Here is a 144,179-nt window from a genome sequence, read left to right on the forward strand (position 1 = left end):
GATGGCTGGCTTACAGATTCAGAGGTTTAGTCCATCACTACCATGGCAAGAAGCATGGCAGCATGCAGGCAGACATGGTGCTAGAAAAGGAGCTGAGAATTCTATATCTTGATTCAAAGGCAGCAGAAGGAGACTATGTGCCACACTGGGCATAACTTGAGCAAATAAGATCTCAAAGCCCATTTTTAAAGTGACACACTTCCTCCAATAAGGCCATACCTCCTAATAGTGCTACTCTTTAGGGGCCAAGCATTCAAACACATGAGTCTATGGAGGCCATTCCTATTCAAACCACCACAGTTGTCTTCCTTAAATTCTTTTCTCTATATGTGTATTAATGTGTTATTGTTTCAACTTTGTTGCCCATTCCTGAAATTCAGTTTTAAAGAATGAAAATAATATTTTCTTCCTAAAAAAGACAAACCCTGATGATGAATTATTTCAAAGTTTAAGGAAAATTTTTAATGTGTTCTACAAAATATAAATGAAAGTCAGTAAAATGTCTCAGTGGGGTAAAAAAAAAAAAACCCTGACAACATAAGTTCAATCCCCAGGACTCAGGTAGTGAGAAGTAAAAAAAAAAAAAAAAAAACAAACAAACAACTCCCACAAATTTTCATCTGACTGACCTCCACATACACGTCACAGCATGTTCAAACCCACAATTATACATATATTAATAAATAAGTACATACATACATACATACTAAAATAACAAATATATAAAGGAAGAAATATCACTAAATCTACTTTATGAAGCCAGTATTATCTTGATACCCAAACCAGATAAAGACACAACAAAGAAGTAAACCACAGTACAATTTTCCAGATGAACATAGATGCAAAAATCATTGACAAAATGTATGTGAATTGACATTAGGAGAAAATTAAGAAAATCATACAACATGACAAAGACTAGGTAGGAGATGCAAGGTTTATTCAACATATGCAAATCAAAACACTTTAGATAAAAAATTTCAGAACAGAAATCGCTGAGCATGCTGGCACATGCATTTAATCACAATACCTGAGATGGAGAAGCAGGCAAATATCTATGAATTCAATGCCATTTTAGTCTATACAGTGAGTTCCTGGTCAGTCAGATATAAGGAGGAATCTTAAGAGTTGTAAGGAGTTTATTAGGAGATAAATTGGAAGAACTCACTAAACAAAATAGGTGAATCATTGCAGGGTTCTGAAAGGCTGAGGTCCTGCCCATGCTGTTTCTGCTGCCTGAGCGGTTTCCATCATCTAAGCCCACAAGGGAGAGGGAAAGAAGAGACTGGCCCATGTGCATCTTAGGTCGTAAGGGTAGCCCCAAGGCCATGCCTCAAACACCTGGTGACCTTGCACCTGGTCCAGCCATCCTCTAATGTAGGTCTGCTGTATAAAGCAAACTCAGATCTCACTAGGAAACCTTTGTGGGCTCCCACAGGTTTAGAGAAGGAGATAGCCATATTCCAACTCCAAAGCCATTTTGGTTTATAATTGAATTGGGACCACAATTCTTCCAGAGTTAAAGAGATATTGATGTTAGGCAGTGGGATATTACCCTGTAGAGTATATTGATAGCAATAGGTCCTTCCCTTCTGTTGTAGACATCTAGGTGTCCAAGGCCTTTTGATTTCTTGAAGACAGGTATTTCTATTTTTCTGTAAAGACAAAATAAAAACAAAACAAAACAAAACAAAACAAAACAAAACAAAAAACAGAATCCTGTCCTGACTCTTGTTTGTTAAGTTTTCCTTACAACTTGTAGAATTGTCATATTGATGAATAAGCTATTACTTCTCATCAAGGGGTTTCTCCTGTTCAAATTGAATTTTTATTAATTTTGATGTTATCCATAGCTTCTTTCAATCCTGTAGAAACAAAAGCATAGTACATATCCTGGTTTCCATTTCAAGGTCAACACATCTTTGAAGTAAACAGGTTGGTTTAGTTCAGGAGATTTTCTGTTGTCCAATCTCTCTCTGCAGCTGTTGTTCCTTTCTCATCAGCAGTGAGAAAATTCAAGGTTAATAAAGCATTATGTTATCTATTTCTAGGAGTCATTGTTACCTCTTTCTGTTTATTTAGCATATCTTTTAAAGTTCTATTGGATCTTTCTATGACTGCTTGGCCAGTGGGATTATGTGGTATACCTGTAATATGCTTTATATTGTAATAAGCAAAAAACTGCTTCATTTTATTTCAGACATATGCTGTAGCATTGCCAGTCTTAATTTGGACAGATAGTCTCATGATGGCCATACTTCTAATAGGTGTGTAATTATAGAATCAGTTTTTTCAGAATTCATAGGAGTTGCCTGTTGAAATTCTGAATAGGTGTCAATGGTATGTGGTGTACATATTTTATTTTTCCAAATTCTGAAAAATGAAACACATCCATATGCTAAATTTCATTTCTTTGTATACCTTTAGTATTACTTCCTGCAGGTAATGGAGTTTTGTTTTAGAGGGAACAAGTAGGACTTGTTTTTTTTTTTTTTTTTTTTTTTTTTATGATTTCCTTGGCTTGCTGCCAAGTGATGAAAAAGTCCATTTTCAAACCTTTGCTATTTACATGGTATTTCTTATGAAATTCTGAGGCCTCCAGTAATTTCTTATTAATAACTGATGGATCTCATCATTACATAGTAAGACCCCCATCTCTTTGAAAAAAAATGAGGGAAATCATATAATGATCTTTTATATGCAGAAAAAAAGGCATTTGACTAAGATCAACATGAGTTCATGATACTGTCTTGGAGACATTAGAAATAGATGTATCATATCTTAAAACAACAAAGGCTATATACAACAAACATATCCAATAATCTAGTAAATGGGTAAAGGTGAGAACATTTATGGCAAGATTGGGAGAGAGACAAAAATACCCAATCTCACCTCTTTTATTCAACCATGCTTGAAGTCTTAGCTATAGAAATAAGGCAAGTGGAAGACATAAAATGTATTAAAATGGGGGAAAACGAAGTTATTTTTTTTTTCGGAGACAAAATGATTTTATGTTTAAAAGTTTCTATAGATTCTACAAGAAAACTCAGGACTAATTAAACACTTCCATGGGAGTGTGGGAGATACTTTATCAATATGCAAAAATCAGTAATCTTGGGGATGAAGAGATGTCCCAATCATTAACACTGTGTATTCCTTTCCCAGAAGACCCAAGTTCAGTCTCCAACACATAAATTAGGTAGTTCACATCAATATATAACTCCAGCTTCAGTTGATATGACACCCTCTTCTGGCCTTCAGGGGCACCCACATATACATGGTACATATACACACATACACTCACATTAAAAATAAAGTATTTTAAGTAAATCAATAGCCTTCATATATATGAAGGCAATAAACTATTAGAGAATGAAATTAGGAAAAGCATTTCATTCACAATAGCTCAAAAAACAAAAATGTACCCAGGAATAACTAAACTAACAAAGAAAGTGAAGTACCTTTGTACTGAAAATATTAAGACATTGAAAAAGTAAAACAATGACAATATTAGATGATGCAAGGGCTTTTCATGCTCTGGATTGGCATAATTAATGCTGTTAGCATGGCTATAATATGAAAGATACTCTGCACATTCTGTATAACTCACATCAAAAGTTCAATGTAATTCTTCACAACAACTAGAAAAAAGAAAAAAAAAACAATCCAAGAATTTATACAGAACTACAAAATACCACAAACAGCCAAAGCAATCTTAAAGAGAAAGAACACAGCTGGAGGAATCACAACATCTGACATCAAATTATACTTATGGAGCTATCATGAGAAAGAAATTTCTGCCAGCATAAAACAGACAAGTAGACCACTGGGGCAGAGTGAAAGAACACAGGAAATTATCAACAAGGATATTACTGTAGAAGGTTTGACCAAGGAGGTAAAAACATGCTTTAGGAAAAAGACAGCCTACTCAAGGAATGTTGCTGTTAAAACTGGCTATCTGCTTGTAAACGAGTGGGATGATATCCATGTCTTTCACTCCATACAGACATCAGCATGACATGAATCAGACACTTTAATTTAATACCTGAAATGCTAGAGGAAGACATGAGGAATGCACTTTAAGATATAGGCTTAGGGAAGAATCTTCTGAACAAAACTCCAATGGCACAGGAACCAGACCCAGGAAGCAACAAACAGAATTACATGTAATTAAAAAGATTTTGCAAAGCAAAATAATGTATCAATAGAACAAACAGACTACCCAATTATATTTCAGACAAAGGTCTTATATCTAGAGTTTGCAAACACACACACACACACACACACAAACACTCACACAAAACTGCCAATCAACAAATGTTCTAATGAAATGGATAGACTGCTCTCAAAAGAAGAAACACAAATGGCCTGTAAGTATTTTTTTCCATACCTAGTCATCAGGAGAATGCAAATGAAAGCTACTTTGGGATTCCAATTCAAATGGCTTTCATTAAAGGACTCTGATAACAAATGCTGGTGGAGTGTGGGAAAGGAGAGACCCTTATCCACTGCTGGTGGGAGTGCAAACTAGTACAGCTGCGATGGAAATTAGTGTGACAGTTTCTCGAAAAATTAAAAATAGAACTGTCATACGACTCCTGAACACATACCCAAATGATTCCATACCCTATCACAGAGATAACTTATATATCCATGTTTATTGCTGCTCCATTCATGATATAAATTCAATGAAACCAGGCTAGCAGGCTATCAACTTACAAATGGATAATGAAAGTGTGGTATATACAAACAATAGAATTGTATACAGTGTTAAGGAAAAATGAAATTATGAAATTGGCAGAAAAATAAATGTGTAATATTAAGCCAAGTGGCCCAACTTCAAAAGACCTAAAACTGTTTTCATCATATTCAGACATTAGCCTGTGTTTTCTCTATCACATGTAGATACTAGTCTATAATCTATCCATGTGTTTATATGTATGTAAATGACTAATTATGTGGATAAAGCCTAAAATCATTGAAAGAAGTCCAAGAGATGCTAAAATTGTGATGAGAAAGTAGAAGGGCCTAAGCAAATGGGTACAAGGGACATGAAAGAGGAAGAGACCACATGGAGGAAGCTGTGGATCTGGGCTTCATTAAGAATAGCATGAGGCTTGGGTGGGAGAGAGATGCCCCCCTATCCCCTGCATCAACACCTGAGGCAGGTGGGAGTGCTGAGCCAAAGGTCCTAAGAGTGGGATAGCTGTCCCTGCCCCCAACCAGCTACAACACTTGGGAGAGCAAGACCTGCATCTTGCCTGGGTAGCTACAACACTGGGTAGAGCCATCCCTGTTGGTGGAGTTGTGAGTGAGTTAGCTCCCAAGTTGTGGACTTGGGGGAGCTGTCCCTACTACTTGTCTGTCATGTGGTGATGTCTGTGAGGGACAGATGCCCCCTGCCCCTGTCCGTCACACCTCACAGCCTGCAACAGGTGAGGGAGCTGACCCTCCCCCTTACTAGCTACAGCATTCAGAAAAGAGACCCCTGTTCTTCATTCAGGCAGCACAGTAGACTGACCCTGTTAGCAGAGGTGTGGGTTAGCTAGCCCTGAAGGTGTGAGAGTGGGAGAGCAGGCCACATCCACCTCATCTGCCATGGTGTGGTGAGGATGAGGGAAAAATGCCCTTCCCCTCTTGCCCCTGCCACCTGTGGTGGGCAAGGGGACTGATCCTCTCCCTTACCAGCTCTAGCACTTGGGAAAGTGGCCCCTGCACCTTGCCTGGGCAGCACAGTAAAGCTGACTCTGTTGGCAATAGTATGGGTAAGCTAGCCCTGAAGTTGTTAATATGGAAGAGCTGTCCCCATTCCTCATCTGTCATGTGGTAGCATAGGTCAGGGAGAAGTTGCCCCCTCCCTAGGCTCATCAATGCCTAAGACAAGTGGAGGAGCAAGCCCTGATGTCATAAGAGCAAGAGAGCAGTCCTTGACCCTCATCAGCTGCAGTACTCTGGAGAGTGGCCCCTACACCTCCCCAGGGCAACACAATAGAGCTAGTACTGAAGGTGTAGGTTTGGGAAAACAGATCCTGAGGTTGTGAAAGCAGGACTGACTCCACCCCTTGCTCATTGCTGCAAGGGATGAACTAGCCAGGGCAATGCAGGAGGGCTCACCCTGGTGGTGAGGATGGGGAGAGCAGGCAGGCTGACCAGCTGTGCAAATACCCAGGCCCAGAACCAGGTTGATGTGTTGACCTACCCCAACATCCAACCCATCTGTGATCTGCTGGAGCATGGGGGTGGAGGTGGGGTGATGTATTGATCCTGAGGACCCAGGGTTTCAGGATCTCCATGACATAGGGCAGCAATGAGATGTCCAGGGAAAGTCCCAGGAAGGGACCAGTATGATGATGTAGCAGAGATCAGGGCCTCAAACCAGACCAATGATTCTCTGCAATGAACACCTGGATTTAAAGATGTATGGATAAAAGGATTTACTACATGACTCACTGTGTCATTCTGCAGCTTCTATGATGAGAATTTTTCCTTTCTTCCTTTTTATTTTCTTTTTCTGTTAAATTTTATTTTGTTTTATTGGGAGGGGAAGGCTGCAAAGGCAGAGGGTGATGCAAGGGGATGGAAGATGGGTGGGATCAGGATGCATGATGTGAACAACTAATAAAAAAAGTTAAAAAGATATTAGATTGTGTAAGAATTTATAATTTGTAAATATGATTTCATGCAAGTATAGCAATTTTAACTAAAAAAATGAGTAACATGGAGGCAGAGGAGATAAGGAGGGTAGTCTACCAAAACATTTATTCAAAAATGTCATGATGGTATCTAATGAGTTATATGCTAATTTAATACTTTAATCTATTTTTTATAAATAAGTTGATGTTATCTCCAAGATGAAAGATTGGTTTGACATGTGCAAATCAGCAAATACAATTCGGCATATAAATTGAAGGATCAAGACAACATAATCATAGCAATTATGGCTCCCTTAGAATACTGCTTTTTGATGTCTTTTTTGCCTTTTTCTTCAATGAATCTGAGAAAACACTTCCCTTGGCACTTATCTTAAAGCGGGGAACTCCTTCCCAGCATTCTCAGTGTAGACTTCTTGGTTCAAGTAAATTAGCATCGTTCCCAAGGTGTATCCTCTGATGAGTCTTGTCCTCAAGCACCTATCCTGTTGTTTCAATGCAGGGCTCAAGGTTCCTCTAATGCTTTCTCCACACTCACTTACTATGCATTTTTAAACTCACTCTTGCTCCTTCTCTGTCTAAGCCGCGCATTTTTTCTATCTTTCCACTCTGCTTGCTCCTCTCTACTTTATACACCTGAGTAAGAGTCATGAGCAGTAATTACGGAACATCCTGAACACCATGCTGTTTTGGAATTTCCTAAGCTAAAAAATTAGGTTACTTTTGAACTCTTTTGGATTCTTGGACTTGTTAATCAAAGAATTTACAAATGGATTCGGAAGGAAACTGAAGAACAATTTTGTTCATGGAGAGAAAAACAAAAGGCAGGCCAGCTGTAAGTGTTGATAGCTGCTGGAGAAGGGAGAACGCTATGCTGTTTGCAAGCAGCTGAAAGGCCTAAAGTTGTGTTTTAACTTTTAATTATTTTTCTTAAGAGATCTACGAAACAAAAATGTCTCTCACCTGTAAGCCCCACTTACCCGAAGACAGATAACTTCCTAGAATACTGGAGGCTGTTGTTCATGTAAGACACAAGCCAAGTGTTTTCACATCTGTAAACAAGCTTGGTTGCACCAACTACACAGGATGTGTGCTTCATCACACGTAGGCAAGAACTACGTCAGGATGTATGCTTGCCCCATTTGGACAAAGGCAGGAAGTAGATAGACTTGTGAGTTTTGCCTTTATAAACATCTGACTACTCTAATTTGTGACCATTCTCTGGGAATCGCGGTACAAATCTGGCCAGTGTCTATCGTCTTGGCCAGTATTTAATAAATTTTGCTTCAAAGTTGGCTCAAAAATTGTGGTAGTGGTCCTATTCTTGGCTTGTGGAATTAACACAGCCACATAGTGGACAAGAAACAAGGAAAGATGGTAGTTTTAGGGAAAAGGGAGTGAGAAGACCCAGAGTGTTTGGGAAAGCATGCCAGGGCTTTGTCCAATATCCCTAAGAAAAGGAGGAAGAAGGAAAAGGAAAGTTATACATTGATGAGTAAATCAGAAAAATGGGCAGGTTGCAGTGCCTTGAAGAGGGGTCATCCAGGTCTGTTCTAGCTTGGGGCCTCTGGGCCCTGTCTCTGAAGTGCGTAGTGTCTTCAGCTACAGGGACTTACCTTCCACCTCTTAGTGGAGAATTTCCCAGTAGCCCCAGTATCATCACAAGTATCATCAGCTTTATTTGCAGATGTGCTCATCATGAATACGTAACCATGGACAATGGAATGGATTGTGTTGAATGGTTTAGACCAAGTGTGACTCTGTTTGAAAATAATCAGCCACAGAAAACTGCAAGGGCTCAGAGCAGGGAAATGAGGGCCAGGCTACAGAAGGCACCAGCGATATTGGGAGGGTAGCTAAGACCTCAGCAGCATTTCCAATAATCACTGTTGCTAAGCTTCATTTATGACACTTGTGCAGAGCCGTGATTAAATTTCAGAACAGGTATTTGAATTCCAATGCCAGCTCTTCCCTGTACTTTGATAATTATTTACTCCCTGCAAGCCATAACTGCATCTTAAAGTAGAAATATAATACCTTTATTAAAGCCTAGTGCAGATCAAATAAAAATTACATGGAAAACACACAATACACCTGTGATAAATATAATGGCACAATAATTAACATTTGAGTGCTAAAGTGGTGCCACCTTTCCTGCTGGCTTTTCCTGTGAGCATCCTCTCTGATCATTGTACTAACAAAGTAATTGTCTGAGAAATGAAGTTAGTGAGGGGAGATGAAGGTGATTGGAGATACTCCCTTTGCACCATTGAAATATGACTTTGATGAAAAGCAAGAATGCTTCTCATTCTAGGAGATTTCCTGTGCTGTTTCAACATAATTCCAGTCCTTCTATTTGCCAAAGTATAAATTTAGGCAACTGAACTACTCTTTAACACAGCTTCCTCATCTACAAAGTGGGCAACAATATCAAGGATCAAATTTTATTTTACATACTTCCTAATTGCCAAAATAAGGACTCAACACATGAGTTCCTCCTCACCTCCCACCCCCAATCCCAGGGTATTTACAACCCTTCACATTTCTTTAATCTTCTTCCAAAATCAACATCCACCAGAAAAAGCACACATCCTTTCAAGGAAAGAAACATTATTTGGGTTTCTTGAGGAAAATATGTTTATGAGAAAAGCTGCCAGTGGGCATAGCCTAGGTCACCGCACTTCCTATAGAACCGTCAGAACATCATAAGGTGGCAAGTCAAACTTCCACCTTTCTCTGCTTTAGTTTCAGTTTTGAATGCCTGCTCAGTTTTAGGGAAACCCACTAAAAGCGGCACCTATACAGGGATTTCTGAGAGAAAAGGAGAAGGCATAATGCAGTTCTATGTGTTTGGAGTTTCTAAAATAGCTTATTATTTACTTGCACTTGAGAAACTCCATCACAAAAGAAAGTCTTGCTGTCCAGTTTCCATAACACGCTCTATGTTTTGCTATGATTACTGGTAAAAGAAAATAGTGTTTATTCATTCACCTGTTAGTAGCTAGATTATACAATTAATAACATTTTTCAAAATCAGCCACTGAGGCTGGAGAAAAAGGTTCATCTGTTAAGAGCACTTTCTGCGGCAAAATGCTATATGGTGTTATAACCATTCATATCTCCAGTTCCAGGGGATCTGATGCCCTCTTCTGACTTCCTCTGCCACCAAGCATGCACATAGTACACATACATACACACAAGCAAAACACTCATGCACACAAATCCTTTTAAATAAATGTAAAACTCTAAGTACATTTTTTTAAGTACTGTGGATAACTAACCAAATATGCACTTGAAAAACAAACCACTTAACACACAGAAGATATTAGAAAACTTTATGTAAAAACTGTTGGTGATGAGCTGGGCAGTGGTGGCTCACGCCTTTAATCCCAGCAGTCATGAGGCAGAGCTGGGTGGATCTCTGTGAGTTTGAGGCCAGCGTGGTTTACAGAGCAAGCTGTAGCACAAGCACCAAAACTACACAGAGAAACCCTGTCTCGAAAAACCAAAAAAGAAAAATAAACTGTTGGTGACAACGCTTTGATGATTGGCTAGAGTACCCAGAATCACAGTGATTGCTCTTATGTCATTGTGCTATATGTTACTGTGTATGTTTTAAAAATCACTTAGTATATGACTTAACAATCAAATTGTCTGTGTTAAACATTAACATATTTTTACTTTTGCAATCTTTAGTTGCCCATAAAATCTTTAACCAATATTTATATAATTAGTTGAGTTTAAAATATTTGTATAACTCAAGTGAAAATTAACTAGTTAGTCTAAATTACATGAATAATTCACCTAATATGTTGTTGTTAAATTTTGAACTAGTTACTTATTATTCTACATTATTTTGTTCGAGGAAACCTTGGAGCCAGAGTGGTAGAGAAATGTGCTCAACTGGGAAGAAAGAAATTGAGACTGGAGGAAATTATCCCAAAGCATGATTCCAGGATGGGAGGAAAGTATGTATGTGTGGGGGGGCATATTTACACAACCTGGACCTGTCCAGCAACCCCCCTGGCTGTTGGGGAACTCTGAACCACTTTCTGCCAACTCTGCTAAAGGCTCAGCTGCTTCTGTTTTAGAATGGTGTGCTCCTTTGTTAAGCAAGCTCAATGACTATTTGTGTAATGCATGATTCCCTGATGAACTTTAAGGACATAATTTGTCTTTGGTATAGAATGGAAAAATGGATATGTCAGTAAGCCAAGGGATGCCTCGTTGATTTGGTCACATCTGGTGTCAGGTTAGTTTTCTGAGGTGGATGGGACTGGGAGTTAGGCATGGAGGAGATCAGAAAGAATTTAACTGAGGAAGAAGTACCTGCATGGGAATAGGGGGAAAAAGGACAATCGTTGAGCATCATGTTTTTGACAGTTGTTACAATTTATAATTTTCCCAGAAGGAAGGAAGTCTCAGCAAGAATTCCTGTCCGTAGAGACATGGCCTTTTTCTGCCCAGTGGAGGAGATTCCACAGGAATGTTCTGGTACATTCCAGAAATGATCACAGAATGTGATAGGCCGCAATATGAAAATAACAAATGTGGTTTTATTTTGGGCTTTTACTTCACATGTTATGAGCCAATGTTTGTGCAGCCTGAGTGGATAGAACTAATTAATGTGAATATCAAGCTTTGTGATCTAATCTCAAGGCCATTTTTATAGAATTAACTTTTGATATCACTGAAGATCTGTTAGCCAAGCTGACCACAGAGGATCCTTCTATCTGTGGGCATTACAGTTGAATAATCACACCACTGTCTTGATGGTGAAAGAATGTAGGTAGCATTGGAATAAGACACACCTGCACTGCAGTGGTACAAGCTCTTCTTTCTCACCAAAGAGGCAGAAAATTCACTTATGTTTGCAAAGCAATGGTTTTGTATTGATAAAATGGAAATAAGGAATGATATTCTTTCAAGTATGCTCTGAAGAATAAGAATAGCATATGTCAAATTCCTATCAAAGTCCTAGCACATATTAGAAAAGGCTGTAGTTAACTACAGCATGGATCAAACATGTCTATACAGGCAACTGCATTCCTGCTGTTCCATCTTCTCCTTTTCTTCCAAAAGATATCGACTATATGTTAATATTGTGCCATGGTGCATGTGTGGAGGTCAGATGGGCAAATTGTGGGAGCTGGCTCTCTCCTTCAACCATGTGATCAGAGAGACCTGACTCAAGTTGTGAGGCTTGGTGGTAAATGCCTTTAGCCACTGAGACTTCTCTTGCCCATTATATTTAAATTTTAACCTCTCTGTTTATAGGAAGAGTAATTGGATTCTGTTTTCTCTTTAATTGTTTTCATCCTTGCTTCTTGATTCTGTGTGTCTCTCCCTGGCTTTTCTGCACCAATGTCACTGAAGACCTACCCAAATGGATAAACTAGAGAAGAATATACTCCTTGAATAATAGAAATGATTAATAATGAGAAGTATAGCATATACCCTTTTCGACATTATCTGTAGGTGAAGGAGTTTGATTTTAATTTGCTGCTACAATATCATTTCTCTTCCTTCAGTATTTGATGCAGAATTTCAGTGTTCCAAGAATTCATGGTGTCCTTCTCAGTTACAAAACAACTCAGCCTAATATTTTATTGCTAATTAGTTTGATTATTATTTCCTTCAATAACGTAACCTGATCTCACTGATGGATTCAGAGACTCCTTTGCTGGTGTGGTAGTTTTCTAATTGTGTTTTGTAATCTCAACACTATCAGGTCTCTCTCAGGGAAAACCCAGTCAGGAATCAAATTTCTCTGTTTCAACCCTTGGTTTCTACTTTTAATTATTCTACTAGACTCAGTGTAAGTTTTAAATTTAAAAAATTCTCCATTTCACACCTGATTCATAACATAGTCTATTAGCATGCTCAATCAACATTGACCTTTTTATCTTTAAAAATCATTTATATATGAAGTTTTGCAACTTTTTAGTGGCTGTCTACTTAGTGGAAGGTATGGTAATTATGCCTGAGTAGGATGCAAATGTAATATCCTGCCCTATAAAGGAACAGTTTAATTAGCAGTGATGCTGGCTAATAGCCCAAGGTCCTCCTCTTTCTAGTAGAATCATCTCTGCATTTACACAAGGCAGTATAAGACTCTAGATTGTTTAATCCACTCTTATTGTGTTTAATATTGGGTTAAATCTAATCCTAATGGATACAAACAACACAAACACGTTTGGAGTATGGTTATAGCATAGAAATAGATTTTTAAGGACATATGAATATCAAAGGCAACAGAGATACTAGGGCAGAAGAACATTCCTTAGGCATCATGTCCAAGTAGTTGAACCATCTTTTAAGGATGTCTATTTATACCTATAGACCAGTGCTGCTCTCAGTCTTGGTGAGAAGAGCTTCTATTTGCAGTGATCAGTGGATAAGGTGGAGACCCATAACTGGGCCTGGATATCACCCCCTCCCTAGTGTAGAGATCATTATGGAAGAGGAAACTGCAGAGTTTAAGAATCAGGGAGCAGGGGTTGAGGGCTAGTGCTATGAAATACTGTTTTCTGGATGTGAAATGGCCAATACAACTATGAACATATAGCAGTTGTGGTGACCTGGACAATGTTTTAGGAGAAACACATGAAAGTGGAGGGGAAGTATTTGGGAACACCAATGGTAGAAGGAGCAGAAGAGAGAGAATGAGAAATCAGGCTGATGCCATCTTGTGCCTGGGAACCATTTTAAGACTCTAACTAAGTTAGATCTCTATTTACTGTAAAACTTACATTTCTTTTTCTCAGGATTGGGCTATGCCCCACCCCTGTGAACACAGAATGATCTATTAATGTTCCAGGAAGATTTCCTTAATTGCCTGATCTTGCTTTTGTACTCATGATTGCTTGTAAAATCCCCACCTTGTGGTTTTTGCTTTGTAAAAGAGGCTTGAAAATTTGGCTCAGGGCTGCTCTCTAGAAACCTGTCTTAGGGTGAGACAACTGCTAAACTTCCTTTGTTTCAGTTTGGCCATAATTTATGGTTGGTGGCCTTTACTCTCATTTGGTGGGATTAACATTTGGAGATGCCAGCAAGATAAGACCCTTACCCAAATTTGGAAGCCTGACCCTTCCCTCCTATCCTGTGGGACTAAAGCCCCACTTCCCTGGGGATGTGTACCTTGATGGGCACACTTTCATTTAGGCGGATCACCCATGCAAACTGTTGCATTAAAAGGAAACCAGCAATCATTTGTCTAGGGAGGCCTCTATTGGTAAGTCATAGTTTTACTTCAATGATATCTGGTTCTGGTTCTGTTGGGATCCTGTCTAGGGGCAATGAGGTATCTGATGAAGCACATGAGCTCTTTGTTCTCAGATTGCTGTGTTCCTTCCCCCTGGTCACCAGATTCACTTTTGCAGGGATTTGGGTATTCTTTAGTCATGGATAAAAGTGAAATAATGTTTTATGTTGTTCTACTTTACTAAAAAGCTGCTGGTTCTGGAGCTGAATATGACTCTCTCCCTCTTGATTCAAGCATGTTTGTTTAAAAGTTTCCTGAAAAAAAAAATCTGTCCTACATCAGGTAGACCATCTTACTCTGAGAAAAGAGAGCAAAACAAACAGCTAAAAAATACTGACAGTTTCATTTATCTGCCTTATCTTAAAATTTACTATTGTATGATTTTTCTGTATCTCAAGACTGATAAGTTTATTGAGTCTGGTTGAAAAGTGTTTAAAATATGTAACAAATGTTGACTTAAATACAGGATTGATAGTTAAAAAATTATACCTAGATAATCTTAAAGGGATATATACCTAATGGGTTTACCTTAGAGTAAATAACAACAATGTAGCTTGATATCATCTTGGCTGATGATCCCCATCAGGATGGAAGCAAAAATATGGCTGGCAGCCAACTTTACTAAGGATAAGCAATGCCATGTGACTTTCACCTTCTTGTTTATACTTGTAGTCATGCTAAATACAAAAGTACTTTAATTACAGGAATAAATTTTACTTAGCTTTCTATATGTATTATCAAGGCCTAAAGCAAATAACTAAAAACAAAGTTTCTTTTTAAGATCAGGTATACCTAATAGATAATGGTTCTCAAACTCTTCAGAAATCTTCTGAGAATGGCATTTAAAATACTAAATGAAAAAGCTTCCCATGATAGACAAACATGCCTGCTCCTAGAAGACAACTCTAAGAAGATGACTAAATAGAGATGACTCCCCCTTAACTATGGTATGGTACTATTAACCACTGGAAAAGGAATTGCCCTATGCCTTGCCTACCACCAGTACCCTACCAAACTGTGGACACTGTTGGCTTGACTGCTTTACTTTCTCATCAAAGCGGGTTAGTTTTCCCAAATTCTCTTAGACCTACTGGCTCTGGCAACTATAGTAATGCTGTCTTGTGTAACAGCTGCAGACCTCTGCCCCCTCCAACAAAGCCATTGAGACCAAGGGAGCCTAACATAATCTTCCAGGTAGCTGGTAAGTCTCTACCATTTTTATAGATACAGAGACAATTTAGTTTATACTTACTGCTATAAGTTATCCTTCTCAGATCTCTGATAATATTGATGACTAACTAACTACAGCTCTATCAGTTTAGCAGCATCTGCCTGGGCAATGCATTTCATATATGAAAACCAGGTCTTGGTTTTTTGAAGGCTAGTAATCAACCACTTATGTTTAATGATGAATGGTTGGGTGAAAAAAAAAAAGAAATGGGTTGAGGAAATGGAAATTTAAATAAATTGTCAAAGTCTAAGAACATAATTTAAAATATATAAAAATAAACTTAAAGATGATACATGATATCAAAACTTAAAAATTCAGCAATTTAACATACTAGTCAATGGAATTCTAATTCTTAAAAATATTTCTAATTGTGCTGAAAACATCTCTATCATATATGAATGTATATATGTATATACCTCTGAGTCAAAAAAAATTCATATATGTTTCAGGTCTGTTAAATTCCTTAACTTTAACTTCTGTCCATAGTCTACATCTGTCCCAGCAGATTTCCACTTGGCTGACAGACATCATGCAGGAACCAGCTGCAGATAACAAACTACTGCTCCAAAGGCAATCTACATCTCACCAACCCCAGATACTCCTACAAGACCAGAGAGCTCTGGATGTGCTGAAAGCTTATATGAACCAGTCCAGCCTTCCCATTTCTTCCCCTGGGTCAGCAACCCAGATGCTTCTGATGAATGCTCCATTGCCTGAACCCTCTCCTGGCCTTTGACCAACACCCCAGACTTTCTGGGCCCTGACAAGTTGGTGTCCTTAATTTCAGCTTAGAAGCATGTACAGAACAGAGTACATTACCCCTTATCCTCAACTAAAGGCTGAAATATTGGGTCCAGTGGAAACTTCCTAGCAAAGGAAAGAAAATGATTACTTACACTGAGTATAGCAGGACTCATATTGGCCTCTAGGCTCTTTCATTATCAAAAAGATACCTGTCAAAGCCAAGTAGACCAAGATCTTTTCGGAGGTCTACCTGTCCTGTCTGACACTGTTCACCTGAGCACTCATTCCAGCTTGATGACACTTATCTTCAAAAGACTCTTCAAAACTGACCACCTGGAATCCAAGTAGAGAGGTCCCTGATATTGTGGTCCTCTGGACACCCAACAGTTAACGTTTCTAGTAATTCTGCCTGGATTCATCATTTACATCTCAAGAAGTCATCTGAGGATCCTGTGGAACAACAGGAAGCAGACCACCAGAGATGGAAAATGACTGAAGGGAATACCCCTAAGATCAAGATCTTTAAGGTTTAATGTTTTATTGTTAGACCACTTTAGCTCCATTTTATGCTTTGGATGTTATAATATTACTTTCAGTTCATTGGATTATAATCATGCCATTAAACTTTAGGTACAGTGATGGTCTTAGTTAGGGATTTCTATTGCTGTGAAGAGACACCCTGACTGCAGCAACCCTTATAAAGGAAAACATTTGATTGGGGCTGGCTTACAGTTTCAGAGATTTAGTCCATTATCACGGCAGGAAGCATGGCAGTGCACAGGTAGACGTGGTGCAGGAGAGGGAGCTGAGAATTCTACAACTGGATTGACAGGCAGCAGGAGGAGAGAAAGAGAGACACTGAGCCTGACTTGAGTATTTGAAACCTCAAAGACACCCCCCAGTGACACATTTCATCCAACAAGCTCACATGTACTCTTTCAAGGCCACACCTCCTAACAGTGCCACTCCTTCCTAACATATGAAGGTCATTTTCATTCAAACCACCACATTCCACTCACTGGCTTCCATAGACTTGCAGCCATCTCATAATGCAGAAAAGCATTTAATCCAACTTTAAAAGTCCCCATAGTCTATCACAATATCAGCACTGATTAAAAGTTGCAATGTTTCTTTTGAGACTTATGCGATCTCTTAACAGTAACCTCTGTAAAATCAAAATCAAAAAACAAATCCCATAATTCCAACATACAATGGCACAGAATATACATTACCATTAAAATGGGCCGAAAAGGAAAATAATGAGGAAATACTGGACCAAAGCCAAACTAAAAACCAGCAGGGCAAACTCCAAATTCTGCATTTCCACATTCACAGATCTCCAAATCCTTTCAGATTTGTTGACTTCAACACATTTATCTCTCTTTGCTGATTCCATTCCCTATTAACAACTTTTCCCGGCAGCTATCCCATAACTCTGGTATCTCCAACATTTTAGAGTCCCCAAGGTAATTCAGGCTTAACTTTCACAGCTTCACACAATGACCTCTCTAGGTCTCCATGCAGGGACACCCCAGCCATATGCCTAGCTTTAGTGATTTTCCTTAACCAGGGAGGGATATTCCATAACCCTTTTCTTCTATCTTTGATTTCAAAGCCAGAACCATGAAGCCAAAACTCCCAAGTTTTTCTGCTTTCTTGGAATGGAAGATGGCCCCTTCCTTCAATTACATCTTCGCCAGCTTCCTGGTTTTGATGGTTTCCTTTACTGCCTAAGCTTGGCTGTCCTGGAACTCACTTGATAAATTAGGCTGGCCTGAAACTCAGAGCTTTGCCAGTCCCTGCCTTCTGAGTACTGGGATTAAAGGTGTGCACCACCATGCCTGGCCCTAAGTTTTTATTTCATTCCATTTCGCTTTTCTTTAATTCTTTTTCACAAGTTGGAAGCTTAGCTGGGTGAAGTTTTGCTCTGAGGTTACCACTCCCTTTACCACACTTAGCATCAGGCTTTTCTTTAATCTTTTTTATACTTCCTGGTACCCTTTCCCCCCTCAAACTGTACATTTTGTATTTTTCCTTGCTCAGCTTACTGCTTTTCATTATAGATCTGCATCAATGTAGCCACTAACAACTAATCATTACAGTAAATACTGCAATACTATGCTTTCTGGCAATCTCTTCTGTCAGAGCTGTTAATCCATAGGCAGGCAGATTTTTTTAGATAAGGGCAGAAAGTGGCCACATTCTTCACCAAAATATCACAAAAATGGTTTCTAGACACCTACTAATATTTTTTCCTTTGAAACTTCTTGAGCCAGGCCACCACAGTTCAAGTTGCCCTTAGCACCACTGTCTTCCATGCTCCTACTAGTATGTCCCATTAAGCCAAGCTTAAAGCATTCAACTGCTTTCCTAACCCAACTTTCTTTTTTGCTCCATTTCTTGAAGAGCATGCATTAAGTACCTATGAGAGTAGTTATTCTCAACCTGTGGGTTGTGACCAATTTGGCAAACTTCTGTCTCCCCTCCCCCCCCCAAAAAATATTTATGTTACAATTCCTAACAGTAGCAACAATACAGTTATGAAGTGTCAATGAAAATAATTTTATGGTTGGAGGTCACCCCAACTTGAGGAACTGTATTAAAGGGTTGCAGCATAGGAAGGTTGAAACCCACGGCTCTAGAGCCTCACAAAGCTAAGAATCTCGACTCAGTAACAAACACTTGTATGGGTAAATGTGTAATTACAACTTAGGACAGGTGTTGTGGGAGAAATGGCAGGTGTAGTAACAGACTAGTGCACTGATTTATATTGAGGAGGGACCACATATTAGCCAGTGTTCACCTGCATACAACAAAAGCTATGTTAGCTTAAGCCTACAGGGATTCACAGCCAAGTACTAAATGACTTTTATAATGAATATCAAAGCAGTCACAGAAGAATAAGCTGACATATCTGGGCCTCACATCCACATCACAGAACTCTGTGTGGAGGCAACTGCTGCCCTCAGAACAGCATTCACTCTGCTAAATCGCCACAGAACTATATGTCTTGTAACCTGCTAGATTCAGAATTCAAGGTCCCCACAGGAACCTCAAGTTGGTAAATGTAAAGCATGTTCATAACCTTCACAGCACAGACCATGGCAAACACCACGCTGTTTAGTTCCTCAGTTTCAGGAACCACACTAAAGAAGATGGAAGTGTTCCAAAGAGAATCCACTCTGTTCACCAGTGTTGGAAAGAAAGGCCTTCTCCCAGGGAGCATCTGAAATTTATGGGAGACTCTTCCTCAGTGCAGACTGGGATGAGAAAAGCCCCAGGCAAAGAGATAGATATAAGCTGGGAAGGGGGAAGAATTTGGCCATTTCTTTAAGACCTTCTAGGAGTCAGTGGGATTAGGGGTACAGTGTGGAGAGCAATCATGGAGGCCAAGGCAGTTTAGCTGGAGCCTCAATCACAGGCCACAATGTAACCCTTTTGTTAAAGTATAGTGGCTTCCTTAAGGGTGTCAGAGTTACTATTAATGTGGTTATATTAACATTTTTAAAAATATTTCTGGCTGCTATGGAGACTGTATTGAGGGGAGCCTTTGTGGGGCTTCTGCTCAGTGAGTGGAAAGGCAGTGAAGTTAGCTGATGCTAGTTATCACCTCTGGGATGTTAAACAGGACCGGGAAGTGCAGAGGGAGCAGCAAATGTGCTAATGCCTCCAAGGAGCATTGTCCCATTTCCTTCCTTCCTTCCTTCCTTCCTTCCTTCCTTCCTTCCTTCCTTCCTTCTTTCTTTCTTTCTTTCTTTCTTTCTTTCTTTCTTTCTTTCTTTCTTTCTTTCTTTCTTTCTTTTTTTCTGTCTTTCTTTCTTTCCTTTTTATACTTAAGTATAAACGTGTAGAAGCTAGGCTCAGTTCACAGTGTGGATCATTGTCTTCAGGTTACATCACCTCTGAATTCTTTGGGTCAAGATTATCATCCACATTTTGATGGGCTGTGTGCACTAAACACCAGAGTTAGCTGCTCTATTTCACCTAACACCTGAAAGGAAACATGAGGTGTTTAGTTTTAATTGGGCATGTTAATTAGGTGAGCCCAAAGGGGTTTCTGATTGATGGATCTTGGTAGTTGACCTCAGGAGGAGGAAGCAGCCAAGAAGAGAATAGACCTGGGTGGCAAGCTTTAGGAATGCCATCTAATAATTTTTAGCAAGCCAGAGGGAATGGGGGAGAAAGCGAAGGCCTGGCAGAGCCATGTTTGCCAGGCCCAGGGTGGCTACAGTCCCTTCAACAACCTTGTGCTCAGAAGACTAAGAGAAGGCTTTAAATTTCATCATAATCAGTATAGACCCAGAAGAAGTAGCAATGGAGAGAGTGAAGACAGTCAGGCACTTGCCTAGCATTCACGATGCTGTAAGTTCATCCTGGAAGAGGAAGGGAAGGGTGGGGGGAGGTGGAATAGAGGTAACTTTGGATGAAAGGCATAGAGGTCAGTAAAATACTGAAGGGATTTGACAAAAACAAAGAGGAAGGGTAACATAAAGTGCCAGAGGACTGGGTTTCTGCTTTGGAAAGTGACAGCATTAAAAGTAGCATTTGAATGAACATATTTCATGCTCCAGTGCATGATATTTCTATTCAAAGATGTGTCTTTGTAACCTGGATATTACTTGTGTTGCTCCCTTGTGGGGAAGCGGTGTAAACTTCTCGGTGGGTATGAGCTGAGACATGAGGACCTGGCTGTCATGCCACAAGATGCCATCTCTGTTGTGAGGAAGGGAAGGGCATTAACAATGGAATTCAGAAAACAGAAGCAGAGGAAAGTGAAGAGGGTGATGGGATGGAAGGAGAGTAAAAATAGTCTAACAGTTTCCAAATTTCTCTCCTCTACTTCCTCTCAGCTAATTCTTTTCTTAAAATCCTACATCTGGCTTCCTCTCTCACCATTCTCCTAAAGCTATTTTCGAAGTCCCTGGTGGCCTCTGAATTTCTAAATAGAAATGCTCTCTCCACCATTATTTTCTGTCTGCTCTACTTAGAAATGAAATCGTATAGAGATGTCTCTTTTATGCTCAACTTAAGCCCTCCACACTTACTTACTTATTAAGAAAGAAAACAGTGACTTCAAAAAAATAATAAGTAAATGTATTAAAAACCAAACTAAACAAGTAATCATTACTCCAAATTCCTACCTCAGGTCACAAAACTGAGCCTATTAGATGCAGATGCTGAGAACATCCCTCTCTCCATAGGACCCACCCACACACAGGAGTAAGTGCACATAGTGAGTCCATTCATTCTAATCTGCTTTTTTAAAAAAATGCAAAATCAATACTTACACCATACATTGCTATAACAATTGTGCTTCATTAAATGATTTCACTAAAATGTTCCAGAACAACCAGAAGGAAATCTTTGGATTTCTTTGACTAAAAACATCAGAATGAGGCCAGCAAGATGGTTCAGCAGGTGAAGGTGCTTAGTGACAATCCTGATTAACTGAGTTCGATCCCCAAAACCCACGTAGTGGAAGAAAAGAATTCCTACAAATTGCCCTCTGACTCTCACATGCATGCTAATCGTACACTCATTCATATAGTATATACACAAAGACACTCAAGAAATAAATACATGTAATAAAAGTTAAGTATCATAAGAAAGCTGGCAAAGCACACCTAAATAAAACAATCCACCATCCTCATTTGGGAGTGTACTTATGGGACATTTTTCTTGACTTCAGCTATAGCAGTTGGACTGCTAGGCTGCAAAGTACATTTTGTATCTTGGGAAACATTTTAAATGCTCCTTTTAGGAAGCTTGCAGAACTATACATTTTAACTGAGTGTACACCATAGGACTTTCTGCATTTCATGGCAAACATCACCCCGCAAAGCATTCCTGCTGCTTTCAACCCTTCAGTTTCTAGGAAAACATCTTGAAAGTATCCAGCAGTCATTTCTGCTTTTGTTTCGAAAAAGTTTTCTATCTCTTTGCCCTTTTCCCCTGCCACACTGTGTATCTTTTAAAGTATTTTTTTTTATAATTTACACATTACATTGGAAAAAATTAGACCTGCAACTTTCTTATAAATCACAAATACATTTTTCAGGTTCCTAAGAATTCCTTAAAACACATGTATTCTATTACTTGGTCAAAATTTAAATCTTTTGCTGTATTTTTGTTCCATATGCCTTCCCTTCTCTTCTTCTTTTATTTCTGTTTTCTTTCTTTCTTCCAGCAATATTGGAATATTGGAACCATAGAAAGAACATCTACTGTAAGAATATACAAGAATATGAATACCATAGCAGTTTTGACTTGAGGGTTTTGTTGTTGTTTGTTTGTTTTTTGTTTTTTGTGTTTGTTTGTTTGTTTGTTTGTTTGTTTTTGTACTGGACATTGAGCCATTGAATTTGGAGCTTCAAGAATGCTAGGCTTACACAAGGACACTTTGCTCAGCCTGGAAGGAGGGGACTGGACCTGCCTGTACTGAATCTACCAGGTTGAATTGAATCCCCAGGGGAGTCTTGGCCCTGGAGGAGATGGGAATAGAGGGGAGGGGATGGGGGGAAGGTGGGGGCGGGGGCGGGAGGGGGGAGGACAGGGGAACCCATGGCTGATGTGTAAAATTAAAACACAAATATAATAAATAAAAAAGGAGAAAAATTTAAAAAAAAGAATGCTAGGCAAGCACTCTCCCAGTGAGCCACATCCTCATAAGTAACATACATTACTTCTAACATTTTTGGGATTCCTATTCCCATATTTACTGATATAATCTACCAAGAACTTGCTTTGGGTGTCTTTGTTTTTCCCAGTTATTATTTTCCAGCTCTTTTGCATAGGAATCACCTCAACTTTAGATGGCATGCTTCTTAAAGTAAGTTTATCTCTTTACTTCCTTTTCTCACCAGAATTGTTTGAATGTTCACTTTTTATGCATCAAGTTGAAACTCACAATCTTTTTAATAACTCGTGAAAATTTCTCTTGATATTTTCATTGTGATTTAGTATTTTATCTACTATTTTAGGGTGAATTCACAATTGTGAAAAATTCACTATTTAGTGCTAGAGATCAGCTCAGTGGTAGATTGCCGGCCTTGTATGGACAAGACCCTATGTTTGATTCCTAGTACAAAAGGAAGAAAGGAAGAAAGGATGGAAGGAATGAAGAAAGGAAGGAAGGAAGGAAGGAAGGAAGGAAGGAAGAAAGGAAGGAAGGAAGACAATTTCAACAGTTTTCAAAATTAGTGTGTAAGACTAAACTGCTCTTTCACTGTGGTCAGCTACTGAAGCTGCTTTTCTCCTGTCAGTGGTTTAGTGATTTCAAGTTACTTCTATGTGTTTTTTTGTTTTGTTTTTAGTTTATCATTATCTATGTAATTTAATTTTGAATATCTTAAGTTATATATTTGCATCTACTTATAATTTATAATTATTATGTATAAAGAAAAGATGTACATATTTTGTTATTGCCCACCTCCATATACTCTTATTTCCCATGTTTATAAGAATATCCCACACAGAGGATTACAGTTTCGATGGAACATGATCATTTCCACTCTTCCCATTAAACACTGAGGTGCTGTACATCACCCCTTGTCTGCTTGCAGTGGCTAGCATGGCAGTGGTGCTCTGAATTTTAATGAGACTCTTTCTGTAAATGATTCTGAAACTATTAAATAGAAGGTGATCTTCTAGGGTATATTAATCAATGTTCTGAGAAATATCTTAGAATTTTTTTATTTTTCCATTAAATCCAATCAAACAATTTTATGTACACAGTGCCTCTGTGCTTCTACTATGATTTTAAGTTTTATGATTTTAATGTCTTGCTATTTTAAATAAAGTACATTTCTTTCCAGTAGGAACAAACACATCTTCCCTAATCCTGCCATCATAACATCATTGTTATCGAGATTATCTGTTTTCAGCTGGACCGTGGTGGTGCACACCTTTAATCCCAGCACTCAGGAGGCAGAGCCAGGGGGATCTCTGTGAGTTGGAGGCCAGCCTGGTCTACAGAGTGTGACCCAGGACAGGCACCAAAACTACACAGAGAAACCCTGTCTCGAAAAACAAACAAACAAACAAAAATTATCTGTTTTCTATGTTTTAAGTTTTCTTTTAATTGATGTATTCTCCTTTCTTCATGTCATATGTGTATATATATATATATGCATTATATATATACATATATATATTTTTTCACTTAGCATGGTCTCCAGTTGCATCTAGCATCCAGCAAACAGTAGAATTTCATTGTTTTTATTATGGCTGACTAAAACTCTATTATGTATGTATACCAAGTTTGTTTTTGGTTTTTATCCAATTATCTGTTGAAGGACATCTAGATTGACTCTGTAATTTGGTATTATGAATAGTACTACAATAAACATGACTGTGCAGATATCTTTTGGGATGGTGACTTCAAGTCCTTTGGATATGTACCCAGATGTGGTGTAGATGGAACCTAAGGAAGTCCATATTGGTTTCCAAGCTGGAAGAACTGATTTATATTCCCATCAGCAGTGTATAAGGGTCCCTCTTTCCCTTTCCCCACATCTTTACCAGCGGTTTTTGTTATTTGTTTTCTTTATGATAGCTATTTTTACTGGGATAAAACAGAATCTTAATTAATTTGAATTTCTTTAGATGTGTTTTAAATACAAAAATCTCTTCAGTTCATCTGATTCTTTCCCAGAATTGCCTTCTTAGATGAACAGATAAGGATTTTCAATTTAACACATAGACTATACTCCAGTGTGTGTGTGTGTGTGTGTGTGTGTGTGTGTGTGTGTGTGTGTGTGCCACAATCAATATAAATTAATTCTTCTGCTTTTTTTTTCATTGTTAGACCAGATAATGTCTAAGTGCTAATAAATGCTTCTTGAGAAATCTATTGCAATAATCATACTTATTCCTGTTTCTATATCAGACTAGGTAATTTATAAGCAGCAGAAATGTATTGATCACCACTCTGGAAGGGAGGAGGCCTAAGGTCAAGTTCTAGCACACTATGTCTGGAAAGTATCTGCCCTTTGCTTCAGTGAAGTACTTTGATGATGTGTCCTCTCAGAGTTAGGAAGGAGGCAAGGAACAAGGCATCCTCCTCTATAAGACCAATAATCCCATTCATTATTCTCCTCTTTGTAACAGCCATATGTAAGGTAGTTGCCAACAGATAAATTTTCCAACATGAAGCTGGGCATTGGTGGTACATGCCTTTAATCCCCGACATGGGAGGCAGAGGCAGTCAGATCTCTGAGTTCAAGACCAGCTTGATCTACAGAATGAGTTCCAGGACAGCTAGGGCTATACAGAGTCACCCTGTCTTGGGGGAAAAAATAAATTTCCAACATTCAAAGTAGAGCCACCCTTCTTCATTATAACAACTATTTACAGCTGTAGATTACACAATTAATTAGTTGGCAACTTTGGCAGGATTCTTTGTTGATGATGGCTTTGTAGGACTTTTAGGCAATTTTGTATTGATTCTAGTTGCTAGCATTTTATTTAGGATTATTTATGCCCATGGACATAAGTGTCACTTCACTGAAATATTATCCCTTTTCATTCCTGTTACAAAATACTATTTTTCAGAGTCTGTGGGCTTCATTTAAAATATTGCCAAGGTTTCTTTTCTTTCTCTTTTAGGGTTGCTTAAATTGCCAACAAATGATCTGGGGTTTGCAGGCATGAAATCACCTGGAGTACATATGTTAGGAGCATATTATTTTATGTCTCTTCTTTCTCCTTAAGTTTCTCAATTTACATTTCCCTAGAAATGTGTGTGTTTCTCATGTATTGTGTGTTGTAAAGCTGTAGCTGTTCTCATTTATTATATGATGTAAAGTTGTTTTCGTTGTTTTTATGTCTTCTCTAGTATGATGCAACTTGTTTTCTTATTTTTATGTTGGCTCATGATTTATGTACTTATTGTCCTTTTCAACAAACTGCTTTTTGATTGATGAACTGATTCTTTTTTAGTCTACTTTTGAGGTACAGTTTTGTTTTTATTCCTTACATATCTTTATTGTACTGACTTAGTTGGAGACTTTTTTTTTCTTTTTTCAGTCGACTATTTGACACCCTGTTAATCTTACCAAGTAATGAACATTTCAGGGCTGTTGAATCTCCCTTTAGATTAGCTATAAGCAAACTATTATTTTAACATTTGCTTTTTTCTACATTGCAGTTTTAAAATTTTTTGAACCCAGAATTATTCAGAAAATTTGTTAAAATGTTTTTAACATTTTTAAATTTATTTCTAGTTCTTAATGTATTGTGGTGAAATGTGTGCTTACTATTTTTATATAACAGAATTGGTTACATTTTCTTTCATATCTAATATGTAATTTATGTTTTTAGTTACCTTTGTAAACAAGGCATATTTTGTTTTGAAGGAGTATACAGTTTAATAACTATTGTGCAAAGTAAGTTACATTAGTTAGAGTTTGGCCCTTTTTTTTTTTTCACTCCCTTGTATTTTGCCACTCAAAAATTGAAATAAGTGATTAAAGCTTTATTGGTTGGAGGATAGCTCTTAGTTTCTCATTCTAATTTACAATAGTATATTGTATTATATATTATTCAAGCATATTTTGTACCCTTATCTTTTGTTTTTACAATAAAATGGTAAACACATGAATAGAATTCATCAAACAAAAATCAGAAGTTTCCCTGACCAAATATAGAGTAATTCTGGTCAATTATACTATACCTCCACACAAATTTCCAACCTATCTGCCACTCTAATCTACACACTGTCACTTGCTTTAGATTCTTTTCTTGATTTTAACATAAAAGTGAAAATGGCTTGTAGAGATTGAATTCCCTTGCTTTCCTGTTTGAAGTCTCCCAACAGCTTTCCCTCTAAGCTCAGTGTAGAATAAGCCACACTTTAACTCTGCTTGCAAAGTTGTAGATTTGGCTTGTGCCTTTCTCCCCCTTGTTATAGACACCCACTTGTACAGCCCTCTATTTGACCTCTCTCTGTAAGCACTCAATATGGCATTTTATTCTTGAATATTTGCTCATGGTTCCTTGTTGTGGATTATAATAATAAAACTGTACTTTCCTCCAGTTTACTATTTTTATTTTGAGTTACAGTTTGTCCAATTTTAACATCAGGAGTTCTGCTTCTACACCAAAGTAGAAGTGGGAAGTTATCTACCATATTAATCAGAAAACCAGATGAAACATAAGCCATGGTTCCTTTAGACACCAAAAACAACAGAGGACAGTGATTTCTAAGAGAAGAAAGTAAGTGAGTTGAGTTCTGTGAGAGCCTGCACTGAGTGAGCTTCTGAGCAGAATAGATACACTGGGGGTACTTGAGGATAACAATTAAAAACTACTACATTTTAATAAACAAAGAAGGCAAAAGTGATAGTTTTAAGTGAGCTGTAGATCAATAACACATACCCTAACATAAACGTATTTTCAATCTTAGAAAAGGGGAACAGAAAAAAATATATACAGTGAAATAGTAGTCAAAATTTCCCCTGATGTGATCAAAGTTACAAACTCACAGCTGAAGAACCAGAAGCACACCCAGCAGAAACAGGAAGAGCACTGCACAACAGCGCTCCACCACTGAGAGTTAAACCACGCTCATTTTCTGTGTGAATGGTAGGGGATATTCTTTCATTTGTACATCCCCTAATATACTTGTGTTTCGGTACTTCCCTGTGGATTGAGCTCCTCCCATCCATCAGCACTGAGTCCTGAACTTCAGAACCATGTTGTTTCATAGAAGAGTTTTTACTATGCCATTTGTCCGAACAACTTTTTTTCCTGTTTTTCAGATTGGAAACTATCCATTTGTTGGATTTTAACATCTGCTTCATAAATTCCTTAAAAAACATTTCCCTATTTATTTTGAAAGCTATGGTCTCAATTCTGTTACTTGATTTCTTTTCTTAGTCAATGTGTGTTTCGTTCATAAGGCAGTCCTATATTCTGTGACCATATTTATTTTATCCATTATTTTTCTTAATACTTCAATTTCAATTGATCTATCAACTCTAATAAATTTGTATTGAAGTGTTTCATATCTTATATAAAAATTTTCCATATTTTCTATAGATTGCTTCAGAATCTAGTTCTGACATAATGTTATCTCCTCATACTTAAGGAACGCATTTTAATCATAATTTTCCCTTCTATGCAGGGTATTTCTGCCCACAATGGCAACAATAGGATCCCTACAATTCTGGTGCTGATTCTAGTCTGATAACTGTTGCTACAACTGCCATCAACCCAGCTACTCCCACCAACAGCAGTATCAAAACCTCATCCTTTCTCATTATTACTCTCTTCTGGGCCCCATACTCCTCAAGTTTTTGCCAGAAGACAAAATTCAAATAAAAAAAATTAAAAACCTATACTATAAAAGCTGTGATCAAGGATTGAAGGGATCAGTGGTTAAGAGGACCTGTGTTCAGTTCCCAGCACCCACATAGAAATTCACAATCAGCTGGAATACCAGCCCCTGGGATCCAACTCCTTCTTCTGGCCTCCACGGGTGCATGTGGTGGACATAAGCTCTGTCAAGCTCACACACACATGCGCACAGACACACACACAGACACAGATACACACACACACACACACACACACACACACACACACACACACACATTATGAACTGATCTAAGAGGCTTTAGTATCCAGGAGATCAGTGTGTGTTTGTGTCACTAGCATTGAAAGATATAGCTAGACAATGCTGCCAGTAACTTTAGGAGACACCCACTCAGGGACCTCCACTCAGGTCGATTCTTAACTATGTATGCCCAGAAAAGAATTTCTGGTCAAATTAGAGTGGAGCCCTGTTGGCTTACTAAGATAGCCTACTAATCCTCCATATGGTAGATAACAGTGAGGATAGTATTAGTTCCTTTTCTGTTGCAATAACAAAATTCTTGATGCTGGGTGCTTCATACAGTGATGTATTTAGCTTATAGTATTGTAGGATGAAAGTTCAAGATGAAGCAGTTCATCCAGCCTCTGGTGAAGGAATTGTAATAAAATAGTTTCACTGGGAACATGAGCTGAGGAAATCATGTAGTAAGGCAGAAGACCAGAGAGTAGGAAGGACAAGTAATCCTTTTTATAACAACTTGCCCTGCCAAAACATCCCTTTGTCAACAACTCATTTCCAAGGAATATGCCTCCAAAGACCCAATGAGTTCCACACACACACAACCTCTTAAAGGCTTCATCACTGCCCCACAAATCATACCAGGAACCAACATGGACATTTGGAGAACATGCTGACTGCACCAGGGGCCTTCACATCTCTTGGCTTGCTGTACAATGCTTTTGTTTTCTTCAGTGACTAGCGGGACTTCTGCTGTGTCGAGAAATTGATGCATTGTAATTTGATTGAGCTTATACCGTAAAGTGATTATTAGAGTCTTAGTGAATTTAAGAAAAAGTTCAATGTTACATTTTTTAACACTATTTTTAGTTCTTTTGCTTGGCTTTGCTGCTGTCAGGAAAGAATAACTCTTGAACCATGGTCTTTACATTTCTAAGCAGCACATGAGAATGTAGGTTAAATAGAATAAGTGCTTTGGTGACCATTTATCGAGAGAGAGAGAGAGAGAGAGAGAGAGAGAGAGAGAGAGAGAGAGAGAGAAGAGAGGGAGGGAGGGAGGGCGAGAGAATGCAAGTACCTCAAGAGTAACTTCAAGAAAGGGAAGAAGGGGAAGGTAAGTACAAATGTCCAGGTGCGTGGGGTCAGATTTTCTGTCCTTAAGTTTGAGGTGACAATAGATGTTAAAACAGAACTTCTTGTCTAGGGCTGCAAATGCTGGCCTGCACTCTAGCTCTGGAACTTTCTTCAATGAGAAATGGGTTAAGAAGAGCAAACTGAGGAATGAAAAACCGTGGGTGACAGTTATAAAGGAAAGAAAGGAGCAAAGTGCAGCATAGGGGTAGAGGGACCTGAGAGCGAGCCACAGGAGCGTCTTACTGACTTTGCTGTGGAGAACTCCACTCTCTGAGCACAGGTTTTTTCCTCTGTCATTTACATTGCTACATTCTCCATTTTCCATGAGCTGTGTCCTTCCCACTCATTTACTCACCCCCTGTCTATTATTAAAATAGCACATCAGTACAATGACAGTTTCAACTAGATAGCCTTATCAGCACAAACCTGGAGTTGTGTGCAATATAAATCTCCCATAATGAAGGGAATACTAAACAATTCTAATGGAAAATGTCCTTTCATGATAAAAAAAGATTTATGCTCAGTGGTTAGCCCAGGAGTCTGCTTCCTAATAGAAAGCATTGCATGCTCTTTCGTATTTAGTGACTAGATACCTTTCATGATACGAATTCTCCTTTAGCAGCAAAAGTTACAGACAAGGTCTGTTGGTCACGAATCAACTTCTCAGTCACCAGCCCTCATCTTTTTATTCAGTGTGCCTTAAGTAAGTCCCTATGGTGTGGTCATGCCAGGTGCTAAGAGCAATTGAAAGTTCATACAGTGTCCGTATCTTCAAGGCCATTACTAGTGAAGCTTTATTGGTAGTGGGTCATTAGATTTAAGTTTGTTAAAAATTGTATTTTTAGAAGACTTTTATCACCACAAGGGTCTACATGAACAGAGAAATTATTATTTCAAACTGAAGGATAAATTTAGGGATAAGGGGAAAATAATTCTTTTCTTTTCTTTCTTTCTTTCTTTCTTTTTTTCTTCGAGACAGGGTTTCTCTGTGTGGCTTTATGCCTTTCCTGGAACTCGCTTTGGAGACCAGGCTGGCCTCGAACTCACAGAGATCCACCTGCCTCTGCCTCCCAAGTGCTGGGATTAAAGGCATGCACCAACACGCCCAACCAGAAAAATAATTCTTGCATTTCAAATTGACTACCTTCTGAGTACTATTATACCCTAGTACCTGAATTTCATTTTTCTTCTTGTTCTTCTTGTTCTTGTTCTTGTTCTTGTTCTTGTTCTTCTTGTTCTTGTTCTTCTTGTTCTTCTTGTTCTTGTTCTTGTTCTTGTTCTTGTTCTTCTTCTTCTTCTTCTTCTTCTTCTTCTTCTTCTTCTTCTTCTTCTTCTCCTCCTCCTCCTCCTCCTCCTCCTCCTCCTCCTCCTCCTGCTGCTCCCCCTCCTCCTTCTCCTTCTTCTCTTCCTCTTTTTCTTCCTTATTATTTTTCTTTATTTTATTGAATATCAATTGTTTTATTCCATAGTATATCTTGATTACAATTTCCAGTTCCTCCCCACCTTGCCTCTCTTCCAGATCCATTCTCTTTCTGTCTCTCATTAGAAAAAAAAGCAGGATTATAAGAGGCAACAAGCAAACATGACAAAATAAGATATAGTAAGATAAAATGAAAATCATCACACTGAGATTGGACAAAGCAACAGAAGGAAAAGAACTCTAAGAGCAGGCACAAGAATCAGAGACCTCCTTGTTCACAGACTCAGGAGTCCTATAAAAATACTAACTTAAATACTATTATATATATACACAGAGGACCGTGTAGGCCTTGTGCTTGCCACTTCAGTCTCTGGGAGTTCATGTAAGCCTTACTTAGTTGAGTCAAGGGCCTTGTTCTTCTGGTGTCTTTCATCCCCTCTGGCTTTTATACTCTTTCCACCTCCTCCTCAATGGGGATCCTTGAGCTCTGGGGGGAAGGATTTGTTGGAGATACCTCATTTAAAGCTTTGTGTTCCAAGGGCTGGCTCTCTCTCTCTCTCTCTCTCTCTCTCTCTCTCTCTCTCTCTCTCTCTCTCTCTCTGTGTGTGTGTAATGTCTTGCTGTGAGTCTGTGAATCTCTTTCCACCTGCTGCAGGAGGAATCTTTTCTGATGATGACTGGAATTTAGTCTTTGGCTCTTGCTGTGGAATGTCTTTCTGTGTGCTGTGAATATATGTTAGTCCCACTGGCTAATAAATAAAGCTGCATTGGCCTATGGCAGGGCAAGATGGAGCCAGGTGGAAAAATCCAAGATGGATAGTGAAAGAAAAAAAGAAGAGAAAAAGGAGATGCTAGCCTCCGCCAAAGGAGCAACAAGATGCTAGCAGACCAGTAACACCACGGCCACATGGCAACTTACAGATTAATAGAAATGGGTTAAGTTATAAGGGCTAACTAGCAAAAAGCTTGAGCTTTATATATATCCAGTTTATAATTAATATAAGCCTCTGAGTGATTATTTTTTAAGTGGCTGCAGGACCTCAGGGCTGGGTGGGACACAGGAAAACTTCCAGCTACAGGTTCTTGGTCACACAAGCAATGTCAGGTATGGCTTCCAGCTTGTGGAGCAGGCCTTAAGATTATTCAAACATCAATTGGCTACTCCCACAAGTTCTGTGCTACTGTTGCTATAGTATATCTTGCAGTGAGGACAGATTGTAGGTCAAACATTTTGTGGTTGGGTTGGTGTCCACATTTATCTTTTGGCAGCCTACAGAGTACCTTCTCTCACCAAAGACCCATAGGAGTGTCCTGCACACATAAAACATAGGGGTGAAGGCTCCATGTAGGCACTAGCTTGACTTCTCCTTGTTCACTGAGTTGTGTGTGTGTGTTATCCTTGGCAATGCCCCCCTACCTCCCATCAGTTTGTGGAAAACAATCCATTGTCTTAGCAACAGCCTGGGTTGTTTGGAGATTTCCATTGGACCTCCTTGGCCAACAATTCAATCAAATGCAAACCAGTCCTGATACTGGAAGCCTTCTTTGGTGAAAAGTGATGGCCAGTTGGAACTCCTCATCACCCATTACTAGGAGACATCATTACGATAACCTTCACATATTTTAGGAAGTTTCTTTTCCACTCCACAAATTTTCCATGTTATCCCTCAAATAACCCCCAATTCCAGCTGTCTCTCCCCAAATTACCTCCCTCAACCCCATCTCCCCTGCCTGTGTCAACTGGAACCTCCCTGCCATTCACCACACCCTCCTCCTTCTCCAGTACACCTGTAAAATCTATTTTATTTCCCCCTCCCAGGGAGATCCCTGTGTCCCTCCCCCCCTCAGTTCTTTCCTCTATACCAAACATCTCCAAGTCTACAGACTCTCAGATTGTAGGTTGGTTATCATTCCTTTAATGGCTAATGTCCAGATATAAGTGAGTGCATACCATATTTGTATTTCTGGGTCTGGGTTACCTCACTTAGGAGGAATTTTTTCAAGGTCCATCTATTTGCCTGCAAATTTAATGATGACACTTTTATTTTTTTAACAGCCAAGTAATACTTCATTCTGTAAATGTACTGCACTTTCTTTACCCATTCTTCTTTTGAGGGACATCTAGGTTGTTTCCAGTTTCTGGCTATTATAAATAAAACAACAATGAATGTGGCTGAGCAAGTGTCCTTGTGGTAGAATGGAGTGTCCTTTGAGTATATGCCCAGAGTGGTATAGTTGGATATTGAGGTAGATCTATTCCTAACTTTCTGAGGTGTAGCTAGAATTTTTCTGGTCCTGCCTGGCCCATGGTCAGGACAAATCTTTCTCATCTGCCAGATCCGCAGCTGCTCAGACCCAACCAAGTAAACATACAGAGATTTATATTGCTTTCAAACTGTATGGCCACAGCAGACTTCTTGTTATCTACGGCTTCTATCTTAAATTAACCCATTTCTATTAGTGTGTAAGTTGCCATGTAGCTTGTGGCTTACTGGTACCTTACATCTTCCTTGTCATGGTGGTGGCTCGAAGTATCTCTCCGCCTCAGCCTTCCACTTCCCAGAATTCTCCTCTCTCTTTGTCCCACCTATACTTCCTGTCTGGCTACTGGCCAATCAGTGTTTTACTTATTAACCAATCAGAGCAACACATTTAACATACAGAACATCCCACAGCACTGAGGAACTGCCATACTAATTTTCATATTAGTTTTACAAGTTTGCACTTCCACCAGCAATGGATGAGTGTTCCCCTTGATCCACATCCTCACCAGCATGAGCTGTCCCTTGTGTCATTGATCTTAGTCATTCTGACAGGTGTAAGATGGAATCTCAAAGTGGTTTTGATTTGTGTTTTCCTGATGGCTAAGGATGTTAAATATTTCTCTAAGCGTTTCCCAGCCATTTGAGTCCCTCTATTGAGAACTCTGTTTAGATCTGTACCCCATTTTTAATTAGGTTATCCCTGGATTGTTTAAAGTGATTTATTGATTTCCTCTTTAAGGAGCTCTATCATATTTATAAAGGCTATTTTAAGGTCTTTTTCTTGTGCGTCTGCTATCATGGAGTATTCAGGGCCTGTCGTGGTAGAATAGCTTGGCTCCAGCGGTTACACATTGCCTTAGATGTATTTTTACACTTGCACTTAGGCATCTGGAATGTGAATGATTACAGGTCTGGTGCCGTTTACTAGTTGTGTCTTCTGTTGGGAGTGTTGTTACTTGGTTGCTGTTTCCTCTATAAATTTTAGGAGACTGTGATGGCTATGTGTTGCCTCATAGAAAAATTTCTGTAGACCTGATAGTTGAGGCCTCTGTGGCCAAGGTAAAATGTGTTTCTCAGCTTAGGAGCTGATACCTACAGTTGGGGATAGGCTAAAGGCTTGAAGGGGTTCACTGGAGGAATGAGGGTGACGTTCAACCAGGATCTTCTAATTTTGTCTCCAGGAATGCAGGTAGTCAGTGAAGAAAGGTCACCCTAGAACATCCACCATAGCACTGGGGATGAGACTGGAGCATTGGATCTGTTTCCCTGGCCCGCCCAGCCACTGTGTGCATAAGAAATGCTTGCTGGTATTGGAGACTGCTATAATGGGATGAGGTTGGGGAAAGGAAGGTTGGTGGAGAAGATGTTTGTGATCCATTGGGGATGAACTCAGAGGGGAAAGGGAGATTTCAGCACATCTGCTCCAGGGCTGGGAATGAGAGGGGGTGTTGAACTGAAGGAGAAGAAGGAGAGGTGAAGATCTGTGGTCAGCCTAGGTGTTTCCCTGGCAGGCTTGTCATTTGGCTTAGCATGGGAAGCCTGCCAGGTTTGGGGCCTTGAACAAAGCAACGAATAGAGGGAGCAAGGTTAGAAGGAGAGATCTGTATGATCCACAGTAATGGGAGGCAGGGAAGACAGCCACGGGTGTACTGTTATGGAACTGGGAATGAAACTGGGGGATTAGATCTGTCTGGGGGAACAGAGGGAGAAGAAAAGAACTGCAAGCAGTCTACCTGGTTTTCTTGCAGGTGTGGTCTGTTAGCAGAGGGTGCCTGCTGGAGTTTGGGGTGGAGCTGCAACTGGTTTCTTTTGCAGAGTTGAGGATGACCCTAGGGGACTGCATTTTCCTTGAAGAAGGGAGTGGTTTACGTCTTCAGTTGGTTTACCTGTTTCCCTGGCCTACTCAATGATGTGTTCTCAGGGAATCCTGGTGGTGTCAGAGGCTGGGAGAATGGGATGAACTGAAGGAAGGAAGGTTGGGAGAAGAGATGTTTGTGATCCCTGGGGCATGCGGCATAGAGGAAAGGGAGATTACAGGTTTTTCTGTTTTCTGTTACAGAGCTGGAGATGAGACTGTGGGGATTGGATCTAGGGGAGAAGGAGAGATGTGGATCCACTGTCAGCCTACTAAGTAGGATACCTTTAGTGAGCACCAACCTAAATACAGTGTGTTCTACTATATCACTATATTGTAACAGTATAAAATTTTAAAATATGATTTAATTATTAGTTACTGAGTCAGTAATGCACATCTAGCACAGTGTTAAAGAAATGATTTTTGAAGAAATTATTTAATAAAGATATAAACCAAGAACAAGAGGTAATATATAAAATAAATTTTAGTATACCACACAATGCAGAACCACATTACCTTGTTTAATTACATACTATTCTTATTTTCTCACCTGCAAAAGCACTACAGAGCCCATCAGGATCAATACCAGCAGGGGAGACTAAAAAGTCCTGGGGAAGGAAGAAGACTGAATTGCAGTGGACCCAAGCAGAGCTGAGTGTTTCCCTAGTTTGCAATGCATTTTTCTATATATATTTTTTTTAATTTTATTTTCCCATCTAAGTGCTTTAATGCTTGCTTCAATACCCAGCCTGTCACTCAATTACAGCATACCTTTGAACGAGTAATTAGGAATAGAGGAGGTATTATTAAAAGCAGATGGAGAGGAAACCAAATCACATCCCTATAAAGGTCACCACTGAAAGAAACCACAAACAAAATGTGACATTTCTTTCAGAGAGTCTCTTGTTCCCACTAACCCTGTATTTTTTTTCAGTGGGGAGCTTGTCTTAGATGGGGTTAATTTATCATGGATGTTGTTTCCATCATAACTCTTGAGGGAATCGTTCTGATGAGCTTAGACAATTGCATACCCAGAGCACATGTTTAACTAGACCGGTGATCAGAAATGCCATTTGCTACAATGGAGCAAGTTTGGATGGGGGAAGTGAATATCCCCTGGGTTCCTTTAATCTTTGTTGTTTACATACACACCCAGACATGGCTGATATGTTTGTGTGTGCCTCGATTTTAGTGTTGGGTAAAGTTTTATTTTTCTCTAAGACAGCTTGCCTCGATTTTAGTGTTGGGTAAAGTTTTATTTTTCTCTAAGAGAGCTTGTTGAAAGTACCTTCATGATGGTAGTTGTGGCCCCTGGCATTTCTTCATAAACTACACCTCCCAAGCCTCCCAGTTTGCTTTTTATTGCATTCTCACACCTCCCATGTGTAGGTCACAAGGTAGACAAAGGAGGTCTGTGGTGGAATTGTGTTCCCCGAAATATTGTGTGTTCCACGAAATAAACATATCTGGGGTTCGAGAACAGGACGGCCACAATATTAAACATGAGGATAGGCAGTGGTAGCACATGCCTTTAATCCCAGCACTCTGGAGGCAGAACCAGGCGACTCTCTGTGAGTTCAAGGCCACATTGGAAACAGCTAGGCTTAGTGGCACAGGGCTTTAATCCCAGGGAGTGGAGGCAGAAAGAAAGATTATATAAGGCGTGAAGACCAGAAACTAGCAGCATTTGGCTGGTTGAGCTTTTAGGTTTTGGTGCAACACAGTTCAGCTGAGAGTCATTCTGGATGAGGACTGAGAAGCTTGCAGTCTGAGGAAACAAGACCAGCTGAGGAACTGGCAAGGTGAGGAAGCTGGCTTGTTCTGTCTCTCTGATCTACCAGCATTCACCCCAATACCTAGCCTCAGGTTTGATTTTATTAATAAGACATTTTAAGATTCCTGCTACAGAGGTCACTATGAGGAACTAAGAAAAAGAATAAAAGGAATTTTTCACTTTTCAGCACTAGAGAATGGAAGCTAGTTAAACTACATAAGAGGAAAGGGCAGGTGGTTCAGCCAGCACCCCCTTATTTGATCTTGATCGTAGTAAATGATTCAAACAAGGTAGGAATCCAAACCACACCTCATGTTTAAACACACACACACACACACACACACACACACACACACACACACACACACATTTGTTTAAAGAAGCATATACAACACTCAGTCTAAGTGTTTTTAGCTTATAAAGTTGGCTCAGTTTTGTTCTACTGTACTCTAGCTAGGAACAAAACAGAATTTGAATAAAATAATTAAGGAATACGTAACTTTTATGGCAACTAACTGCTAAATTATAAATTAAAATCAATAAATAATACTAGCATTATAACACATTAATTTTGTTATGTTAAAATATGTTAAAATTTATAGAAATAACCATTTTAGTGTCAGACTAACTATTGTTTTCCTTCCAAAATAAAAATCATTTCAGTTTCAACATACAGGTTCAGCTGCAGCTGCTGTATCACTGGGGGAAAGAAACGATGGACTCAAACCCACAAAGAACATACTTGGCTGCTGAGCCCTTTCTCATTATTTCTGGTTTCTGGGAATTGTTATTTGACCTAATTTGATTTGCACAATTGACATGCAATGTCTTCAAGTTCCAAAACCCTCTTTTAGAGTGTTAAAGTATAAATGAAACAAAAATATGGGAGGTGGGGTGAGTAAAGCAGTCAACGTGCAAGTGTGAAGATCAGAGTTCAAATCCCCAGAGCCCCTGCAAAGCCAAATGTGTATGTGTCTGTAATCCCAGCATTCCAGTAGGGACCTGAAAAACAGAGATGGAAGAACCCCTCAAAGCCCAGGGCCAGTTAGCCCGGCATACTCAGAAGCAAAACCAAAAAAGAAATCTGCCCTAAGTAAGACAGAAGGCAAGAGAAGCCACATGAGCTATACTCTGAAAAGAAGCAAAATTCTAGTGGTCTTAGTCGAATCAAGTTTTAAGAATATAGAGAAGAATCAGCAAGATACATTTGACATTGAAGAAAAATAATAAAAGGTATGTCCTTACCAAGTAAAATAAAATAAAACTGAGGTCAAAGAGAAGCCAAAAGAGGGGTGAGAAGTTTTAGAAAAAGGCTTTCTCTGTGGTCAAAGGGAAAGTGTTCAGGGAGACAAACAAACAAAAACAGTTACCTGGTTTCTCTGTTCCCCACTTGTGTGGCTTTCTGCAACAGGAATCTCTCTAAGTGACACTTGCCTCTCTGTAAAGTCACTTTTGCCTGGAAATTGTATTTTTCTCTTGGGCTTTCAATCCAGTCTGAAAAACCTCTCTTACATCTCTTTTCTCCTGAGTTGCTGTTGTCGTTTATTACTGGAACATTAAGTCAGCAAAACCCCAGGAAAGTGTTATTTGAATTCTGCCTATTCTGCAAGGTTAAGTACATTAAGTCAAGTAGAATATATGATTCAGTCCTGGTTTCTTAAGGTCATTTTTTCCATAGCTATATACATTTCTCAAATTGATATACCAAGACTTTCAGGGATACTAAGTACTTCTTCAGTTCTGTGTTGCATAGTTTCAAGTCAACTCAACACAAGCTAAAGTCATCTGAGAGGGGATAACCTCAATTAAGAAAATGCCTCCAGTTAAGACTGGCTTGTAGGCGGGCCTGTAAGGAAATGTCATTATTAGTGATTGATGAGGGGGAGCCCAACACACTGTGCATGATACCATGCCTGAGCCAGTGGCCCTGGGTTCTATAAGAAAGCATGCTGAGCAAGTCAAGAGGAACAAGCCAGTAAGCATACTTCTCCATGACCTCTGCTTCAGATCCTGCCTCCAGATTCCTGCCCTGTTTAAGCTACTCTCCTGACATCTTTCAATGATGAACAGTGATATGGAAGTGTAAGACAAACAAACCCTTTCCTCCCCAACTTGCTGTTTCACCATAGCAATAGAAACCCTAACTAAGACAGGTTTGTACCAGGAATGGGGTATTGCTGTGACAGACATGACCATGGTGTTGGGAGGATTGTGGAAGGACTTTGAAACTTTGGACTAGAAAAGCCAGTGAATGTTGAGAGCTAAGTAGGCTTGTTCTGTAGGAGCTTGGAAGATAAGAATGTTGAGGGCAATGCAGAAAATGGGGGCCTGGCTTATTAATTTTCAAAAGTAAGTTCAAAGACACTTTTAAGGCCATTTGTTACTTTGAATTAAGATTCTGGGGCTCTGGCTAGCTGGGGCTGAAGAATCAGCTGTGATTAACAAGATACCAGAACTACTAAAGTGAAACCTTTCCTCTGCTAGCACACTTGATACTGGTTGACTGGAACTGAGTCTTGTGTGTCAATATAATAAGGTGTCAAATGTGCTGGATAGTTTTATGTCAACTTGACACAAACTAGAGTTATCTGAAAGGAGAGAACTTCAATTAAGAAAATGTCTCCATAAGATTGGGTTGTAGGTATGTGTGTAAGACACTTTCTTGGACCAGCCCATGGTGGGTGGGTGGTTCCATCCCTGAGCGGTAGTCCTGGGTTCTATAAGAAAGCAGACTGAGAAAGCCATGAGGAGCAAGACAATAGGCAGCATCCCTCCATGGCCTCTACATCAGCTCCTACCTCTAGCTCCCTGACCTGTTTGAGTTCCTGTCCTGACTTCCTTCCGTGATGGGCAGTGACATAGCAATGTTAAGTCAAATAAACCATTTCCTCCTCAACTTTTTTTGGTTATGGTTCTTCATTGCAGCAATTGAAACCCTAACTAAGACAAGTGCTCTCTAACTGAAGTGCAAGGAGTATAGACCAAGAACAGACTGAAACGTGTGCTCAGAGACAAAAATCGTTCAGCAAGCTTGCATTTCATAACTGATATCACTTCTACTTTGTCTTTAAGCACTTCACTTAGTGTTTCTGTTTTGATCATAGCTCATGATCATAATCAAAATAAGATAATCCATGCAAAACACTCACTAAAGTGTCTGGTATATGATGTATCTGATAAATATCAGCCTATTGTCATTAACTTGAAGTTGTGTTTGTATTTTACAGCTTTTACTTTCCATGTAAAATGACAAGTTAGCAATATCACATTAGAGGTGGAAACCATTAAAAATGAAAGGATATAGAAAGAGATTCAGTTACATAAATCATTATTTTAAAAGATTTTTTTCAATAATTTTTTCTTTCTGCTGGAAGTTGCTATGTATATATCTACACATGTACACACACACACACACACACACACACACACACACACAAACACACACACTTTAATTTATAACAGGAGGAAGAGACAAGCCTACAAATTCATCAATTTTATTTTCATCAGTTTGATTTACCACAAAAAATAGTCCTTTGAAACTACATTCTTTATTAACATATATAAATAATTTTTAAATGTCAATGGACTTTGAACATGAATCAGGTACCTGTCAAAGTCTACTTTAAAAAAAAATGAAGGTGAATAAATAAAACTGTCTGTCAATATATACGAAAGTTTCTATACATCAAAGTTTTTTAAATTAATGGGAAGTTAATGAAATGACTTTCTTCAACATAGTTCAGGTAAGGACTAAACAGGCAGAAACACCAAGAAGGCTGTCACTCCATTTCACTGATGAGGTGTGTAGGTTGCAGAATCAAAGAATCCTGGTCTCCTTGTGAAAACAAGAATTGCAAGCACATCTAGGCATAGTGTGCACACTTTTAATCTTAACACTCAGGAGGCAGAGGCAGGAGGATATCTGTGAGTTTGAGGTCAGTCTGGTGTACATAGGGACTTCCAGGTCAGCAGAGCCTACACAGAAAAAAACAAAACAAAAAATTACAATCAATAAGTATAGGAATAATAAATTGTTCTATGACTAGTCAAGCAATGGAAAAAAACAATAAAATGAAAGCAATTACTGTTCTATATTAAATATTGACTAAAAATAAGTTGGTAACAAAGAATTTCTCCACCCACAGCAAACTGCCTATGCATTGTCTAAGACAAGAAATTACTTTCTTTGAAAACACTATGAATTTGTTAAAGATTTATACACATAATCTAAACAAATAAAATGGGATCAATAATAACCACATAACTGAGTCCAGATAAAAATATACTACTTTTTTCATTTCCTCAAATATTGATATTATTATTATTATTATTATTATTATTATTATTATTATTATTATTTGGGTAGTACCATTTACTTTCCATTCCTTACAACTCCATGTGTGTCTGTACATATGTACTCAAGGGATAATGTACTGCTTTGGATTTATTTAAGAAATAACGTTAACTAGTTTATAAAACTTAAATGAGGTCTCCTTATCCAAATGAAATACAGTGCACCAGACTTAGTCTCAAACTCATGTGTTTCTTCCACCAGTAAATACATGTCTTTGATCAAAATAAATTGACCAAGAGAGTGTAGAGGAATGATTTGGTCTAAACTATTACCAGTATTGGGAAAATCTCATAGCATAAAACTTTGCTATATATAGTATATATAATTCTGACAGACTACAAGTCAAGAATACCAGGATGGTTGGCATGTACTGTGATGATAAATGGATTGTCACCTGATTTGTGCCAGAGCAGCCTATAAGCTTAGCTAGGCTCACCATATCAAATTAAGATAGTCTATCTCAGAGACTAGCTCTCCATGAACTATGTGCTTGAGAATGGGAACAGGATTATATTCTTTTAACTTCATTATCTGACTCAATGAAAATACTAAAAACTCCAATGAATCAGTTTATAAAACCCATGGTTGTTACCAATCATAAACAGTAAGAAAAGCATCCCCTACCTAGAACATGACTACTCCAAGCCAAAGAACTAAAGCCTGACAGTGGTCCTTGTGGATTGTAGGACAAAATGACAGGAAGCAGTGTAGAAAGTGTGCTGTCTTCCAGCAATGAAGCACTGAGAGGAAATGCCAGTGTACAGAGCAGAAGGAAGAGGTGTACTTGTGCTTCAGCCATGGGAGACAAGGAAAGGCCATTCGCTTCCCTGACCAAGGACATGTTTCTAGGTATGTTTCATGTTAGACCCTGGGTTTCCCTTTGTGACACTTTCATTTACTCAAAAATCAGGCTATGGGGTAGGAGACATAATAAGACTAAGCCTAGAACATAACAAATACCAAAAAATTCCTAGTGCTTGAACTTTAATTCTTACAACTGTCACATAGTGCAGACTTCCACTTATTGTCACTGGGAACTGGCCATGAACCCTTTATGCAATCTCCAAGCTCAGGCTAGAGAAGTAAAAACAGTAGCAATGTGCTTAAAACCATCACTAACACCCACACAGTGCCTTGTATTACTTTACATTCTTTTTATGGATCAGCTTCTTTAGTCCCAATTAATGATCCTATGAAGCGTGCCCACTGTCCTAATCTTGGGGAAGGAGGTGCATAAGGAGATTTCCAATAATAATAAAACACAAGGAAGAGAGTAACATTCACTCCAATCTTAACTCATATTTTGGAAGACCTGGCTGTTCTTTTACTAAGTCACAGGGCTTAGTAAAATGGTGATGGATTCAGTAGCAGTGACAGAATATGCAAATACAAGTGACCAAGAGTTAAAGATCTGGAATAAAGAGGGTTAGCATTTCAGAAGCTGCATTGGTGATGCTCCCGGGGTAGTGAGAAAAGCAAGACAAGCCTGGATGAGTGCCTGAGATGTCACAGAGTAGCCTTAGTGGCACCACAATGATGGAACTTTTAAAAAGTCTTGCTTTCATTTACATTTAGTCTTAAAACTTTTGTCATAAAACCTTTGAGAACCAAACTCCATTTGAAGAGGCAAGAAAATGCCCAGTTTTATGTGAACTCTTATTCTGGAATTGGATATCATAGTCAGACAAGGCAGATGAATCAAAATTTTCAAGGATAGAGTGGTCCAAGCACAGACTCACTCACTGCTTACTTAAATATCTTCAAGTCATGTATTCAATCCAGTTTGGAATTCACAAGACTCAGACATTTATATAGCAAGATCCAAATTTGGGCCAACTTGGTTTGTTGCAAGCAACTTTATTTTTCTATGACCATCATCCTGAGTCAGTGTCAGTAAGTCATTATTTCTTCTTCTTCTTCTTCTTCTTCTTCTTCTTCTTCTTCTTCTTCTTCTTCTTCTTCTTCTTCTTCTTCTTCTCCTTCTCCTTCTCCTCCTCCTCCTCCTCCTCCTCCTCCTCCTCCTCCTCCTCCTCCTCCTCCTCCTCTTCCTCCTCCTTTGTCTTCTCTTCCTCTTCCTCTCCTCCTCCTCCTTTTCCTTTTAGTTTTTTCTTTCTTCTTTGGTTATTCTGTAGACTAGACTAGCCTCTAATTCATGGCCATCCTCATGCTTTAGCTGAGTGAATGCTAGGATTACAGATGTGAGCCATCCTGCCTGGCTAGTAAGTTTTATCCATATGGTAAAAAGACAGCAATTAAGCACCATGCTTTCATTTATCTAGTAACACATCAAGCAAATAGGCAGGGTACATGGCTACAGCAGAAGGACTTCTCCATCAAAATGATAAAGAATAATTTAAAAAACTATTTTAAATTAGGTAATTGTCTAGGAAGGTGCTGGTATAAGAGGTGGGAAAGGGTTGAATGTAGTACATTACATGGAATCTGTGGATCATCTGAATGGTTTGCTTGTCTATGATTTTTTTTTATAATGTTAGTAACATGAGTGATTTTTGTTTAATTCTCAGAACACTCCGGAGCCCAGAAGAGACTAAGAATCACAGTTTTAAGGTAATAAATCAGAATTAAAGAGATTTAATTTTTCTCCTTCTACTAAATATTGAGTGACCAAAATGATATCATATCAGAGAGAGGGTAAACTGATCATCATGATTCATGGTTCTAATTTAAAGCTGTAACTAGAGAATGCAGCATAGTCACTGGATTAGACCCTCAGGTTCAAATACCAGTCTCACCCCTTTCTGGATGCATAAATGATCAGAAGTTACCAAGCATCTCTCTTTCTCAGTTTTCTCAGCAGTAAGCACAGCATCGTCCTTCCATTATTATGCAGAATATTAAGGTACATTATTTACAATGTCCTTATGGGAGTACTTGACGGTCTATAAGTGCTTGTGCAAGCTATTGTGTTTATTATCATATGACGACAGAATATTACATTTTAAAATATTTTCCCCAATTTACAAGTTTCTTTTCAGAGATTCTTAGTAACTCTGTCACTGACAAAGGTCCTACACTAGCTGCATTTCTTTTTTTGTCTTTTTGACTGTGTTGTAACTCATGATGTCATTTATTTTTCCCCATGTCATTTTTTTCTAATTATGATGTGTTGTACAGTTTTCATCAAGTTTCCTCAAAGAGCAGCTGCAATTTAATTGTAGGTAAAATTTGAAACTCTTGGCATCTACACTCCCCTCTATCTGGAAACACAGAGCTTCCGAGTCCTAAGACTCAAAGAGTGGCTTTGAGTTTCTACAAACCAACAGGCATGTGAACAAGGAGTCAGGCAATGCAAAAGCATGTAATTAAGTTTCCCTTAAAATAAGCAGTTCTTTCAGGTCTTTGGTTCTGATTAGAGGAGAAGCAGTTTCTAAGCAATGAACCGGTTCTTTGGGTTTTTAAGGATAGGGTGTCTTAAGAAAAGAAACAGTTCTTTTAAAAATAGATTAAAATATTCACCCCAAATGAGATCCCTTTAAAAGTTAATTTCCATTTACCTTAGTGATTTACCTACAGAAAAAGAGGAAGGATTTACCCATATAATAGGTCTGTTGATTCCTCAGAGCCTCATAAGCAGCTCCCCTTGTAATACTGCTCAAACATTAAGACAGAAAAGGGTCAGAGGAAGACAGAGATAGAGGGTAAGGGGTAGCTCACTGATAAAGTGTTTGCCTAATATTCATAAAGTCCTAGGTTTGATCCCCAGTGTCACCAAAGTATGTGTGATAGGGAGAGAAGAGAGGCAAGAGTTACAAAACTTTTAAAGTTATTTTGCTATTTCGTTTTATTATTTGTTTGAGAGTTGTTGCATTTTCTGCATGTATATCTGCACCTTACACATACGCCTGGTACCTACAGAGGCCAGAAGAAGGCATTGGGTTCTAAAAACCAGAGTTACAGATGGTTGTGAGCCACCATGTAGGTGCTGAGAATAGAACCCCCGTCTTCTGGAAGAATGGTAAGTACTGTTCAGTCATCCCCCAGCCCTATAGTGCATCATTTTTGATGAATCATACTTGCTCTACTTGTCATTAACTAAGAATTACAGATCTTTGTACTCCTTTGCATCTTAAATCATGTTTCAAAGTTAAACTGAAGACAGGTAGATCAGAAAATGCAATTATTGTAGTATCTAGCCTTTTCCTTTTCTTGAAGCCAGGGATAACATGAGAAAAGTAATACTTGTCTCATTAAGAAAGGCATTAAACTAAGAGGACAACAAATGTTCATCAGGCCAAAATTAGCTGTACTCTACATATATAAATATGGCTTTAACTTCAGGACATGGAAGTCTCCACATTGCTCCTGCGTATACTCCATGTAACCCCAGGACCAGAGCCATTCACTATATGCAATCACTAGGCCACCTCCATGTTGTTATCCTGAAAACTTTTATCAGGCATTCAACTTTACAAGTACTCTTAAATATAATTTTCAGAGCCTTATTTAATAACACATTGATAATAAAATACACTGAAATATATTAAATTCCATTTTTACACTACCATCTATTAAATATGTTCGTCATCTATTTATCTTTAAAAAACATTTTTAGTTGGGGGCTAGAGAGATGGCTCAGACGTTAAGAGCACTGCCTGTTCTTCCAAAGGTCCTGAGTTCAAATCCCAGCAACTGTATGGTGACTTACAACCATCTACAATGAGATCTGATGCCTTCTTCTGGTGTGCAGGCATGCATGTACATAGAACACTATATATATATATATATATAACAAAATAAATAAATCTTTAAAAAACATTTGAGTTAATCACTTCAGTGTATTTTCCAAGATGTTGTAATGCACATATCAAACTATTCATTGTTTTGAATGAAATTGCCTCACTCATATAGACATATTTTCCATATTTAAATGACCTATCATTATGAGAAAGATTTTTTTAAGCATGAAAATTATTAGCAATCCCACCAGTCCATTTCTTGTGGGGATCCATTGTTCCACTTACATAGTTAGAAAGACTAAATTTATAAAGCAAATAATGGCCATCTCCTTTATAGACCACATTGGAGTTAACTTACAGCATCATCTAAATAAGCCTGTTTGTTACATCCTCACAAATGACATAAAAACACAGCAAAGAACAAGCTATGTGACTTCTCACATGGTCCCACCTATCATTCCAACTTGGATATTGGGTGAGAAAAACACCAACAGTTTTGCACAGCTGTGAATGCCATGAACTACAGTAACAAGTAGCCAGGCAAAAATATGCCCATTTATACAGTAGTGGCATGGAAGTCATGTGTGGCCAAGAGCTTTCTGACTGGATTGAAGGCCTACTCAACAAGAGGGAACTCATGCAGAATTCATGGCTAGGAAGGCAATATGCCTTAGGGGAAATTCAGCTATTGTTATTTTGATAAATGGATATATTCCTCAGACTTCCTTCTAAACATTCCTTATATGTGTATAGATGAGTACAGCTCTCAGTCCTCTTCAGAGAAGATTCCCATAGAAGTGAACAGAAGTTAATACACACATGCACACCTGATAAAAGTGTAGAGAACAAGTGACTATGGAGTGATCAACCCTATGTCACAGTCCCTCCCCACAAGTCTCAGAGACATTGCAGATAAAGGGGCGCAAAGATTGTAATATCTAGAGGATGAGAAGAACTATTGTGAAATAATGTCTTCTTAACATGACACAGTCATTGTACCCACAAACTCATAATAGCTGTGGCTGCCTGAACAAGACCTGTCCAAGATCAAGTGAGTCATCATTACAGCACAGATTGGAGAGGTACTCATGAGGTCCAACCCCTAGCTGAGGATTATTGGCAGTTGATGGCTGTTAGGGGAGGAAAGAGTCAGTTTTCTTCAGTGGTATAATCTATGCTCCAGTAGACAACTTTCTAGTGTGCCACACTCTAGTGAGATAAACCTATGTGGACATGGGGAGGGCCCAGATAGAGGGTAAAATAAGGGGTGAGTATAATAAAAATATATCACATACGTGCATGCAATTCTCAAAAATAAATAAATTTTACAACTCTTTCTCAAATGTGTAATGAAACCAGCTTTAATTAGTCAACACCACAAAGGAGTTTTCAGGGCAGCTTTCAAGAATTGCCAACAAAGATGTCACGCACAGATGCAGTGAGAATCCATGAAGACAACAACATAAAACACTAAAATGTGCCTTGGTAGGACCCAGTCACAGAAGACTAGATGAATCATACCCATAAGAAGGAGACTATTTTTAAAATTCTCTTTGATTTCATGGACTCTTCAGTCTATAAAGACATGAAAATTGAGAGGATACTTGTTAACTGTGCAGTATTTTTGTCTAGGCATTAAATAATAGGTTAGAATCAGCCATAGACTCCAACATTTAATAATGAAATAAAATGACAAAGGTTTATACTCAAATATCCCCATGCTAATAAGCCATGCCAACAAAAAGAGAAAATGCAAGTATACTTTTATAGATCATGGAAGCATCTTTATTTTCCCAAGTGTCTTGGTGTTTAATTTATTGGTAATTTTGATTATCTTTTATTACACTTCCTGTACAACATGTATTTTCTTGAAAATCACTGGACTTCTTTCTTTTTCTGTCTCTGTAGAACTCTCCAGCCAGCAGCTCCATCTTGACATATCTCCAGCATGAATATTCAAAAGATGGCTCCATATTTGAGTTGGATAGTCCAAGAACACTTCAAGCTCAATATAGACCAAGTTGAATTTGTAAGATGAATTGCTAAATGGTATTATTAATTAAAAAAAAAAAAACACCTAGAGCCAGATGTTGGGGTTTAAACTGAGAGATCAGAGGAATAGGACAAACCACAGCCAACCTCACCTTACCAACACTCAGCATCCAAAGAGACCTACTTCCTGTACACCCATGCCTATATGCCTGTCTGTTCTGCCATCTCACTTCCTCTGTCTGCCAGCTACATCACTTCCTGTCTGTCTGTATAGACCTCCAGACCTTTAAAGGGATTAAAGGCATGTGCCACCACACTTGGCTTTGTTCCCAGTGTGGCTTTGAACTCACAGAGATCCAGATGCATCTCTGCTTCTGGAATGTTAGGATTAAAGGTATGTGCTACCATTGCCTGACTTCTATGTTTAATATAGTGGCTGGCTTTTTCCTCTGATCCTCAGATAAGCTTTATTAAGGTGCACAATGTATTGGAGGACACAATATATCATCACAGAATGTATGTGTGCCAATTTGGTTTATGGTACCATGAAAATTGTAAACATCCAAGTAATATTGTTGGCGATATTAATTCTATAATGGATAGACCTAGCATGCAGACACTGCCCCCATACCACTCTGATTATAGCCCAAGCCTTTATCTTCCTTCTTGTCGACTGTAGTCACCTCCTACTTACTTACTTACTTCGACTGCTTACCCCTTACTTGACATTTGCAGCTACATCTACCTTTATAGCTTTACTTTCCTACAAGTATTTAATGGATGACAGCCTTATGAAACAACCTAACCTCAAATCAGGGACAAAGCTTTTGCTTTTCTTCCCTTCTCAATTTTTCCAAAAATGCTATGACCATACTCTGATCATACAATGTGAATGGAAATGACCATGCTCTCAGAGATTGTGTTCTCTCATCTCACTAGTATCCTAATTTACTTTTTTATTATGTCTCTTGGGTTTTGCAACCCAAAGTATTCCTGTTTCATGATTTAGTCTCCAGCTTCAGTAACAAGAATTATACTGCACCTCAGCTCAATGCGGTTATATACAGCACGCATATCTAAAACTCCCAGCTACAGGAAAGTAATCTGCTCAGATATCACCCTTTGTACCTTTTGTAGCATTCTAATTGCTTTAAACTTCTGTGATAAAATTGGTATATATGTATAAATTTTCTAAATAACGGAGTTGTAGATCTAACAAAGCACCCAACAATTTTTATTGAATAATTGGATGGATAAAGAAAAAACTTCTGCAAAGGACTCTCTACGGCTTTTGTATTTTCCCCCCAGATGTTTGGCATCACAAAGACACTTTTGAAAAGGAAGTAAATTAATTGGTAGTAGATGATATTTTCTTTTAGTTCCCATTCAAATTATTGTGAACCAGCCACATAACCACAGTGTTCTAAGTGCATGTTTGTGCTTCCTCAATTTCCAAAGCCAAACACCTGCAGCTCACCAACCACACATAATGAAATATTTTTACCATGACAAATGGATTTGGGGAGTAGACAACTTCTGAACATCCAGCTAAATACCAAACCAAATGTCAGTTTCTTCACAGACCCTTAATAACATGATTCCTCTTCCTCTAGTCAGTGATGCTCCGGTCTGAGAAACTTCTGCCCTGTGTCTCCAGTGAGTAAACAACACAGTTGTATTTATTGTAAATAAACTGAAAGGATCTGGAAGTTCTGGAATGTTTTATTTTCAAATTCTGTACACTGTGTTCTTTTATTGAAAATGGATTATTTTCTCATGTAATATATCCTGATTATAGTTTTCCCTCCCTGTTTCTCCCAGCTCCTCCCCACCTCCCCTTCCCTTGGGTCTACTCCCTTTGTGTCTCTCTTTTAAAAGAACAGGCTTCTAGGGGATAACAACCAAACATGACAAAATAAAGTACAATACAATGAAGCAAAAACGACATCAGTGCTGGCCAGGGCAACTCAATAGGAGTAAAAGAGTCCAAAGAGCAGGACAAGAGTCAGAGACCCAATTGGATTCAGTCAGGAATCCCATAAAAATACTGAGCTAATAGTTATAATTTATATGCAGATGACCAGGTGAAGACCTGTGTAGACCCTGTGCTTGCTGCTTCCGTCTCTGTGAACTCATATGCACCTTGCTCAGTTGATTCAGAGGGCCTTATTCTCCTGGTGTCCTCCATCCCCATCCCCTGTGACTCTTAAAGTCTCTGCCTCCTCTTTTGCTTGGTTCCCTGAGCTCTGAGCAGAGCGATTGGGTGGAGACCTACAATTAGCCATGTAATGCCTGGCTGTGGGTCTCTGAATCAGTTCCCATCTGCTGTCAGAGGAAGTCTCTATGATGATGGCTGGATAAATCACTGATCTATTATATATATATACATAAATATTAAAAAAATATTTTAGAGCAGTAGTGTTTGGTTTTACCCTAGGTCTCTGGAGTATCTAGATTCTGGTTCTTGGATACCCACCCAGTGTCCGGTGTGGGTTCCTTCACATGGAGTGGGCCTCCGATCAAATCAGAAAGTCAGACATTGGTTGACTACTTGCATAAGTTCTGTGCCACCACTGACCCACCACATTTTGCAGGCAGGACAGATTGTAGTTAAGTGTTTTGTGTGTGACACTAGTATATAGAGGTGCAGGCTCCATGTAGGCACCAGCTCACGTCTCCATGTTCAATGCATATGTTGTCCTCTGCAGTGGAGCCCTACTGTCAGTTTGCAGAGAGCAGCCTCTTAGCAAAAATCAGGGTTGTTTGAGGATTTCCATGGGACCTCATGGCCAATAACTCAACTGTATATACCCTACTCCCACCACTGGCATCCTCACCTGGCTGAAAGAGGTGGTTAGTTGATACTCCATGTCCCTCATTACTAGAACTTTTCATTAGTATCACCCTCATAGATTCCAGGGAATTTCTACTGCACTATGTTTCCCCCAGATGCCCCCATCTCCAATTCCAGCCTTCTCTTCCTGCACTCTCTCCCTCCATCTCAACCACTCACCTGTGTACCTGCACCTGATCCACATGAGCATCATCTCCTCTTCCAAACAGCTCCTAGTCCACCCATAAAATCTATTATATTTCACTCTCTCAGAGAGACCCACGTGTCCCTCAAGATTCCTACTTTTTTACCTAACCTCTCTGGGTCTACATAGTATAGCTTGGTTATCATTTACTTAACAGCTAATATTCATTTATAAGTTAATAATACCATATTTGACTTTCTGGGTTTGGGTTACCTCACTCAGGATGCTTTTTTTCCCATTTTCATTGATTTGCCTTTTTTTGAACAGCTAAGAAATACTCCATTGTGTAAGTGTACCACATTTTCTTAATCCATTCTTCTGTTGAGAGACATCTATGTTGTATCCAGTTTCTGGCTATTATGAATAGAGTATCAATGAACATGGTTGGACAAGTGTCCTTGTGGTAGGATGGAGCATCCTCTGGGTATGTAGCTGGGTCTTGAGGTAGACCAAAAGCCAGGTTTCTGAGAAACTTAATTTCCACAGTAGCTATACAAGTTTTACACTCTAACCAGCAATGGGTGAGTGTTCCCCTAGCTCCACCTCCTAACCAGCATGAATAACACAATAACTTGTGTTATTGACCATAGCCATTCTGAAAGGTGTAAAATGGAATCTCAAAGTACTTTTGATTTTCATTTCCTTGATAGCTAAGGATGGTGAACATTGAGAATTCACTTATTAGATCTGCACCCCATTTTTAAATTGGATTATTTGGTTTGTTGATGTCTAATTTCTTGACTTCTTTTCTTTATATATTTTGAATACTAGTCCTCTATTGAATGTGGAGTTGGTAAAAATCTTTTTCTGTTATCTAGGCTGCAGCTTTGTCCTATTGACAGTGTCCTTTTCCTTAAAGAAGATTTTCAGGATCATGAGGTTCAATTTATTAACTGTTGATCTTAGTTCCTGAACTATTGTTGTTCTGTTCAGAACATCATCTTCTGTGCCAATAAGTTCAAGGTTATTCCCCACTTTCTCTTCTACAGGTTCAGTGTATCTAGTTTTTGTTTGATCCACTTGAACCTTACTTTCTTTCATCCAAGGTGATAAACACGGCTCTATTTGCATTCTTCTACATGCAGATATCCAGTGTGACCAGCACCATTTGTTGAAGATGGTTTTTCCCTCCCCAGTGTATATTTCTGACTTCTTTATAAAAAAGAAACACATGTTCATAAGTGTGTGGATTTATACCTGGGTTTCCAATTCAATTCCATTGATCAATATGTCTGTTTTTATGCCAATATCATGTTGTTTTAATTACTATAGCTTAGCAATACAATTTAAAATATGAAATGGTAAGACCTCTAGCAGTTCTTTTATTGTTCAGGATGGTTTTAGCTATCCTGGGTTTTTTTGTTTTTCCACATAGAGAAGAAAATTATTCTTTCAAGGTCTATGAAGAATTGTCTTGGAATTTTGACTGGATTGCATTGAAACTGTAGATTGCAGGCAAGAGAGAAAGTTCCATGGTTGAGAGTACTGGCCTCTCCTCTAGAGGACCTGTGTTCAATTCCCAGTATTCACATGACAGCCCACAACTGTTTGTAACTCAAGTTCCAGGGCTTCTGATACCCTCATGCAGACACACATGCAGGCAAAACACCAATAAACACAAAATAAAAATAAACTGAAAAAAAAAGAAACTGTAGATTTCTTTTGGTAGAATGGCCATTTTTACTAGGTTAATCCTACTGACCCACAAGCTTAGGATATCTTTCATATTCTAATATCTTATTCAATTTCTTTCTTCAAAGACTTGAATTTTTATTATATAAGTCTTTCACTTGCTTAGTTAGAGAAACTTCCATGAGGTTCTGAGAAGAAAGTATATTCTTTTGGCTTTGGGTGAAATGTTCTGTAAATATTTGGTAGGTCCTTTTATCATATAATATCCAGCATTTCTCTCTTTAGTTTTTTTCTGGATGACTTGTCCATTGGTGAGAGCTAAGTAGTGAAGATTCAAACACTTATTGTGTGAGGATGAATATGTGATTTAAGCTGTAAAAGTGTTTCTTGCTCAAACATGGCAACCATTGTGTTTTGTGCATAAATGTTAAGAATTGAAATGTTATCTTCATAGACTTTTCCTTTGATTGGTATTAAGTGTTCTTCCCTATGTCTTTTTATTAGTTTTGGTTTGAAGTCTATTTTGTTAGATATGAAAGTAGATACAGCAACTTGTTTTAGGTTCATTTCCAACCCTTTACCTGGAGGTAATCTCTATCCTAGATGTTGAAGTGTTTCTTAGATGCAACAGAAGAAAGAATCCTATTTTAGCATTCATTCACTTAGTCTGTGTCTTTTTATTTGCAAGTTGAGACCACTGACTTTGAGAGACATCAATGACTAATGATTGTTGATTCCTGTTATTTTGTTGTTGTTGGTGGTGGTGGTGGTGGTGGGGTGGTATGGTGGTGTGTGTGTGTGTGTGTGTGTGTGTGTGTGTGTGTGTGTGTGTGTATGTGTGTAGGAGGGGGTGCTTGTATTTCCCTTCTTTTGATTTGGCTGGTGTGAGTTTATTTACCCACTGTGATTTTGGTTGTGTAGTTAACATCCTTAGTTTGAAGTTTTCTTCCTAGAATCTTCTGTAAGGATGGATTTATAGATAGATATTGTTTTAATTTGACTTTATCGTGGAATACCTTATTTTATCTGTCTATGGTGTTTGAAAATTTTGCTGGTATAGTAGTCTAGGCTGGCATCTGTTTGTCTCTTAGAGTCTGCAGCACATCTGTCCAGGACTTTTAGAGTCTCCATTGAGGAGTCAGGTGAAATTCTAATAGTTCTGCCTTTATATGTTACTTAGACATTTCCCCTTGCAACTTTTGATATTCTTTCTTTGTTCTGTCTATTTAGTATTTTGATTACTATGTGCCACAAAGACTTTCCTTTTTGGTCCAATCTGTTTGGTGTTCTGTATGCTTCTTGTACATTTTTAGACATCTCCTTCTTTAGGTTAGGGAAATTTTCTTCTATGATTTTATTGAAAACATTTTCTGGGCCTTTGAGCTGGGATTCTTCTCCTTCCTCTATCTGTAATATGTTTGGTCTTTTCATAGTGTCCCGGATTTCCTGGATGTTTGGTGTCAGGAATGTTTTAGATTTCACATTTTCTTTGACCAATGTACCCATTTCTTCTATTGTGTCTTCAACACCTGAGATACTCTCTTCTGTCTTTGTAGTCTGTAGTGAAACTTGCCTCTGTAGTTGCTATTTAATTTCCTAAATCTTTCATTTCCAGAATTCCTCATTTTGTGTGTGTGTGTGTGTGTGTGTGTGTGTGTGTGTGTGTGTATGCACGCTAATGATTTATTTATTTTTACTTTATGTGCATTGGTGTTTTGCCTGCATGTATGTCTATGTGAGGTGTCAAATCACTTGGAGCTGGATTGCAGATACTTGCAAGTTGCCATGTGGGTATTGGGAGTTGAACTGAGGTCCTCTGGAAGAGCAGCCAGTGATTTTTAGGTACTGAGCCATCTCTCCATTCCCCAATTTTGTGTTTTCTTTATTGCATCTATTTCCATTTTAAGGTCTTGAACAATTTTATTCATTTCCTTCAGCTGTGTGTGTGTGTGTGTGTGTGTGTGTGTGTGTGTGTGTGTGTGTGTTTTCTTGGCTTTCTTTAAGAGATTTATTAATTTCATCTTTAAGGACTTCTATCATCTTCATGTAGTTGGTTTTGAGGTCTTTTTGTTGTTCTTCATCTAAGTTGGAATATTCAGGGCCTGTTGTGGTAGGACAATTGTGCTCTGGTGGAGACATGTTTCCTTGGCTGTTTTGATTTTGTTTTTATACTGGCGTCTTCACATCTGGGTTTGGGATGCTTATATGTCTAGGTGCTGATTTATGAATTTGCCTTTGTTGGGTAAATGTGTTGTTCCTTGGTTTCTGTTTGCTCTCTGAACTTTTGGAGAATGTGATGACTGTGGGTTGCCTGTTTTCCTGGCCTATTCAGCTGGTGTACTCATAGGGAATGCCTGCTGGTGTTTGGAGGCTGGATACTGGGATGAGTTTGGGGAAAGAATGTTGGAGGAGAAGTTCTTTGAGTCCCATTAGGATTGGGGTCTGAGAAGGAAGGGAGACCACAGCAGATTTCCAGCTACAGAGCTGGGCATGAGACTTGGGGAGTTGGATCTCAAGAGCAATAGGAGAGGTGTGGATCTGCCTTCAGCCTTCTTGTTGACCTGGGAAGAGCTGCCCTGAGGTTATCAGTGGCTGTCTGCTAGATTTGGGGTCTGTGACAAAGCAACAAGTGTAGGAAGGGTGACTAGAAGGGGATGGGTTTTAAGAACCACAGGTGTAGTGGGCAGGGGCGAGGGAAGGCTGCCTCTGGTGTTCTGTTATAGTACTAGGGACAAACCTGAGGGAACAGAGAGGGAGGAGATGGTCTGTGGGCAACCTACCTGGCTTTCTGATAGATACAGCCTGTGGTTTAGCAGGGCGTGTCTACTGGATTTGAGGGCTGGGATACATCGATGAGTGTGAGGAGGAGGGCTAGGAGGGGAAGGGCTTTCAGGTCCACAGGAGATGTGGGTGGGGGAGGGAAGGCTGTGGCTGATGTTCTGTTACAGTGCTGGGGACAAGACTGTGGGATTGGGTCTGCAGGAACAGAGAGAGCACATTATGTTTTTTTTAACCAAACAACCATGCTGGAAGAGAATTCAAGTGAGTCTTAGCTACTGCAGATGCTTCTTCCATTTCAAACAATGGCTTTTAAGTGGTAAATGTTCCTAAAATTCTTTTACCCTCTAGAACAGCAATAATTCCATCTATATCACTGTTTCACTTTTAAACTAGGACTGTGGCTTTCAAAATCTAGGTCAAATGGTTCTGTATTTAAAGCATCAAACATATTTCTCTAATAATATTATGTTTTAGGACACTCTTAGCTAGCTATATATGTAAAGATCACAGACTCTGTATAGGTAATAATACAAGGCCAAGTTTTTAATCTTGCATTACTAACACTTTAAAAAATAAACAGTTTGGAATTATTTTTAAGGAATGGCAGGTGAGCAGACAGAATAGAGATTTATTTAGATATGAGACCCTTAAGAAATGACAGAAAGAAATTGATTGTATCATAGCTGGTATATTGATAAATATAATTTAAATGCTTTAACATTATTAATGATCATATATTGAGAAGAAACAGTTATTTTGAGCTAGAAAAACACAATTTTCCTACTAAGGAAATTTCAAAACCATATTCCTTACCATTTTAAAGAATTGTGTCATGAATCTAATACCAAAATCTGATTTTAAAATGATTTATTGCTATGCATATATGTCCCACTGAATGTAAAGTAGCAAACAGCGTAGACTTTTGCATCCTAAGAGATAAACTATAACACTTTTGGAGTCTTGTATGTTGGTTTGAATGAGAATGGTCCCCACAGGCTCATATGTTTGAAGGTGTGGTCCACAGTTGATGGAACTGTTTGGAAAGGATTATGAGGTGTGGCCTTGTTGGAGGAGATGTGTCACGGGGTTGGGGTGTGTGTGTTGGGGGAGGCAAGTTGAGGTTTCAAAAACTCAGGCTATTCTCAGTTAGCTCGCTCTCTCTCTCTCTCTCTCTCTCTCTCTCTCTCTCTCTCTCTCTGCCTCTTGCCTATGAATCAGATATAAGCTCTTAGCTGCTTAGCTACTGCTCCAGTATTGTGCCTGCCTGCCTGCTGCCATGTTCCCCATCATGATGATTATGGACTCATTCTCTGAACCTAGAAACAAGCCCTCAATGAAATGCTTTCTTTTCTTAGTTGCTTTGGTCATGTTGTCTCTTCAAAAGCAATAGAAAAGTAAGACACTGCAAAATTAGTCAGCAAGTATTCTCCAAATGTTCTGTTGGTTACTTTTCCTCGGGTTGACCTTTAAAACCAAAGTAGATAGCATGTATGGAAGCATCCTGCCTTCTGTGATCTGGGCATTATCTTGTTGTCTAGCCTTTAGGACTTCATGGAACTGAGGCTGCTGCTTATGTGCTTTATCTTAAAGAAACCTAGAAACCTCCAATCTCTGCTTTAGGATCTATCAGTTTAAGATAAAAAATACCATAATTTTCATGTTTTATTTGATTTATGTATGTGAGAATGTGTGTGTGTGTCTGTCCATCCGTCTGTCTGTGTATCTGTGTATGTGCATGTGTGAGCAGGTGCCCACAGAGATCAGAAGAGGGTGCCAGATCTAAACCTGGAGACATAAGTGGCTGTGAGCTACTCAACATGGAAACTTAACTAAGGTCCTCTGGAAGAAGAGCAAGGGCCATCTCTCAAGCTCCATTACCATCATCTTTATTATTTTCTTAGATCAAAGTACTTTTGCTACAAACTGAGACAAACACGAAATAGCTCTGGGTTGATTTGTAGGTGACCTTCAAGCCACATAAATGTACCATTTCTTTCTAAGCTTCCCCTTGTAGAAAATATATTGCTATGTACCAGTCCCTTATATTTCTGAGTTTTCCTTAGTATATGAGTTTTCATTTAAAAGTAATTTTTGGATTGAATTGCAGGGGGGTGGATGATCTTTACACTGTGTAAAAGTGGGATTCAGACTCCTTTGAACCATTCTGAGCTGACAAGGTTACTTTGTCTAGAAATCTCTTGAAGACCCTGGGATCTCACCGAGGTTGACTTTCCCAGGACTCCACTCTCTCCAGTTATATTTGATCATCCCAGCCTAAAGAACTGTGGTGCCCCAGACTGACATCAACCAGGCACAAGAAAGCCATCTCTTAAATCTGAATTTTTTTAAAAAATGGCACTCAGACTGTTGCAATTCAGATTCATAATATCTAATTCAATCTGCACTTACTAAAATGTGTGATGTTCAGGACACTTGAACATGGCCTCAAGGAATTCCACAAGTCAAAATATGGCAGCATCTCAGAGAAGCCAAGGTGTCATGTCCTTTCTTTTTTGTCTGTAGAAAAAGGAGCTGGGAAAGTTACACTTAATTTTGGTTTTGAGAGTTGCAAGTTAGGTCTTCATGGATCTTCATGGTCATGAGAGGAAGTACAGAAGATTAAAAACATGTAACAGCAGCATACCTTTCATGTTATCAAGAGTGAGAACTTTAGGACCTTTACTGTAGTCTTGGTACACTTATTTCACTGTACCACTGCTGTTACTCTCTACTTAGAAACTGAAATTCATATGTCTTTCCCTTTGTGTTCTGTTTTGCTTTGTTTTTTAACTTGCAGAACCTGCAAAGACGGTAAAACTAAAATGCAATGGGTAGTTACTCCACAGCAGGCACTATACTAGGGATTACTGTGTATTTGTGGTTCTGGCTAGGGATTGTGATGGCTGGGATTGGCATTCCAAGTTGTTGATGGGAAACCAGAGAATGCTCATTCTTTCAGGTTCTCCAAAAGAAACTTGTTTGTCTCAAGCACATTCCCAGAACTTTAAGCACACCCATCCTGACACTTAAAGGTAAATGTTGATGGATTCTGCAGTAATTTAGGATACTCCCTAAATTCGATTATCTGTGTTCCATGAAACCATACTGGAGTATAAGGATAAAGGGAAAATCAAATTGTAGGTCTTTATACACTTTACAATATACCTTTGCATATCTTGAACCAAGTTGGAAAAACTAATAAAAGCTGAAAAAAATGATGTCCATACACTGTCAACTCTCACAGACCCTCCTGGCAGGGTCCAGAGGGCTGTACTGGCTGAGAACCACAAGCTAATTAAAAACAACTGTTCACGTTGCACAATAATGTAGGGCCGTAAAGCAAATGAGCAACAGCCTGGCTTTACTTAAGTGTTTGTTATTTGGTCCTCATGAATTTTTGGAATTAGTTTGATTTTTAAATTACATTAAAATGTTATGAATTTCGGGAGGGCCCTTACACTTATTCTCAGGTGAACGATGCAACCCCAACCCACCCTTTTCTCTTTTTAAGGCTGAATTTAATTTTACTGTTTCTTTTTTGGATGGCAGTTCAGTGAACCAAGCCTCTGAGGCCCTTCTCGGGGACCAAGGTTAGGTAGTTAAAAAGTGAGACAACAGATGAGACAGAAGTCTGAAAATGGAACACAGACACTGGGACAGCAAATCCCTGCAACACAGTACCAGATGGGAGAGCTGACTATTGTTCCTTCATAATGTTTCTTGCAGTATTTTAAAAATGTTTGAGCATTTCCTCAACATTTTAAAAGTTGCTATTAGTGGTGGTATAACTCGTTTTTTCAACACATCTTGCAGCCACTTTTCTGTGTAAAGCCCAACTGAGAGAACGAGATTCCCTACGAGAGACTGATTAGAAAGTACGGTTCTAAAAGGAAGGACAACAACAAAGAGGAGTTGCTGTTGGACCTCCTACCCCGGCTTCCTCTGCTGTGAGTAGCCAGCCTCACTAGAGGATGTTTCCCTTGGAATCAGTCTCCTTGCAGCTCTGTCAATCCCGGAAAGGATGATTCATATTTAAACACATAGTACCGAAACCTAGCGCTTGAGGGGTAAGCCACCATGGATTTCTCTGGGGCACTTTCTGTGCAACCACTCAGAGCACCCTCTCCCAGCCGAGCTTTGGCCCTCCTGCCAGAGTTCTAGAAAGCCCCTTGGAGATTTTGCTCAGTTGCTCAGATTTTGGTGGCCACTCTCCTTTTTGGGCTCTGTGCTGTACTCTTGGGATCCTGGCCACTCTTTCATGGGCTTCTACTCTTATTAGAGTTTGCAACCCTCCTCTCTTCATTCTGGTAAGTCTCTATCTCTAAACACCCAAAGCAGAAGCTGAATCTTGACCATCACTTGCTCACTAACTCTAAACAACTGCTGGCTATGACTTTCTCCTCGCACATAAGTATCCATGGCTTTTCTAGCCCCTCTGGTAACACGGACATAACCAAATGCTTTTGTGAATTAGTCCAGTCTGGTCAGAAATGCAGCAAAAAAGCTAGCCTACCATATCTGAAAAACCAGACAACAAGCATTAGAGATATGGCCTAGCTCAGTCCCATTGTCATCCCCCAAAGAACCATTTGCTTCTAGCCCAGTTTATTCATTCAGAACACCATTCAGCATGCCACACACATGTACATAGATGACGTCCTCTTGAAATATGAATGCAGAGACAAGAACCACCAAAGCAAACACACTAGCTAACATGGGATGAAGAAGTCATGGGGCTTGACTTTAAGCCTTCCAGTTAGCCATGGCCACACCATTTAAAACATTTCCTCCATTTTCATTAAATGGTGACAATTACCCCCAAACCAGCTTAAATTTCTGTCACTGTCCGTCTACTGATCCATGATTCTGGATGGCCATAAGAGATGTTCATGGATGGCCTGATGTTCTCATAACTCCTAGAAAGGACCAATCTCAGGGCCAAAGGGAAACTTGTAAGTCCTATAACACCCTTCTTCTGTCCTGCAACACCCAATTTTCCTGGTGAGCATGCTGGGGACTTCCCTAATTGCTGACTTGCTGAGTTACATTAATGAAAGAAAGAAAGAAAGTAAGAGAAAGAGAGAGAGGGAGAGAGGGAGAGAGAGAGAAGCTAGCTAATTTATGTTCAGTCTGCCGACTTCTAAAGTGCTTCTCTTGCCCATGGATGCCTTCAGCTAAATCTCTTCCTTTTCCAGCCACCCCCTGGCTTCCCCTGTTGTCTTGCAATGCAGTTTTCACCCAAGCTACAAACAATAACATATTTTTCCAGCAGGGAAAAGGGTTACATAGACCAAACTGACTCCAAGAGCAGCTCCTTTATACTGTGAAACTCTTGTCAAAGGCTCACAGATAATAAATATTTTTTGCCCAAATATTGAAGTTTTACAGCATCCTTTGACGTACTATAGGTGTTTGTCATGTGTGTTCATGAATATATTGTGCTACATGTATGCAAGTTGTCTTTAGGTATTATAAGACCTGTGGCCACTGTTACAACTACAGAGTTCTTATGCACTTGATTTTAAGATGTGTGCATGTGTATGGGTGCATATAAATGAGTATGTATAAATAAATATCATACAGTGATTTAATTTTGTTTTGTTTTTTAGAGACAGGATCTCTCTGTAGCCTTGGCTGTCCTAGAACTTGTTCTGTAGACCAGGCTGACCTGGAATTCAGAGATCTGCTTGCCTCTACTTCCTGAGTGCTGGGATTAAAGTTGTGTGCCACTGCCCAGTAGTGATTTAAGTTTTTAAAACTGTATATACAGTTCTCTTTGTCAGTATATTGAAAATGATCTCCCTGTTCTGCTTATACTCAAGATTATTAAGTATCTAGAATATAGCATTCATGTTCTCTTGTGTTTCAAATAAGATTCATTAAATTTTCATTTTAAATATGAATCCTATAAACAATTACATTACTAATTTTAAAGGATATAAAATGTGTATACTTGATTAATAAGTTAAAGAAAGAAAAATATTTTTACAGAAAATATTTTTGTTATATAAAAATTTATAAAGAATGACTGTTGTTCAGTTCTCACTTAATTGTTTGTAACCCTTAAAGTTAAAATTCTGTCTTATCCACATAAAACTGGAGTCTGATTCTCTGTTTACAACAGAGTTTTCTTAAAATTGGTCTGTTTTTACTAACATTTATGAGGTCTTAGTAGAATTTATAAAAACTGGCTTGTAGAAACTAAGATTTTGTTTCAAAGTTTTTCTTTTTTTCCTCTTTATTATTTTTAAAATTTTATAATTTAATTTAATTTTACATGTCAGCCATGGATTCCCCTGTCCTCCCTCCTCTCCACCCCTCCCCAATCCACCCCCATTCCCATCTCCTCCAGGGCAAGGACTCCTATTTGATATTTACAACCTGTGATTAGATTTCCCCAAATACTCTTTCTGAGTTTTCTCATTGGCTGTGTTACATAGTGACCAGAGATCTGATTTTACCAATCAAAAACTGAAGTCTAACTTTGGTCCATTACATGCAGTTTCATCATGCCTATGATCTTCAGTCCTCTAGACGAATAATCAAAGAACTGTCTCTAGTAAATTGTGACTACCTACTTCTGTGTCCCTTAAGTCCTGTGTATTTACAAGCTATTTAACACCTCGCTGTGTTGTTCCTTAGTGAGGAAAAGGACTAATCATAGACCTGAGAAGACCACAGGTGAAGACAACAATGGGTCCTTCAGGCATCACTGTCCACCTGGACTCCAACCTTAGATCAGCATCTTGGGGGGCCCTACAGTTAGCCTCTTCTATTTGGAATTAGATCATATTAAAGCCTTCACTTTAATATTAAATATAAAACTCCAATGATAAAAGTGAAGAGTTAAAATGTTACAGGTCCAATGCCAAAATTATCCTGGACTCATATAGCCTTTTTAATAGCCAGTCTCTCATCTTTCGAGGAATGTGACAACATCTTTGTAAGCAAAACCCAAAATCTATTTAACTGGATTAACTTTTCAGGGTCATAACAAGCCTGTTAAGACCTCTTTACTCTCTGATCCTTCTCTACAACCTCCTCTAAAATAAAATCAGATCTGAAGGACACTCGTTCTTCTGGTACCTGCTTTTTCATTAACTCTTCTTTTCCCTGCACTCCTGAGAGCTGCTCAGGTCAAACTGGTCTACTACTCTCTTCTGCTGCCTTTGCTCTTACCAACCCTACATTCTGTTGGGGTCTGGTGGGTCCTCATGATTTTGCACTATGCTTGGGATTCTGCTGGCCCTTCTTTACTGGCATCTTTCCCCTTGCCTTAGTCTCTGTTCTGTTGCTGTCAAGAGACGTCATGACCAAGGCAACTCCTATAAGAGAGAGTATTTAATTCAAGGCTCGCTTACAGTTTCAGAAGCTTAGTCCGTCATCACGATGACAGGGAGCATGGCAGGCATGGTGCTGGAGAAGCAGTTGAGAGCTACAACCTGCAGGGCAGAGAGAGAGAGACAGAGAGAGAGAGAGGGGGGGGGGGGGAGGGAGAGGGAGAGGGAGAGGGAGAGGGAGAGGGAGAGGGAGAGGGAGAGGGAGAGGGAGAGGGCGAGGGAGCGTCAGAGTCAGTCTGGGCCTGGCATGTGCATTTGAAACCTCAAAGCCAGTGACACACTTTCTCCAGCCAGTGACACAAAGCCCAGTGACACATTTTCTCCAACAAGGCCACACAACCTAATCCTTCTGATCTTATCAGATTCTGAGACTTTGTGGGCTATCTTATTCAAACAACCACACCCTACTCCTCAGATTCTGGCTCCTCCCTTTCTGGGTTCTGTCCTCATCAGAACTTTAGATCCTCAGTCCCTTCACCCTGATAAACTTTGAAGTCCCATGGGACTCCTGTTTATATCTATGAGTTCACCTGTTTCTAAAACTAAAGCTCACATAGGCATTTGTATCCTCTCTCTCCTTTCTGGACCAACTTAACTTACCAAACAACTGTTTCTTCTCCATTGGGTACCACCACATCTTGAAGCATCCAGGGATTACTCTTTGGGCTGTCACATTCTACACAGATGTAAGGTTTGTTTCAGTGCACTTTGTCTGAATTTTAAAGAGAAGTAATTCATAAGAAACAACTGGCTAAGTGATTTTTTTCTAAGCCCTTTCTGTCTCAGCTGTTTGAGATTGTAAACTGTATGACGCCTGAACAATAAACCAAGAAAACTCATGTTGTGTATTTATTTCCCATGACTTCAGTAGAATCATAATTTGAGTCTGCGTTACTAAAAGTTTGAAACACTGCTTTTTAAGGTAAAAAGTTCCAAAACGTTCTTTTGAATCAGCAGACCCAACATTTGAGTTTTTAGTTTCCTTCTCTGTTTCAAGCACAACACCCCTTGCTTGTCTTCCTAAGAGACAAGCCATCTCTTTGGGTTCTCTCTGGCATGTGTAACACACCATCACATCCGTGTCTCAGTACCTCCACAGTTAACATTTTTGGTTTTGCTCTCATAGAGACTAGGCGTCCTCTTCACCTTCACCACTTAGTGAGTCATTGTTAATATTGGCCTTCCAAGAAAACATTTCAAGAATGTCTTTATTCCCCAGTAAACTAGCTTAACTAGCCCTAGATCTGGACCCCATCTGAACCCCAAATCCAACAAGAAGCCTAGTGACCTGACCGTAGCTCACGGAATCATGCCACATCCCTGTCCTCTTTTCTCATCAGCTTTAGGTAAGTAGTAGCACTGACCTCAGAGTGGAATTGTAGGGTTTAAAGCAGCAACACAGCTCATATACCTAGACATACTGCCCACAACAGCAACTGCTTCAAAGAGACAGAAAGGATTCCACAGCTCCTGAGTTCCACCTTTCCCTGGGAAGAGACTGTTAGGAATGGACTTTAGGAGCTATGGACAGGCCCAGGGGAAATGCAGTGTCTCTGCAAAGCCCATGGAACACCAGGACCTGACATTTACAGTTAGCCAACATGACCTATTCTTCGGCTTTTATTGCCAGCACCTATTAGTTTTGGTAGAAAAGCAACTAGAAATTATCTCTGCTACGTGTTTTATAGAACTGTCTTAGAGAAATATGAAATTATTCACTTTTTCTTTGTATGGTCTTGTTCCATTCTCTAAGAGGTGTATTTGATGAAGTTTGCACATTTTTCTCTTGGGACAGCCCAACAAGAAACCTTACTTTCTTAAATACTGGGTATTTTGTTGTATCCATCACAAGTTTTTATGACCCTTGATAAGAAAAGACATTTTAGAAAAGATCACAGGGACCAGAGGATGATATTGTTTGGAAATGACACTATTTCTAAAGAGACAATTGAAGAAAACCCTGTAAAATCACTAACTTTATCGTGCCTAAGTTCCCACAATACAGATAACTGGAAAAGTTTTATTTTTATTCCAACTTCTAGACAGCCCTTTTTTGCTTTCTGTAAGAAAAGATAGCTTTCTTCTTCTTTACCTATTCCCAGCAGAGGAAATCTGTACTCCATCACTGCAACCTTTTAGTTCTCAGCCTCCGGCAAAGCTGTTGATGGGAGCTCTGAGTCTGGACCCCAAATGTGGAAAAAAAAAATGCAAGGATGGGAAATGTATACCAGGCCATGAACTTCAATGTCTTTAACCTTAGATTCACTGTCCATAATGTTCAAGTCGAGGAATAAAAGGATACCAACATTTCAACAAAGTACTTGTTATCCTTGTAAGCTTTATTATTAATTTATTTAGAAAGATGGTTGGTAAGGATAGAGAAAAACACACCATAGGAACTTGAACTAGGGTTACAGATGCATTCTGGGTTTTATTTCAAGGACATCATGTAACATTTTTCACATGTTTTTATTTTCAGGAATTGTTTCTCATTCCTTCTTAGTCAGGTTTCACTCTTGTGGATGTCATGTTGTTAGAATTCAGAGCGTTATTTTGATACTCTGAGAACTGGCCTTGTGAATAAAAGCTGCTGAGATGAGTTGCTACGCCAACTCTTATAAATAACCTTTAATAACAAGTGAACTAGTACGTAAATCTCTACTCTTTTACGCTTAAAACTCAGAAGTGAAAATCATTAAGTTTGAATTACCAAAATTTGTATCCATTTGATTATATTTTGTTTAAACTTTAACTAGAAAAGATTTTTGGGGGGATGATCCTTTTCAGTATCCCAAAAAGAAAATTTTTCTGTGACCTTTTAGAGGTGGTTTCTAGCTAACCCAAACATCAGCAACTGTGTATGAATCAGTAGCAATGACTTTTCTTTCCTCCTTTCTTTATGCATCTCTTATCTCTTTATTTTCTTAAGTTTACCCAATAAACATTGCTGTTTTAGAAAGATAAAAATATTTTAATCAAATAGCATAGAAACTAGAATGTTGTTTAAGATAATATTCTTCAAAGACTCTAAATGGAGGCCATATTGTCTATTTGAAGGAAATAAAGGAAAAGATTAATAACCAGAAAACAAACCTAGGTAGCAAGTTTTTCACAAGGTAGTAAGGTTGTCTGGCTAACCTTGTAGGACATTAGAAAATGATTAAACTTAAAGAAACTACATGCTCTACAATTTTTATAAGAAAGTTGGAATAATATCATGTTTTTTTAATTACACTCACAGCAAAATTTATACAAGCTAAACACCTTGTCAATAAATACTCCAGTAAACTGAATGTTGATGACTGCTCTGCCACGTTTATTGGTGCTCATATTATTTTGTTTATAATCCACAGTAAGAAATATATTTTATTAGGCAACCCTGTGCATACAAGCATATACATGTGCACACATACACACACACACACATAAACACTCATATCATACACCAATACCTAGGTATGCTGGCTAGTTTGATGTTAACTTGACAAAAGCTAGAGTCATCAGTGAGGAGCCTTAGTTGAGAAAATGCCTCCATAAGATCTGGCTGTGAGGCATGTTCTTAATTAGTGATCAATGGGGGAGGGCCTAATTCATTCTGGGCAGTACTATCCCTGGGCTGGTGGCTTTGGGTTCTGTAGGAAAGCAGGCTGGCCAAACCACAGAGAGAAAAGCAGTAAGCAGCACCCTTTCATAGCTTCTGCATCAACTCTTGACTCCAGGTTCCTGCCCTCACTGCTTTTGATAATGAACTGTTTTTATGGAACTGTAAGGGAAATAAGGCCTTTCCTCTGTGAGTTGCTTTAGTCATGGTGTTTAATCACAGCAATAGTAACTCTAACTAAGACACTAGGTCAAGATCAGTGCACATATCTAAGGTCTGGTGATGTAGCGCAGTGTCAGAACACTTGTCTAGCATGTACAAGTTTCTGGACTTGATCCCTACAAAATAAAAATCCATGTTATAGTGCTATGGCACATATAAGTGAGTATTTACCATATTTACTTTTCTGGGTTTGGGTTACCTCACTCATGATGATTTTTTTCTATTTCCATCCATTTCCCTGCAAATTTCATGATGTAATTTTTTAAACAAATCCGTAATGTTTTATTGTATAAATGTACCACATTTTCATTTGTCCATTCTTCTCTTGAGGGATGTCTAGGTTGTTTCCAGTTTCTAGCTATTATGAATAGAGCAGCAATGAAATGAGTATGGTTGAGCAAGTATCCTGTGGTAGGATGGAAGATCCTTTGGGTATATATCTCAAAGTGGTGTAGATAGAACTTGATGCAGATTGATTCCCAGCTCTCTGAGGAAGCACTATACTGATTTCCACAGTAAAAGTGTGGACTCCTACCACCAATGGATCAGTGTTCCTCTTATTCTGCATCGTCACTAGTATGAGCTGTCATTGGTGTTATTGATCTTATCCATTCTAAGAGGTATAAGATGGGCTCTCAGAATCATTTTGATTTGAATTTCCCTGATGGCTAAGGATGGTGAACATTTCTTTAAGTGTTTCTTGTCCATTTGACATTTTTCTGTTGAGAATTCTCTGTTTAGATCAGTACCACATTTTAAATTGAATTATTTGATTTGTTGATGTCTAGTTTCTTGAGTATTTTATATATTTTGGATATTAGCCCTCTGTCAGATGTGGAGTTGATGAAAATCTTTCCTCATTCTGTAGGTTGCAGCTTTGTTTGATTGCCAGTGTCCTTTGTGTTTCCAGAAGCTTTTATGAGTTTCATGAGGTGCCATTTATTGATTAATGATCCTAGGGCCTGCACTATTGCTATTCTGTTCAGGAAGTCTTACTCTGTGCCAGTGAGTTCAAGGCTATTACCCACTTTTGCTTCTATCAAATTCATTGTGTCTGGTTTTATGTTGAGGTCTTTGATCCACTTGGGCTTGAGTTTTGTTCAGGGTGATGAATGTAGATCTATTTGCATTCTTCTCCATGCACATATCCACTTTGACCAGCACCATTTTTTGAAGATGCTGTCTTTTTTTCCAGCATATATTTCTGGTTCCTTTATCAAAAATCGGGTGTCCATAGGTGTATGGATTTATGTCCAGGTCTTCGATTTGATTCCATTGAACATCATTTCTGCTTTTGTGACCAATACTATGTGGCTTTTGTTCTATAGCTCTGTAGTACAACTTAAAATATGAGAGGTGAGCCCTCCAGAAGCTCTTTTATTGTTCAAGATTGTTTTGCCTAGCCTGGATTTTTTTCCATATGAAATTGATAATTGTTCTTTCAAGGTCTGTGAAGAATTGTGTTGTAATTTTGATGGGGATTGCACTGAATCTGTAAATTGTTTTTGGTAGGATGGCCGTTTCTACTATGTTAATCCTACTGATCCACAAGAACAGGAGATCTTTCCATCTTCTGCTAATAATATCTTCATTTACTTTTTTCAAAGACTTGAAGTTTTTACATACAAGTCTTTCATTTGCTTGGTTAGAGTTACCCCAAGATATTTTATATTATTTGAGACTATTGTAAAGGATGTTGTTTCCCTGATTTCTTTCTTTCTCAGCCTGTTTATCATTGTATATAGAAAGACTACCACTTTTTTTTTTTTAAGGTAATTTTGTATCCAGTCAATTTACTAAAGGTGTTTACCAGCTGTAAGAATTCTCTGGCAGAAATTTTAGGGTCATTTTTGCATACTATGATATCATCTACAGTAGCAATACTTTGACTTCTTCATTTCTAATTTGTATTCCTTTGATCTCCTTGAGTTGTCTTATTGCTTTAGCTAATACTTGAAGTGCTATATTGAATAAATATGGAGACAATGGACAGTTTTGTCATGTTTCTGATTTTAGTGGAATTGCTTTGAGTTTCTCTCCATTAAATTTGATATTGTCTATAGCCTTACTGTAAACTGCCTTTTAATGTTTAGGAGTGTCTCTTGTATTCCTAATCTCTCCAATTCTTCCATCATGAAAGGGTGTTGGGTTTTGTCAAGGGTCTTTTCTATATCGAATGAGATGATCATGTGTTTTTTTTCTATCAAATTGTTTATGTAGTAGATTATAATTATTGATTTTTGTATGCTGAAACATCCCTACACCTCTGGGATAATGCCAACTCGATCATGCTGAGTGATCTTTTTGAAGTATTCTTGGATTCAGTTTGCATGTATTTTATTGAGTAGTTTTATGTTTATGTTCATAATAGAAGTTGGTATATAATTCTGTTTCTTTTTAAGGTCTTTCTATGGTGCCAGGGTAACTGTGGCCTCATAAAGTGAACTGCATACTATTCCTTATGTTTTTATTTTGTAGAATAGAGGACTATTGGTGTTAACTTTTCTTTGAAAGTCTGGTAGAACTCTGCAATAAAACCATTCAGCTATGGTCCCTTTTTGGCTGGGAGACTTTTAATGACTGCTTCCATTTCACTATTTTGTTAATTAAAATTGTTTAAATGATACTGATATAAGTTACATAAGTGGTAACTACCAAGAAATTATTAAAGGTGTAGTGAAGGTTTTTAAAGTATACCTTTATGATTCTAAGTATTTCATCAGTGTCTGTTGTTATTTCCTCTTTTTTTCTGATTTTGTTAATATAGATATTCTCTGCTCTTTTAGTTAGGTTAGATAAGGGATTCTCTATCCAACTAATTTTTTTCAAAGAATCAACTCTGTTTTTTTTTTTATTCTTTGTATTTATCTCTTTGTTTCTAGTTCATGGGTTTCACCTCCAAGTTTGATTATTCCTTGCCATCTACTCCTCTTTGGTATGGTTTCTTTTTTTTGTTCTAGAGCTTTCAGGTGTGCTGTTAAGTTGCTAGTGTGAATTCTCTCCAGTTTTTTTTATGTAAACATGTATCATTATGAGCTTTTCCCTTAGCACCACTTTCATTACATTCCATGATGTAATATGTTTGCATATGTTGTGTGTTCATTTTCATGGAATTCTATAAAGTATTCAAATTCTCCATTTCTGCCTTGACCTAATTTTCATTCAGTAGAGAGTTGTTCAGTTTCCATGAGTTTGTAAGCCTTCTGTTGTTGATATCCTGCTTTAATCCATGGTTGTCTGATAGGATACAGGGCATTATTTCAATTTTCTTCTGTCTGTTGAAATGTGTTTTGTGTCCAAGTATGTAGTCAATTTTGGAGGAAGTTCTAGGAGATGCAGAGAAGAAAATGCATTCTTTTTTCTTTTGGTGAATGTTCTGTAAATACATTAGGTCCATTTGGTTTATAACATCTGTTAGGCCCAGTATTCCTCTATTTAATTTTGGCCTGGATGATCTGACTGTTGATGACAGTGGGGTATAGAAGATTTATTAATAGTATGTGAGGGTGAATATGTGACCTGAACTGCAGCAGTGATTCTTTTACAAACTTGGATGGCATTGTGATTGGGATATATATATATATATATATATATATATATATATATATATATATATCTTTTGGTGGGTATGTAGTGTCCTTTCCTATCTCTTCTTTTAATTTTGACTTTAAGCCTCTATTGTTAGATATGAAAATGTATATAGATGGAGGAAACAAAAAATACTATGATAAAGTCAAATTTAAAAATATCTACCCACAAATCTAGCTCTACAGAAGTTTCTAGGAGGAAAATGCCAATCCAAGGAGGTTAACTATACCCAAGAAAACACTAGGAATAAATAATCTCACACCAGCAAAATCAAAAGACGAAAAGTACACATATATACCACCACCAATACCAACAACAACAAAATAACAGGGATCAGCAATCATTGGTCATTGATATCTCTCAATATCAATGGTCTCAATTCCATAACAAAATGAAACAGACTAGCAGAATGGATGGGAAAACATGATCCATCTTTCTGTTGTATTAAAAAGCCACATGCCTCCTTACCTAGGGCAGATACTACCTCAGAGTAAAGGGTTGGGAAAAGATATCCCAAACAAATGAACCTAAGATGCAAGCTACTGTAGCCATTTTCATATCTAACAACACAGACTTCAAATTAAAACTAAACAAAAGAATAAAGGACACTACATACCCATCAAAGGGAAAAATCTGAATATTTATATAAAAAAATTAATTTCTTCCTCAGCTTTTCAGTCCATAAATTACAGTATAACTACAGGCAAGATATTCCTCTTGCTGACAATATTCAGAACATGACAGTGACACAAAATGAAGTCAACTTGAGTTTTTAAATTTACATTAAAGACTCATATGCAAAGTAGAACTCTAAGTTGATGAGGACATTTGGAAGTACCTCCTTGGAAGTAAAATCGGCCTTTCTTAGACAAGAAGACCAGGGCAAAACATCTGGTCATAGTTATGTCTTGTCAAAAACAGTATTTTTTTTAAATATAATGCTAAAAGCACCTTCTATTCAAGAAATTATTAATAAACTGAACTTCTTTAAAAATTAAAACTTATGCTCTGTGGAGGACAAAATTAAAGAATTAGGAGATGAGCCATAGACTTGGAGAAAATATTTGCATCTTTGCATGTCATCCAAGACATACAAAGAATTCTTGCAAACCAACAATAAGAAGCCTTACCATTTGCTTATAAAATATGAGAGGCCTCCCTAAAAAGAGATACAGACTGCAAATGAATATATTTTAAAAATTTTCTGCACCAAATGCTATTGGGGAATTCCAAATTAAAGCAATAACGAAATAGCATCACACTCTCATTAGGATGACTGCAATCCGAAACATTGGCACACTGAAACAGGGAAGCTGGCCCACAAAGTTCTCTATCATGCTGGTTGAAAAGCAAATGTTTGGTGGTTTGAACAAAGCTAAACACATTCCTATCACAGGAACTAACTATTGAATGCCTTGGTGTTTGCCCAAAAGACTTGACATTTTATGTCCACTCATGGATGTTCATATTTGTTCATAGCAGCTTTAGTCATAGTTGTCAAAAGTTCCAGTAACTAAGATAGTCTTCTGTTCTTAAACAGATTAATAAGCTTTAGTACTTTCAGATGTTGGAATAGTATTTATTCCCATGAAGGAAATGTTTATAACACAATGAAAAGAAATGAAGGAAACTTAAGCATATAGCAAACAGACTAGAAGACAGCAATCCAGAAAAGCTGTATGCATTAGTTTTCCTGTTCACCATGGGATTCATCAAGAGAGAGAATAGGAGAAGAACAGAGAAGTTACATGGCAAAGAAAATATCCTGTGTGGTTCTATACTGGTAGCTTTGTGCCATCACACACTTCTTTAAAGCTATAAATGTGCAACACTTGAACAAAGTCTAACCTAACTATGAACTGTGGGTAATTATATTATGAAAATATGGGTTCATTGATTGTTGAGAATGATAAAAAAGAGCAACTTATTTATGAGCAATTTTTATGATGCTTTCTTATTTTTCCTGTAAATTTAAATCTATTAAAAAATACAGATAAGGAAGAGTAGCTCTTCATTACTATTATTAACATTTCTCCCAAGTGCAACTGAACAATATTTATCACCACAAAGCTGGTATTACTTACAGTCATCCTAAATGTGTCAGAGCTTTATGCTACTTAAAGGTGTTTAGTAGAGAAAGAGAGTGCCAGGTGTTTTTAAAAAGCAATAGTTTAAAATTCTCTGAATCTAGAAAAAGCTAGAAATATTGTTGAATTCATAACATAGTGTCAAGTACCATAAGTATTTTAGGATGCCAGTCTGGAAAAATCATATATCTCTTCAGAGAGTTCTAGAACACACACTGAAAAATAATTTTCATATAAATGTAAGGCTTGTGGTGGTATTGTGTTCCCTAAAATATTGTGTGTTCCCCAAAATAAACTTATCTGGTGTCAGAGAACAGGATGGCCACAATATTAAACATGAGGGCCACAATATTAAACATGAGGATAGGCATTGGTAGCACACGCCTTTAATCCCAGCACTTGGGAGGCAGAGGCAGGAGGATCCCGAGTTTAAGGCTGGCCTAGGAGGCTTACTAAGGAGAAGCTGCGGCTGTGAGACTATGGAGGCAGCAGCTGCTGCTCCGTGTTGCAGTCTGCTTCTCATTGTGTTGTTGACTGCAGTGATGCTGCTACCTGGGACAACGGGTTTACTGCTGCTTGTTCAGAGAAGAATTGCCAGGACCATCATGTTACAAGAGAACCTCAGCAAAGGTCAGTTTGGAAAAGTTTAGCAAAACAAATGGTGGGGAGAAATTGCTGTGAAGATATTGTCTTCTAGGGAAAAACATTCATGGTTCCAAGTGACAGACATTTATCAGACTATGATTGCTCCAAACTACAGAGCAGGGTGAAAAAAAAATGTCTTCAGAGAACCATGACCATACCTAAAAGTGACTTTGAAATTTTAAAAAAGATGACAAGATCCCACAATGATTCCACATGGACTATGACAAAGCCATTAAGCTGATTAACACCACAGAAAAATCGACTTTGGACTACAAACTACTTCGGACAATTTGAGATGGCTAGCTGAGATGATCCAGCCTGACAGCCTACTTGAACAAGGACTTGAAACAAGCCCTGCACTTTCTCATTATTCAGCGGCTGGACAAATGATACAGGACTTGACAATTAACCCAAAAGTAGAGTTTTTATTTAAAAAAGAATAAGGAGAATACAGATATGAGGTAGATTACTGAATCTACCCTGAGAAAAAAGATAAATAGTAGGATAAATGGGTAGATCATTGAATCTACACTAAAAAGAGAAAGGGAAAGATATAAAAGTGAAAAAAGGTAGATTATTGAAACTTTTATGAAAAGAAAAAAGAGAGAATATGAATATGATAAGAAAAAAGATCAATTTTTGAATCTACTTTTAAAAAGGAACTACTTGTTTTAAATAGGATAAGTAATGAAAATTTTTTTTGCCTGAGTTTATCAAATGTTACTGGACTAGACATTGTTAATATATATAATGGAGTTTTAAATCTGAATTTGTCAAATGTTAATGGACTAGACATTGTTAATGTAATTCTTGACTGTATATATTATATATACTTATTAGATAGTTTTTCTTGTATTAGTTATAACCTTTTTTAAATTTTAAACAAAAACAGGGGAAATGTGGTGGAATTGTGTTCCCCAAAATATAGTGTGTTCCTCGAAATAAACTTATCTGGGGTCAGAGAACAGGACAGCCACAATATTAAACATGAGGATAGACAGTGGTAGCACATGCCTTTAATCCCAGCACTGGGGAGGCAGAGCCAGGTGGATCTCTGTGAGTTCAAGGCCACATTGGAAACAGGTAGGCATGGTGACACACACCTTTAATCCCAGGGTGTGGGGGCAGAAAGAGAAAGATTATATAAGGCATGAAGACCAGAAACTAGAAACATTTGGCTGGTTTAGCATTCAGGCTTTGGAGCAGCACAGTTCAGCTGTGATTCGTTTGGATGAGGACTCAGAAGCTTGCAGTCTGAGGAAATAAGACCAGCTGAGGAACTGGCGAGGTGAGGTAGCTGTGGCTTGTTCTATCTCTCTGATCTTCCAGCAGTCACCCCAATAACTGGCCTCGGGTTTGATTTTATTAATAAGACTCTTTGATATTCATGTTACAAAGGCTCTTGACATTACTTGAAGAAACCTAGCTTACTGGTCAAGGAGGAGAAGAATTGGGCAGGGGCATCTTAAGGACGGGTTTTGTCATTCTTTCTGAAGACAAAGAAAAAGAACGTAAAATGTCTAGTAACCACCAGGATTCACTTAGAAATTTTAAAAAATAAACTTGTATTTTAAGATATTCTGATTTTACATGAAAAAAATTCAATGAGTCATGAAAAATTGTCCTCTGATACAGAATTTTGATATGTCTGTGCATTCCAATGAATTAATGATGTGCCACTTAGTCAGAAGTGGCCTGTACTATATAACCAGAAGAACTCTACATTCCACTTCTAAACAGCAAAAGTGGGCTACACAAACCTTAAGGTTTTTAGATTTACTAACTATTACTGACAAGGCCATTTTCTCAAAATTCAAAAGCAGATCACTAGTCTGGACCCTGGAATGTAAATGTATTGCTACATTTACAATGAGAATTTTTATAAAACTGGGATATATATATATATATATATATATATATATATATATATATATATATATATATATACCATATGTAGCAACTGTACACAAAAGCCTTTCATGTCTAAATACAGAATTTGAAAAGGATTCTAAATTGATACTGTCTTGAGAAGAATTAACTTCCTCCCACTTCCTCCTTTGCCTCTGGCCTTCATTCCAGAAAAATCTGGAGATGAATATCCACCACCCATTGCTGGTATGTTGGGCTAACACTAAACAAGAATTCTGGGAAGATTTCAGCCAGAGAATTACTAACTAAATCTGGTGTGGGGGCTCTGAATGAGAATGATCTCCATAGGCATATGTGTTTGAATACTAGGTTCCTAGTTGATGGATCTCTTTGGGAAGGATTAGTGGGTATGGCTTTGTTAGAGGAGGTGAGGAGTCAGTGGGGAGGGGTAGGCTTTGAGATTTCAAAAGGCTGGTGACATTCCCAATGTGCTCTCTGACCTGTTGCTTGAGCTGGCCCTGTTCCCATGCTTTTGCTCTGCCATCATAGAGGCTAATGCTTGGAAACTGTATTCACCCTCAAAAGCCCAACAGAATACTTTCTTTTATGAGTTGTCTTGGTCATGGTGCTTTGTAACAGCAATAGAAAAGTCACTAAGTCACCTGTACTTTTTCCCTTTTTTTATTTGATAAACACATTTGCAGCTCCTTAGGCGAATTCCTACTGCTTCCTGCAGCTTTACAGCTTCATCCATGGTCAAGAACCATCATCCCAAGTGCTGTCTGTGGTTTCTCAGCCAGGGCTCACAAGAGAAGCAACAGCTCCATGCCATGCCTTGTGACTGGGGTGGGCAAGACTCAGTCAAACGCCATCTGTGACTCCACCAGGAGCCCTGCCATCAGGCAGTCAGGCACCATTATGGGGAGTAAGTACAGAGTGGGGAAATGAAAGAGATAGAAGCAGACTGGTTCATGGGCTGGGGAAAGATGGGCATCTGAAGAGGATGGTGAGCAACAGGCTGACATGAATGGCCTGCTAGCTACCCAAGTCCAAGATGATGTCTGTGCCCGAGCTATTGCCAAGGGCTAGGTCTTGGTCTGAGGCCCTGAAGCAGCTGAGAGCTAAGGAGGTCCTGTGTTGATGTCTGTGGCTCCTGTTGACACTGAGGCCTGTAGTCTGGGCCACCATCTGGGGCCATGTTCATATCCAAGGCCATCCTGCTATGGGGTCACATCAATCTGAGTGGCCTGTATTGTCACCTGGTCATGGTGACATCCCTGACTAGGCTGCTGCCTAGGACCATGTCTGGGTTTATGGTCCTACCACAGCCAGGGTCTGTGTTGATGTCCCTGGTCCATGAATACTCAGGGTCTAGTCCATGACCTGTGGCCATGTTGGTGTCCGAGGCCTGTGTCACCGCCAAGACCAAACTGATTTGAGCAGCCAGCACTGTTACCTGGAGCCATAGTATCATCCAGGCCAGGGGTGCTGCTGAGGTCCATGTCTGGGTTCATTGGTCTTACCACAGCCAAGGTTTATGTTGATGTGTGTAGCTCCTGATGCCATCAAAGGCCATGCAGATGCCAGGAGTTTGTTCAGTCACCTGAAACCATGCCAGTCTCTGAGGACCATGCTGCTTCCAGGGCCATACTCATCTGGGTGGCCTGTGTTGCCACTGGGGTCATGATGATGTCCACGCCCATACTGCTGCTGAGGGCTGTGTCTGGGTCCATGGTTCTGCTGCAGCTGGAGTCTGTGATGTTGTCTATGGTCTGTAGGTTAGCACAGGGTTGGAGGATACTGGAACCATGCTATGCTGAGCCAGCCCTGACCTTCACTATCCCTGGGATAGCTGGCTCTGCTCCTCACTGGATACTGTAGAAGGAGAGCTGGCCCCACCCCTCAGGAGAGAGCTGGCCCCTACACTGGGTAAAGTCCACCCCACTCTTCACCACAGGCATGCACCTTACCTGGGCAGCACATTAGAGTTGACCCTGTGCTTGATGACATATGTGTGCCAACCCTGAGGGCATTCGAGCAGCAAACCTAACCCTGACCACTCCTCTTGTCTGCCATGTGGTAGCATGGGTGAGAAAAAGATGCCCTTCTACCCTCATCTATTACCACCTGCAGCAGGTGATAGAGCAGGCCCTGGGGTCACAAGCATGAGAGAACTAGCCCTGCCCCTCACCAGATGCAGCACACAGATCAATCCCTACATTGCACTTGGCAGTACACTAGAGTTGACCCTGTTGTCAGGGTACAGGTGAGCAAGCCCTAAGGGTGTGGGAGCAAGAGAGCTGACCCCTACCCTGAATGATCCCTACAGCAATTGGGAGATAGGGCCCTGCATGACACCTGGCCAAAACAGTAGAGCTGGCCGTGGTGGTGTAAGGGTAGGTGAGCCGCATCTGAGGACCAGAGAGCAGAACTGGCCCCATTCTTTGTTGCAGCCACTGAGTTAGCCAAGGCAGTACTGGAGAGCTTGCCTTGTTAGTTGATGGTGAAGGAAAGCTGGTGGGCTGACCTGCCCAGCTACCACCCAGGCCAACCAGAGCTCTGAGTTGCCCACCACAACAACCACTTCATTTATGAACTATTGGAGCAAGTAGAGGGAACAAACCTACACATCCCAAACAGCAGGATCCACATGGCATGGAACAACAGGATATCCAAGAGGAGCTCCAGTGACAGCCCATTGCTGGTGATGAAGCAGAGGTTAGAGGCCTCAAGCCAGACCAATGACTCGTGGCAATGAGTGCTTGCAAAGATGAATGGACTAAAGGATAAACTGTGTGACTCAACAGGCCACAAGACAGCTTCCATGAAGAGATTTTGTTTGTTTGTTTGTTTGTTTGGTTGGTTGGTTGGTTGGTTGGTTTGGTTTGGTTTAGTTGGTTGATTTGGTCTTTGGTTTTTCTTTTAAATTGTTTTGTTTTGGGGGAGAGAGAATGAAAGGGCAGAAGATGGATTCAAGGGAACAGGGAGATAAAGTGGGATTGGAATACATGATGTGAAATCCACAAAGAAAACAAAAGTTAAAAGAAAAAATAAAAGAATAAATTTTCAAGAAAAAAAAAAGAAGTAATAGAAGTATTTAATTTTGAGAGTAGAGAGACCATACTTAGCTCCTCAATTTCCCTGTTCCCTACACTATTACCTCTTCGTTCTGGAGAGCTAGGCTGGTACAGTCCATGATCAACCAGGTCATTTATGGACCTCAGACAAGGCTGAAACATCATGGTACAATGTCCTGACAGAATAAAACTGCTTACATCATGGTAGCAGGGAAGCAGAGAGCAAGAGACAACATTGTACCATTCAAAGCAAGACTGGTGACCCACTTCCTCCAACCAGATCCCATGTAATAGCACATTCATCCATACATCCACCAGCGAATTTATTGATAGAATTAGTGCCTTTATAATCAAATCACCCCTACTTACAATCCAGACCTCAATGAATGTACACTTCTGGGGAAATACTTCATATGTAAACTATCACGTTCCAACCCCATCCCCAAAACTCTTTTCCATTTCAAAATGCAAAATACATATAGTAAATCTCCAAAATTCCTCTCAGTATCAGCATTTCTTCAAAGTTTAAATCTCTGAGACACAGTCTGTGACTCCCTTTAAAAATAAAACTAAAAAGAAAAACAAACAGAAAGTAAATTTCATGTTGGAGAGGCACAGGACAAACACTCCACACCAAAGGGGAGGTATAGAGAATATTAGCAGATGATGGGACCAAAGCAGGAATGAAACCCAGTAGGCCAACATTAAATCCTTGGTCTTCACGTCCAGCATCCTGGGTACATAGTTGGATGACGTGAGCTCCGAATGCACGGGAAAGCTCCATAGTATAACTGCTCATTTGAACTGCTTCAGATTTCCTATCTGCAGCTCTCCCCGGCACACATTCTAGATTCTTAGTGTCTCTAGTTTTCTAGGTTCTCCTTGATATCTTTGGCATCATTCTCATGGTTTCACGAATTACCCTCTCAGGAACTGCCTACAAGGATTATGACCCTATGACATATTTCATGTCAGGCCTCCAGGAATTCCTTTGAAATTTAAATCAAAGCCTACAAGGTCCTATAATGCTCAAATTCAGTCTGCTTGGAAAATCAGCATCATGTGGATGATGCCAAGACCTACAGTAGTTAGGCATGAGGAAGCATGGCTATGATGCTTTCTCTAAATATCTTGGTAATTCAAGCTGGAGAAACTACTTTCTAGGCAGCTCTGTGCAACAGAGCACTGAGTGCCCCTGTACTCTAAATAGAAAGTGTTTTAAATGAGTTTAAACATTTCTACCCTTGAGCCCTTGGTAGATTTATGGGATTTTGTTGATTCCTAAAATACCTTTTATTCATCTTTCCTATTGACCCCCAGTATATTCTTTAAAATAGGATTAACTTCTTCAACCACCAAACTGCTGAAAAATATCATATACATTTCTTTAGGGACCAGACTATATGTTTTTCAAATATTTCTACTCTGTCATTTGCTATAACTCTAGCTGAAAGCAGTTAGCTATACCCATGCCATAACTTGAATGCTGTGTTACCCTGAACTCCCCTTGACCATGTTAGTTCGCTAGTACATCACCTTTCATTCTGACCTTCTTGCAAAGATCTCAGTATGGACATAATGTAGGACATTTTTTTTGTCTTGGTGTTACAAAAGTAGCCTCTCGTTCAATGCCCAATAAAGCACTTATTTCCATATGAAACCAAAGCATCGCAGCTTTTACTACCTAAATTTGTGTCATTATTCTCCCAAGCTCCTATCATAATTGACCATTAATGTTACTGTATCTTCAAACCTATCAAAGCTCTTTCTACAAGCCGATTAGAAGGCTTCTGAGCATATCCTAAAAATTAATCACAACAACAGCCCCATTCCTGGGCCCATGTTTTCAGTGCTAGTCTTTTTTTTTTTTTTTTTTTTAAACTATGACAAAACACAACATAAAGGAAAATAATTTATCTAGGCTTGTGGTATCATGATAAGCTTTTCTACAGTAAAGAGATAAATGGATAATTTATTCTGGTAGTTTTAAGCTCATTTTCTCCATTGTTATAGGATTCTGTATCCCTTGAGGAGGGAATACTACCAAGATGTTGGAATATGGTCTGAGGATGGAGTAATGTGAGAATTCTGAGTGCTTGTGAGAACACTCTAAGAGACCAAGACAAGAGTTTTGTGACCTCAGTTTCTTCAAAACACAGAATTGTTCCTGGAATGTCTTTTTTGTTGTTGTTGTTTTTGTTTTTGTTTTTGTTTTGTTTCTCCAAACCCTCAGAGTATAAATTGTCTGGTGCTCTGAATAAAGTTGGCTATCGCATAAGACTTTAGTCTGCATTTAGGCTTCATTCTCTCAGGTCCCACTGCCTTTAGACAAGTAAACATTAAGAGTAAGCAGGTCTTACAATTTCAGTTAACCTAATCAGTATAATCCTCATAGACATGCTCAGAGGTCCATTTACCATGTGATTCTTGATTTTATAAATTAAAGATTAACACTAATCATAGGGCTGTGGTAAGAATAAAAGATCATATCAAAGAGCATGGCAAAGAAAAGCTATTCACCTCACAAAGGAAGTGGATGGTATAAGAGAAGAACATCTGAGAACAAGATACTTCATTCATTCAAAGATATGTCTATGGTGGTGAATTTCCGCCAATGAGACAATATCTTCTAATCATCCATTCAGCATGATCTAGTCACTGCTCAAACATGACACCAACTGGGACATAGCATTTAACAGTGCCCTTGGAGAATATTGCATTTCTGAATCAGAATATGGCTTGTATCTTCAGGTTGCTTATGACTGAGACATGGATATGCATCACAGGACCTAACACATTGCCTGTCAAATAGAAGCCTTTCATAAATATATTTGAATGACTACTCTAATCAAGGAAGGTTGGTCACTGTCAATGCCTTATGTGATCAATGTCTTATATGATAATGATCACCTTATATCACAGATGGTCCTGTGGTGGCTCTATGGAAGGATAAGCAAGGAATTTGATTAACACGCCATCTTTTTACTTACTGTAGTGCTTTATACAGAACAGGTGTTTCATAAATGCTGAAGGAAAACATGAAATCTCATAAATTGTGTTTCAACTGGGAAAATCTTCATTAATTCTTTTTTGTACAATCTCTATAGCTCTAGTATTTTGATCTCCCTTACTAAAATTCATGCTATGAAGCATAATATTAGTGTTAATGTGTAAGTGTTAATATTTGAGTTCTTTGAGACCTTGTTAAGTGATGAAGGTTCTACTTTCTTGATTATAAAAGAATCCTTAGAAAGGAGTCCTGATTGAGGTTATTCATCTCCCCAGCAATATGAGGATACAGGAACAAGGGACCATCTTTACAGTTCAGAATATGCTTTCATCAGTCACTGTATCAGTCTATGCCTTAATTTGAGGCTTCCTACCTTCAGGAACTGTGAACAATAAATTAGATGAAATAAAAATAAGATAAAATTCTAAGATCTGTTACACTGTACAAGAGGAGTTAATGTAGAGGGGGATGTCAAATCCTGCCAAATTTGAATGTCTTAGTCTCTCTATTTTCCACTTTTACCATCCAGTAATATCTCTATCCCCTGACAGTTACAAAGCTGAGTTCCTTCTCAACTAGATCTGTCTGAAGGAAAAGGAAAAAACACAGCAATGTTTTCTTTTAGTGCCAGAGCTAGAAACAGGAAACTGGCACAAATATTCATGAGAAAAATGTTAATTTGACCCCTTGCCAAAGAGTGTTGACATTTGGCAAGTTTGTGTTTTCAGAATCTGACACTAAGGGTGCTATAAGGGTAAAGGATTTTTGAATTAAAAACAAGGTTTGAAGTTTTTTGTTGTTGTTTTTCTTTTATTAAAAATCAACATGGACTCTGGGAACTGGAAACATTTATTGGACCTATGTAGATTTAGAGTACTTAGAACAACACATTTTTATTTATTTAGCCCATAAAATTCAAGGTCTTTGCTTCTGGGCCTAAAATAACACCTTTTTCTTTTTTGATCCCAAAGTTGAAGGACTGAGAAAACTGTGTATTTATGGAAAATATAATAACAAGAAAAGCCATACTATTTTCATAGCTGCCTCTTCAGGACAATGCAAGTAGAAGAAACTAGAGCCCCAACTTCAAGCACCGAAGGCCTTTCGCCAGTCTTTCTTTTCTGCTGACGAACCTGAGCTTTAAAAGCGTTAACAAATATTGAGTCACCCAAACTAAGACGCTTAAAACCTTGGGAGGTACTTTAATGTAAATAAAGTCAAAGTCAGCTCCAAGTTTTTGTTTCATGTGAAGCAAATCATATCCTAGAACTGAATAGATGTTGTCCTAGTCTGGTTTCTCTGTTACCATGTGTCTCAGTCACTGTTCTGTTGCTGTGAAGAAACACCATGACCAAAGCAACTTTTAAAGAAAGCATTTAATCGGGAGCTTGCTCACAGGTTCAGAGGTTGGTCATCATGGAGGGAAGCAAGGCAGCAGGCAGGCAGGCAAGGTGCTCAAGCAGTAGCTGTGAGCTTGCATCCTGATCAAGGGCTGAAGGCTGAGGGAACAAGACTGGGAATGGTATGGGCTTTTGAAACCTCAAGTCCCACCACCACTTACATATCCCCCAACAAGACCATACACACCTCTTAATCTCAAACAGTTCCATAAACTAGGAACCCAGCATTCAAATATATGAGCCCATGGGGGCCAGTCTCAAACCACCACACCATGACAAGACACGGAACAAAGACAATGGGGAGAAGAAAATGTTTTTCTTGCAGTTCATCATGGATGGAAGTTAGGATAGGAACTCTAGGCAGGACCTTAAAGGCAGGAAAAGAAGCAGAAACCATCTTGAAAATCATACTACTTACTGACTTGCTTCCAGGCATACGTTCATAGCATACATGTTATGATACAGCTCAGACCCACCTTCCCAGGGTGAGTATCACCTACTGTGGTCTGGCCCCCCCTACATTAATTGTCAATCAAGAAAATGCCCCCACAGACATGCCCATGGGCCAATACAATACAGGTAATTCCTCAACTGAAAGTGCCTTTTCCTGTGTATGTCTATGTTTGTATGAAGTTGACATAAACTAATTACCACAATGCAGTTTGTAAGATATAAGAATATTTCAAGTTTATGTCATGTGTTTGGCTGCTAGCTTGGAAGATCATGTGATCTTTGATTTGGGTTCTTTGGTTGTAAAATTTAAAAACTAATTGTGTTGTAATGAATTTGAATGCTAGAATTAAAAGCAATGTAAGAGTTAAAACAGCAAGGCCAGGAACAAACAGGTAGATCTCTGTGAGTTCAAGGCCAGCCTGGGCTACCAAGTGAGTTCCAGGAAAGGTGCAAAGCCACTCAGAGAAATCCTGTCTCGAAGAACCAAAAAGAAGAAGAAGAAGAAGAAGAAGAAGAAGAAGAAGAAGAAGAAGAAGAAGAAGAAGAAGAAGAAAAGAAACACAAGACTCTAGTGCAAACAAAACAGTCTCAGAAAGCTCTAGCTGATGTCCAGGAAGCTCCAAGCCCCCTCCCCAATGCACACAAGGTAATGTTTCCTTTTCATATCCTCATATATAATGTAATTAATTGCAACAACTAAATTGTGGATAAGCATGGCTTGTAGAAATCCTTCACCTGTTCCTAGAAAAAAGACCATCTGCACTACCCTGTAGACCAGGAGCTAAAAATGAAGTAACCAAGGAAAATTGCAGCTTCATCTGGGCAGCTGTGATAAATGTCAGCTCCCTGTAGGTGGTAAAGAAAAAGATCCATGGTAAACTATGAACTGGTCATGTGATCATGAGAATGAAGACACCATGGTTTGAATAACAATTAACAGATCCCATCAAGGTCAAGTGGATCCCACCAAGGTCAAGGGCTAAAGACTTCCCCAAGGCTAACAACTGGCAAATCAATCTAGCCATGAGCAAGAAAGGTAATGAGCAATGATAATATGATAATGAGTATCATATTACTATGATACATGACTACTCTTGGTTCAGCAAGTAGCACATGATCACCTCCCAACTTGGGCCCAGAGAACATTCACAGACCATGTGAGCACCACCCCATTGTTTGAGCCCACAATGTGCCCAGAGAACTAACCATAAAATTCACATGAGCTTTTATCCACTTTTGACCACAAGTCCTGTAAAAAGTTCAATATAACATAGCTCTGTGGGTTTCCTTCCCCTACTTGGGAGTTTCATTTTTCTTTACTTTTTCCTCTGTCTTTTCTCTGTGTCTTGAGTCCTCATCAAATGAGACATTTGAGACAATGAGCTAATGTCTTGGGTTGACTTCTGGTGACACTGGTTTCTGATAGAGTAGTTCATGGGTCAAACACATCAGTGTTGGGAAAGGCTTCATATGTCTCAAAGATCTGAACCAGTAGTCATTTTAAAATAATTTTTTTGTGAAGTTTAAAGAGAAGAAAGTATCCTGCCCAGTGTTAGACCCTAACTATCAAAAGAAAAAGCCCTTTGAAGCAAAGATACCTTCACAAATAAAGGAAATAATTGAGTTCACACTAAAGTACTGAGAGAGGACCTAGCATATTTGTTGAGAATCTCTACTGCACTTTCTGTTGCCAAAAGGACATAAAAATCATTAAATTCCTACTCAGAGACATGGAAAGGCCTTACCCTGGTCCATGTGTGGATGCTGATAGTGTGTGGAGAAAATATCCAACATGGCTTTCTCAAAAACAAAAGAAACAAAAACCAGAATCAAATCTTCTCCTTGTATGTTAATTTAATTTTTTATTATCCACCTCTTTCCATTAAAGAATCTCATTTGGTACCAACAAGGTCAAATCAAATCAATTGTAAAAGCATGCTGTACTGAAAGGCTAAGATGCTGCTATATGGAGCTGCTACTTATTAGAAGAAAATCTCAAGAGAAATCAATTTCTTTTTCAAAAAATATTTATTTGTGTGTTCATTGGCATTTTACCTGCATGCATGTCTGTATGAGGGTGCCAGACCCCTTGGAACTAAAGTTACAGACAGTTGTGATATGGGTTCTGAGAATTAAACCTGGTCCTCTGGAAGAATAGCAAGTGTCCTTAAGCACTGATCCATCTCTCTAGCCTCAGGAAATCCACTTCATAAAGATATAATAGAAGAAACTTCATTTGGAATCTTAATATTTTGTTTTCAGCTAATGCCTCTGGGCTTGGTAGGGAGAACTGGGTGTGAGAGTCAACAGGAAAAAAAAGATTTGGTTTGGAGGATGTATGGGGATTAGAAAACAGGAGGATGTATGGGGGTTAGAAAACAGGAGGATGTTTGGAGTTTAGAAAACAGGAGGATGTATGGGGATTAGAAAACAGGAGAGTCAGCCAAAATGAAAGTTTACCCACATTTTTGTACAGGCAATAGGAAAGAGGATTGTTTCCTAGAGTTACACGTCTAGCACTGGACATACTTCCTGTCATATAAAAATCCTAACAGTGAAAGCAGGGGTTGCCTCTGACTCTGTTGTCTACCTTTGGAACCATTTCCTCTTACTGGGTTGCCTTGTCCAGGCTAAAGAGGAGAGGAGGTCCCCAATCTCCCTGCATCTTTAAACAAGGCCCTTAAGACTGGCTTTCTTCACAATCTCAAGAAGAGGGTATGGGATGTGTGTTAGTTTGAATGTAACTGGCCCACATAATCTCATAGGGAATGGCACTATTGGGAGGTGTGGCTTTTTTGCAGTGTCTACGTCCTTGTTAGAAGAAGTGTGTCATGGTGGGGATGGGCTTTGAGCTTTGCTATGCTCAGAACACTGCCTAGTGATTCAGTCAACTTCCTGCTGGTCAAGATGTTACCAGCACCATGTCTGCCTACATGCCACCATACTCCCTGCCATGATGATAGTGGACTAGATCTCTGATATTGTCAGTGAGCTCCCTCAATTAAATGTTTTCCTTATAAGAGTTGCAGTGGCCATGGTGTCTCTTCACAGCAAAGGAAACCTAAGATAGAAGCTGATACCAGACCTGGGTTATTGTAATAGACCTGACCATGTATTTATTTGGAGGAATTTGGACTCTGGTACTTTGGGTTTGAAAAGCTGTGGAATGATTTAAGCTGGGGTTTAATGGAACATACTAGTAGGAACATGGAAAAAAGTGGTGCTGAAAGTTATTTGAACAATGGGAAGCTTGCTTAAAAGGTTACAGAGGAGAAGAATAATACTTTGTGGCTTAGAGACTGGTCTTGTGACATTTTGGTGGCTGCTTTTTGCCCTTGTCTGAAGAGTCTGCTGAGGAGTTTTGAGTTAATTCCACTGGCAGAAGAAATCTCAAAATAGTCTAGTATGGACTCTGTCATATGGATAGTAGTGTTAACGCTAATGAAGATTTATAATGAAAAGTTGCAAACTGAACAGGGTAAATCACAAAAAGTAAATTTTGAGGACAAAAAGAGTACCAGGAAGTAGAAAAGAGCTAAAACCTGTGTTCAAGCAGATAAATGGATGAAGAAATAGAATAAAGAAGTGGTGACATCAGGGCAAGATTCCACCTAGCTACTTTCAACTTGTGGAAAGAAACTAAAGAAAAGCTTAGAGACAAGTGTGGTGGGGGCACACCTTTAATCCCAGCACTTGGAAGACAAAGGCTGGCTTGGTCTACAAACCAAGGTTAAAGACAGCCAAGCTTAAGCAGTGAAACACAGAAAGCTGGTGAAGATGTGATTGAACAAGGGGGTAATGTTCTAGCCCCATCAAGGAGCAGAACTTGACAGCTATGACCATATGGTTCTGGATTTAGAGTTAAGGATAGAAGAAAGATGTTATGGAATAAAGCCACTGTGGCCAGGCTGTGTCAGGGGTGTCCCAGAATAGAGAGAGACCTAGTAGAAAGGTCATTGCATGAAGCTGTAAAGTTGAAGCCTGGATTGCCTTGGAGAACCCAAGATATTAGAGATACCAGAGTCATGAGATGCCTACTGAGGACAGCTGCTATGAAAGAGTGTAACCAACCCAAGAGAAAGAAGTATGTTGCAGTCAACAAAGCTAAACTGAGTTGGAGATATGGAGAGCATTTTGACATCAGATGTGGAGATGCAGAGTTTGGAGTTTGCCAAGCTTGTTTTCACTCTTGCTTTGATCCAGTATTTCTTTGCTATGCTTCCTTCCCTATTTTGGAATGATAATGTATATCCTGTGCCAATATATATTAGAAGTACATTATCTGCTTTTTTATTTTTATTTTTACTGGGGATTACAGTTAAGAAATTTCATGAATCTCAAAGAGACTTTGAACTTTTGACTTTAAAACACTGTTGAGACTGTGATAGACTATGGGAACATTTGAAGTTGGACTAAATGAATTTTGCATTATGCTATTGTTACAAGCTTATAGGGACAAGGAGTACAATGTGGTAGTTTGAACAAAATTGGCTCCGATAATCACATAGGAAGTGGCACTATTAGAAGGTGTGACTGTTGGAATGGGTATGGCCTTGTTAGAAGAAGTGTGTCACCATGGGGCTGGGCTTTGATTCTTCCTATGCTTGAATACCACTCAAGGATTCAGTCTACTTCCTGCTGCCTTCTGGTCAAGATGTTACCAGCACCATGTCTGCCTCCACGACACCATCCTCCCACCCATGATAATAATGGAATGAACCTCTGAAACTATAACTGAGCACCCTCAATTAAATATTTTCCTTATAAGTGTTGCTGGGGTCATGGTGTCTCATCACAGCAATAAAATCCTAACTAAGACAGGATGCTCACTAGGTCCTTCTTGTCATGGAGGATATTCAAGTCTTAAATAATGCTGGACTAGGATACTCCCCAGAGTTGTCTGTAAACATCATCTGAGTCTTGAGGTTTCCAGATTATAAAGATGACATGCTACTTCCCAATGAACTGGTTCATTTACCAAGATGAACTGGGACTGAATCCTTTCTTTAGCTGCTCTATTCTATCTGAGGTAGCTAAAAAAAAAAAGATCACCTAGAAAAAGCACACAACAAATGTATATCTTTGTACCAAGAGACTTGACCTGTAGAAAAAAATGAGTAAAAGTTGAAATAGTAAATAGATTGGAAGAAATGGGGTTTAAATAAAAGAGATATTTTTCTGTTTTAGAGACATGAGAAAAAATGTTCCAGAATTTGTTGTGTCTCTAAAAACTAAAGGTCAACAGAATCTACTTAACTGACCTGGAATCTAATATATGTACAGAAATCTTTTGCTTGTGTATGTAAGTTCAGATATTTTAAACAAAAATATGATCAATTTTTTTTTTAATTTGGGAGATTTTTAGCTTATGGTTCAGCAGGTATGAGCACTTACTCATCAGATGACCTGGTTTCTATTGCAGCATCAATGTGATAGCTCAAAACTATTACTCCAGGAGATATGACACCCTCTTTTGGCCTCTGTGGGCACCAAGAACACTCATGACACACACATACACATGCAGGCAAGACATTCATACACTTGAAATAAAATAAAAAAATTTTTAAATAATTTTGAATAATTAACATGTAGATGAATAATTAACATAGAGTATGAGACTTTGACAGCAAGAATGTGTTTTCTTGATCTTCATTCTGGCATTTATTCATGACTGCTTTGCATTCCTTGAACATATTTAAAATTGTTACTTTCAGTTCATTGTCTTGTCTGTCATCTAAGCTGCTTTACTTAGGGAAAATTACTACAAGAGTATTAATTTTTCAGGAAACACATTGTCTCGCTTTTCTGTATTTATGTTTTTGTGATGGGATCTGGACACTTGGAGTTAGGTCGTTGGTTGTGTCTCCTGGAATGGGTATCTGTGTTGCCTTTGTTGAGCAGATTTTTGGGTCTCCATTTGCTGTTACCCCTTCTTGGCAGGTTTGAGATAAGCTTGGTATACTTCTGGTTTAGTCCTGGGTCCTCTCAACATTGATGTGGGATTAGGTATCTGAAGTGGTCTTAGCCTAACTGGGACAAGGTACAGCTCCTGACCATACAAATGAACCTTCTCTAGAATAAGATTCTCACTGCATTTTCTCTGAAGTTAAGGTTGGCTTTCCAGAGAGAGATATAAAGTTGAGTCTTATGAGTGTAGCAAAGAGGTGCTCAACACAAATCTTCAGCTGACATTGATAGAGTCCCAGTGGTTAAGGGAAGGAGGTGCTTAAAGTACTTTGGGGCTCAAGTGAACATTGTCAGATGCTAGAAGCTTGGAGTGTTCAGGGGGTAGAGCAGTGTTACCAGCAGCAAGAATGTTAAGGTAGGTATCAAGGGAAATAATTAGTGGGATAGTAGAGGGGGTAATACTGGGCATTAAAGTATGAATGAAAAAGAGGACATGGAGGAGAGGGAGTGAGTTGGGTTGACCAAAACTAAAAATGTATGAAAAACCCACTAATTAGTAAGATAATTTCAAAGTGTAACTAAGAAAAAAGGAGTCTGAGTAGATTATCCTGCATGGGAAGACAATGTCACTTTTGGACTACATGGATTATTAAATGAAAATCACAGTGCAACACAGAGGATACCTCTTTATGAATTACTGTTCACAGAGGCCCCAGAAGTCTCCAGAACAACACAGGCTATTTGTTGCTGCCCGTGGTTACCCTCCACAAGTACCATAGGTACATGGTAAGATTTTATTGCTAAAGACACCTCGTATGCTACCTACAGGACATAGAGAAATCTATCACAAAACTAGAAATAAACTCTCCAATGGTGGGGAGCTTTCACAATCTTAGGAAGGTGTTATGTGGACTTATGGGGGAGAAAATACACCAATGACCTCACCCAGAGATGTATCATGCATGCTGCAGTACTGTCCTGCCAAGATCACTGGTGCCAAAGTGCAAAGACTGTTATGGGGGAGCTAACCACTTTCTGATTGCATTTGAGGCCTGGTCCACAGAAGGGAATTTCATGATTGATACTATAATCTTAGCCAAAAATCCATCTAGGGAAAACATAGTCCATATCATAGAACTTACTTTTATTGTTTTTACTAAAACCTAATGCTGTCAAAGTGCATTCTAAATATGTATGTTTATTCTCACAAACCTGAGCTGCTCTCAACTTTCATTAGAGAAGTTTTTTTGTTTTTTAGTTTTTTTTTGCTTTAGGCAGCAGCCAGGGCGAGGGGTGTATAATGGGTCAAAGTGCTGAGTATAAGAGACTGAATGCTCATCCCTAAATGGGACATCTATATTAAACTCCCCACCCCATATTAAGGCTCAGGCAACAGCTTGGAAGAGGAGCCAGGAAAAAAACAATGTAAGAGCCAGAGAACCAGGAAGAATGCTATGAAATACTGCCTTATGCACATGAGATGACAATTCCAGTCATGAATTCACAGCAGCTGGAGCTACCTGGAACAAGAAATGTACAAAATCAAGATATCCACAATTCTGGTATAGATAGGGTAGAAGATCCCTGGATTCCATTCCTTACTGAGGATCTATTACCAGTTATCAGTTGTTGGGGAAAAAAGAATCATGTAATTTTAAAGATGTGGCCACCACTAGGATCCCACGCCTCAGTGGGTAGATCTATACAAACATGTGGGCAACACTAACTGGACTGAATGGGGTATTAAAATATTCATAGCAAAGAAGAGATGAAGTTGAGTGGAGGCTATGTTGAGGGGAATATGAGGGGAACTATAGGAGTTAATATGGTCATATTTTGTTGTACACATGGTGCATAGAATTCTCAAGAAGAGAGAAAATTTGAGAGATAAAAAGGGAGAGAGAAAGACTGAATAATAAAGAAAAGTTATTTATATATGTATATCTGTATACAATTTATACAATTTAAGTATGTGTTAAATTTGTTTGATTTTTTGTTTAATATTTTATATTCTTTGTAGTTAGAAATATTCTCTCCATGCTCTTTTTTACTATGGATCATAGTATGGTACCATGTTTTATAAATCTTAAGTTAATTAAACATGGCAAAATGATAAGATTTATTTTCCAAATGAATCTACTTAACTTCCAATCAATTCAAAGTTAACTTGAATACATTTAACAATATTACGTTAGGTGTCTGTCCTTCCGATGGGATAAATATTCAGAAATTTGGGATATGGGGGCAATGTTAAGTGATGACTAAAAACAAAGTTCTGGATTCCTGTCCCATTTCAGACAGTTGCTGGCCATATAATGTCAGGCTAAGTTAGCTGAGCTTCAAAGTTCTTCTTAGGCAGTAGGGGTAATTATATCTACATAACAGGATTGCCATAAATTACAAAGAACATCACATATGTAAACACTAGAGTGGTTGGTACTTCATGGGCAGCAAATAGTAGTTGCTGATGACCCTGTTTCAACTTTCTAGAGTTTACAAAATGGGTCATAACTATTACAAGAACAGGATTCCTCAGGAGACTCTGAAACTTCCTGACTAGGAGCAGGCCAGAAATTCCCTGGGAATTGATAGTTTTCTTCCAGATCTGATGAATTCCAGGGCTTGTGAAAAAATGCAGAAGAGAAAATCATTAAGTCCCATCTGCAGAAATCATCATATATGAACAGTGAAACTAGGCATTTGTACTCTGTATCCCAGCCGTGTTCATGTTCTTAGGAAGGGTTTCTCTATCCTGGTCTTAGGCTTCTGCTTCAAGGCTTTGCTCACATCTTCTGTTGACTCAGTGGACTGTATGCAGACTCGTGAACAAACTTATTTTCCTGGGCTGTGGATGTAGGATGAAGACTTCATTGTAAAATGAGAATTAGAAAAAAAAATTATTTGGCTTATACACTATAAGAAAACGTGATTTTGAAATGAGTTCCTTCCCCCGCTTCTTTGATTACTAAAGAACGGAGAAAATTTTGTCTCTATTTCTTTCCCCTTGGGCCTATGCATCATTCTTTCAACTCCCAAATAAAGTGAAATTCAAAACATAAAACATGTTCTAGCAAGCCCTCAATGCCCAATATTGTAAGACCATGAAGCCACTGAGCAGGATGCATGAGAAACTTTCTCCACTTAATAGGAGAAAAAGCAAAGCCTAAATGGATACATATGTGACCCTTTGAAGTTTAAGACTGGGTTGAATACTTTCCATATATGAAGGTCATATTTAGTTTTACTACTGAATTGATGTGTGTGTGTGTGTGTGTGTGTGTGTGTGTGAGAGAGAGAGAGAGAGAGAGAGAGAGAGAGAGAGAGAGAGAGAGAGAGAGATTTAAATTAGGCAAGAAGACCAGGAAGACCTAGGAAAAAATTATCAGCCTCCTTTCTTGGAGCACAAATTAATTAACTTTGTATTACTGGCCACAATTCTTGTTCATGATTTTAATGGGATTTATAAAGCACTGGCCAGCAGGTTTTTAAAAAATGAAATAAACTGTAAAAAGATTCTAACACATAAAAAGTCAAGAAAGACACTACATGAGAAATATAAGACAAATGAAGGTAAAGTTATAAAAGAAATACATCAATGGGAAAATAGACTAATTCAATTATATAAAATGAAGTAAAGACAAAAGTAGGTTTTAATGATTAATCTGGAAGCTAAGAGATTTGAAGATAGTAATAATGTGGAGTGTGTATGTGCTTTGTTAGCAAGATGCTATCCATTCCAAGTATCACGGGGATGGGAAGCCAATCATTGTTTTCAAAATGAAAAGCCACAAACCCCAGAACTCTGCCCCATTTCTGCACCTTTGGACATGTTATTGCTTCATGTATCATGTAAAGTGAAAATTGAGTGACTGACAGAGGAACCCGAGCTTCCCTGTACCTCTCTTAGCACCTCCTGTCACTGTTCTGCCCAGGGAAACACACTATGCCTGAGAAAATAACCTCAGAGCATTAGAGACCAAGGGTGTGGGCCACTGTTTCAGCCCAAGCAGTGAGACAGCCACATCCTCAGGTGTGACATGGGTGTGTATATATGGGGGGGGGGGTAGATAGATAGACCATGCATATGATATAAATATAGCTGAATGTTCCCTCATACAAAGAATTTAGAACACAGTTAGCATTTACTGATAAGAATTTGTATGTTAATACTAGGTTCAGTATGACTTTCTATTACACATTAAAGTAGAAATTGGTATCAAATAACGTGTTTCTAATTAACAAGTTAAGAAGACTGTCACTGACAGTTTTATAGTCTATTTGATTACTATAATTACTTTTAGCTTCATCATAAAATTGACTCCATCTTCACGTTCTTCGTCTTGAAATGTCTCGTTACATTACAACTAATCCTAAACATTGCTCTGCTTTAATCTTCTTTTCCTTTTATAATTTTGATTGTTTCTTATTTCTAACAAACTGACCTAAACAGAAACATTATTTTCTAATTATTTATTTTTGAGATTATAACATAACTACATCATTAGCCCTTTCTCTTTCTTCTCTTAAAACCCTCCCATATAGACTTCCTTGCTCTCTTTCAAAATCATGGCCTCTTTTTTCATTAGCTGTTATTGCATATACATATATGTGTGTTCATATATATATATCCTAAATGTAACCTGCTCAGTCTGTATAATGTTTCTTGTTACATATGTTTTCAAGGCTGAGCATTTGATGTTGGATTATCAAATGGTATATTCTTCCACAGGGAAGACTACATCTTCCACTCTCAGGACTCCTTAGTTGGCTGTAGTTCAGAAGCTACATCCATAAAATCCTACCAACATGACTGCCTAAGCATGAGCTGAAGAAGTACAGCATCAATAGAGATACATTAATTTTTAAAGACTGAATTACATTCCTTCCACATCTGAAATACCTCATCTTAAAATGCCTGTCTGGACATCTCTCAATCCCGCATACTCTGTGGTATAATCAGGCATGAGGGAGGATGCCTCCCTACCTTTTTATTTTCTCCTAGATATTGCAATTTTACTCTGCCTCCCTTTAAATTTCTGCAAAGTCTGATTCCAGTCAAAGCTGTCTCACTTTTGGCTTTCATTGGAAAAGTTTGTCAGCACCTTGGCAATAATGCCCCTGGCTATTTCACATCTTGGAAGAGGTACGCCATTCAAAACAGAGTTTAGTAATGGAATTGAGCCCCCTCCAAGTATTTCTTGGTTAGTTTTGTTTTTTAAAGTAAACCTTTTCTTGTCCTCAAAACTTCTTTCCTTAGACATTGTCCTCAGTTCAAAACTGATGCCCACAGATGCCCAGAAAAGAGCGTTTATATGCACATGTTTTGAAAAGAACTGGATGGTACGCCAAAAGCATTTCAGCAACTCACAGAGACCTGAATCAGCTGACTTGTCACCACTGATAAACCTGTAGAAACCAATGGAATGCAGTTTTGCAGCAAATCACAGCCAGTTTATCAACCCCTGAGCATGAGCAGGACTAACGCTATTCAGAGACAAGAGAGGTAGAAACCATAACAACCACAAGCTTCGGGTTTTGCTTCATGTTCCTAGTTTAAGTTGTTTTCTCCAATACTTGTCTAGGTGATAAAAGTCGGCCAACATAAAGGTGGGTGTTCAAACTGTATAACCACTATAGAAATCAGTCTGTAGGTTCCTCAAAAAGCTAAAAAGAGATCTATCACATCATCCAGCTCTACTACTCTTGGGCCTATTCCCCAAGGACCATCCTACTATGGAGGATACTTGCTCCTCTATGCTTATTGCTGCTGTATCTAGGAAATGGAGGACTGCATGATGAAAATGTGGTTCATATGTACAATGGGATTATTATTATTTAGTAGTAAAAAAACATAATTCACAGATGGAGATAATCACTTTGAGTTAAATAACTAAGTCCCAGAAAGATGAATGCCACATATTCTCTCTCATATGTGGATGCCAACTCTGAACCTTAGATCTATGTTTAAATTGGAGTGCCTATAGAAAGCAGAAAATTCATAAATGGACATAGGTGGAAGATTACAGGACAGTTGTTATTGCAGCTCACAGATACATATAAGCAGGACACAATACTTATGGTAGAAAGGAGGAGGAAAGGAGGCTAATGGAACAGGAAGAACTAAATGGGGTGGGTGATGAGCGAGAAGGGAAGAGGAGGAAGTATACAAAAAGGTAATTGACACTAAAGACCTTTGAAAATGTCGTATTTGGGATAGAGGGATAGAGAAATTGCTCAGTGGTTAGGACACTTGTTGCCCTTGCAGAGAACCTGGGTTTGATTTCCAGCACCACCATGGTGGTTCACCAACATCTATAACTCCAATTCCAGGGGATCGGTCTTCTTCTGACTTTGGCAGGTACTGAATATACACATGGTACACGGACATACATGCTGGCAAAATATTCACATGTAAAATAAAATATTTTTTTAAATAAATTCCATATGAAAGCTTACTACTGTAGAATCTTCCCAAAATATATACATATGCATATATATGTATATATACATACATATATATGTACATACATAAAAAGAGTTTAAATGTTGTTGCCCTATAGCAGGAGGTATAGCAATGCTGTTCCCAGACTCCATAGGCCACCAAATAAAATGTTCAGTGCCAAATATGTTACTTCTTTTTGAGTTGTTGGTCAGTGGTGTCTCATAGAGTCTTCTAAACATTATAAGTACCTGCTTGAAAGATTTATCTCTACCAGTTACTTTCAGAGTGCTGGAATGTTGTATACATGATATGGGAGGAGAAAAGTAACCCACAGTTTTACCCATCTGTGAATCCTGTGAGGTACAATAACAACTGTTCTGGAAAGATATACCCACCGGCCCAAGAGTGGTGTAAATATTTTGGTAATAACCAACTACTTTCTGGTTGAATTTAAATCCCATTCAACAAGACAGAATCTGTTTTATTCCCTTAACTGGTCCCAAAACCTGTGGCTAGGTCATCAACTGTAAAGGAGAACCTTGTATTATTATTCTGCTAAATGGGTCCAGTAATAAACTGCCCTCTGAGCTCTCATCTTCATACCCATAGATTAGCACATCTCTCTGTCCTTCTCAGAGAGAGAAATCTTTTTATAGTATATAGAAATTAACACAGAGACCCACAATTAGTCAATATGCAGAGAGTAAGAGACTGTGGTGTGTTCAGCTGTAAATGTGACATGTATATCAGACTGTCTGCTCCCAAGGCTTGGGGATCATTGTGAAAGAGAGGACAGAAATATTGTAAGGGCCAGAGGAAGGAGACATCTACAGCAAAACAGTATTTGCTGGACCTGATAGCACACTTAAACATATGATGTCACAACAGCTGAGATGCACACCTAAGACTTGCCCAAGATTAAGCCAGTTGAAATCCCAGCATGGCTATGGGAGGGGCTAATGAGGTTCCACTCTAACTGTGAAGCTATTGGTAGCTGATGACTGATGGACAGGGGAGTATTAATTAGGAATATGGTGGACCCTGAGAGACTCTCCATGCTCCAGCAGGTAATCTCACCTGTACACATACAGGCAGCACTAAGTGGACACGGTTGCTGAGAGAAAGAAAATAATGTTAAGTAAGAAAAGGGGTACAGGGTAGAGGAAGAAATTGAGGTCAGGGAATGAGAGATGGATTTTATCAAAACACATTTTATATATATATATAAAGTAAAATATTGTTAAAAAGAAACATATATAGACACGCTCATATCTTTCCATAATGTCAGAATTTATTGGTTACCAATAAGTTTGTGAGATGTATTTGTTGTGCTGGCTGTAATTTGCCAGGTAGTCCTGATTTCTCCTGTTAGCAGGCTGTTTGCAAACCACAGTCCTTGTATTCCCATCTTAACAACAAACATCTCTCAAATTATATGTTATACATTGCATAGTAATTTCCTTGTCTCTCTCCTCCCTCTCTCTCCCTCCCTCTATATGTGTGTGTGTGTGTGTGTGTGACAGAATGGCTAACAAAAAGTTCAAGAGGCTTCACTACAAATCAAGGAGTTCAGCAAGGCCCTACTGAAGGCAAAGGCCTGAGTTGAGAGAGACATTAACAAAGGTCTCAGAGTTTAGATAGCAGACCTGTTGGAGAGCCGCTAGATAAAGTACCTCCATAGAGCTAAGCCCTGAGCTGAATCTTGGATTCAAATCAAGCTGCAGACAGCGCAGGACAATGGAGGCCACAAAGGTGAGGTGTAAGGTAGGGTCTCTATAAATGAATAGGTACAGCAATTAATGGCAATTCAAGTAGGCCAGGCTAAGTGGAAGGCCCTGTGAAATCAGAAGTGCTCTGTTTGTCAGGCCCTTGTCACATATGCCAGGTCACCTGGTAACAGGTGGATGGGGCCATTGCTATTGCAGTGACAGGTGTCTTTTCTCATGAGGTACTGGTGAGGGTATTTACCCTTTTCTTAGTCTGGTATATTGGACAAGTCCTTGAGCCTGATTTTTCTGTATGGTTTTAAACACCCATGTACTCCTATGAACCCCATCTACTCAGACAAGTCTGTATGATGGTACCTTTTTACTTTGAGGAATAAGCTGGTGTTTATGTGCACAGCAAGGTGTAGTCATCTGCCTCTTTATCTGCATTCAGAATAGTCAATCTGCTCACAAAATGGAGTCTCCTACAGCACTCCCCACCCCCAGCAATTTTGACTCTGCTTTCATTTAATAAATGCATACAGTTTGTTGAAGTTTCATTGTATATGTTAATTATACATGCTACTGCCTTACATAATGATCCTTTCCCATTCTGTATTGAACATATCCCCTCCATACCTCCCTGAGGACACACCCTCTTCTCATCTGTCTGCCTAGCTAGACAATTTCATCTCTACTTTTGTGTATATGTACATAGGCAATTTTTACGTATCTGTATAATACAATGTAGACCATAAACAAGAGAAAATACATTTTGTCTTTCTGAAATTGGCTTTATCTACTCAATGTGATCATTTCTATTGTTCTTTGTGAAAAAAATTCCATTGTGTATATACACCACATTGTCTTTATCCATTCTATTGGTTTTGGACACTTGGCTGGCTTCCATAATGCAGCTGTCATAAATAGTAACACAACAAACACTGATATGCCAAATAATAAGAAAACTAGTCATTGGAAGAACTGCTTTACAATCAGTGAAAGAAAGAAACTCATCAATAAGAAGAACTATCTAGACTGATCAGAAGTCTGGATTGCATAAAGGAAGCCCTCAAAGGATGAAGAAATGAAAGGAAAATAAAAGATTTCAGTTTTGTTTTCATTTTTTCTTTGACGTAGGACATAATAATTTCTGAAAAAGAGTAATCCAGCACCATGTTTGATTATTTTGGACATACATGCACAAAATGTACATGTACATGTAAACCTATGTGTGTGTGTCTGTAAACCCATATACAAGGGGGAAATGACAATAGTGATTTAAGGTAAATAAATTTAAGAGGAAGGACTTCATTTTTATGAAATATACAATCAACTGTGAAATGGGATTGTTATTTGAAAGCCAACTTAGATTAATTGTGAATGTATACTCCAACCTCTACAATAACTACTAAAGAGATAAGTAAAAATTAGAGTTAGCATACTAAGACAGAATAGGAAATATAATCATATAAAAGTCTCATCACAAGTGCCCTAAATAGTGTGGCAGATAAATATGGAATGAAGAAGAGCATTCAATTAAAAAAAAAAACAGCAGCAAATAGAACAACTATAGCAATAACTACAATAAAGGTCAATAATCTAAATGTACCAATTAAAAGACAGGAAGTATCAAATTGAAGCAAACCTAAGACCTAACTCTATGTTGTCAATAAGAGCCAGACATTGAATTGAGAATGCATATGGATTGGAAGACAACAGAACCCCAAGAACAAAAACTTTCTTAACAAAGAAAGATTAAAATCTGTCTGGTGCTCCATCTTTCCATAAACCAACATAGGAATAAATTACATTTTCACTGAAGTCTCTGAGAGTGCTGGAGTACAGTGGAAAATGATGGAAACATGGAAGTTCAGGTTGGTAAATAGAGTAAAAGAATAGAATCATTCATCCTGTCTGGGTTATCCCAATTCTGTCCATCCTCAGGAAGAATTATTTTCTGTGAGGAAAGTAATGAAAAGGCTTCCAGAGTCATCTCCACCCCCCTTTAACCACCATGAACATTCTATTCTCTCCAGTCCTCATCTCAATGTAGGAAGTTGTCTGAAGGTCACATGGCTCTATGAATCGAGGGAAGAAATCCACACTGTGCTCCACCCACACTATGGCACAAGCTGCAACTGTACTGTACCATCTTGAAACTCGAGGTAATACTGAGTCTCCTCTGCGTTAGGAGTCAGTAGGCATTAAGATTTGCCATCCCTGAGGCTCTGCCAACTTTGCACCCGGTTTAGACATGGTGATGATTGCCCACTTGATGTTCTCCAACTCCCTAACCTTGGGAAACTCCCACTACACCCCTCCCCAGTGGCTCTGGTGTTCCACTGCCACGTCCTCATAGTGGTTAGTGAAATGACAGTGGCTAGAGCAGTGGTTCTCAATCCTGTGACCTTTTAATACAGATCTTCAAGGTGTGATGACCCCAACCATTAAATTATTGTCATTGCTACTTCATAACTGTAATTTTGCTACTGTTATGAATTGTAATGTAAATAAGTGTGTTTTCTGATGGTCTGAGGCAACCTTTGTGAAAAGGTCATTTGACACTCCCCCGCAAAGGAGTCACGGCCCACATGTTAAGAACCACTGGTCTGGAGCATCTATGCCCATATAACACTATTTCCCCACAAGATTAGTTGACCTAGACCAATGAAAATCCTGTTCCTAATCCAAGCAGGCAGCCACAGACATCTTTCAGTCTTTGCTCAAAGCAGCGGGTCGCTAAACCAGTGTAACCCCTGCCAGAGAAGCTACACCCAAGTTAGTAGAGCCACCATGTATAAACCCAGAACCCTACCCTTCTGGGTAGCAGACCATTGCATCTGTGGAGCAGCTAGACCCTGGTGCTCCAGTCACCTGTCAGTCCCAGCACTAAGAGGGATTACTGTAGCTGAGTCTCCCTACTGTGGAGTAAAAAGACCACCACCAACTAAATGCAAAACCCAAATTATCCTATCAATAAAAAACAAAAGAAAAAGAAGGAACTCTAAAAGGAGGATGAAAAGCATGTCAAGTCCCCTTCAGGAATTTCCAGTTCCTGTGAGGGATGGGTGGTTTTCTCAAGAACAACATTTTACATGCAAAGAGAGAATGGAATAATACACTCAGGGTCCAGAAAAAAGAGCCCTGCCAGAAGTCATACCTTTATAGAAAACTGACTCTCTATCTCCCTGCAGCTACTAACTTTCAACAGCTTCTCGTCTAGGAATGCATCTTCATGTCTGCCTCTCACCTCCATGCTGGGATTTTGTCTGGCTCGTGCATGTTATTACAGCCTCTGTGAGTTCATATACACAACTGCCCTGTTGGGTCCAGAAAACACAATTTGGTTGTTGTCCTCCACTCTTATGTGGAACGTGAACTACCTGCTCCTGAACAGAAATGAGTCAAAGAAGAAATCAACAGACAAATTGGTAAACATCTTGAGATAAACAAAACATGGAAACACAAAGTATCAAAATGTATGAGATGCAGCCAAAGCTGTTCTGAGAGAAGTTGACAGCAACAGATACCTTTATTAGACAACATTTGAAAGAAAACTGCCTAAATATTATGCCTCAAAAAGGTACAAAGTAAAAGAAAGAAAAAAGTCTCCAAAGTGAAAAAATAATAATGACCACAATAGAAATTGGTTTTGAAAGATAACAGAAAGACCAGAAGAAAAAACAGAAGTAATCAATCAATCATTCAAACAAACAATAAATCAATCTGAGGTAAATATTGAAAAACATAAACAAAACAGACAAATTCAATGAAGAAAGAGAAGATTGAAATACACAAAACATAAATGTAAGTGGAGACAGGGTGACCACTGCCTCAGGAAACAAGCAGGGAACAAGGATTACCCTGAACCCGGAACAAGCATTAGCCGTTCAGCTGGACAGCTTCCAGGAAATGTTAAGACCTGCAAACAAATGGAATTAAATGAGAACAAGAAAGATATTTTAGCAATCCCAAATATTTGGAAATTAAATAATAAACTTTTAAATAACTCATAAGTCAATTAAATTAGAACATGTAAAATATATTAAAATACATTGAACTGAATAAAAATGAGGAATGCAGCTGTACTTAGTGGGAAATAATAATGATGAGATTTAAAATAAGAAAAACTTTCAAATGAATAACCTTTGCTTCTGTATTAGCAAAATAACAACAATAAAAATACCTCATTAAATTTGAATTAAACAAAAGCTGTATTTGAACAAGGATGTGCCAGGGCGCTAAATTCAGACAAAAGTGGATGAAATCATTGAATGTGGATCACTCCATATCCAGGAAATAAGATGACAGTAGCAATCTTGGTTTTAAAACACAACTCTCAACCTTCTGCACACACACAGAGTCAGACCCAAATAACTTCTTTGTGAAATTCCACCAACAACAATCTGAAGGAAGTTTCTGGGCTGTAAACAACGTGAAAGAACTGAAAGCGTGTTCTCCCAGCTGTCTGTGATGCTGATGCTGGGCACGCCACAGAGCACCCATCCTGTGCCTGCACCTGCAGCTGAAGCCTGCTCTATCCTGGTTTGAAAGTAAGCACGTACCCATGTGCCCATCTGCTCTTTTTAGTCACAGCGTATTTATATGCCAATTAAGCATTGTTTTTGTTTTCAGAATATAGTCATGTATTTTCTGGATTTGAAGCCATGTTCAGTTAACTTGCTAGTGAAGTTTCATCAGTGTAGAAAAAGGTTCATTTTTCTGAAGAAGGAATCAAGAAGCTGTTTCACAGAGCCGGAGCAGAACACAGAACACTAGCTAGCATCCTTGCCCCTCTGTGTAGTTCTCAGTAACTACCTACGATACAACCCAAGCCCTATGGGTACAGTCTCTCTCCCAGGTTTACAGAAGCCAAGTGGACATCATGTTTGTCCACTGCTACCCAGAGTCATCTCCCTTTTCATCCAAACCCCAAACTGAGGCCTGCAGGCAGAGTAAGCAGCCAGTATCATGCTGCGCATTGACTCATTCTTCTTCCAGGTGTTCCTTACCTTGGGACCTTTTAAACACCTGCTTCAGCCAGAAATAAAAATAATAATAATAATAATAATAATAATAATAATAATAATAATAATAAAATATATCTCTATCCCCCCCACATTCTTCTATACTCTTTCATAAGGGTCCTTACAGAACAGACTGCTGTTTCTGCACAAGCCCAAGCTTGCCTTCAGACCCCTCGTACTTACCTCTCTGTCTTGCTCTAATAAACTCTGCTTGCAGAAGGATCCATTTTCCGCTTTCTTTAAAACTCCATTCCTTATTTTTTTATTTAAATATATTTACTTATTAAAATTTTTTTCATTTTACATACCAACCCCAGTTTCCCCTCCCTCCCCTTCTCCCGCCTCCCTCCCACTCCCATCCACTAAAACAAAATAAGGACATGAATGAAGAAGGAACTGGAGGCATCTCAAAAGATGCACAATGTAGCCAGCCTAAGTCTTCACCATTTCAAGGACATAGCTCTGCTCATCTATGTCTGGAAAGATATTTTCCTCTATTATATCTTAAATTTCTAATTATGATGATAATAATTTAAAATAAAATAATTGGACATAGAGAAAAAAAAAAAACTCCATTCCTCCCCCAGACCTAACACCTACCTCTTTGATAACCACGAATTTCACTTCCAACTTGTTAGAAACTGAATATAATCATGTTTTATCACGTGTCAAACACCCTGTTATGTTTCATGGATTGTATTTCTTAGAACTGTCTCCAAAACTCTAAGATTCATTCACATCTGGCCAATAGGCATGATGCGCTCTGTGTGTCAGATAAACAAGAATCTGATAGGACACATCTGGTTCAGACAATTCAGTTTCATGTTTACTGGTTTTCATGCTGAAAAATAGCTGGCACCAGAAACGTGCTTGGTGATTCAGTTTCACCCTTGTATATACAATAGCAGAGAAATCGCCTGGCCCACAGCTAAAGTTTATGCTGCTCTCCTCGAGTTTCATTGTAATAGTTTTGTTTGGCATCTAAAGTCTCAGCAAGTCCCAGTTTAGACTCCCCCTCGGCTGGGTAATTACTACTCACCACATTTCCACAGTGCTTGCCAGTCCTTTCCTTTCAAAGGTACTGGAAAGTAGTTCTTGTTCTGATGGTGTTCGATAGCCAAGGGCATTTATTATGAAGATTTGCTAAAGGTTCTTATGGGGCCACGTTTTCTTCAGCTGGTTCCACTCATGCCTACGACCTTGCCTAGCCCACTGGGTTTGTTTGTTTTAATTTGGACTTGCTTTTTCCCCCCCTATAACATGCTTTCATGACCTGGAAAGTTTTAGCGGATTATTTTTCTAATCAACTATGAGATCTTCTGAAAATCAGAAGTGTAGCCAAAATAACATCACTAGCTGAGAAGCAGAATGGCACATGGTAAAAGCTCAGACTTTACACCATTGGGCTAGACATGCAGGGTTTGCTTCCTATCTCACAGCTTACTATGCATTCTGTGTTCCTGTCCCCTAATCTTCCAAATGAGAGAACTGAGAAGGACTTTAATCCAAAATGTTTCTGAAAGGAGTGCCTGACACTCAACAGCTTCAGAACATGTATTACTGAGTGTGACGTAAACTGCCGTGAGTAAACACTTCGGCAGCTTAAATAACTTAGATAATTAGGAAAGTCTTTGATGGGATAGTTGAAGTAGTCAATGAGTTGTTACAGTTTCTGTACAGACAGACAACTCCTTTCAATTCAGTGGATTCAAGTGTAGATGCGCTAAGGAGGCCAAGTGCTTCTCCTAGGAATAAACATTAATCATGGACCCAAAGAGCTAAAACTACTCAGGTAAAATGCAAGCCCACTCTAAAAGACTGATATAGTTCATTAACTTAAATGTACTTTTTCTTCATAATCTAACATCTCTGATACTGGGATACATTTTAGAAACTCTAGTTGCCATATATAATCAGCCAGGTGTTGCCAAAGCACTGGCAAACTCAGCCTGTGTAATATTATATGTGTTAAGTCACATTTGACTGTGTCTTTAAAAGATTACAGTATTACTGAGCATCGAAAAGAGAAGCTTATTGCATTGGCAGGAAAATGTGGAGGAGGACAGGGCCTCATTTGCCCTAGGCTGGGCTCAAACTTATTTCGTGCAGAGAATGATGTTGAACTCTTAATTGCCTCTGACTCTACTTCCTAGTGTTGGGACTAAATCCAAAGCTTCACATATGGTCTGCAACTATTGTAACAAATGAGCAAGATCCTCAGTTTATGAGACCTTATATTAAAATTGTAAAAGTTTATTAAATATTTCATTTATCACAGATATTATGTAAAGTATATGGAAAATCAAGTTTGAAGACATAAAATTTGCTAATTCTTTTAAGGATTGTATGCACATGTAAAATTACTTTGTCAAATCCCTCTGTGTTGGAGCCCTCTGTGGTCACTCTTACTTTATCTTGCCTCAGAGCTGTAAGAAGAGTTCATGGACCTGTTTGCGTACTACTCTCTAATTGACATTGACCTCTGCTACTACAGAAGTGATTTAATCACTAAATTATCAGATATTCTCAGGGATGGTTGCAAGTCAGACAAAAAAGATTGACCTTAGATTTTTTTCTTATACATAGGAACATGATCTCTTGTATTTATTGTTCCTTTGATTTTTTTTCCATTTTATTTTATGAGTATGGGAGTTTTGTCTATATGCACTATATGCCCCATGTGAACGCAGTGTCTGCTGAGGCCAGAAAAGGGCATCAGGTCCCCAGTTTCAAATGATTGTGAGTCACCATGTGGGTGCTACTAATAAACCTACTCCCACCCCCTTGTTCTCTGGAAGCATAGTCAATTTAATGACTGAGCCCCCTCTCCAGCCCCAATATTTACTTTTATTTGCAGTTGCAGTTATATTAAAGACTGTAAAATACTTGTTCCAATAAAGCTTTCCAGTCAAGTTGGCTACATAAACTCAGGCTTTGATAGACACTCCACCTGAAACACATATAGAACAGTTTGGAACATTGGTTTAGAGAGGTCAAAAAGGCATCACCCCATTCAGAAGTAAGATCACCATTTTGTTTTTCTTGTACAAAAACACAAAATAAAGAGCAGAAAGAAATCCAGAAGTACTAGCAGCCAAGAATTTAGCCTTTATTGGGTAAAGAAAGCAGGCAGTGCTCCATAGAACACAACAGAAATGTTTCTAAAAGCCAGAAACTGGACTTGGGCTCCTGCCTGCATGACTCTGGGTGCAGAAGAAATTGTGAATGTATAGAGGCAGAAATCTGAAAGCAGTGTTTCTGCCAGGGGTTAGACCATGCCTGTCTGTCCCATCAGTTCTGAATGGAATGCCAGTCTTGTCAGCTACTAAGATGGCTTTATATCTCCTCAGCTATTTAGATGGTTGGCCCAGTGTACCTTTCCACTGTCTTCCTGAGAAACTCCCGTTTTACTGATGAGATTACCATTCAGCAGTCAATCATCAAAATCAGAATTGACACCTGGCTTGTTCTTCCCCACCTGGCTCTTCCTCATCTTCCACCTCATTCCTCTGGTACTTTCTTCTAGCCCTTTAATCTATTCTTCCCCATTTCAGTTCGTTCTTCCCCAGTTCTTACCCATCTAGTTCTTCCTCTCTTTTTTCTCTTCTCCATCTAGTCCTTCTCTGAAAAAACAAAACAAAACAAAACAAAACAAACAAACAAACAAAAAAAAAAACCCTGCCTTTTTATCCCTTTGACCCTTTTCTCTCCAAGCTGTCTCTGCTCCTACTGTTTCTGGCAAGTGTGCTTGGTCTCTAGGCAACTTGGCTAGGCAACTTCCATCACAGCTAGATGTACCTGTAAGTTGGAACCCTTTAGTTCTGAGTTAATTATTAAGGATGGATCTAAAACTAGAGATAAGACTTTGGAAAGGAGAAAGTTAAGCTTAATTAGCACATCTGTCAGGCCTTCTCAAACAGATAGTCTGGATGCTTAAGTTTGTTCTTAGAGAGTACAGAGCTATTTCTGATAAGATACTTTCGTCTGTTCGGGAATGGTCCTGGCCAGATGCTGCTAATGACAATAATTACAGAAAGTCCTAAAATTAGGGATCCTGGCTGCCTTGCTGATCAGAAGGTTATCTAAATATTCCTTTAGTAGAGAGGAAATTTTGCCCAAATAATGACGAAAAAGCTACAATAGCACACGAGAAATTCATAGTAGGAAACAGCTAATAATCGAAAGCCAATATCACCAAGACTCCTTGAGCCTCAGCTTGGCCCCTGGAAGACCCTTGGTTTCTTCCAGGTGTTAGCTTGTCATAATCAACTGAAATCCTACACCATAGACTTTTACGGCTTGCAGCGCTAGCTCAGCTCAAAAAGCAGGTGAAAATGAAAAGGCTGAGGGGTCAGCAATCCAAGTTGTTTCCTTGCTCTGACTTTAATTATATGCACGAACTCAGGAAGTTATGTACCATTTCTGTGCTTCATTATTTTCCTTTGCAAAATGGCACTAGCAGCATGTATCCTGCTACCTCCCAGGGATAAAGTGGGGGTCAAATAGCACAAGATATACAAAGGACCATTGTATCTTGTGAAGACGTCAGTAAAAGTTACTTATTGTTACAATGTTAATGCTGTAATTGGAGTTTCCCTAGGCATCCTCAGGCTGTGGAAGGTCTAATGACACAGGAATGACATCAATTTAAGATAAAAATAGACAGTCCTTGTACCTGCTTGCTCGTCTGGATTGCAGCCCCGGCAGCATTCTCTTGAGCACTGACCAAAGCTCATAAAGCGGTCCCAACTTTGCCCTCCACTTGGCTTCTCTGGTACCACATGGCACAGCTGCTGTTTTTCCTAATTCCAAGGAACACCTTCCCGGAGGCCTGCAGCAACCTCTGAACAAACAGATTGCCGTTTCCATCTTTGTCCCTCCTGCAGCTGGGCCCTCCACCACTTCCTGCTGGAATCTTCCAACCATGTGCAAACAAGGGTCTAGAAAAGTGAATCTGAGCCCCAACTAACAGCAATTTCTCTTAGGCAGGTCTTTTAAAATACCAGTGCCTGGACACTAGAACACTCATACCAAGACCCTGGGTTGGAGACATGACTGATTCTGTTGTGTACTGAGGGCTGAGGTCTATCCTGTGGCATGAGGGACCACCTCACATTTCTCTGTCAAGCTTCTTCACATAGGAGGCTCAAACACGGCATTGCATGAGCTTTGGAGAGTCTCTCCAGAAGCTTAAAAACCACGCAATAAAGAAAATGGCTACAGTGAATTTCTCTTGGTTTTCAGTCTGTGGTTATTATATGCACTTTTTAAAATGTGTTTTTCCATGTAATTTTGTTATTTATATGTGTATCTTATAATGTTACATACAAAGAAACAAATAAGTATATATTAATTGTATTTTCTCAAAATATTTTACCCATAAGGATATGAGGTGAAATGTCACAAAGATGACTGTTTTTCTTCTGGTATTAATGATATTTTATGGTTGTTTTTCTTTTTTAACGATAAAACTGACAACCGCCCAAAGTATATTTTCATTTTTTTTTTTTCAGCTAAACTGCTATTCTCGGAATCTACGATTAAGAGTATTTTTAAAGCACACTTAGCTATCACATATTTAAATACTAAACATCCATAGGCATATAGAAAAGAATTTTGTCTGTGCAATAAAAATAACTTTAACATTATGGAATGGGTTTTCTCAGATGTTTCCAATCTGATAGTAAAACTCAAATCTGTGTTTTAGCCAAGAAGAAGTCCTCAGCCATAACACAGTTTTCTTTGCAGAGTAATTTTGTAAACAGCATGCTCCTTAATTAAACAACATCAAAATGCACAATCTAAGTGACTCATTGCTGCATTTCTCAGGCTTGAGAAATGACTGTAATTACTAGTAGGAGTTCCCCGTCAATAGGAGTTGCATGTGCACTCATACATGCACACACACACACACACACACACACACACACACACACACACACACACGCACACACACGCACGTGCACACACAAACCTTTTCATGCCACATTGTGAATGATTTACCCTATGTACAACATAAATTATCAATTCAAAAGCAAAACCCTAAGTGATCACATTATATAAACTTTGTGTTTTGTTAAAAGGTGGGAAAACATTTCCTGTGATTCTCAAATCAAAACTCCCTTGGGCCTCATCACCAAGCATTTCAAACACAGCCCTTGGCACTCAGACAAAAAAATTTGCCACATTAGAAGCTCAGCTCTGCTTTGTTTAGGACGTGTTGACTGATGTTCAATTCACTGGCTCACAAGGAAGTGTTGTACCACCTTGGTTCTCCTGTGAGTTTCCTTAACAAGCCCACAGTCTCAGTTCAAAGACGTGGAGACCTGGCAGCATTCTGGAAACATTTCAAAAGCTATGTTAAGGAGAACTTAAGCACCCTGCGTTTATAAGCTGTAAGAAGCCCAGGCATTTTCCCTTAAGTCTGATTTTCTTCTAGCACTATGCCACAGAGAAAATAATCTCTAGTAAAATAGATTCATTGATTTACATTTACCTAAAGAAACTCAGTGAAAGCTGTGTAAACTCTTCAGGAAGTTGTTTAAATTAGAACACCAAGTTCCTATCTAGATTTAGATAATAGATGCTGAATGTAAACTTTGTTTCAGTTGCAAACAATTGTGTAGTCAAATCCAGCTACATTTATTCTAACCTAAGTTACATTCTTCTCATTCATTTTCCCTTGTCCTACAAGTGTCTCAAGAGTTAGTCTGTGACTGAAAAGGACAGCCTAGGAAATGCTATGTCTACTCACTGGACCCATTTTCCTGTTTTGCTTTGTTTTTTTTTTTTTTTGAGACAGGATCACATAATCCAGGTTGGACTTGAACTTGCTTTGTAGCCAACACTGACTGGTAGAATCTGAAAAATGAGTCCAAGGCCAGTCTTGGCTACAAAGCAAGTGTAAGCATATGTGGTTCACATTTCCATTCCCCGCCCCCAAACATACACGTGCTCATAATTAAAAATAAAATAAACCTTTTTAAAATGTGAACCTATTAGAAAACAAGAAACATTCAGGAGTTACAGACATATTGCAAAGACATGATGAAGCCAAATATTAAACCATGCTCCAGAGAAGACAAAAAATTAGAAAGAGATCTCTTACAGCATTTTTCCAGACAACATGATAGTCCAAAGTATGGAATGAAAAACAAAATAACAAGTGTTGACTATCATCTCTTACTTCTCACTGGGCTAATTTGTGTACCCAAAAAGTACTTTAAGCTATTATTTCATATTTTTACTGATCATTTTGCCATATTGAGAACATGGGAACACATGATATAACAATATACAACCTTGAAGTTTCATGGAACTGGCATATACATTTAAAACAATAATTCTAAGCAAATATCAATTGTATTAAAAATACCAAGTACTGGTCTGGAGAGATGTCTCAGCAGGTATTTCTGGATGCTCTTCTCAAGGACTCAATTTCAATTATGAGCACCCACCTGAGGTGGCTCAGGGCCATCTGTAACTCCAGTTCCAGGGGATCCAACACCCTCTTCTGGCTTCCTTGGGCACTAGGCACACATTTATGTGATGCACTGACATACATGCAGGCAAAACACATAAAATAAAGTAAATTTTAAACAAAGAACATATCAAATGCATTAGAAAATTGTGAGAGATACCAAAAACCATTTATAAAACAAGTTAGTGACCAATAAAATTACAGCAGTCAGCCAAGAAAGCTGAGACATTAGTAACTTGAATCAGTTTTTCCTTTTACAAAAGTAATAAGTTGTCATTAGTGAGAACTTGAGAAACATGAAATACAGAAGACATATAATATTTCATTTCACCAAGTCATTGAATATCAATAAGAAAAAAATCATACACAAAATCAGGGCTTATTTGGGGCAATAAAGAAAAGTTCAAATTTTGTCTGTTGTGTTGTGTTAGGCTTCATGGGGGGCTGACTTTTGGCTTAGCTTCTGCTTTGCTCTGTTAGCTCAATTCAATCTTAAAGTAATTTTGCAAGATAACAGTAAGTATCTCCATTCAACAGTAAAGAAGCTTAGCTTTACCCTTGTAACACAAATCTTAAAATGTGTTATAATAAAAATCCCAGAATCAAATATTGGGATGAAAGCTGAAAGATCAGAGAAGCAGAACAACCAGCCATTATCTTACCTCTATGAAATCCTCAGCCTCAAGAGAGCGAGTTCCTGTTTCCTCATGCCTCATATACTCCAATCCAATCTCTTATGTACTTCATGGGGGAAAGGGATACTTACTTATCAAAAGATTTTTTTTTTTTTGCTTTAGCATTTTGAGAGAAAGTTTTTCACCTAGACTTCTCATTTCACACAAGATTTATAGCTTAGAACCGGATGCTGAAGTGGACAGTACTATTGTAAGGAAAAAAAACAGGAACATCCAAGATCCTGAACATCATGGTTAGTCAGACATTAGTATGCAGTACAGAAGGCTTAGGAAGGCTTTTTGGAATAGTATTCCCAGGATTTTATCCAATCAGAAGGAAGCAAACTATTCCACTATGTTTATGGACTCCCCTTTTCCTTATCCTGCAATCATGAAGGAAAAAAAACAGTGTATCTCAGAGAAATGTGCTTTTCCCCAGAATTAAAAAAAAAAAAAAGATTTATATCCTTACATCTTGAATTTTCAAAATCACAAAACCCTCAATGTTGCCCCTGTGGCCAGTGAAACTATCAAGGTACAAACTGTTCTAATATGATGCTTTCTTCGTCTACTGCAGACCCAACACTCCACCTTGCTTCGCTCTGCTGGCTGCTTTCATTGGTCACTGTTGGGCCACTCAGCTCAAGTTAAATAGAAAAAGTAGAAAAAAGGCTTTCTCTAAACTCCTGTCAATGTGCAGATATATCACCTCTATGGAATTTCAAAACCTACAGGCAGCCGCACTCCAAAAGTCATAAATGTAATCACAGTGTGCTAGCATGAGGACCAGCCCTAAGAGGATTTTGTTAGAATTCAGGACACAATTTATGCCAGAGTTAGAAAACATTACGGGCAAATATGAACCATGTCCTTCTCATGTCTGACCCCATTTACTTGTATCTACTCAGGGAGGAGGATGTTGGACATCAAAGTCAAAATCACAACTATTGCTTAAGAGCTGCTTTAGAAATGTAAAGGCTGAATAACAGAAAGTATTCACTCAACCTTGGGGCCAAAATTTATCTTCTCCCTTTGTGTTACGAGAAGATATAAAACAGGCCAAGATATTAAAAACATTTGTTGGGTGGGTGAAATGAAAAGACTTCAAATGTTGAAAAAACATATGGTAGATAGTATTGGCAGGTTTTTTCCATTCAAACTTTTAGGAATGGAGTTTCAGATGGTTAGAACTGTTGAAGACATTTCCAAACCTTTGAGAGGTTTTTTTGGGTAGCCAAAGAGGTAACAAGAAAGGCAAAAACAATTGTGTATGCATTTAACAGTGCCAGAAGGGGCCAAGTTAGAGATGTTAGACCTCAGAAAGAGAGGCAATATGACTTTTAAGTTTTTTCTTCATGTGCATTCAGCATTATAACATGAGCCTTAAAAGGTCTTTTTAATAAAATAAAACCTGATGCCAGTTATTGAGGTGAATACTGGAAGATCAGAGAAACAGAACCAGCCACAGCTAACCTCACCTCGACAATTCCTCAGGTGATCTCATTTCCTCAAACTGGAAGCCTCTGTGTCCTCATCAGAATGGATCTCATCTGAACTGCTGCTCAGCAGCCTAAAAGCTTAACAGGCTCTAGTTCCTGGTCCTAACATCTTATATACCTTTCTGCTTCTTGCCATCACTTCCTGGGATTAAAGGCATGTGTCATCATGCCTGGCTGTTTCCAGTGTGGCTTTGAACTCACAGCGATCCAGACAGCTCTCTGCCTCCAGAATGCTAGGATTAAAGGTGTGTGTGCCACAATTTTCTGGCCTCTATGTCTATCTAGCAGCTGTTTTGTTCTCTGACCCCAGATAAGTTTATTAAAAAGTACAGTATATTGGGGGACACAATATCACCACATTCCCCTTTGTGTCTAAAAATTTAAAAATTTTATAACCAATACAAGAAAAACTATATCCAATAAGTATATGCAATATATACAGTCAAGAATTACATTAACAATGTCTAGTCCCTTAACATTTGGCAGATTCAGACAAAAAAACTCCATTAATATATATATAACAATGTCCAGTCCATTAACATTTGACAAATTCAGATAAAATTTTTTCATTAATTATCCTATTTAAAACAATTAGTTCCTTTTTAAAAGTAGATTCAATAATCTCCCTTTTTATCTTATCATAGCGTGGCTTAAAAGTAGGAGGAAAAAGCTAGATTCCAGAAGGATAATTCAGCATAAATAGAGATGTTATAAGAAAGGAAAGGGAATATTTTGCTGCAATAAATAATTAATCCTGTTGGATTAAAACAAGACTCACACCTGTATGCTCAGCACTTGGGTGGCTAAGTCAGAGGAATTTCCATGAGTTTGAGGCCAGCCCAGGTAGTTACTGAATTCTATGCCCACTTAGATTATATGGTGAGGTTCTGTCTCAACAATCCAATACAGGCTCCCCAAACTGTTTCTTTTTCAGTTTACATACTCACATGTTATACTTTTAATATTTCCTGAGGGAATACCCATAATCTCAAAGGCTAATTTGAAACCAAGGAGAATTCTAAAGATTTTATACTAGTTATTAAATTATTGTTCCAGAAATAATGCTGTATTTACTCACAGCTTACTATGTAGAAATAGTCACATAGTCCACATAAGCAATGAGGCTAGATATGAACCCAGTTGCCATGACAGAAGATAGAGAAATATTAGATCAATAATGCTAATAACTCTATGAAGGGGCATCTCATGTTTTCCAGGAACCTAAAAAAAAATCTAGTAGAATATTATAGTCAGAAAAAAAAATTCCCAATAGTGTCTCTGCTTGTGTATGTGTATGTGAGTATAAATTTGAAATGACATCAAATATAACAATCTCTAAACTACCTAATGACTCACCTTTGGCACAATCCGATAAAGTTTGTTAGTACCTAGCATACCCAAGGAGTTTTACATACATATATATGTAAATTACATACATATATGTGTGTGTGTCTGTGTGCACATATATAGTATATTAGTTAGATTTTTATTTTTTTGATAAAATACATTGACCCAAAGCAACTCATAGATGACAGCATTTATTTTGGCTTATGGTACCAGAAAAAAAGGAGTCCATTATGGTGGTGAGGCACAGCACTAAGTGACAAGCATGGTAGCCTGAGCAGGAAGTTGAGAGACCACATTTCCAATCACATGCTCACATAAAACAGAGGAAGGGAACTGGAAGGGCATGAGGTCATAAACTTCCATAGCCCACCCTCAATGATGTACTAACTTCAGCAAGTCTCTACTTCCTAAAGGTTCCATAACCTCCCCAGCTACCACCAGCCAATGACCCAGTGTTCAAGTATCTGAGCCTGTGGAGACATTTCTCATTCAAACCACACAGAGAGACAAAGCATGATTTTATATATGTATACCAGAATGTGGTAAGATATGTATTTCTGTATCTTCTTCTCCTACATAATATATAATAAATCCTCATTTATATAGAATGGTTTAGGAAAATACACAGTGATTTGGTCAAGAGTAGATAAGAAATAACTACAAATTAATTTGAGTTTATATTTTAGAGTAAATGATAAGAGGTAGGTAGTTTGATTAAATACATATTTTTGAAAAATAACTTTCAAGGAGCTTTCATCAATAGACTAAATAAAGAGTTTCATTCACAATGGCAGATCCAGCTATTAAAATCATTAGTAAGTTATGATTTCTTCTCTACATGGTCACAGAGAATTTGTCAATTGTATTTTAAAAGTTGACCAGAGGAAGGTCTATATCATTCTGAATGAATGCCAACAGTGTCTTTCCGAGTTCTTAAGAAAATGATCATTAGTCCAAAGTGTTCAAGGGAAAGTAACAGATCCCAAACACCAATAATCAGATTTGGCCCTTACTGACCTAAACAACCAGAGCCATAACACATACCAAGCTTCTGCCACACCACAGCAAGGACCTAGACATGCTGATGCTGGAACCTCAGGCTTATTGATTTTGTGACTCTCATATTGTTGTTGTTGTTTTTAACTCTTACTCTCTGGGGGCCAACCACTCTGCTCCCAAATGAATACACAGAGACTTATTCTGACTTACAAATGCCCAACCTTAGCTTGGCTTACTTCTAGCCAGTTTTTCTTAGCTTAGTTATCCTGTCTATCTTTGGCCTCTGAGCTTTTACCTCTCTATTCTATATACTTTTTTAAACTTCTTATTCCATAACTGGCAATGTGGCTGGGTGGCAGCCCCTGGCATCTTCCTCTCCTTCTTCTCTCACTCTTCTCTCTTCTCTTCTTTTTCTCCTTTTATTTATTCTGTCTGCCTGGCCGTCCTGCCTATCCTTCTCCTGCCAAGCTATTGGTCATTCAGCTCTTTATTAGACTAATCAGATGTTTTAGACAGGCAAAGTAACACAGCCTCACAGAGTTAAACAAAAGACAGGCAAAGTAACACAGCCTCACAGAGTTAAACAAAAGACAGGCAAAGTAACACAGCTTCACAGAGTTAAACAAAAGACAGACAAAGTAACACAGCCTCACAGAGTTAAACAAATGCAACATCAAAGAATGCAATGAGTTCAAGGCCAGCCTGGTCTACAGAGTGAGATCCAGGAAAAGCACAAAAAAACACAGAGAAACCCTGTCTCGAAAAAAAAAAAAATGCAACATGTCTTTTGCATCATTAAACAAATACTCCACAGCATAAAAGAGTTGCAACATATCTTTAACTAATATTCCACAACACTCTCCATCTTTTCTTGGGACCAGGAGTAGATTTGAATGAATTCACATTTAGAACATACTTCAGAGAAACACGAAATAATTTAGATAGTAACAGATGCTTTATCAATGCCCCTAATGTCATGAAAGACACATCAGCTATTGTTAGTGATTATTATTTTACTCATGCTTTAATTTTTTGCTACAGTGAGAATAACTAATTAGACAGAGAGAACTATGGGGGTTGTTTACAAACGATCTAGAATCACAGACACTGGCAGAGCAGCCTGCACAAGAAAGCAATGCATCAGGAAGTAAAACAGGGGGTGGGAATAACCAGGCCACCATAAGATGAGAAAGTTCAGTCCTTAAGGATTTGTGTCATTCAGTTCAAGGAGAAGTGCCTTGGAGATGATGCTGATTAGCCTGCTTTTAATCAGGCTTCCATCCCTTAGCTAGGGAAGGTCAAAATGCTTTACTAATAGATCTATTAATCTTGCACAGAGTGAAGAAGTGCTTATTTAAAAAAAAATGTGCTTTTCAAACAAAAATAAATGAAGACAAAACAGCATACTGGATGCTCAAGAAAATAAGAGTCATGGTGTAGTAGGATCTATTCCTAAAAAGGTTTTGATTTCACAAAACGTTTTACAGAAGCACACACAAACTTCCTCGACAGGCTTGTGGTGGAAGCTAGGTAATGAGAGTCCTCTTGTGCAGTTTGGAATCTTACTGAGTAAGCAATGAGATGCCACTGATGCGCCCTTAACATGAGACGATATGATCCGATTTGTGTTGTTGTATTTATGTTTAACCACTGATGGAAGTGTATGGGAAGGGTTGAAAGAGTAGGCCACAGGAAGTAGGAAACTTAGATAAGCAGTTGGCAGCAATCTAGTTCAGAAAAAGTTATAAAAACTAAAACAACAATAATATAACTAGCCATATTCAACCATTGGAGGAAAGGGCAGTGTTTCACAATGTCAAATGACATTTTAGTTGTTACAACTTAGGTTGTAGTGATACATTCATCAAGTGATTAAGTCCAATAAATGCTTCTAAATATATCAAAGTACCCAACGCAGTGATCCAAGATCATTCTATCCAAATAGCAACCATACTAAGGAAACTCCAATTAACTTAAGATTCTGTGGGCCATCAATGTGGTTTGGCCCTCACTGTGACTTTGCTGATCTGGCCCAGTTTCAATTGAGTTCAACCTGCTGGTTTGTATATTTGCAGCCAGCTGGCTCTCTAATCTAAGGTGACTAAACTGGCACAACACCCTGCCGATCTCTATGCTTTCTCAACTTCTGGTAGGCTGACTAGGGGTTATTAATATGGTAGAGTTATTAATATTGTAGGGCTGTAAGAGATGAACATGCAATGTGCAAGACCTCTTTATACCATCTTAAAAGCCACACACTGTCATACCAATATCATTCTGTGAGCCAAATCAAGTCCTGAAGTCTGCCAGGTTAAAAAGAGTAGAAAAATAGATGATACTTCTTCATGCAAGACTAATCAAATTGTGGTCATTTTTGTAATCTACCACAGAAACAGATTCTTGAAGTACTGGGATGTAGAGTCAAATAGTAGATGGGATCTAGGGGGAGAGAGAAAGAGAGAGAGAGAGAGAGAGAGAGAGAGAGAGAGAGAGAGAGAGAGAGAGAGAGAATGATGCTAAAACAATATTAAACAAGCCAACAATTGTAATCAACTTGTATGTATATACAATAGACTATTATTCATCTATGAAAAAACAATGGAATTCTGTTTTTGCAGCATCATTGAAGGGTCTAGATGATATTATGCTGTTCAGGCTTCACAGTGTGTCATTGAAAGAAGTCAAGGCAGGAACTCAAGACAGGATTGCATGATATTACACAGAATCACATAGAACTTATTCCTAGCTAAGGAAGTATAGCGGAAACCATGTTTGATAGCCAGGATACCTATCCAGAAAATGGCAGAACTCATAGTGGGTCAGCCACTCCTATATCAATTAAGGTAATCAAGACGATGCCTCATAAACATATCCATTGCCCAACCTGATAAAGATAATTACTTAATTGACATTCATTTTTCAGATGATTCTAGGCTATGTCAGGATAGTATTTTAGGACATAGGTTAAATGAATTAAATATATCAAGCACCAAAAGACAAATACCACTTATTCTCACTTCTATGTGGAAGTTGAATTCCTGACATTTGTGATGGTGAGTTTAACAGTACAGATCTGGGCCCCTTCCCAGACTTGGGGAACAAGCCTCTTTGATCACAGCACCAGGGATTTGAAGATTTATCAAGCATGTTTGTAACTTAGTATATTCAATCTTAAGAACTTTTGGCTTAAATTTGAATCAGTGCAGGTGGGAGAATTAATTGCATTTCTTCCATTTCTTCCATCTGAAGTTTTGACAAGTGATGAGGGTTATGCAAATTTGTTCTTATTTATTAAGTTTATATTGAAAGTGTAAGAAAAGATGGCTAACACACATGTTGGGAGTCTAAATGACATTTGTAATCATTTAACACATTTATTGAATCACTTTTCTAGAGAATGCATTGGATTAGGCTATGGAGAAATGTTGATGAGCAAGAGAGCCTTGTTGACAAGGGATTTGCATTATATAGAGAAGGCGAAGTATCCACACAGCATGGTGGCAGCCATGTTGCTTCCTCCACACAGAACTGAGATAAGAGCCCTAAGCTGTTCTGTCTTCCTCATGTGACAGATCATGTGACAGAATACATAGATCTAAGACTCTCAGCTCAGTGAGGTCCCATGCATGTACACACCTCTTACAATCATTATGTGATCTCTTCTCAGCACTGTGGCTCTGACCTCTATCACTGTAGATTATTTGGGGTGGTTTTTTTTTAACTTCATGTAAATTTAATTATACAGTAGGTATTCCTTTAAACCAGGCTCTCAGAATGGATTATTCAATTAGATTTTATTAGTTTTATCCCACATTGCAGCTCCTTCATTTGTTGCAGTGACACAAGGGCGTTCAGAACAAGCATTGGCATTTCACATTAAGGATGTTGTTTAACAGCTTTTTACAAGCCAAACCTGACTTTCAGAGAATAAAATGAACATGGCAGGATTACCAATTGAAGAGCCACAATCTTTTAGAAAAGGAACCACTGCTCCTTTGAGGACACTCAATGATATCACTACAAAATCTAGATCACTCAATAGTCTGGCAAAACCAAACTTAGGAGGTCAAGTCCCAATGGGTTTCTGATTTTAAGGCGGTTAAACCTATGTCATGGGGAAGAGGATATAAAAATGAATTTAGAGTTTTCCCATACCCCAAAGCATTTTGTACCCTGGTGGCCACATATGTCAAGACCAGGACATCTCTCCTGGGAGCCAAGAGGAGTCTTCTAAAATCAGCAGGGAAAGGTATTTTCCCCTCATCAACACAGCATGGAAGATATTTTATTTGTGACTATTGTTCCTTCTCCCCAAAACAATAAAGTGTACTGTGTGTTAACAACATAGCTTTTAAAAAATTAAAACAAAATTCTGCATTTTTTATAAAACTTGATTAAAAAGGTAGTATTTCAGTCCTTACAGGACTGTGAGGACACAGTTGTCAATTATGCACACACTTTGATTGGCATTTCTAGGGCCTTCAGCTTTCTGTCCTGGGTCTGTTTAGGTGTCTCCATATTCTTCAGGATTATTCACACCCTTCCATCATCAGCTTTCCCTTTTTCCCCCTTGGCACCTTCTCCCACTTCTTTGTAGAAGCCTTTTTGTGTTTGGGCTCTGGCTTTGAAGGAGTGGTTTAGCAGACAACCTTGGAGATCTTCTCTATGGCTTATTCTTCGTTTTAGCTTTATCTCCTTTAGCACCCCAGGACTTCAGCTTTCCTTTTGTCTATGACTGTGGAGGTGTGGAGATGAAGACACTGACAAAAGAGGTGCAGCAGTCTGAGGCTTTGGTCTGTCCTGGAGTCGTTTCTCACTGCTTCTTCCTTGATAGATGTTTTAAGACCATGACCCAAAGTGACAAGAAGTTAAACACTCTAAATCAAGACTGGTGCTATATCCTCAATTGCCTTATTAGATTAGACTCTTTCTTTATGATGAATTATCTCTATCAGGAAAAATGTGTTCTTACGGAGAAAATATTGTAAACTGTAGTGGGTAGTTGTTCCAGCTTTGACCTGGAAGTACTACCCCAATTGAGGCTTTGGTAACTGTCATGACTATAAGGCAGGGCCAAGACAGGAGCCCTCAAGACCAAAGATCTGGATGTGCTGGCTTTCTTGGTTCCTGGATCCTGGATGCTAGAGGTAGATTAAGCAGAGTTTTCCAGAGAACTCTGCTGGATTGTGCTACACCTTTCCGGGACCCTGTAATGTATCCCTTTACTTATAAGTTACCCCACAAAATAAACCTCCCTTTTAACTACATGGAGTTGCCTTAATACTACAACCAATACCTGGTGTCCAATGTGGGGCATATCCAGGTTTCCATTCTGAGGTCAACACATCTTTGAAATAAACGGGTTGGTTTAGCTCAGGAGTTTTGTCTGTCATCTGTTGTTTCTTTCTCATCAGCATTGAAAGAATTCAAGGTTAATAAAGCACTGTGCAATCTATTTCTAAAAGTTATTGTTACCTGTTGCTGTTTATTTAGCATGTCCTTTAAAGTTCGATTGGGTCTTTCTATGACTGCTTGGCCTGAGGGATTGTATGGTATACCTGTAACATGCTTTATATTGTAATAAGCAAAAAAAAAAACAAAACAAAAAAAACAAAAAAACAAAAACTGTCTCATTTTATTGGAGACATATGCTGGGGCATTGTCTGTCTTAATTTGTGTAGGTCTTCCCATGATGACCATATCACAGAATAAGCCTTTTCAGAACTAATAGGAGTTGCCCACTGAATATATGTCAATGGTATGGTATACATACTTTAATCTTCCAAATTCTGCAAAAGGGAACACATCTGTCTGTCAAATTTCATTTTTTTGTATATCTTTTGGATTACTCCCTGCACGTAATGGAGTTTGGTTATAGAAGGAACAAGTAGGAATGTTTTTTGTTTTTGTTTTTGTTTTTTTTTTTACAATATCCTTAGCTTGTTGTCAAGTGATGGAGAAATCCTTCTTCAAACCTTTGCTATTTACAAGTTTCTTATGAAATTCTAAGGCTTTTAGCACATTACCTATTAGTAACTGATCAATCTCATCATTACCTTGTGCTAGAGGTCCTGGCAGACATGTATGGGATCTGATACGTGTTTTTTATATATATAAATACATGATGTTCCCTATTTCTGATGATTTTCTGCAATTGCATGAATATAGAAAAAAAAGAACAGGAGGACGCATATTAGTTACTTTCCTCATTGATGGAATAAAAGACATGAAAAAAACACAAGTTAAGAAAAGAAAGGTTGGGCTGCAGGGATGGCTTTCAGAGGACCCAGGTTCAATTCCCAGCACCCACATGGCAGCTCACAACCATCTGCAATCCCAGTTCCAAAGGATCCAATGCCATCTTCTGGTACCCGTAGGTACTAGTTATACACACAGTGAACAGACATATAAGCAGGTAAACCATCCACACACATTATATAAAAATAATTCTTTAAAGCAGTGTTTCTCAACCTTCCTAAATGCCACAGCCCTTTAATACAGTTCCTCATGTTGTGGAGACCCCATCCATAAAATTATTGCTGTTATTTCATAACTGTAATTTTGCTACTGTTGTGAATTATAATATAAATATATGTTTTCCCACAGTCTTGGGGTGGGGGTTGTGGCACACATTTTGAGAACTGATGCTTTAAAGAAAGAAAGGGTTTATTGTGGCTCATAGTTGAAGGGCACAGTCCATCATAACAACAATTGAAGGGCACAGTCCCTCATGGCATGGAAGTCACAGTGGCACGGGCTTGAGGCCACTGGTCTTACTACATGAACATTCAAGAAGCAGAAGGGAAGGAATACTGGCTCTCAGCTTGATTTCTCCTGTTTCGTTTGGTGTATGGATGGACCCTAGTCTACCTCAGTTAACTTAATCTGGAAACTTTTTCACAGACATACCCAGATTTTTGTTGTTGTTGTGATTCTAAATTTCATCAGGTTTATAATAAAAGTTAATTATAACCATAAGTAGTTACCAGTTGCTTGAAGGACAGAGTGTGTGAGGAAAGAGGATGATTGGGGATGTGAGTAGAGTCAGAAAGAGTCTCTGATATAGCATAGCGTGTCTTATATTGAATGTGACACATTCAACTCATAGGCCTGTGTGTTTGAACTCTTGGAACTCAGTGGTTGGTGCTGTTTGGGGAGGTTGTGAAACTTGTAGGAGGTAGGATCTAGCTAGACATAGTGGATCCCTATCAGTGGCCTCCAGCCTTCTTGTAACCTAAGCTTTCTCTTCTTCCTGGCATACCACCATGTCAACACACCCCTATCTCCATGCCTTCCTTGCCATAATGGATGATACTTTGGAAGCCCTGAGACAACATAAGCCCTTCCTTCCTTAAGTTTTGTCTGGCAGGTATTTGTTATTCAATTAGAAATCCAAGTAACATAATAAGATAACTGTGGTTGACAAAAGCCCATTTGTGGTGATATTGTGTTCCCCAAAATATTGTATACCCTAATAAACATATCTGGGGTCAGAGAACAGAACAGCCACTAGGTATAGAGGCCAGAAAATGGTGGCACACCCACCTTTAACTCTATCACTTGGGAGGCAGAGATCCATCCAGATCTCTGTGAGTTTAAAGCCATACTGGAAAGAGCCAGGCATGGTGACTCACGCCTTTAATCCCTGGAAGTGAGGGCAGAAAGCAGAAAGGTATATAAGGTGTGAGGACCAGGAACTAGAGCTGGTTAAGCTTTCAGGCTTTCAAGAAGCAGTTCAGCTGAGATCCATTTGGATAAGCATTCACAGGCTTCCAGTCTGAGGAAACAGGATCAGCTGAGGTACTGGCAAGGTGAGGTGGCTGTGGTTTGTTCTGCTTCTCTGATCTTCCAGAATTCACCCCAATACCTGGATTTAGGTTTGACTTTATAAAAAAAAAAAAAAAAAAAAAACCTGTTAAGATTCATGCTGCACCCATTTATATTTGCAAAAGCAAATAGAAGCTGGGTGAGTTTGAAGTCAGCCTGGTCAACATATCTGGTTCCAGACCATCCAGGGCTACCTAGTGAGATCCTGTCTAAAACAAAACAAAACAAAACAAAAATAAAACAATAACAACAGAAAGTTGTGAATGTTCTGATAACAAAAGGGATGTTTAAGGTAATGGATCTACCCATTACCCTAATCTGATCATTAGACGCAATATATACGCATTAAAATACCATAGTACACTCCATATATGTATACACTATATGTCAATTAAAAATTAAAATGGGCTACACAGATAAAACCTGTCCCAAAAAAAAGAAAGAAAGAAGGAAGGAAGGAAGGAAGGGAGAGAGAGAGAGAGAGAGAGAGAGAGAGAGAGAGAAAGAAAGAAAGAAAGAAAGAAAGAAAGAAAGAAAGAAAGAAAGAAAGGGAGAAAGAAAAATAGAGGCTTGGGGATAGCTCAATCGAATTAAGTGCTTGTTGAAAAAGCTTGAGGACCTTGATTCAATCTCAAGTTAAAAGAAAAAAAGCCAAATGTGATGGCACATACCTATTATCCCCAAGTTGGGCATGCAGAAAGAGGAGGATCCTTCAGGCTGACTACTAGCTAGTCCAGTTAAATAGGTGTGCTCCAGATTCAGTGAGAGATCCTTTCTATAAAAAAAAAAAAAAAAAAAAGGTAAATAAATAAGGTATTGAGCAATTGAAGAAGATACCCAAAGTCTACCTTCCACAAGTACATACCTACACATGTGCATATACATGCACACGCGCGCGAGCACACACACACACACACACACACACACACACACACACACACACGAACATGTACAGGCATGTTTACACAAAATAAATAAAGTTTAGTTTACTTAAAGATTATATTGACCAATGAGTCATAGTTAATTGAATACCTGCATCTCCTCACATCACTCCCAGAGTAAAACCTATCCACAGAAATCAAATCAAGATCAAATGGCTCCTCCCATTCTTTCCTGAAGACATTTGAGTCAAAAACTGGTAGGGAGATCTTACAAAATATCTATTTCCAAGAAAAGTTTCTTTTGCTAAGGAAATTAGGTCTTCAAAATCTTGTGAGTTGTCTGGAGGGTCAAGCAGGAGAGTGAAGCTACCATTACACCTTTGCCTGAAGAAGCAAGGAGGTCATTTTCTTCATCTGGGTGAGACTTGGAAAACACCAACATTTACTCAACTAGTGGAGGAAAGGAGGCTTGATATACTGGCTAGAAACTTAAAATAGAGTACTGTGGAGAAAATAAAATATTGTGGCTATTTAAAGAGAAGTGACCCAGGTATGTTCAACTTCCTATGTAGGAAGTAAGCGAAGGACACAAGAACAACACTACAATGCCCATGCTGTACATGTGTTGAATCCCATGCCAGCTCTTTAAGGAAGAGTAAAGGACTGTAGGGCTTTGATATGGAAAAGTGAATATCCCAGTAAGAGACACTGTAAGGGAGGCTAACCATAATAGTGATGGAAGTGAGAAAGCACTTAACTGATCAAAGGGGGGAGCACAGCAACAAAGCCAAAGGATGAGGTTGGAAATAGGGAGCACTTTAACTGAGGCTTGAAGACCAGAAGAAGTCATGAAGCTGGGATCTGGTCAGAAAGGACATCCCAAGAAAAGCGCTGCAGAGAGCTTCAGGAAAAATCAGTCCAGCCGAGAAGAACAAAAGCCCTGATCCTTCTATCAGTGACTTAAATAAGAGTTTCTGCCTCTATTTATTGCTGGGGGTAGACACCAGAGAAGACAGTTCAGACATGGCTTTAAACCAACAGAAAGTCTTTATTAGCAGGCCCATGACTACTGGTGTTCAGGATCCCAGTGTGGCCCTGATCCTTTCTCAGGGTGAGCTTTTAAGCACAAAAAACATGCCCTGGGCTGACATTCTTCAGTTAACAAGAACAGTTAGCCAGAAGCAGAACTACAGAAGCCAAAAAACAAGGCAAGTACATTTTAGAGACTTTCCCAGAACTGTGGACTTTAATGGACTAGGCCTTTGTTACAGCTTTGGCAGGTGGTGCTGTCTACATGCTGAGTTTTACAGCCTGACTGGTACTTTCATCATGGTGTCAGTTGTGCTAAGATCTCAGGGCCTACTAAGGTCTGGGGCCCTGTTGTATTCCCCACTGATCTTAGTGAATGAGTCAAATTGTGGACTCATCCTGCTCTCTGAAGAGGTATAGTTAGTCCTTGGGGCCATTAAGTTTCCTGAGTTGCTACATAATTGGTAGTAGACTTTAAGATGCAAGGGCCCACCATTAATCCAGCCAGGATGGAAATTAAAGATGCAGTCAGATCTGATAGCAGAGTAGTTAGCCAGGAGTTGGGGGTGGGGGGTGACAAGAGAACAAACACAGGTTTATCAGGCTTGGATGTATTAAGCTACAGATTCCCTTGCAGAAATGATGCTACAAAATTGAAAGCCCCATGTAAGTCCTCTAACATTAATTTGAGATGCCCCCAGTCACAGTGAGTTTTGTCAGTCAATGGGCTGATAGTCTGGTTAGTTCCCATTTCTATGTAGTACAGGGGCATGGTGTCTTAAGTGTAATGAACGATACTGGCTGATTTTTGCCTGAGAATGATTAACTCTACCTAAGGGTCCCTTCCTGCAGCATAGAGTCTGATTTCCTAGATTTTTCCTATTTCCCAGAGGCCAGAATCTTTTTAAGGGAACTTTTCAGGAAGCCACAGTTTTATAACTCTGATTTTTGCGATGAAAACTCCCCTGTTTCTGGGAACTAGGAGGCCCAGCCACAGGGCATGCAAAGAACTGTAAATTCCGTATTCCTATCTCAAAAGATAAATTCCCATGTCTTTCCTCTTCTCCACACAGCCAGACATTTAAAGTGGACTTCAGTAAGTAACAGTCAAGATAGAATATGGGTTGCTGGTCTGTAGTCACACTAGCTAATCTTTCCCTGTATCTATCTTCTTCAGTTTCCAGTTCAGACCTGAGGGTCATGGGAGTTGAACCATGGCCCTGTATTTATACCCACAGTGCAAAATACAAGACTAAGGAGGAGGTAGAAGGGCAGGAAGTGGAAAGGCCTGGGGCACAATGAAACCTTAATTTCAAAGGGTCCACAGTCTGGAGATGTTCCTTTGGCAGCAGTGTTTAAGGCTTCCATTTTCTTGACTTAGGTGTGGTGGATCCCTGGTGTGTCAGCTGCTGACTTCACAGCTGTGAGAGAGGAGAGAATGGAATGACATGTATAGTGTCCTCCATGTTCATCCCAGTGCCGCTTTGGCTACTCACTTACCCAGACAGTATCACTGGGCTCAAACAAGGGGAGACTGGTGGTAGGACTCAGAGGTCGGCTGGGTCTCTCAGATAGTTCAATGAAGAGCCTGTATGGAGAACTGGAGGGCCTCTAGTGACTTGTGAAAGGACTGGTTAGAAGGTTCTAGCAACTGTTGGTCTCTCAGTCCAGGAAGCAATTGGTGGTGTAGTGGTGGTACCAATCTCAGAGGAGGTAAAGCAAAGGAAAGAGGACTAACTACCTTTTGCTGGAGGAGTATATCTTTTGCTGGACTCTAATAAGTTTTGTTAGTTTCTTTTAATGTCCTATTTATTATTTTTACCTGGCCAGAACGCTGAGGTCTATATGCACAATGAAGTTTTCAATCCATACCTAAATCTTTAACTATTAATTGAGAGGTTTTGGCTACAAAGCCCAGGCTACTGTCAGACCTCACAGCTAGGGGGAAGCCAAATCTTAGCGAGGTGGGTCATCCTGTAACTACTGGTTCCAATCATGTGGACAGGTATGGGACAGGGCATTTCCATGGCCTCAAAGTTTGGGTTAAATCCCTGTTGTCTTTTGTTTCATGGACAAACAGATGAAAAGGTTTAGAGACACCTGGAAGTTCTAGGGCTGGAGGCAAAGGCAGAGCCATTTTAAAAGCTTCAGATGCCTTTTGTTTAGTTTCCATCCAGATTACAGGCTTCTTCCTCCCTTTTGTGCTGGTGTATAGCAGCACAAACTCTGATATCCAGAGGCATCAATATCCAGCAGCACTTAGGAACTCTAGAACCTGTATCTTAGTCTTTAGAATTGGGATCTGAAGGATGGCAGCAATCTTATTCTGTGACAGTATCCTTTTGCCTCCCTTCAGCTGGTAGCCAACATAGTTACCCTTATATAAAGTTGGCCTTTCTTAGCCAACATACATCTGTAGCACAAGGTCTGTAATTCTCGCAGCAGTCCCTTGGTGGCTCTTTTATAATCTATTTCCCCAGGAAATCTCTATCAGAGGGCAGGAAGTCTGTCTTTAAATACTGGGGTAACCAGGTCTAGGTATGTTGGCCTCTGTAACTTCCCACCAGGTCTGTCCATTTAAGGGCAAAAATGGTTTGATTCACCCTCTGCCAATGGAGGGCTGAAGAATGCACCTTTTGGGTTTAAGACCTTGTGCACCTGTTTCTCTGAAAGAATCAGACTCATGAGAATCAGAGGTCCCAGGTTTCTTCATAGGCAGGAGAAGTGTATTCCAGGGTGACTGGCATGGCACCAAGATGTGTGTCTCTTTAAGCCAGGCAATATGGACTGCAATCTCCCCTTTTGTTTCCAGGGTCATTGGGTATTGTTTGATCTGGAAGGAGACAACTGAACTGGTTAGCTGAACAATTATAGGGTCAGTCATGGGGGTTTGTTTCTTCCGAGAGAAGGTAAGACCCCAAATTGTTGCTGGTTATCTGTAAGTCTAATTGTGTTTCCTCCCCAGAGAGGGTGATGGCAACTTTCAGTTTATGTGAAAGGCCTTGTCCCAATCAGTTCTCTGTTGTTAAACATACTTTAAGCTACCTCCAGTAACTAGGACCTACTTATACCTCTATATTTGTAGCTTTTTTTTACATTTTGTAGTTTCCTAATATCTGGGACCAATGGGTGGCAAAGAAAATCTTTTTAATAGCTGTCTTTAAACTTTTTAAAAAGTACCTCATGAAAATTGTTTAAGTCTCCTCAGTTAGTGTTAGGCAGAGGGAACCATTCTGGCCAGGCTGCCTTGCCTGGCATCAATCCCCCACCTGCCTCAGGGATGGTTAGTCTACTTTTTTGGGGGGTGGGAAGAAGGGTGGGTTTCATGGATCATTGATTGAAAAGAAGACATAAGTCATGAATGAGAAAGGAGTAGAACTTTGAGCTCAGCCCACAACAACTTTTTCCCTTCCCGGGGGCTGGTTAGAACAAGAAGGGAACAGAGAGCATGCTCACCTGGGGACACTATTTCCCCCTCAAAGTGTGCACATTCCACTGGGCCCTGGGTGAGAGGCCCAGCCTCTCCCCACCTCCACACAGGTACCAGCCCTGACCATGAGTAGAAGGCAAGCAATAAAACAAGTACTCCAGCTTTTGAAGTGAGCAGGTGGAGGGTTTTGGTTGTTGTTTGTTGTTCTGTGGTTTTTGTGTTTGTTTCCCTGGGTGACCTGACAGAGGTCCCCAACAAGAAGGGATACAGGTCTTAAACCTGAGGATTCTTACACCAGAGAAAGCCACTGCTCAGTACAGGGAAACAGAACCACATAGAAAGACACTCACATAGAGAAAGACACAGTAAAGACAATGTGTGTGTTGGGGGGGGAGGTGGCCACCACACATCCATACACCTGGACAGAGGAATCCTGTCATGTCTCATGTGGATCCTGGATGTTGGATCAGCAGTTGTATCTGACCTCTCTTATGTGTCCAAACAGAAGTGTTCTTAACCAGATTTACCTCTGGAGGTGACAGACCAGGCAAATTTCTAATTTGTTTCCTTTTGGGATGGAGCTGTCAGATCCTTCTGAAGCATTAGGCAGCAGTTCATCAAAGGGAGTCCTGGGGACCTGGAACGTTTTGGATTACCATCCCCTAGGATCCCCTAACCGCCACACTGTTTCTCACTCCAATGAGTTCTGAGACCCCTGATGTCTTGGAGTCTGATCTCTGGGGATCTCCATGGGACCTCCAGAAATGTGAGATATTCACCAGAGTGCTTGATATTGGTTTAAGCCAGCCCATGACTACACTGGGTGTTCAGTATCCCAGTGAACTGGTGAGCTTTTAAGTACAAAAATTATGTCCTGTGTTGACACACTTCAGTTAAGAAGAACAGCTAGCCAAAAGCAGAACTGTAGAAGCCAAAAAGAAAGGTCGGTAGATTTAGATATTTTCCCACAACTATAGACTATAATGGACTAGGCCTTTGTTTTCATTTTGACAGTGGTACTGCTTACATGCTGAGCTTTACAGCCTGAATGGTACTTCCATCATGGAGTCAGTTGTGCTAAGATTTGGTGGCCTACTATGATTTGGGGCCCTGTTACACTTATGGGTCTAGCCTCGCCTCGGTTGCCACATGAAGTCCTTCACAAATACTCTTGAATAAGGTAAGTAGGGCAAAGAGACCAGGGATTTCCCTCCTCCACTATTTTCATAAATACTTTGCAATATTTCCCGCTACTCCCAAGTTCTTACTAAGTAATGGAAGCACATCTGCAGAGAGCCATAAATGAACCATGGCTTTGCAGTCAATCTCTTATTTAGGTATTTGCATTCTGGTCGCATACTTCTCAACACAAAGCCTTTCTAATAGCGAAATTTTAGGCCCCAGGGAAGAAGAAAGGGAACGGTAAATGGAAAAGAGTGCTTCTCAGCATTTCACCCCAATCATATGTCACATTTATTTAGTCTGCTTTTATGTTAATGCTTGCCATGAATAACTGAAAAGGTTGCATTATGTCTTGGATTTTAGAAAGTAACATAATATAAAAACATCTCACCACATTAATTCAGGTGTAACCTTGGACAGTTGCTTTGAACAACTGCAGCTACTAAGCAGGATAAACAGGGAAAATGCTCCACTCTGCATGAGGGGAGCCTCTGAGAAACAGTAAATTTGGAATGTCAAAAGTGACACAGTTATGTATAGAAAAGACAGAACAAGTAACAGGTTTTTCTAATATTGATGAGTAATGTTATCTGAGCGTCAACTAATGTACTATTATTCTAGTCTTCCTATTAAAAGTTAAAACATGAAAGAAAATATTACATACTTTCCTCACCTATGCTTACATGCAAGGTAAAAGCACATAAACAGTACTGGAATTCTTAAAGATGCTGAGTTTGATATTCTTTTACTTAAAAATAAGGTTTTTGTCAGGAAAAAGAACTGGATGCAAAGAAGCACTGACTAATGGATTTTAAATAATTACAAAACCTGTTCATCAAGTCCCCACCCCTGTTTGTCAGGGGCAGCAACTCACAACATTAGCTTCATTATTAGTTCTACTTAGAATGTCAAAGACCAACTCAAGTGGGATTTTAAATTTTATGATTGTTTTTCTTACAATATGAAGAAATTCCCAGTGTTGTAGATGTTTTCCACTCACTGGTACTAAATAAGTTCCTTTCCATTTCCATTTTACCCATGGAGATTCAGATGTGCAGAGGATCTAAAACCAGGAACAACAAGATCCATAAGACAGCCTGCAAGAATACCTGACCATTCATGCCTTTAAAATGTAAGTGTCTCTCTGAATTGGCATCTCTCTCTATCAGCATCATTCTCTCTATTATCATACACACACACACACACACACACACACACACACACACACACACACTGGTTTTTAAGTCCACTGTATATTAATCTTTTTTATATTTTGAATGTTAATTTTATCAAATTATTTCCATCCACAAAGTATCCACTATATCAGGAAGATAAGGTAGTTCAAAATTATTTTTTCCTAAACATTTTCATTAAAAAGGAAAAGCATACAGTATACATAAATCAAAATGTTATATGACATGGAAGAAAAAAGAAGGACATGATTCAGAAAAGCCTTACTGGCCCGAATAGCTATTTCCTGAATGATAGAGCATGACTTCATGAAAGCCTGATTGACTCAGTCTTGACTAAGTTTGGATTTGTGATTACTCAGACGAGATTATCTAACTATAGCTAAATGTGTAAAATTATTAGGAAGCCACTTCTCTTAATATACAAATTCCTTTTGAACATTGCCATCTATGAGAACGGACAACAAGACGCGGAACCTTCCTTCCTCCCGCCCCTCCCCCCAGTTCTGTTCATCCCCTCAGAACTTGGCAAGAGTCTTAGAAGTACCTTGTGGGAAAGATTACAGGTTCCTGCTTATAAAGATTCTGCAAAATCGTCTCCAGGAAGCTACACCCTCTGCCTCACCTTTGCACTGACCACATACATGCTCATGTTCCCGAAAAGGAACATTTTCTTATCTCCCGTTGCTTATCTCTCTCCTTGTCAGTCTTGGGCCACAGGACCTTCTGTCCCTGGGGTAGGTGATGTTTCTCCTGAACTTAGCACCTCTTACTATCAATTCTTTCTACCTGGAATGTTTTTCCCCAGTCTCAGCTGATCCTTGTCACTTAGTGCAGAGCCCTCTTGTCACCGCTCTGTCCCACTGCTCTTACGTTTAAAGTAGTTTCCACTGATGCTGTTTTTGTTTATTTTTGAGATTATAATCTAATGACAACATTTCTGCTGCCTACCCTTTCCTCCTCAAACTCTCCCATGTACTCTTCCCCTCTCTCCTCTGAACTCATGGTCTCTTTTGTCAATAATTGTCATCACATTCATTTATGTATTTGTATATACATATATATTCCTAAATACATTGTCTCACCCTCCTCCCCAATTCCATTATAACCTCCCACCTGTTGCTACTAAATGTGATTTTCTCTGAGCTTAGAACAATGGCTGAGGCTCGATAGCAACTCAATACATTGTCCTTGAAATAAATGACTGAACAGAGAATGCTGATCTCCCCTGTTAGATAATGAACTCATGCAAAGCAGGTACTGCGCTGCATTCATTTTTCTCACTCTTATATTTGACATTGTGATAACAAAGGAATATAGCAGGGATTTAATAGAGTCTTGGTAAGTAAATAACCCATCAGTAAGCAAGTAAAGATACTCATGTTTGTTTGTTTGTTTGTTTTTTTATTACACACACAGGGAAATGTCAAGCTTGTAAACATTTATACATGGTTAGAGTTGGTTAATCAGCTTCAGAGAGACAAAGAAAAGTTAAAGCAGAGGAGTCTCTGAGACTTTGAGCTTGGGAACTAGGACTGGATCTTTTAAGCCTTCATAGTCTATTTTAAATTAAAAGAGGTTAGGTAGTTTACTAGTTCTGTTTAATGCTAATGTAATTGTACTTGTTTAAGACAAATTTTATTTAATTCTAAATTTTCAAGTTACTAAAACAGCCATATCTGTTTGGATAATGTTTGAAACATCTTCAGTACTCACAAGAATTTTCTTTACAATCTTTAAGCCCAAGAAAGAATTTTTGTAAATGTTCATTGAATGTACTAACTCATCTGGCATCTGGCAAAACAGTATTATGTCAATATGATGTTTGATCCTGGGTCTCTGGATTGAGAAATTTCTATGTGGAGGCACAGCAATTATTACTGAATGGAGGGATGTAATGGAAGCTGTTACCATGGATAAGTTTTGTGGACAAAGGATGCCCAAGAAGAAAGGCATCATTTCCAGATACAGTAGTCATCAGCCATCATGCTTTGTGGTTTTGCCTCCACCCAAAGCCATTGTCAGGAAAGCCTAGACATTTCTGCCCTTTGTGGCTTTGGTCTTCAATTAGCAGATAATGGAAAATTTCAAACTTACCCAAATGTGTTTAAATTTTTTTCTACTTTGAAATGTTTCCCCCTCATTGGCAAGGTAGTTGTGAATACCAAAAAAACACTTAAAATGAGCACAATAGATATAATATTGTCTTCTGCAAGTGTAGACTCGCCTGGATAAAAAACTTAAATCTATCTTATGGAGAATGTTGAAATACTTGTAGTCATGAAATTAACTTACTCAGAATTTTATTCCTAGAAATGTATACCAGAATATACTGACATGAACACACTGACATAATTACAGGAAAATTTATTCTCACACAGATTTACGGAAACAATCAAATGTCCACAGGTCCCTGGAGTAAGCAGAGGAACCAGCCAACCAGAAGTATTGCTTCAGTGAGAAACTGTATATTCCAGGAAATCTCCTTTTGGTTTCAAACTAATGACAAAGATAATAGTTACGACAAGAACTGTCAAAGCAAAATACCACACTCAATGGTTTGAATAACAGGTTTTTTGTTTGTTTGTGGTTTTTGTTTTATTTGTTTGTTTTTTCTCAAAGATACAGAGGCTGTGAGTCTAAGATTAATATGTTAACAGATATGGTTTCTTCTTAGGCTTCTTTTCTTGTAGACACCTTATTCTTGCTACATCCTCTCATGACCCCTTCTTGGTGCACATCCCACTCCATTTGCTTTTAGTAAAGACACTAGTTATTTTTTATTAGAGTATCACCCCAACAACCACTTTTAACTTTTAGTCAAATTTAAAAGATCTTATCTCCAAATAGGATCACAGTTGAAAGTCTCGGTGGTGAGAGTTTTGATGTAAGAATGTCAGGGATACAATTTAACCCACCACAACCAATATCTCTAACAGAGTGGTGATAATGTGTAGGAATGTTTGATAAGCAGCTCAGAAGTATCTACTAGTTTTCAGATTGGTACAGTGTATTGGGGGGCAGTCACTGATTATTGCAGCAGGCTTAGGCTATGTAAGGAGTGTACATGCTGTATCAAACTTTAAGAGTTTGATTAAAACCTTCAATATCTCCATGGTTGATGAGTAAGGCTCAGAAAGTGGGCCCTGAGACCATTTTTGAAACTAACAAAAATATATGCCCTGGTTAAGAATACAAGATTTAGAATCAGAGTTTGCACTTCTGTTTGCCTCTTATAATATTAAAATAATAGCATCTGTCTCCAGGATTATTCTAAGCAATAAGATAATCAAACCATATTCTCTAGATACTCCAAATAAAGTTCTAAGATGAACTATGTGTATACACATGCCTCTGGGCTGTTCTCAACACTCTCTAACAGTACTCCATCTCTGTAGTTGATCTTAAATGATTCATAACAAGAGGCATGTTATGTTTAGACTTCTTACTGTCAATAAAGCACAGACAATACTTTCTAGCCCTGTGGAAATTCTATCTTGTCTAGTCACTAAACTAGATTAGTTCTTCCATATTCATCAGCAAAACATTGTAATTGCTACTAGACTGTTTTTCCTAGTGTTATCAACATTACAAAAATTTGCCAGTTTTATATTGCTATCAGATGCAGTGATACATAATCATTAAAGTAATGGAACACAGATTTAATGTAGCAGCATGGAATAACTTTGATTATTCTCAAGGTGTTTTTTATTCACTGACAATAGCAAAGTGTACAGATGTACCCATAATATGTTTCCATATGTTGAAATATATTGTGTTATTTACATTTTACCAACTACATGCCTTGCCTTTAGAAAAAACATAGATGCAATTTTTCATCATAAATTATAACAGGGCAGAACAGATGCCCCGAATTTCATTTTCAAACAGAAATCTGGATCAACAGACCAGCGGCAGCTGCTGTGCTGTTTCTCTTTGCTTGATAAGAGCAAAGCAGCAGATAGAAAAGAAAAATAAAGCAAATGAAAAGACAGCTACAAAGATCAAACTCCAGGCCAGTCTTACCCTAGCAGCATTCCTGTAAGTTTGAGAATAGTTTCTCCATGCTGAGAAATGCCGTGACTTAGTGAACGTACTAAGACGGGTTGCAATTCTAATATTCCCACCATCCACACTGACAAACAACACAAGCTTTTGAGCCACATTTTTACCTCTGATGTGACTCAGAATGCCTGTCTTGAGGGTGCTTTTGAGGCTTCAGTGGAAGTGCATACGTATAAGCACAAAACAGCCAGTGTAGACTATGTGTGGTCCCCTCTCAATTCCTTTAGAAATTTGTCCTCAGCAAGTCTTGTGGGAGACACACAAGCCTTAATGGTTTAGTTAACAATGACAAATGGACTTTTGTAAACATTGGGACTAAAATAGAAGGTAAAAGAGCTGCATATTTTGTCCTCTTGATGCACAAACTATGGAAGAGAATCAAAGGAAGATTGAACATGAACCAATACATGGCAACAGATATGTGAATTGTAGGGTGCTCTGAGGTATAAGGTCATTTTTGAAGGGAGTCTTTCCCAAGATCAGGCCTTATAGAAGTTCACAAAATGATATCCACTGGATGGACTGACTCCTGGAAGGTGAAATCTGACTGGCGAGCAGTGTGAGACCAGAGCTCACAAAGCAAACCCCCTTCACTTAATGTGCCACATCTGATCTTCACCAATCCTCTGGTGAATGATGTCAGAAACAGATAATCTGTAAAAACTGTAGCATTCTGAAAAGAGGCCTATGCACCATTACATTGGTATTGAGTTAGCAAACCGTGTTCTGAATATCCCTTACTTCTGACATTTTTCTAAAAGATCAATGGGATGTTTTATTGTTATTTTTATTTTTCTATTACTACACATGTATGCATGAAACTTGTCTCATAGTATTGAAATTCTAACTCAGACCTAGTCAGGTATTGGATCTTGGGCACAGATAACAACACTTAGGAATAGTGCCAACCACAACATAAATCCTCAATAAATATATTGAAAAAAATTAGTATATCCCAAGTTTAAAAGGATTTTTAATCTGTTATTTTGGGGTTTTTTTGTTTTGTTTTGTTTTGTTTTTCAATAATCTGAGTTAACTAATGTCCAAATCCTTGAACTGAAATTTGGACACATTAAAGACCAGAGCTTCAGAATCCAGGGTGTTTCAAAACTGAGTTTGGTTTTTTTTCTACAAAGTGCTAAGAGGCATGTGGCCCATAGAATCAGCTCCATTACCAGGTACATGTGGTCTCTGAATGCTCTGAAGAGAGTCATCTCACAGTGATATAACCAATACCTAGAGAGTGAGACTGAAGAATCAGAAATGTGTGTAAGAATTCAAAACTGAACTCAGAACATGGCTCCCTAGTGTGATGCCAGCTCACTGGATCATTGAAAGCTCACAGAAATGTACGAAGAATTTTTTTTAAAAAAGGAAAATGGCCAGGTTTTTCTCTCATGTGTGCATCTGATTTTTATACTCGCCAAACCCAACAGTATAATACAGTCAAGACTGCTCCTAGGGATGTGAAATGGAACCCACATTAATTTTCCCCCTTTTTCTTTACCTGACTTTGAGGTGTAAGGTTCTGGAGAAACTAAAGTTTTAGTTCATTAAACAAACCTTGGCATTTTCTGGGAGACTCTGGTCTCATGGAGTTACTATGTAGCTTTTAAAGGCAGCCTTGCCATCATACTTGCTCTGTTTTCAGTCTGAGTAATCTAATCCTGAAGGTAAAGTAGACCCTTTTAGTGGTCTATTAACTTTTTCTCACCCCAAGGGGACATGTGTTCAATTCTCTTTATGTGTTCCAAGAAAGAAAATTTGAAACTGGCCAGCAAGCTTCTAAGAGCCTAAAAGTTTTCACCAATTTTTAATGTTGGTTTAACTCATTCCAAATGTAGACTTGAGCCATCAGCTAGCTCTCTCTCTCCAAATGTAGACAGGAGCACTACCCAGTGTGTTCTCTCTCTCTCTCTCTCTCTCTCTCTCTCTCTCTCTCTCTCTCTCTCTCTCTCTCTCTCCCTCCCTCTCTCCCTCCCTCCCTCCTCCCCCTCCCTCCCTCTCTCCCTCCCTCTCTCTCTCCCTCCCTCCCTCCCTTCCTCCTCCCCCTCCCTCCCTCTCTGCCTCCTCTTTTTGGCTTCCTTCATACAAACAGAAGAACCCACTGTCCTTTACTCTCTCTCAGTACACAAACAAGCTTGTGTAATTTCCTTTCATTTTCAGATCTACCATAATGTTTTGCCTGCATGTGTCTCTGTGAAGGTGGAGGGTGTCAGAACCCCTGGATCTGGATTTACAGAAAATTGTCAGTTGCCATGTGGGTGCTGGGAATTTAACCAGAGTCCTCTGGAAGAGCAACCAGTGCTCTTAACCACTGAGCCATCTCTCCTTTCCCAAGCTAATTATACTTAATAGCATGACTTTACTAAGGATTGATAAGTAATTTATAAGAAGTATAATTAACTATCACGTGAAAGATCAGACAGATGACATTATCCCTATGTCTCTGCAACTGCATATTATAATATAATATTCATTTCACAGAATCAAAATGGAGACACACATTTCTAACTCCTAGTTGAAGCAGAACTGCAATAAAATGTGCAGCTAACCAAAGGGTATAGCAACCAAAAGAAAACTCAAAACTTGGAATTGGCACACAAAGACTACCTTTGTTATAAGTGCCCTAAAATATAACAGGGGAATATAACACATAATGATGTAGGTCTCAGTGCCAGTTTGGAAAACCAGAACTTCTTCTAAGTCTGCCGCTTTCCCAAGATCATGCAGCAAATCTCCCAGGAGGCCATCAGTCGTTGGGAACTAAGTCAGCCTGTGGTTTACCTCCCAAGGTCTCACTCTAGAGTCTGTTATCACTGGCAACAGAAGCAGCGTTAGAAGGCCACTGTGAAATCGAGAATTCACACAATCTGAAACTGCTTGTGTCAGCCTTTTCTTCAGGGTGAAAATAATATTCAATGACTCTCAGCATGTGTTTACCACATCTGCACCCATTTTGGGTCAATCAGAAAAAAAAAAAAAAAAAAGAACTGCTGGAAAGAAATGTGCTATCCATTCAAAAGTAAAAACAGGGGAAGCCAGCTGCATGCCAACCCTGAGAATTGCACTGATGAGATCCGTGGATGGCAGAAAGAGCTGCTTCAGGAAAAGAAGCTCAAACTTCTGAGCATGGAGAGGCTGAGAATGGGTATGGGACAAAAGTACCACTCCACCAACAAAGGCAGTTCCTAGTAATCCAGCAACGACATTTTTCTTCTGGCTCTGAGATATTCACAAATGAGTGCTTCTTTGCCTTGAGTGTGTGTTGGTGGGTAAATATGACTGCCGCCATTTCTTTATTTTTATTATGGAAGAAAATAGAGGCATTTGAAGAGAAAATCACTCACTTCTGTTCTGTTGCCACTGACGGTTAAAAACCCGTCTGTAACTTTCCCCCACAGCCATCTTTTACACTTTCTTCCAAAGTATTTATATCAATTATTTCTACAACAAAATAGTTGTTAGACATACTGAGAGTAAAGTTTGATGAAGGAAGACAAGACCCAAGAGAGAATCTAGAATATTCCATAGCATCTTCAAATGGTTTAATGGATTGAGTTTCCTCTATCTGCACAAGTGGATTGAGGTATAATTATGCCAGAAAAAGATCAAGTCTCAGGGCTTGTATAGGTCCCAGGACACTCCTTTCTCAGAGCTGTGAGGGAGGTAGGTAAATCCCAAGACTCAAGGGTACAAATGACAAACTGCACTGTGTCTGCGGTGGACTGCCTTCTCTGCTCTTTGCTCACGAATTCAGTCAGAATTCCAGGTTTACTCTAATATGGGCTTTTTCTTTTCTCTTTCCCAGAGGTCACAAAGAGCATAGCTGCCTGGTTACTTCCCTGGGGTTGTGTCCTTATTAATGAGGATGAGGTTATCCAAATGCAGTAGTAAAAGACAATGACAGAAAAAACGGTCACTCCTGCTTTCATTTCAGGCACCTTAAAAACGTGTGTTTATATAGTTTTTAAAAAAAACTCTATAGATTGTCACTATTAGATGAGAAGATGATACATAAGCTTAATAACTAACCCAGGCTTATACCATTAGCTCCATGACAAAAGTCAGGATTCAATACTCCAGAATCTATATGTTTTTAGTGCTTTGTTTGGAAGAATAAGCCTTAAATATGCCCCTGGGGACCTAAATAAAGGAAAAATATTTTCACCTATAAATACATACATAATTATGCACATAAATGTACATATACACATATGAGCCCATATATGTGTATGTGTATATATGTTATAAATGTATATGTGTTACAGTATCTCCAAAATTCTTAAGGCCTTCTAATAAAAAGTAGTAAAAATTCCTGGATAAATTTAGTAAAGCATATAGATCTTATTATCTGTATGTTTTTGTGTGAAATTAACAACTCTACTCTCAAAAGTTTAAGTGAAGATTGAATAATAAGTATGGTTATGATTTACAAACCACCAGGCACTGTAAATACAGAGAACACACTTTTTGAAGAATCCTCAAAGACACAGTTTAACACAATGCCTGACAAACACACATTGAGAATGAGGTTCAAAAGCATGAGTAATTCCTATAAACAATGTAATAAACACCCTTTCCAAATATTCTTAAAGTAGCTCAATCTACAACTAGTTACTGAACCTAAGGCCTGTGACCACGTGTGAACAGGTACCTGTCCTGGAGCTCACTTGGGGTACTCAGTCACTTGTCTTTAAGCCATTTGTCTCCAACTCTGCTGGTAATAGAAGTGGGCATGTCCTACAGCCTGCGCTATCCTTGGTCAGTATCTGTGCTCAGCATCTGCCCAAACCACTCTTCACTGGGTAAGCGGGAGATTGCTTTCTGTGTTCTTCTCTCTATACCTCTGGTTTTGTAGAGGGAGAGCAGATGTACCTGCCCTGTCAAAAAGTCTACTTAACTAGCAGTATGTAGTAGACAAATAGGTTGAAAACTAGCCACACCTGACTTCTATCAGTGGTGCTAGGAAGCTTGTAGTTGACAATCTTAACTCTAAAGGGTTCAGCTTTATAAGGGCTAACTGGATTTTTCTTAAATCTATTTAATAAGATATGTACTAACCCTGTGAAACTGTTGGGGAAATGACAAGAAATTAACTTGGTGGCATGGATTTGAAAAAAAAAATGATTTATTTTTTTAAAAATAGAAATGAATAGATCTAGGAAAATAGTTTAGTTAGTAAATGTTTCCACTATAAGAATAAAGACCTTAGTTCACTCAGAACCCACATTTAAAAGCCAGACATGAGCCAGGGAATGGCTCGGCAGATAAGGGTGCTTGCTGTCTAGCTTGATGACCTGAGTTTGATTTTTGGAGCACATATAGTAGAAGGAAAGTTGTTCTCTGATCATACCCACCTCATACACCATGTCTGTTGCAAACCCACTGGTCCTCACACACAAATTAAGTAGTTAATTAATTACTGCTGTGTAGCAATTTTCTCTGACATCGAAACATTCCATCCTTCAGGGGGAACCTCCTTAAATAGGAAAGTAAACAATTCTAAATAGCTTCAGGAAGTCCCTAAAACTGACCAGATTCCCTAGGTCTCTGCCTTCCAGAGTAAGCAATAAACATGGCTGAGTCACTCTCAGACAAGACAACCTGCAAAGACTCTTAGGCTAGACCAGCTGCCTGGAAGAAGCAGAAATCAGCCTGCCTGCCTGCAAGAGATTTAGACCAACTGAGTCACTTGTAAAGGACACTTTCCAATCTGTTTTCCTGCTTGCAGTCTGTGCAGTGTGCTCAAGGTTCCCAGCTTTTGTGAGCTACCACACATGCTGGGGTGAGCCTTTATGATACAGCTATCGTTGAGTCATTTTTGCTCCTCTAAGTAACCTCTAACCCATAATACTATAAGTAGCCACACTAGAACTCATGGTTCACCAAGTTAGACTTTGGTAGTATCTATACTCTGGTCTGTCATGAACTCTCTAACTGGCATGAGCAGATGTGTCTCCCCAGGAAAAATTTTTCCATACAACAATTACCCAAGTATGGCATGAACTTGTAATCCCAGTACTGGGGAGGTGGAGACAGGTCTCTAGAGTTTCCTGGAGAGCCTACATGTGGAGGACATTTCTTGTACAGTGCTAGTGGGTATCTTTAGGTACTGAGGCCCACAAAGGTTTCCTAGTGAGATCTGAGCTTGCTTTACCCAGAAGGCTGCATTAGAGGATTGCTTGACCACATGTGTGGTTACCAGGTGATTGGAAGGGTCTTTACTTGACTGTGCTAGAGGGAGGTCTTTTACTCCATCCCTTGGCATTTCTATAAAAGGCCATTTAGAAAAGACAGGAAGGGCCAGTAGATACTGACCCAGGCCCTCCCGAGGCTATCCTGTATTTCTATCCATTTCTCTCTCCTCTTTCTACCTAATATCTCTTATCCCTCTCTCCTCAAGAGTACTCTGGGGAAAATGTGGGGGTGGGTTCCCCCACATTTAATGAAACAGGAGTATAGGAGTGGATCCCATTAAAAGTTCTGGATGTATTATAACAATCCAGGCCAGAAAAGACATCCTGAGAACTATGGCTGCAGCAGGGGGACCCCAGCAGGGTCAAGTTCATATTAACAGTACATTAGATAGGAATCCATGTCTAGCTGGATGGTGTATGGTAAGCAAGTTAGGATACACTCCTTCAGATGGTTGCTGTGTTTGTGTTTGACATATTTGTTATACTTCTCTCTGCATTTTTTATTCATTGGAAGCAAAGCTCTGATGTGGAGGTCACAGTGTTATAGTCACATTTTCAGTAAAAGGAATAAAATGGTCTTCTCCCTCTGGCTTTGGAAGCAAGCCTTTTAAACCTCTATTTCACAAAAGATGCCATTTTGCTTATAATATTCATTATTTTGAGGGTGACCTTTGACAAATGTTGTTCTGACAAATAAAATAATTCACCTAGATGACCAGTTAAATCATTAGCTTTAATTTCAAGAAGACAGAACCCCTATGTCAAAGGCACTGTATCCCCTCAGACATTTGTATTGTTTGGGGGGGCATTTTTTATTTACTTGAAAAATTAAAGGGCATACTTTTTAATGCACATGACTTTCTAACTTTGAAAAATCTTCCTGATTGTCACACAAAGACCAAGTACAGCAAACTGAGAGGAAGTCTTCTACAAATTCAGTTTCAGAAAACTACTGTGGTCCTGGATGTCTTTATGATCCTCTGAGGAAAGGAAACATTCCAAAAAATGAGCCTACCACTGATGTTCCTTTTCCCTTTGATGTGGATTTTAAATAAAACTGAAAGTCAAGACAGGTTGCCCAGAGATGAGTTGGGTTTTTTTGTTTTTTTGTTTTTGTTTTTGTTTTTGTTTTTTAAGGCAGAGAAGTTAATTTTGAGTAGAATTAGCCCTAGAAGGTCCTGATGATCCTCTCTTCTGACAAGGAAGCCAGAAAGCCATCTTCAACACACTTAGAAACCAGAATTCTGGGACCCAGAATCCTCAAGAACAACTCTGTAATATAACCGCATCATAACAGTCTCCATGGAAGTCAAGTAAGTACTGAGATTTAGAGTCAAAAAAGATGGCTAGTCATGAGGGTATTTAAAACTGGTATTTATTCTTGAGAATTCCATCCAAGTGTAAGATGAAATATATGGCTACCTCTCATTTACCCTGTCCAATTCTTCCCATATTTTCTCCCAACCTGTCCCCCTTCCCAATTTCATGTCTTTTTTTTTTTTTTTAATCACCAGTCCAGTTAGTGTTACTCATATGTACATGGAGGTAGGGCCATCCACAGGTACAGTGGCCATATCATCCAATAATAATAATTTTGTCAACTGCCACCCAGAAAGAGATGGGTCCTTGAGACCATCTACCCCATCTATGTAACATCTTGGTTGGCTTGATCATGTGCAAGTGCATGAGTGCAGTAACTATGTCATATCCAGAAGACAACAGTTTATCCCACTGCTCCCCATCCTCTGGCTCTCACATTCTTTCTGCATCCTCTTCTACCGCAATGCTCCCTGGACTTTAAGGCAGGCACTTTGATACAGCTGCACCATTTAAGGCTGAACACTCATCTTCAGCTCTCAACACTTTGTCTAGGTCTGCATCTTTCCACTGACCACTTCCCACCACAAAAAAAAAAAAGAAGCTCTTTTGACCAAGGCTGAGCAAAGGCTAAGTATATGGGTATAAACAGAAATATTTAAAAGTCAATTTGACAATGTGACCATTTAGCAAAATAACAATAACAGGTTCCATCACAAGGCTTCTGACCTCCCCAGTTATGGGCTTTTGACTGGAATTATAGTACTCATCACAGAATTCCCTCCTGTGGAGCAGACCTGGCTTCAAATCCTTTGTTTCCTATGTTTAACTTGGAGCACAAGTAGAGACCAGCAAACCAAAAAGGAGCCTTCAGTTAAAGAAGACATTGAAAGGAGGGCAGACAATAGATTATGGGTAAAATGAAATGAAGGATGTGGAGTACTGGGTGTAGAAAGGCTTATGTAGGGAGGTGTATGGGAGGATGCAGGATATAGGGGGTGAGAGGAGAGCTAACCCAGAGCAAGGCTGTGTGAAAAACTACATGGAAACCTACTCTCTCACAACCCAATTAGAAATATTTGGTGGGATGGTAGAACACACATGAAATGAAAAGAGGAATTAAAACATTAAGTGGGAGTGGGGGCAGAAGGCTAGAGAAGAGGAGCTAGTCAACCTAAAACTACGAATCTATGAAAAAGCTTTATGGAAACCTACTAGTTAGTAAGCAAACTTCACAACACAACTTAAAACAAAGTTTAAATGGAATTATCCTGCATGAGTGGACAGTTCTCTCTTATAAGAAATGGGCTATTAAATAAAAATCATAGTGCAAGACATGGGATATCTCCTTGGGAGTTACTGGTCAGGAAGATCCCAGAAGTATTTAAAACAACTTGGACTGTTGCCATTGCCCTTAGATGCCCAATTAGATGGTAAGACACTATTGCTAAAGTTACCTCACAGTTTGGCTAAGAGACATGAAACCAACCTCAAACCTAAAGGGTAATCTCCTCCCTTTTGGTAGTTTTCATAGTGCCAGACAGTGCTATGGAGGCTATCAGGGGTAGGAAACCATCAGTGAACTTACCTAGCACTGGAGACTTTAGGTTGCAATATCAACTGACCCCCACTTGTATAGAAGGGACATAGCTGTTATTGGGTAACTAATGACTTTCTGACAAGATCATTTAGTTTTTAATTTACAGCTTATAAATAAAAATAGAAGCTGTCTTTAGATGGACAGGTTTTAAGATATGTGGACAATTATCCATCTTAAAATCCTTGCTAACATCCCTCATTCTTTTGGTCTTTAACAAACTTCATGACTTATATAAACTCTTTGTTCCCTTGACAGTGAGTGGACTTGACTTAACATTCTCAATAAGTCTCCTCCAGATTTTCTTTTGAAAACAGAATTTTGGTCTATTTACCTTACCATCACTTACCCACCAAAAGATTCAGAATCCTTTGAAGATGGACTCATCAATATTTTTAGAGCAAAAATAAGCACTATTAATGATTCCACAGGAACAGTGTATATAACCCATCTCAGGAAGAATAGTCATATTACTTGAAAGTACCTGGTGATCAGTATCCTGTCTGGGCCCCCAGATCCATCTTCCTGTCCATTTATTTAAAAGCAACACTTCACAGATGTAATAATTTCAGAATTGAACAAACTTCTTGGAAAATCAGGCTATGACAACTAATTCCTACAAGGTAACTTTTCCACCAAAAGCCACATGAGTTAAAAGGAAACTACTTTGTTAAATTAGCTTACTATTGCAATCTAATATTCCTAATAGAGGATGAAAGATAGGATTTAAGAAACATCCCTGGGGCTGGAGAGATGGCTCAGAGGTTAAGAGCACTGGCTGCTCTTCCAGAGGTCCTGAGTTCAATTCCCAGCAACCTCATGGTGGCCCACAACACCTGTATTGAGATCGGGTGCCCTCTTCTGGCCTGTAGTTACACGTGCTGTATACATAATAAATAAATAAATCTTTAAAAAATATCCCCCCAGGGCTTGTTCCAGAAAATATTGCTATCAGGATACCTAAAAGGATTTCAAAAACTCAAATGAAATGATGCTGAAGGGAGGTTCCCAATTTCATAGAACCTCTGACTAAGTCTCCAAGACTTAGTGTGTTATAGTTACCAGAGAGACAGGTAATGATACAGGGATGTATCAGGGGACTTCTTAAGAGGAACAACTCTTCCTCTGTTCCCAAGAAGCCAACTCATGTGCTCACTTGTTTGTTTTTGTTCACAATTGATGCTTCAATATTTCTTTACAACCTTTCGGTAGCAGTTGAGTTGAGGGTAGTTACTTTCTTCATCAATTTACAACTAGCCTCGACACTGTTGCGATTAATTTTGAGCAAATAGATAAATGCAGCCACAATACTTGGAGTGTGTTTGTGGGTTTCCCTGGCTCCACACGCAACTTTCTAAGGACTGAAGAAAGCATCTATAGCATCCACTCTCTCTTCTGTTACCATATGTCTCTTTCTTTTTAACAACATATTGTAAAGGAATTGAAGCCAATCTGTGTGTTTCCTTTCTGAGCAGTTAGAAGACAGGCCAGGTTTTCTCTTAGTTTGACAAGACTATGAAAAATAAAACTTGACAGAATTATAGAGATAAAAATCGTCAAATGAAACTCAGCTAAAAGCACTGGAACACTCACTAACCATATCATTTTAAGGGAAGAAAAGATCATTTAAAAGTATCCAATGAAATTTTGAGGATCAAGCATTCAAGTCAATTTTTAAAAATGGAAATGTAGGAAGATTATCTTC

This window comes from Onychomys torridus, chromosome 6, assembly GCF_903995425.1.
Source record: "Onychomys torridus chromosome 6, mOncTor1.1, whole genome shotgun sequence".
Classification (NCBI taxonomy): domain Eukaryota; kingdom Metazoa; phylum Chordata; class Mammalia; order Rodentia; family Cricetidae; genus Onychomys; species Onychomys torridus.